The sequence below is a fragment of the Periplaneta americana genome, chromosome 5 (assembly GCF_040183065.1).
Source record: "Periplaneta americana isolate PAMFEO1 chromosome 5, P.americana_PAMFEO1_priV1, whole genome shotgun sequence".
Lineage (NCBI taxonomy): Eukaryota > Metazoa > Arthropoda > Insecta > Blattodea > Blattidae > Periplaneta > Periplaneta americana.
In genome coordinates this window covers 18,248,703-18,392,881 of record NC_091121.1, presented here as the reverse complement: position 1 = coordinate 18,392,881, position 144,179 = coordinate 18,248,703, and the positions used below count along the sequence as shown (strand labels likewise).

Here is a 144,179-nt window from a genome sequence, read left to right as displayed (position 1 = left end):
CCATCAGGCCTTCTCTTCCACACCACCAGAAATACAAATACAATAATAAAAATAAAATGAAAAATCACACTATAAACAAAGTAAACCCACAAAAAAGTATATACAGCTTGAAGTCACGCAAACTTTATATGACTATCACCAAAATAGGAAATTTTAGGCACTATAGAACATCCATATCTTAATCCTAAGGCTCTATAATGGATTTTTAATTAAACAGTTTTTAAGTTTGAGTAAAGGAACAAAATAAGCAAAGAATTCTAGTCTTCTTACTTCATAAATTGTTTTATAAACCAGAAGGAATTACAGAAATGTAAGTTTTTTTTTTTAAATAGAATGAGTTGTAATGGAAAAGGTTATAACATAAGTTTGAAGTAGAAAAGAAGCAAAGGAGAAACTGAAAGATGTAATTAATCAGCGTAAGAATAGCGCTTCCCTGTATCTCAGAGTGTATTAGGTAAAGCACACAAACATTATCATCCAGAATTGCGCGTGGATAAAGTAATGTATAATTACGCAGGCTACACGAAAGTAGGTGAGCACTCCAGATGCTGTGAGGGCAAGTTAGTGCATTCCCTTGTACAATGCTAGCACCCCAGTGAACGCTCAGCGTGTTAATTTGGGCAGCGACTCCAGAAATACTCTCGTAAGACACTACCGCAACACAACAGGGTGCGAGGGAGTTGAGTGCATACACATAAACATAATAACATACTGCATATTAGCACAAAGCTACTGAAACTTCATCACTTTCTTCACTTTCGTTGTTTTTAATAGCCGTTATAGCTACTGCGTGTTCAGTTCAAAGTGTGTCACGTCCCGCCGTATGCCGTCATGTGGCTAGCCGATGAGCCTAGAGAATTCAATCTTCCTACACTTCCGCAGAGACGTATTACCTATGTGCCAGAGACGTTGCCTGGCAAGTACGGCGTTCATTCTGAAGAGTACGTACCGATACATACGGTAACGCCGGTAGTGGCAGGAATGTGAACTGTTTGGAAACACGTACTGAGATGAGCTTTTTTCTTACTGTCGGGATATGGCGAGAGGGTTAAGATGATTACTTACGTATTTGTTGACATTAACTTGGACGGTCAACATGGACACGAAGCATTTGATTTGTGTTGTGGAATGTTGCCGTACGCAACCGATGATGACAAATACCCTGCGTACGACTTTCCCGCGCAAAACACAGTTCGAAAGAGATTATGGTAGCACACAGACTTTACAGACCGCCATCTGTTGCTACGACGTTCAAGTTATACCATACACGTTCTCAAGTTCAGATTGAAGAACGCCTTAAATAAAAGGCAACTTCTCTGACATGAAAGCTGAAACTCGCTTCAAATCGCTGACTCACAACATAACGTCATGACATACTTTGAAATGAACACCCGGTATGGTCTGCAACATTTTTGCCAACTTCTCCGGAAAAGTAGTTCTAAATATTTTCCTTCTTTCACGACTATCACGAGTCAATTCCAGTATGAAATATGATTTTTATGTGAAAAGTTGCCAAAAAATGGCCGACGTGTGACCGGTAATATGTTTCCTAACTTCTCTGGAAACTATTTCAAAATTTGCATCTATAGTATAAGAGTGATACTTATTTCAATATATTAAAATTTAAGACATCTGAGACATTGTTTCTAAATGCCGTAATGTGGCGTGAAGCGTTTTCCTATTTTCTATATAGCTTATGCCTTTCGTCAGGAGAAATTAAGAGTATTTCTAAAGCACAAATTATAATTTAATAATTTATAAAATCTTATATTTCTCCGTTTACTCACATATTGACGGCCAACTTTTCTTAGTTTGTCCGATGAAAGAGTAATGGAACGGAGAAAAATTCTCTCCGGCGCCGGGATTTGAACCGGGTTTTCAGCTCTACGTGCTGACGCTTTATCCATTAAGCCACATCGGATTCCACCCCGGCGTCGAAAGAATCGTCTCAGTTTCAAGTTCCAACTCTTGGGTTCCCTCTAGTGGCCCCCCTCGGCACTACGTCATAGACAACTATGAACCTAGGACCGAAGTCCACACATGTGCTGAGGTGCACTCGTAATGAGTGACTAGTTGGCCGGGATCCGACGGAATAAGCGCCGTCTTAAATCACGAAAGGATTTACGCATATCATATATATTATTATAATGTACCGAAGTACATATGATATTTCATGCAGATATTCTGCGTGATCATACGATGAAAGAGTAATGAACGGAGAAAAATTCTCTCCGGCGCCGGGATTTGAACCCGGGTTTTCAGCTCTACGTGCTGACGCTTTATCCACTAAGCCACACCGGATTCCACCCCGGCGTCGGAAGAATCGTCTCAGTTTTAAGTTCCAACTATTGGGTTCCCTCTAGTGGCCGCCCTCTGCACTAAGTCATAGATAACTATGAACCTAGGACCGAAGTCCACACATGTGCTGAGGTGCACTCGTAATGATCACGCAGAATATCTGCATGAAATAGCATATGTACTTCGGTACATTATAATAATATATTTTTTATTTTGTTGAGGAAATACATCGAAGCTCATCTCTTCCTGCAAGTTATAGATTATAATGTTTGTCAAAATGATTTATAAAGTGTATATTTAATATAAATGTTGTTATATTAACCGCTAAATCTTTCCTCATTTCCTGAGGAAGTGCATTAATGTCCGCTCTTCCTACAACGGTACCACTGTAGCCTAATTTTGCAGTGACGAAATAACGCTTTTGCAAATTTTAGAAAGGAATTGTAAAATGTCATGTTCATCCAATATTGCTATATTAACTGCTGTTTTTTTCCAATGTCCTGAGGAAATACGTCACTATCCTATATTCCTACAATATTATCATAGTTTTTTTGTAATGCATAAATTTTACCTTTACAAACTTTTGCCAAAAGATTTGTAAAATGTTACGTTTATTCAATAATTATTGTGATATTGACTGCTAAATTTTTCCTAATTTCCTGAGTGTCTTTATCTTCCTGCAAGATTGCCATGATGCTTTGCAGTGCAGAAATGTTACTTCTACAACCTCAAAGAATTTGTAAAATGTCATGTTTCTCCAATTGTTATTATACTTAACTTACTTAAATACAGCATGTTTTACTATTAGATCTATGCAAAAGATAGTAAATATCAATACCTTAAAAACAATATACTTTGCATACTTCCACTCGGTAATGAGTTTTGGAATAATATTCTGGGGAAATTCCACAGATAGTAACAATATATTTCTATTACAAAAAAGAGTAATTAGAATAATGATAGGTGCCAAATCGAGGGAATCGTGTAGGACTATTTTCAAAAAACTACAAATAATGGCTTGTCAGTATATCTTTTCATTAATAATCTTCCTCGTATGTAATCGGGAAAACTTTGTAACTACTTCAACAGTTCATAGCATAAATACACGTCAAAAATGACTTTCATACTCCGTCGGAAAGTCTATCGTGCTATCAAAAAGGAGATATATGGCAGTAAAAATGTTTAATAGCCTCCTTATCGATATAAAAAATGAAATTCAAAACATAAAATTATTTAGGGCAAAATTAAAGTATCTAATTTCTCACGCCTTCTATTCTGTATGTGAATTCATGACATTCAATAACACTTCATGAAATTGATACTAAAACTATGTGTTGTACTAGTAGACTATATTGTAAATCTCATCTGCATATATTTCATCTAGACTGTGACTATAAATTAAGACTTTATAATAGTATTAAGTTTTTTGACTTGTTCCATATTCTAGCTGTAAGCATGTATGAATACCATGGAATGTTAATAAATACAATACAATACAATACTTACTTACTTACTTTACTTACGACTTTTAAGGAACCCGGAGGTTTATTGCCGCCCTCACATAAGCCCGCCATTGGTCCCTATCCTGAGCAAGGTTAATCCAGTCTCTACAATCATATTCCACCTCCCTCAAATCCATTTTAATATTATCCTCCCATCTACGTCTCGGCTTTCCCAAAGGTCTTTTTCCCTCCGGCCTCCCACTAACACACTATATGCATTTCTGGATTCGCCCATACGTGCTACATGCCCTGCCCATCTCAAACGTCTGGATTAATATTCCTAATTATGTCAGGTGAAGAATAAAATGCATGCAGTTCTGTGTTGTGTAACTTTCTCCAATCTCCTGTAACTTCATCCCTCTTAGCCCCAAATATTTTCCTAAACACCTTGTTCTCAAACACACTTATTATGAAAATCAAGCTTTCAGGTATAACTGTAAATCAACTTTACACGGAGTTATACCTGAAAACTTGATTTGCATAATACACGTCACTGTTCGTTAACAGAAAACCACAATTTAAGTCACACAGAGTTTGTATGCACTCAACGTTGGTTGCTTGACGGTTGTCAGCCCACTTTGAGGTCTGTGGATATAGAGGGAAAAATTGGATCGGTGTCTGGTAGAGTTCCCGGGTAGCTCAGTCGGTTGAGCGTTGGTACGTTAAACCAAAGGTCCCGGGTTTGATACCTGGCCCCGGAACAATTTTTCCCTCGAAATTACTCACACTTATTCTGACTTCAAATTTTTTCCTAATTGTCCTAAAGAAACACGTCAATGCTCATCTTCCTGTAAGGCTATCATGATAATTTGCAGTGCATAAATTGTATTTTACAACTTTTTACCAAATTAATTCTAAAATTTCATGTTTATTCATTCATATCTCTGATTATATCCTCCTTACAAATAAAACAGTACCAGCTTAAATAAATGAAATCAATTAATTAATAGTTAGATAAATAATTAAGTAAATAAATAAACACAAAAAATTAACGCAAAGAATTCAATTAATCATGTGGTCCTAATAAGGTCATCGCTTGGCAATAAAGGGCTATATACGTTTTGTTTTATTTTGTTACGTAAAATATTCTAATTTAAATTATGTTATGAAATTATTTTGAGATCTTGGTGTCATATCCTTAGATTAACGCTTGTTTTTGTGTATGGAGTGTGTGATTGTATATGTGCGTATGTGTTTTTGTGTGTGTGTGAAAGAGAGACAGAGGGTGAAGTATAAAGTGCCACACAATGCCGACACAACTGTTGTTTACAACGTTACAAATTTCGAGATGTGCTTTTTGAGAATGCGAGGTGAGTAAGAATGAACCAACACCTGTCTCATCTGCACCCCCACCCGCTCCGTATGTAATATGCAGCTCATCTGTAATTCCTCCATTGTTTTCTTTCTGTACAGTAGTGAGAAAAGCCTAGATAAACTACTCCTCAACACCCGCATCTCCGAGACTCTTCTCACATAAATTTATTTGTCACAGTGGCTCCTTTTAGCCGTAATTCTAGCAACAACCCCAACCCTCGTCACCCCACATTATCCTACCTCTCTTCTCACCCTATGTATCAAATAGGTTCCCGCTACTATACTATATATAGAACCAACTATAGGCCTGCTTTCGTGTAATGTTCACAAATTAACTACACAGGGGATTTGCTGTTAATGCCGTGCTCTCCGGTCTCTGTGTTTTCTAGGCTACATCTTACACGAAATAAATTCCTCCTGTTATCATCGGCGAAGTACACATTTGAGTTTAAACTGTTTGTTGCTATAAACAAACGCGGGTGTAGACGGGAATTATTCATGACAGTTGCCATGTGTATTTAGCGCTGTTAGCAAAACAATAACTCTGAGGTAGGGAAGCTGGAGAGAGAAAGGAAAGGGCTGTGTCTACAGCGTCGCCGAAATTTGTCTTTGTTTTCTTCATTTCTTTTAAACCAAGTCCCATATTGTTCCAGATTCTTTCACATAAAATGCAAGTTCATGATCCTTCTCAAGTTTAATAATAGGGATATCTTATGCGAAGTTTTACCGTTAGATGGCAGGAGTGTTCCATCCGGCACAACATGTTGTAGGGCTATATTATATCATATGCTATAGTTGATTACGTTCTCCCGCTTGTTGGTCTTCTGTGTGTGTCAAATTATATTTATAACTAGCCGTACCCGTGCTCTCCGCTGCACCCGTTAGAAATAAATATAAAGTAATTACATAATTAAAATAGGACATTTGATCCAGGGAACATTCGTGTTTGATAGAAGGATAAATCGTTTAATATGTTACCTAATTTAAATTGTATTTAAAATATTAAAATGCGATCATTTTGATCCAGAGACCACTCATTTGGTGCAATGACAATTCCTTTAACACGTTTCTTAATTGTCATTACCAATTATTTTTGGAAAAGCGAAAATTAACAGAAAAATTTTGGCTACAGATTTATTATTATGTTTATATTATATTATATTATATATTTTTTTAATTGGGTTATTTTACGACGCTGTATCAACATCTAAGTTATTTAGCGTCTGAATGAAATGAAGGTGATAATGCCGGTGAAATGAGTCCGGGATCCAGCACCGAAAGTTACCCAGCATTTGCTCGTATTGGGTTGAGGGAAAACCCCGGAAAAGCCTCAACCAGGTAACTTGCTCCGACCGGGATTCGAACCCGGGCCACCTGGTTTCGCGGCCAAACGCGCTGACCGTTACTCCACAGGTGTTGACATATTATATTATATTATATTATATTATATTATATTATATTATATTATATTATATTATATTATATTATATTATATTATATTATATTATGTAAAAAGTGTGTTGATAACGGATGTACTCGAATTAGAAAGCTTTTAATTTATTGTGGGAGCTCTTGAATCTCAGGAGGAACAGCTTTTACAACAGCGCAACATAATCTGCTTGGATCATTACCCAATTTTTTTACATTGCATTTATTGCATATATATTTTATGTATTTTAACACGATTCAATTGAGCATAGTTAAAATTTGAATTACACAATAATGGATTGCTAAGCTAACGTACTATTACTGCATACGAAATCAATACACTCTCGTTGTTCGTTAATTCTCTGAGATAGAAATGAATATGTTCATAAACATTATTTTAAGAAATACAGGAAATGAATATACAGAATAACCTATCAAGTTTTCCATGCATAAGAAGCTATTTTAATCTTACCTGTCCTCAATTCACTCACAAGTTACTGTAATAACATTATATCATTATGTCCATCCAGAGAAACTACACTTTCCAATGATGAAATAATAATTAATTATACAAATCAGTTAATTTAGCTTCCGATATTACCATACAAATACAGAACATTGTCTGTAGGCTATGTTTCATAGCTTTCGATTGTTGTGTCCAAGGCCCCTTATAGACGAAATCATTTGTGTTTTTATTTCAATACACCGCCTTAGATGGCAGCTATTTTAATTTTAAAACTCATTTATCTCATTAAATATCAGTCCTATCAAAATTTTTCAAAGAATAAAACTTATCCGAAATCATTTGTAAAGAAACGTTTGTTATGTAACATTTTTCATAAAAATCAATAATAAGCGAGATATTTCGATTTATTTAATTCAGGCCCCCTTATAACCCCCCTTTTAAATAACGTAATTTGAATGCCATATAGCCTGAAATATAAGTTACAACGAACTTAATTTATATTCCAATTTTCATCGAAATCCGTTCAGCCATTATCGCGTGAAAAGGTAACAAACAGACAGACAGACATACAAACAAAAATTTCAAAAAAGCGATTTTCGGTTTCAGGGTGGCTAATTATACATGTTAACACCAATTATTTTTGGAAAATCGAAAATTACCAGAAAAATTTCGGCTACAGATTTATTATTAGTATTGATTATTTTGTATAATCTAGTATATTTTAATATAGTTCAGTATTTTCTTACATCATAATCAGGGAACGGATTTATATGGACTAAAAATATATGAAATATGTAAATATATATGTAGTTATTTTTACCAAAATATGGAATTAAATATGGATTTTTACCAAAATATGGAATTAAATATGGACTTAAAATTATAAAAAAATGACTATGTACGTTAAATATTGGTACATTTTAATCAAACTAAACAAAAAATATAATGGACGTACCTTATCTTCCAATGTAGTTTCAACAAAACACAATTTTTATTGTCTGTTACCATAACAATAGGTTACAAACATTTCTTTCAAGTGCTGAAAAGTGAATCTTCTTCTATTGTCTCTGAGGATAGATTTATACTGACTAAAAGAGCGTTCGACGTCACAAGAAGTAACTGGTACATAATTCAATTTCACAATGTCTGCTGGGGATAAGTCCAAGTTAATCTTCACTGTTGATTCACCACTCATCACAGCAACAACCTTTTGTAGTTCTTCATATCCAGGGTTTTTTGAAAGTACAGTGTCCACCTTAGCTCTTACTGCATCTGCAACTTTACCTCTACCACGATTCAGTTGTTCCACAGTACTATTTATAATTTCAAAACTTTCAGATAGTGAAAGGTGCCTATTTTGGAGACTTTTGAGCGTTTTTATGATGCATGAAAATGTATGCTGAATGTGAGCTAAGTCATTCTTCACACTTATGTCACAGGTAACTGTTTTCGCAGTATCAATTGAGACTGCATCTTCAGAGTCCAATGCAAGGAGAACATTGTTAATAGAGTCTATATGTTCGGCATAATATTCAACTGCTTCTAGCCATGTACCCCATCTAGTTAAAATTGGCTTTGGTGGCAATGGAATTTCAGGGTACATTTCTTTCAACACGTTAACTCTACTGGGAGCTTTGAGAAATACTTTTTTCACTGATGAAATCAACAAATCTACTTTAGGGAAATTGTCTCTGACCACTTCTGCCACACGATGAAATGCATGCGCCACACAAGTAAAATGAGTCAATTTAGGATATACAACAGATAATGCTTGTCCAGCTTTGACCATATAAGGGGCAGCATCGCTAATAAAGAATAACACATTATCGTACATAATACCCTTTGGCCACAGGATACCCATAGCTTCGTTGAACAGTTTAACTATAGTTTTGTTATTGCACTTTTCTAGAACATCACAATGTAAAAGAATTCGTTCAGAATATTGTTCACTTAACAAACCGATAACTACATTACCAACAAGTCTACCTTCTTTGTCGGGAGTCTCATCAATGGAAACCCAAATTGAACTATCTTTAATTTCATCTCTTATCTTCTGTATTGTCTCATCGTAGATGGATGGAGCATACGTCTTCCTAAGTGTTGACTCATCCGGGATTGTATGTTGAGTATATTTTTCAAGGAATTCCCTGAAGACCTTATTCTTTAGTTTGTAGAGAGGAATATCAGCAGAGATGAGAGAACGGCACAGGTCGATGTTAAACTCAGATCTTACATTCGATGTTGTTGGTTGTGTTAAAAACAATTGTCTCTGCTTGGAATTTAGTTGTTTGTTGGCCTGATGTTTACTAGTTGTAATGTGTTGTTGCACCAGGAACTTTTGTGTAGATGATACTGCACACTGACACAAATTACAAAATAATATTTTATTGTCAGTTGATAAACCATCTTCTTTAAATTCTGAAATGTAACTTGTTAGTTTTGATTTTAAATTGACTGAATGACGTACTTTTGGCATATTTACCGTCTTTATAGTATGATTTACAAAACTGAACCTATGTGTACTCTGACTGGCATTTAACTGTTGAGCTGCACAACTGAAGTCTGTTAAAAATTTTAAATTAAATTAATACAGTTTTGTAACTTACTTTCCCATTGTTGATAGGACTGCTAATTTTCAAATAACTCTGATGTTAAAGGGATTACTGAACATGTGTTTAAATCTCTATTGTTGAAATGTATTTTTAAAAGTTAATGGAATTTTGTTTTGTTTTATTGTTAAACCTAATATAATATGGACTGTTTTATATGAAATATGGAAAATATATGGAAATTAACGAAAATATGTACTAAACTCTAAAATATGGAAAAATATGGAAAATAAAAGTAGGATTTTTCAACCCTACACATTGTGAAACATAAAGATAATGCAAAATATAAATTATATTAGCTTTATAAGTAAATATGTATTTACATATAAATCCTTTCCCTGATCATAATTTAATTTAATTTGCAATAAATAATAGCGTAAACTTGTATAATACAGAGCGATTCCCCTTAAGAGATGGGTGGGGAAATCTGCTGTATGCAGAATATAGATACGAGTAAATTCAATATTCTTTACCCTAAACGAGAACTTGAGAAAGAGGTCCAGGAATGAAAAAATAAGAACTTTGTCGAAGATGAATATTACCTCGTTAATCATTAGTATTGTAAAAACAGGATATGCAGCCACCACCAGTATGTTGCTTTTTTATAGCGAAGGCACTATCGAGATTTAATTCCTCGTATTTTTTTCTCTAATTGCAGAAAGATCAAATGCAATGTTTGATAAGATATAATATGATCGCAGTAGTATCACGATTATTCCTGTGTTTTGTAGGTTAAGAACATGCAGTTTTCAATACCATGTACGATGATTTTGAAAATTTGAAGTAAAAACATGGTTTTAATTAGTCTACAGCATATTAAAAATATTATTCACGAAATGGATTTCACTATGGATCGTTCTGGATAATGAACATTCCAGCTAATCGAGAGTTTACTGCAGGCGTAAAATGCTGGCGTAAACTTCGGAGACTTCTAGAAGTACTGAATATAGTCTAAGCTAACATAGTTTGCTGTCGAGGTTGCATATACTTTTATTAATTTTTCTTTCCCTTCCCCCAAAATGAAACTGTAGCCAGCAATTCCTTACTTTAAGTAGATATTTTTGTTTCGAGGCGCAATTTATTTGATTAAATTTTTTAAGGTATAAAGCATATATTCAGAATATTTCGGGACCTGAATGAAGATAAAAGGCTTTCTCTGGTTTTTAAATTTAGGAACACAACAGAAATTTGGCATTTTAAATTGTTTTTAAGAGAATTTAATGTACTGATGCACTACGTAAATCCTCAATATTTGTATACCGGAAAACAAATGCATACGCAAAGCGCATCCCTCAAAGTACACGCGCGCTATCTGTTGGTGCTAGTTCAGGATATCCCTATTGAAGATTAATATTAAAAACTTTAAACATTCGTTTATTAATTCATAAATTTTTTACTGAAAAGGCAGTAAGACAAGGACTCCAAACTTCAAAAAAGTAATATTGGTGACGGAAAAGAAATATGCAAACATAGTTGTGTTAGTAGGACTGTAGAGATTTTAGAACTGAAGTTTATCGTAAAAAAATGCCGGTCGGAAATTTGATAAAATGTTAGGACTGTTACTACATTCCCTCTTTTATTTTTAACTACCACCACCAACACCATAACCATCACCACCATCATCATCGTCTCGAAAACTCATGTGGGACTTCGTCTTCTTCAGAAGCGCTCGTCAGGCATCTTTATTCTCAGCTCATTTCTTCCAATTTGTAATTTCCAACGTCCTAATGTCCTGAATAACACTATCTTCCAATCATCATTTAGGCCTCCCAATTTTTCTGTTTGTGTATTATGTTATAAATTTCTTGCTGATTATACGTAGGGGAGAGTCGGGTAGTATCGGACATCGGGTAATATCGGACAGTGAGTTTCTTTCATCTACCACACGATGATAGTGCCTGATTGACATGGTTACGTTTCTGTGATGTCGCATAGAGAAACGTAACCATGTCATTCAGGTACTGCCGTATGGTGGTAGATGAAAGAAACGCACTGTCCGATGCTACCCGATGTCCGATACTACCCGACTCTCCCCTAATGTTAGAGGTTTGAGTGCTCAAATTTTAACAGGAAATTCTTTGTATGAAATAGAGCCAATACTTCAAATGAAATATTTTTCTACAACGCATAGTTTAACCGATAAAAAATAAAATATGTGGAAAGTTGCGTTCCCGATGTCTTCATATCTCTTTAAAATTTTAAGGTTTACTATGAATGTTGCGATAGATATTAATTCATTGATTTAGTGTTCTGCCCAAGGGCAGACCAGCTTTCTCCAATCTTTCCTATTTTCTGCCTTTCTCTTCGTTTCCTCATATGATCCATATATCTCAATGTCGTCTATCATCTGATTTCTTCTTCTACCCCGAACTCTTCTCCCGCTCACCATTCCTTCCAGTGCATCCTTCAGTAGACAGTTTTTTCTCAACCAGTCACCCAACCAATTCCTTTTCCTCTTTCTGATCACTTTCAGCATCATTCTTTCTTCACCTACTCTTTCCAACACAGCTTCATTTCTTATTCTGTCAGTCTTCTCCATATCCACATTTCAAATTCTTCTTTTCGCTTCTCTTCACTTCGTCGTAATGTCCATGTTTCTGCCCCGCGCAGTGCCATACTCCGTCCAAAGCACTTCACTAGTCTCTTCCTTAGTTCTTTTTCCAGAGGTTTGCAGAAGATGCTCTTTTTTCTGTTAAAAGTTTCCTTGGCCATTACTATCCTCCTTTTGACTTTCTGGCAGCAGCTCATGTTACTACTTATACTACACTCCAAGTATTTGAAGCTGTCCACTTGCTCTACTGCCTCATTTAGAATTCGAAAGTTTATCTTCTGTATTTTTCTTCCTATGATCATGGTCTTCGTCTTATTTGCATTTATCTTTATCCCATACTGCACACAGTTGTCATTTAACTCCAATAGCATATCCTTTAGCATAATTTCCTCTTCTGCTAACAACGCCATATCAGCAAAGTTCACACCTGTGGAGTAACGGTTAGCGCGTCTGGGTTCGATTCCCGGTCTGGACAAGTTACCTGGTTGAGGTTTTTTCCGGGGTTTTCCCTCAACCCAATATGAGCAAATGCTGGGTAACTTTCGGTGCTGGACCCCGGACTCATTTCACCGGCATTATCACCTTCGTCACATTCAGACGCTAAATATCCTTAGATGTTGATAAAGCGTCGTAAAATAACCTACTAAAATAAATCATCAGCAAATCTTTTGCAATTTATTCTTCTTTCTCCAACTATCACTCCTCCCATGTTCTGAAAACAATTCTGCACCAAATCCTCCAAGTAGATGTTGAACAGGGTAGGTGATAAAGGACACCCTTGACGTACTCCTTTCCCAATTTCACTTCCTTCTGACATTTCTTCTTTTATCCTGAGTTTGAAAGATGAAAAAAATTGTCTTTGTCTTTTTTGCATGAAGTGAACCGTGTATTCACGAATTAATGCCATGTAGAATACTAGGGTGCTATGCATAGACATTTCGCCATCCCGCGCTACGAGCGTGCTAAACTAGCCCCGGCTACCGACTGATACTTCTACAGAATTCATATAATATATCGCTGACACTGGTTTATGAATACGAAAAACGTTAGTTCGCTGATTATCCACAGGAAGCCCGCGCTAAGAATGTCTATGAATACGGTCCTTAGTGGTTTAGTTACACAGAACATACTTACTTACTTACTTTAAGGAACCCGAAGGTTCATTGCCGCCCTCACATAAGCCCGCCATCGGTCCCTATCCTGTGCAAGATTAATCCAGTCTCTATCATCATACCCCACCTCCCTCAAATCCATTTTAATATTATCCTCCCATCTACGTCTCGGCCTCCCTAAAGGTCTTTTTCCCTCTGGCCTCCCAACTAACACTCCATATGCATTTCTGGATTCGCCCATACGTGCTACATGCCCTGCCCATCTCAAACGTCTGGATTTTAAGTTCCTAATTATGTTAGGTGAAGAATACAATGCGTGCAGTTCTGTGTTGTGTAACTTTGTCCATTCTCCTGTAACTTCATCCCGCTTAGCCCCAAATATTTTCCTAAGCACCTTATTCTCAAACACCCTTAACCTATGTTCCTCTCTCAGAGTGAGAGTCGAAGTTTCACAACCATACAGAACAACCGGTAATATAACTGTTTTATAAATTCTAACTTTCAGATTTTTGGACAGCAGACTGGATGATAAGAGCTTCTCAACCGAATAATAAAAGGCATTTCCCATATTTATTCTGCGTTTAATTTCCTCCCGAGTGCCATTTATATTTGTTACTGTTGCTCCAAGATATTTGAATTTTTCCACCTCTTCGAATTTTTATATTTCCATTTCGTACAATATTCTGGTCACGAGACATAATCAAATACTTTGTCTTTTCGGGATTTACTTCCAAACCGATCGCTTTACTTGCTTCAAGTAAAATTTCCATCACCGTAAAAAAAACAGCTTGTTACGAATCCCTACACAGAACATACATATAATGAAATATGAGCATTGATTATGTTGATGCAGTATCATTAAAGAATCGATAAATAAATTTAAAATCTAGCAAAGAATACGATGATTTCAGAACAAAATGAAGATTAGACAATGTGAGAAGTCACAAAAGTTTGTCGACATGAGAGATAAAAGCAACAAGCGCCGTGGATGTGAAGACAAGCTACCATCTCGTTGTTAACTTCCCACAGTAATTATCCACATTAGTTTTCCGCAGCAGTGGCGCGCGAACAGGGGGATGTAGCAGACTGAAATATCGCACGCCGGCACCAAGACGACAGCGGAGTAATGTTGCGGTCGCACACCAAATCTTGTCCAGCCTTCGATTCTGTTTATTTGTGCATTCTTCCATCTAAACCGACGTTGCTTCATTACTTATTTTCCAAAACAACGTAAAGAGTTCAAATTAACCATAATTTAGTCAGATCTGGATACCTATAAGTCGCGACGCTGCTATTCCCGGCGTGACTCCTCCTCTTTGCTTACGTCTTAGGTAGTGAAGGCTCTTTAAAGTCTAGGTAGATAGTATCGTTCGCCATTTTTGTTCTTTCGTTGCCGAGCTACCAGACGAGGGATCTATTTGCCACACCGTTAAACATTATCATGTCATAGCTCCTATGATAATAAATCAAACGCACTGTAATTCAGCAAATAATTGAGCGGCGAATAACGTCTTCGTGTACTTTCTGCGAACGCCAACGAAAGAGCGAAAATGGCGGGCGATTATATTAAGTATTTATCGAGCCTTAAGAAATGAATAACGTCTTCATCAGCGAATCACAAGACGCACACGTTTAAATGTAGCCGACCTGCAACGTGATTGGCTGCCGGAAATTAGAGCGATGGGACTATAAATAGTAGATATAGCCCATGATTTAGTTCTGAGAAGGACTTAACTTACCATTGTATAGGTATTGTAGATGGAGAGAATTAATAATAGTAATAATAATAATATGATTATTATTATTATTATTATTATTATTATTATTATTATTATTATTATTATTATTATTATTATTATCATCATCATCATCATCATCATATTTTCGGGAAGTATAAAGGTTATTATAAATTAAAGGGACAAAAAATGTAAAAAAAAGTGGAACCTTGTTCTCGACGAGTATAACGTAAACACATAATTTAATAAAATTACTTTTTTTCAGGCATAGTTACACTTCCATAAACTTGTATTTAGACCTACGTCAAAAAATCCAAAATATGTTTTTCGTTGTTTATGAAAATTTTAGTCGTAATAGACCAACTACCACAAAACTTAGGAACATAACATCCAGATGTTTGAGATGGGCAGGGTATGTAGCACGTATGGTTGAAACCAGAAATGTATACAGAGTGTTAGTTCAAAGACCTGAAGAAAAGGATCTTTGGGGAGACCGAGATGTAGATGGGAAGATAAAATTAAAATGGATTTGAGGGAGTCGGGTTAAGATAATAGGGACTGGATTGATCTTGCTCAGGATATGGGCGATGACAGGTTTTTGTGAGGGTGGAAATGAACTTCTGGGTTCCTTAAAAGCCTTTTGTAAATAATAGACCAACTACAAGCTATATAATTACTGTAGATAGAGAATGGTGCCCTACGGACTGCGTATAAGGAATAAATGAAAGGAGAAGTAGGAGGAGAAATTTGGATGTGCGCTCCAAGCCAGTTGGCTACTTCTCCAACTCTCAGCTCAACATGGAATTAATTTAAGTGTGGCCTTTTTTACGTGATTATTTTTACCTGATTATTTTAACTAATTATATTGTATGATTTTGTGAACTTAGCCACACTTATGCTCTTTTAAAATGAGCATGCGTGTTTTTGTAAGGCATGTGTTCACTCATTGTATAGCCTTCACCTGAGTTCAATTTTGTTTGCTTTTATTATGTCACCTGAAGATGACTTTTGTATAAGTCGAAAATATTCGTGAAATATAATATAATGTGATATGTGAAATATATAATTTTATCTGATGTAACAGAATTCATTCTGTTCCTACACTTCGATAAGTTGCTGACCGAAATCATAACCCTTTTTATGCTCGACCATGCGGAAATGTAGTAATTATACACCTGGTAGTAGCCCTTTAATGCACCTCATTAAAGTACACCTCTTCATTAAAGTTCAGGTGTTCAGCCAATGACAAATCACCTTTGTACCATTATAAAACCGCAAGTATCGATTATTCTCGGATATGCAATCGAAACACAATTAGCGAAAAGTAACGGAGGCTGGAAATCCAATACTGTCGCAGAAGGTTATGTTCTGTTACTATAATAATTAGCGTTAATTGTAAATAATATTCAAATAAATTCAATTTGTCATCTCGTTTTCAATTCTAAATCAATTTATAGGTTATATCAAGATTACTGTTCATCTTATTCTCTACGTTATATCAAGGTCAATGACATTCGGCCTCGGAAAAAATCAATACTTTCGCGTCTGCGCACATCTCACAATTCAGGTCAGTTCGCTACTCACTTACATAACCATAACATGACCTACTTTTTGAATAATTTCAATTTAGAAATATGGTCGAGTATAAAAAGTTGTATGAAACTAGCCTATAATGGTAATTAAGACGCTAGTATGAAAATTATGAAACTCGCTTGCGTTCGTTTCATAAACAAACATACTTGCATCTTAATTACTACCATTATAGGCTTGTTGCATAATGTACTATTAAGCTTATATTATATACTAGCCATACCCGTGCGCTCCTCTGCACCCGTTAGAAACAAATATAAAGTAATTACATACTTAAAATAGGACATTTGATCCAGGGAACATTCGTGTTTGATAGAAGGATAAATCGTTTAATATGTTACTTAATTTAAATTGCATCCAAATAATTTAAATGCGATCATTTTGGTCCAGAGACACTCATTTGGTGCAATGACAATTCCTTTAACATGTTTTTTTAATTTTTATTACATGCAACCATAGATTAATGAAGATTGATATCATTTAGATTTAATGTGTATATTTTATTTTACTTGTTATAGGTTTCCATTGAATTATGATAATAACTTAATTTTAACCCTAGTTTTCTACGTATTCAGTAAATGGCGCTTGGCCCACTATGGTTCTGAACCCTTAAAATAACTTAAATTATATTATATTATATTATATTATATTATATTATATTATATTATATTATATTATATTATATTATATTATACTATACTATACTATACTATATTATACTATATCATACTATATTATATTATATTATATTATATTATATTATATTATATTATATTATATTATATTATATTATATCAGAAGTTACTGTAATAGCAGTATAGCATTATGTCCATCTAGAGAAACTACACTTTCCAATGGTGAAATAATAATTAATTATACAAATCGGTTAATTTAGCTTCCGATATTACTTCATACAAACACAGAAACATTCTCTGTAGGCTATCTTTCATAGCTTTCGATTGTTGCTGTCCAAGGCCCCTTATAGACGAAGTCATTTGTTTTTTAATTCATTACACGGCCTTAGATGGCAGTTATTTTAATTTTAAAACTCATTTATCTCATTAAATATCAGTCCTATCAAAATGTTTCGAGGAATAAAACTTATCGCAAATAATTTTTAAAGATACTTTTGTTATGTAACATTTTTCACAAAAATCAATAATAAGCGAGATATTTCGATTTATTTAATTCAGGCCCCCTTATAACCCCCCTTTCAAATAATGTATTTTGAATGCCATATAGCCTAAAATCTAAGTTACAACGAACTTAATTTATATTCCAATTTTCATCGAAATCCGTTCAGCCATTATCGCGTGAAAAGGTAACAAGCATACATACATACAGACAGACAGACAGACAGACAGACAGACATACAAACAAAAATTTCAAAAAAGCTATTTTAGGTTTCAGGGTGGTTAATTATATATGTTAGGACCAATTATTTTTGGAAAATCGAAAATTACCAGAAAAATTTCGCTTACAGATTTATTATTAGTATAGATAATAATTATATTGTTTGTATAGGTCTACATCTCAAGTCTGATTATTAGTGTAATATGTTACTAGTCAGCGATGTATTCAATGAAGGGCCAAAAGAACTGGCCACCCTAATCCATTGCCTCCTGGTTTAGTTGTCTCGTGAGTGCCATTGGTGTCACTTATGACTTATGAGGTTCCAATTTGTCTTCGGACAGTTCACACAATCACGTTGAAAAAGGAAAACAGGTTTTCGTTTGTGAGATATTTTATGCGATTTGCTAACTCGGGGAATTCTCTCTGCAAGTAATATAATATATTGTACTGTATTATTTTTAACCTGATACTTGCCCTCACCTCGACTCGCCTCATGAATAGTCGTATACTAAATTCTTATTATTATTTTTCTTGTTCTTCTTCTTCTGGTTATTCTTAGTCGTCGGTATGATACTAAGGGCACGGGTAGAATTCAACAGTGAGAGAAACAATATTAACTAAATTCTGTACGCATGATGCACGTGACCTTAATTGTGAAACATTAAGGTTAACTGAGCCGCGGCCACCACAATGCAAGCGAAAACAGTAACTTGCTGGGAGACGCCTGCCCCAGAAACTGTTTACGAAGATACTGGATGTTGCCAACTCTACAACTACTCTCTCCTTGGAGACCACAACTTCGTGTGGGTGATGTCAAACACAATTTCGTACACTTGAAGAGCTACACAGTTAGAGGGTGAAATTTTACAACTCTCTCTACCCCTCGCTACTCTCCCACCAGCATATACACAATCTGTTATGCACTTTGTACACTTTCCAGAACAAAGTTACTCCAGCTCTGCAGGGAACATCTTCAGGAACACTTTTAAGTTCCAAACTATATTGTGAGATAAGGCATATTACGTATGCCTTGTTATTTTCGTTTTCTGGGCTTAGTTTTCTCTTTTTTTTCGTTTATTGTAATAATAAGATATACGCACAAGAAACTGGTTACCGGAATTGGAAAATTATAGGAGTTCCCAGAAAAATGTTTAGAAATGAAAGCCTATACCGGTATGCGTTGTTACAGAAATGTGATACTTATTTGCAGTTTTAATATTTCAAGATTTTCGTCAATAGAAAGTCTCTCTAATTACCGATTCAAATACTGGATTATTGTTGCATTATTTCCTTCCACAAATCAGCAACTACCGGTATCCCATAATTACACTAATGAATTACAACTTACCATTAGAAAGGAGCTGGATTATTTCGTGATTGCACTTTGCCTGCCTTGCTACATAGATTTGATCCCATCATGCGTTGAGATAGATTCTCATTGCGTCATAAAGAATAAGGAGAGAAAGGTAGAAGAACACAGCCAATATTTGTCTCTAAAATTAATATTATAGTTGCGAAGCTGTTATTCCCGGCGTGACTCCTCCTTACGTCTTAGGAAGTGAAGGCTCTATAAAGTCTAGGTAGGTAGTATCGTTCGCCATTTTTGTTCTTTCGTTGCCGAGCTACCATACGAGGAATCTATTTGCCACACCGTTAAACATGATCATGTCGTAGCTCCTATGATAATAAATCAAACGCACTGTAATTCAGCAAATATTTGAGCGGCAAATAACGTCTTCGTGTGCTTTCTGCGAAGGTCATATTAAGGTTCATATAAGTTGGAATTATAATATAAAAAGGATTATATGATTTCAGTCGGCAACTTATCGAAGTGTAGGCACAGAATGAATTCTGTTATATCACACAAAATTATATAGCCTATTTCACACATCACATTATATTATATTTCACGAATATTTTCGACTTACACAAAAGTCATCTTCAGGTGACATAATAAAAGCAAATAAAATTGAACACATGGGATGGCTATACAATGATTGGGCATATATATATATATATATATATATATATATATATATATATATATATATATATATATATATATATATATATGCATTACAAAAAAATGCATGCTCATTTTAAAAGAGCATAAGTGTGGTGCTAAGTTACAACACCATACAATAAAATTAGTTAAAATAATCAGGTAACAATAATGATGTAAAAACGGTCACACTTAAATTAATTCCATGTTGCGTGACTAATACATATTTTTAAACTTAATTTTAAATATTGGTACACAGTTTGTTATTAGTCACACAACATGGAATTAATTTAAGTGCGGTCTTTTTTTACATGATTGCCTGATTATTTTAACTAATTATATTGTATGATCTTGTGACTTAGAACCGCACTTATGCTCTTTTAAAATGAGCATGCATGTTTTGTAATGCATATATGGGTTCACTCATTGTATAGCCATCACCTGAGTTCAATTTTGTTTGCTTTTATTATGCTGCCTGAAGATGACTTTTGTATAAGTCGAAAATATTCGTGAAATATAATATAATGTGATATGTGAAATACATAATTTTATCTGATGTAACAGAATTCATTCTGTTCCTACACTTCTATAAGTTGCTGACCGAAATCATATAACCCTTTTTACATTATATATAATTATATTGTTTGTATAGGTCTGCATCTCAAGTCTGATTATTAGTATAATATGTTACTAGTCTGCGATGTATTCAATGAAGGGGAAAAAGAACTAGCCACCCTAATCCATTACCTCCTGGTTTAGTTGTCTCGTGAGTGCCATTGGTGTCACTTATGACCAGGCTTCGAGACTTCGGACCCAATAGAGCAGTCCAGTGGGAAATCCGCATAACGGCGTACTGAGTATAGTGGCAAAGCGTACAGTAGGTGGGGGTACTTAGAATAAATGCCAACAAATATGCAAAGGAAAACGCTCTGGATTTGAAGGTTCTGACGAATAATTTGATTTTCATACAAACTGTGTCTGAAACTATTACACGGTTAGAGAAGTCAGAGCAAGAGATGCCGGAAGCCCTCTTTCTCTTCCTTTCTCTCCCCCATCTCTCTTTTCTCTCTCTTTGTCTCCTCTCTCCCCCTCTCTTCCCCTTCCTCTCTATCTCTCTCCCCCTTCCTCCTTCCCTCCTCTTTTTCTCTCTCTCACAAACACACAAAGCATACATTTCTACTTGTACAAAAACTATTCTTTCAATGCATAAAAGACATTGCTCTGTATGTTATGTCAGTAAAATTGTAATCTCAACAATAATGATAGAGTAGAGCGTCTCGTTTAGGCACAGCGAAAACGTAAACAAATTGCAGGTAACGTGTGAGGGTAGGGCGAGCAGTACGATATACACGAGGGATGCACAAGGTTTTAGTTACAACATTTATGGCGGAGCATTAATTGAAATTATATTTTCCAAAAACACACAAATTGCATAACGCTATCATATAGCCTACACATTTTAACAAACAAGCCATTGTCACGTTGAAATAATTCAATATAACAAATCAAATTTTGCTACTTATATGATGTTGCTTTCAAGCAGCATTTTTTAAGGTCATGAATTTCATTTTCTGTATGACTAACATAATATCATCGTCTTCTGTGGCCGAATTAACAAAAGTACAGTATATTGGTTTGAACTGTATCAGAATATTTATTGGTCACTTTAACCACAACTTGGTGACAAAGTGAACTTTTTACTAATAAAAATCGCTTAAAAATTTTCAGTACATCAAAGAATTCGGAGTTTTTCCAATTTAAGTACACTTTTGAAGCTTACACCTTAAATTGGATGTATTTGATTATTCCAGTAACTTTCAAACAAGATAGAATTAATTGTTCGTCTTTCCTAAACAATTAGATTTTTTGTATAAATTGCAGTTTGATTCTAATCAACTAATACGACTTATGTGTTCATTAATTTTCTCCATTGGTATTTCCATGGAATTTGGTTTTAAACCACAACGTACACAAGCCTGGCTTTATGGTAGTGGCTAGAAACATTTTTACTTTATAATTTTAATTTGTACTCGCTAGTTAGCTAGTTAAATTAAATTAAATTAAATTAAAATTTCAAATTACTCTCCTGAAAATCTGCTGAAGTGGACATAGCACATTCGTTTCCTGTGCTCTTTTTCATGTTATTCTAAAACTAAAATTTAAAATGCCGTAAGTAAATATTCTGCACTTATTTACACTCTATGTGGTAACATACATTATGAGTATAAATATATTAATTTTAAATAACAGATATTTATTGAAGACTAACTGTAATATACGAACAGTAACGGCATGGAAACTTATGTAAAATTAAATGGTTAGGTTTAAAAAATATAGAATTTAAAATTGGACTAGGATAATTTTCTCTTTGCGGCTACAAAAATCATCTTTCATCTTCTTCTGTGTGTAATAAAATATTTATTGCAGGATGTGTTACAAATGACCTGTAAGCGAGTGATGTAGTTCAAAGTTCGGCTACGTGCAATACTGCGAAGTCTATTGAGCAGCACAAATCAGTCCACATGCGCTTTCCATCTTGCCAATTAGTTCCTTGCGCTGACGGTAGATAGCAGCAGGTACCAGGATGGAAGAACTGCTTAGAATTCCCCAGTTTGTTCGTACTCAGTGTCGCCAATTTAACAAAAATATCGCCAGATGTGAGTAGTTTTTCTATCTCGTAGCGACAAAAATTTGGTTTACTTACTGGGGAGTATATCTGTCTCTTACAGGCAAATTATAACACCGATTATGAGCTAGACTAAGCATAAACCTACAGTTTATATTCACTTACCGTAACTATGATAATTAACAGATGTTTTCATCTTATTTTGCAACCAACACAATTTTTTATACAACTTCTATATCTAATACGATGCTAGTGTCCACAGAAATAGCAATTAGGGCCCAACAAAGAAAAAAAAATCACGTTTCTACCTACGTACACCACATTCTCTACCTAATTAATTCTGAATTTCATAGAAGCAACTCTCAAGCATTTTTCTTTCAATTCTGTCACTATATTAGGAGTTTCATTTACGTGTTTCTGATACGTACTATCATTTGTGATGGGAAAACACTTAGAATGCACTACATTTAAAATCAATTACCCATGAACTCTGTACCAATCTTCTGAGTACTTCAAGAGTGTGGCCGTATTTTTCTTCTGAAGCGCAAAAACTACACATTTTGTATATCAGTATCAGAAAATATTGCTACTATTTGTACACTGGAGTTCAAAGATATCTGCGTTTAATTTCCTCCCGAGTGTCATTTATATTTGTTACTGTTGCTCCAAGATATTTGAAATTTTCCACCTCTTCAAAGGATAAGTTTCCAGTTTTTATATTTCCATTTCGTACAATATTCTGGTCAGAGACATAATCATATACTTTGTCTTTACGGGATTTACTTCCAAACCTATCTCTTTACTTGCTTCAAGTAAAATTCCGTTGTTTTCCTTAATAGTTTGTGGATTTTCTCCTAACATATTTACGTCATCCGCATAGACAAGCAGCTGATGTAACCCGTTCAATTAAAATCCCTCTCTGTTATCCTGGACTTTCCTAATGACATACTCTAGAGCAAAGTTAAAAAGTAAAGGTGATAGTGCATCTCCTTGCTTTAGCCCACAGTGAATTGGAAAAGCATCCGACAGAAACTGACCTATACGAACTCTGCTGTACGTTTCACTGAGACACATTTTAATTAATCGAACTAGTTTCTTGGGAATACCAAATTCAATAACAATGTTTTATAAAGCTTTCTATTAACCGAGTCATATGCCTTTTTGAAATCTATGAATAACTGATGTACTGTACCCTTATACTTCCATTTCTTCTCCAATATCTGCAGAGCATTTGGAGTTCTACCAACAGTGTAGATGCTGAAAGATTTTCAGTAAATAGCATACAATTCAATTCTAAATCATAGGAGAAAATGGGTGACGGAACAATAGGGACAGATGTGTTCTCTGGTGTCACTGATTCATGAACATGAGTAACAAAGTAATGAACAGCTACTAGCATCTCCATGTGAATATGATTTTAATTCCACACTGTTATTTTCAAAAGACATGGCCTATCTTGAAGAATCCATGTTTTCCTATAAAAATGTTACAAATCGCTAATTGAGAATGTATACATACTGCAAAATGCTACATATTAAAATTAAAATGCTAAATTTCTAATTTAAAATTGACATATATCACCACCTCTAGACATCATAAAGGCTAAAATATGTATCTAACGATTTCAAATAAAATCAGTTAAAATATATTTGTGATCATTATTCTTACAAATTAATAATTGCGACTACTTGCTAATATGAAGATTTTCTTATTTTAATACAGGAACACAAAAACAAAAATTGTTAATAAACGATAATTCTGAACCTTTAACAACTCCCATACATATGACGGTAGTTTGGAATATGCAGTAGATGACGAATTATGCGTTGACACATAAATGAATTAATATTCTTAATGATGTTCCTACTATACCTGATCAGGCACCAAAAATAAAATATAAAGTTCCAATATCCTTATGATTTGTTGAGAATATTCATCGTTGTGTTAGAAATATATCTTTATGCTCGACCATGCCGAAATGTAGTAATTATACACCTGGTAGCAGTCCTTTAATGCATGTCATTAAAGTACACCTATTCATTACAGTTCAGGTTTTCGATTATTCTCGGATATGCAATCGAAAGACAACTAGCAAAACGTCACGCAGGCTGGAAATCCAATACTGTCGCAGAAAGTTATGTTCTGTTACTATAATAATTAGCGTTAATTGTAAATAATATTCAAATAAATTCAATTTGTCGTCTCGTTTTTCAATGTCGAATTCAATTTCAAGGTTATATAAAGTTTAACATTTATCTTACTGTATTATATCAAGGTCGTCGACAGTCGTTGCCCGGAAAAAAAATCAATACTTTCGCGTCTGCGCACATCTCACAATTTACGAGATTGCACAAGGTCAGTTCGCTCCCCAGTCAGATAAGAATAACATGAATACTTGTGAATAATTTCAAATTAGAAATATGGTCGAGCATAAAAAGTCGTATGAAACTTGCCTATAATGGAAATTAAGACGCTCGTATGAAAATTATAAAACTCGCTTGCGCTCGTTTCATAAACAAACATACTCGCGTCTTAATTACTATCATTATAGGCTCGTTGCATAATGTACTATTTGACTTAATCATGTTTCTGACTGGACCACAAATGCTGGGGTCTCCGTATATCCAACGCTGTGAACCCCGCAATATTCGCTGATGAGTACCAAGCCTAGCTGATACGACTCTCCTGGCTCAAGACTCGGGTCTCGTATCTCACTCCATTTCCCGGCGGTCACTGGACTCCCGGAGCCCAGCACGAAATCGTCCTTTTCTTCCAGGTCAACCTGAGGGATGTGATATCTTTATCAGATCATAATTGTTTTAGAAGATACAAAAAGTGGCATGTGGCATTTTTTTTCCATTTTCACTTAAGTTCTACAGAGAATTTTGTGCAAAACGGTGACATGTAGTGGCACAGCATGTGAACGAAACAACAGTCAGGAATTCTTGGAAAGTTGCAAAAATGGATCAAGTGCAACATATAATATCATCTTTAGGCAAAGTATAAATAGTGTTGGAATCCTGTGATCAGCTGGTGTTGGCTATCTAGTTTTTATGTTATTTTATTTTATTTATTTAAATCCACCACCAACAGCAGCAGGCTTCCAATTACAGGTGGCTTACGTACACAAAATACATAGCCTAATAAGAAAAAAAATAACAAAACAAACAACACAAACGAAAGAAAGAAAATACATAATGGTAATAGATGCTAGAATATAATATTACAGTTATACAGGGACATCATTTTATTTTTACTTGCATTTTTATTGTACCTGCATTTCTGAATGTACTTCACTCCCAACCCTTCACTAATGTCCTTGCTCCCGTCAGACACACAAACTTACGGCCGCTGTTGCATTCAAAGTCTTCAAGCAGTGAAGTAAACATTGCAGTGTATAGTGTGTTTCAGAAATATGGTTGCGTTTTTTATAGAAGAAAGAACCTATATTAATAATATCGTACTAAAAAACTATATTCAAGAAACGATAAATTCAATAATTTCAGAGAATATGCTTCAAAATGTTGTTAATAATATGTGTAAAGAATTGAAGCCTGCATTGTAATGAACGGCAACTATTTTCAGCAACTTGTTTAAAAATTCAGATTAGCTTTTTTTGAATTGAGGTGGCTAGAAGCAAAGGAATGCTAGTGACATTTGTAATAACATGAGTTAAGTGCATCCAGTGTAAGCTGAAGTATCTAAAATTTTAGTGGCAAAGGGATATTTGAATCTCATCACACATTAAAATTTAAATAAAAATTTCACCGATCTTACGAAAGCTTAAATTATTTAAACCCCATTTTCTCAAAAGTAACTTAAGTGCACTTACAGCCCTTTACTTATGACCCCCTCAATTTAAATGCACTCTCTATATTGTATGTTAACATCAATAATTAATATGCTAAATAAAGTAGACATTAAATAATGAACATAGCCGCCTGAAAAGTTGAGTTTTTGAAAAAAAAAATGTTACTACTCTACTGTATTTTGATAAATTCCATAAAAGTAATGATCAAACTGAAAATCGTAATATCGTATTTCCCTACAACATAAATGGATACACTACTTTTCTCTCCTCCTATACCTAGTAAAATGATTTGTTTACATATTGCACTAGTAACATGAAACTCCTGTAATGGAAGGGGGCAACAGTGTTTCCGAGTATAGCCAGGTTAATGTTAAAAATGTTGGTAAAAATAAAGTGATGTCCCTGTATATAGTGCCAAATGTCAATATAATGATACAATATTATTTAAAAACTAGAATAAAAACATAATACACTTCTTCATAATTTAAATATCTAAGGAAATACAATTCTTTTTAATATTGTATGAAATTTTCAATTGTTAAACGGAAATCCAATTGAGAACCACAGTTTAAAGACAGAGAGTTGTAAGTATTACAAATAACAAACAATGGAGAGTTCTTGAAGAAAACAGTTCTAGGAATGGGAATAATAAAAGGTTGCCTATGACGTAATTCTGTTCTTTTTACATTGAACTGAAGGAATTTAAGAAAATCACAGTTATTCAATATACCGTTAACAGTCTTATAGAGTAAAATTTGGCTATTTATTAACCTTCGAGATTTTAAAGTTTTATAATTAAATTCAAAAAGAAACTGATTATATGAAATTTGCTTGTCATAAGACGACAGGTGATGTTTTTTTTTTAAAAATAACGTACAAATCTTTTCTGTATCCTTTCTATTTGGATCTGATGGGACTGGAACTGAGGTGACCATATTACAGACGCATTACTTCTAACTAGAGTTTTATATAGGGTATCTATAGTATTTATATTTTCTAATTCTTTTGTATTTCTAATTATAAATCCTAATTTTCTATATCCATCAATTACCACGTGATTTGAGTGCATTTTAAAACGTAAGTTGTGTGTAAAATAAATACCCAAATCCTTAAATGATTCTACTCTAGGTAACTTCACACCATTAATTTCATACGAATTTTGAGCAACTGTCTTATTTTTAGAATATGTCATAAAGCAACATTTATTAAGATTTAACAGAAGAAAATTATCGATACTCCATCTATATAGTCTGTCCAAATCATGCTGTAGGTCATGATGTATAATATTCAAAATCATCATACAGTATATCCCCGTTCGCGAGCATTCGTTTTTGCCTTGGAATAGGGATGTCTGGAAAATAAAAGTACGTACTTCCTTGGCGAGCTGACCATAAATAACGGTCGAATCGTATGGAGAACGGAAGATAAAATCATCAACTTTTGACAGATTTGCTGTAACATACTTGAAGTCTGAAATAACTCGTAACTTTTAGTCTTAGTGGGAAATATACTGCAAAGGAACTGTATTTCAAACAAGTCCTTGGAAGACATGTTCTAAAAAGTGAAAAAGTATCTCTTCAGATTAATGAATTTAAACGTCTCATTTGGCAAGAATATGAAGGAAGAGGTGAAAGGAATGCCTTTCATTGATGGACTCGAAAAGTTTACATTCACGCTTCTTAAGTCCAATGCTCAAATCATCAGTCTTCCAACATGCATATAATTAATAGTACATTATGCAACGAGCCTATAATGAAGGTAATTAAGAAGTGAGTATGGATATTTATGAAACGAGCGCAAGCGAGTTTCATAATTTTCATACGAGCTTCTTAATTACCATTATAGGCGAGTTTCATACGACTTTTTATGCTCGACCATATTTCTAACTTGATATTATTAATTTTTTAGCAATGTCCCGTATGTTGTGAGATGTGCGCAGACGCGAAAGTATTGATTTTTTCCGAGAAACAGATGTCCACATTGATCTTGCTAGGCCATAAGAACCTACAGAGATAACATTCAAATTAAATTAGACATTGAAAAACGAGATGACAAATTGAATTTATTTGAATATTATTTACAATTAACGCTAATTATTATAGTAACAGAACATAACCTTCTGCGACAGTATTGGATTCCAGCCTCGTGACTTTTCGCTAATTCTCTTTCGATTGCATATCCGAGAAAAATCGATACTTGCGGTTTTAAACGGTAGAAAGCTGACCTGTCATTGGCTGAACAGTTGTAACCTGAGTCGTCATTGGCTGAAAGACCTGACCTTTAATGACATGCATTAAAGTTCTGCTACCAGGTGTATAATTACTACATTTCGGCATGATCGAGAATAAAATATTTTAATTTATGAGAAAAAGTGTGTGATATAAAGAAGGTATTAAAATGTGATCCTGATGGATATCAACTTTATAGTGAGCTTTCACAATGGTCTCGAACATCAGAAGTAAGAGAATAACATTCTGACATAAGCGACAGTGAACGAAGGAGCACACTAAAATAGTACATTATGCAACGAGCCTATAATGATAGTAATTAAGACGCAAGTATATTTGTTTATGAAACGAGCGCAAGCGAGTTTCATAATTTTCATACGAGCGTCTTAATTACCATTATAGGCAAGTTTCATACGACTTTTTATGCTCGACCATATTTCTAACTAGAAATTATTCACAAGTATTCATTTAGTTTTATCTGACAGAAGATCGGAAGTGACCTTGTTCATAGCTCTTAAATTGTGAGATGTGCGCAGACGCGAAAGTATTGATTTGATTTCTGAGACGGAACTGTCGAAACCCGCTGTGGTACTATAGGCTTTTCGCTGTAAGAAAAATCCTAATGTAAACAATAGCACGTGACTGAAGTGAGGCTTCATTGGCCGCTGTTTGGCGCCATAGATTCTCAGTACATGTTCCCGCCTACTGTTGTACATTCTGTTTCATGTTAAACATTTCCCGTTACTCGTCAAGTAGGCCTAACCTCACTACTATGCATTCGTTTGCTTAGGAAACATTTACTTTATAATTACTGTAATTTAAAACTCACATAACATATTACATACATTTAAGACTATTTATTTTTCTCCGCTTTTGAGAGGGTTTCCATCTTATAGCCACACACACCCAGGATGCAGAAGCCATACTTCAGTACCACGTGCTTACGTGAACAACTACGGGCTCAAGTGGCGCCAGCTTGTTACAAGAACAGACTACTTCGGTATTACTGTTTGTATTCATCCGCGTTCATAGTACATAACAAAATATAAAAGTAGCTTTTCTTTTACATATCGTTTTACATATGAGTGAAGTTATATGTTTCATTGTATTTAACAACTAGAGTTCAATTTTTTATTTTCAAATAATACAAGATGATAGTGGGCGGCCGGGTAGCTCAGTTGGTAGAGCAGCTGGCTACGGACTGGAAGGTCCGGGGTTCGATCCCAGGTGGTCACAGGATTTTTTCTCGTTGCCAAACTTTCAGAACGGCCCCGAGGTTCACTCAGCCTCCTATAAAATTGAGTACCGGGTCTTTCCCGGGGGTAAAAGGCGGTCAGAGCGTGGTGCCGACCACACCACCTCATTCTAGTGCCGAGGTCATGGAAAGCATGGGGCTCTACCTCCATGCCCCCCAAGTGCCTTCATGGCATGTTACGGGGATACCTTTATCTTTTTTTTTTTACCTTTTTACAAGATGATAGTTTCCAAATACGAACTATATTTTCCTGCGTCGTGTGAGTGTTTCGACTGTGAGCCAATCACCGGTATGACAGCCACGTGCTTGTGTTTACTTTAGGATTTCTCTTACAGCGAAAACAGTATAGAAGCGCTTACACAAGTCTCGGGGCGGGCAGGAAATGCAAGTACAGTACTGTATTCGTTGGTGGATAACCAATAAGAATTTGTATTCATTTCACCTGCCACACCCACTACCTTATTGGTCAGAACTTTCAATTCTGTTCTGTCGAACTTAGGAAAAGTTAAGTTAAATGTTAGGTGAAATTTAAAAAGAAACACTAGTTGAAAAAAATGAATAAATGCGTATACGAAAAAAAACTAAATAATGGGTAGTTTCAGTTTAAGGAAATGTAATATACTGAATAATACACTGAGTGGTTCAAGAGACACTGAAGACGACGACAAATAGCGTCGAAACGGGCCGTCGGTCGAAGGTAAATACCTTTTTAAAAATTTTAACACTTTTAACGTGTGACAGAGTAAATTTTATGTTTTTAACAAAGTGTTAACGAGAACTTTAATCAATGAATAATTCCCTTATTGTAAATATTATTACTTAATCCTGGATAGCGAATATGAATAATAATTATTAGAAGTCTCACCTGATTGAAATCTGCCGCTATGTAGAAGCTTCCATTCACAAGACGTTTCAGTTCATCAGACAACCAATCCTTCCAAATTACCGTGTCGAAAGATTTCGCTCCAGATGATAGCGGTAGAACCAATACTAAATACCCACTGCAACAAGTGTAAAGAGACAAGACAAAATAATATACCATTGTTACCTTCTGTTAATTTGAGATTATTATACAGAGTCATTTGATGTACAGAATACATGTAGCCTATTCATCTCAGGAAATTTAAATTGAATGATTTATAAAAATATAACTTGTATTTGGTTTTAATATATTACAGGTGAGTAAAGGTATGGAACACTACTTATGGCTTTCCCATTTTTCATTTTATGAAGAAACTCTAGGCATATTCGTATATCGATCGTCCAGTTCAAAAATGCGACAACTCAAAAACTGCCATTTTTTAGTTATTTATATACTGAAAGCCCCTTTCGGAGCTCTTTCCGATTCAGTATTGAGGTAAGTCATATTTACAACCAAAAAAGAAAAAAACGAAATAAACTGCTTTAGAAATAATTATAACTATGGACTTTACTAATTCATTATTAGTACATTTCGAAATGTATTAATAACTAGCCGTACCCGTGCGCTCCGCTGCACCCGTTAGAAATAAATATAAAGTAATTACGTAATTAAAATAGGACATTTGATCCAGGGAACATTCGTGTTTGATAGAAGAATAAGTCTTTTAATATATTACTTAATTTAAATTGTATTTAAAAATTAAAATGCGATCATTTTGATCCTGAGAGCACTCATTTGGTGGAATGACAATTCCTTTAACATGTTTCTTAATTGTTATTACATGCAACCATAGTTCAGTGAAGATTAACATATCTTGTAGTTTTAATGTGTAAACTTTATATTACTTGCTATATGTTTCCATTGAATTATGGTAATAACTTAATTTTAACCCTTGTTTTCTACGTCTTCACTAAATGGCTCCAAATGAGTGGTCATTTTCTGTACAGAAAACATATAGGCCTATTCATCTCAAGAAATTTAAATTGAATGATTTATGAAAATATAACTTCTATTTTGTTTTAATATATTACAGGTAAGTAAAGTTATGTAACACTACTTGTGGCTTTCCCATTTTTCATTTTATGAAGAAACTCTAGGTAAGGTGGGTGCTCCTGTTATGACCATGTTCTTGATATGGCCACCCCCCCCCCTATTGTGAGTTAGTTAACAAAAAAAATCCGCTAAATTGCAGCAGCATCCAGTGAAAGGGCATCCTGGTATGTCACTTGATCGTTTTCCATCCAGTCAGGTTGAGCAACATGGCGTCAGTTGCCTGTTTTGCGGTTTTCATGTGAACTCTTCTTATTTTACTCTGGTAAGTCTCCTTTGATTTATGCATGTTTTTCAAAGACTTGTTTCATGAAAACTATCGTACTCCATTCCGTTTTTAATGTTCTGTTGATTGGTGTTGTAGTTGATGGCGTATCTTTTACGAGTTGTTCATAATCAAACGATTTTCGTGAAAGCTTACCTGCTCCTAATATGGCCATATCAAATGCACCATGGCCATATCAAGTTCATTTCACTTTTATTTTTTCACCTGACAAATTTACATGCCTTATAGCTGGGATTACGCAAAAATTTTGTATTTTAAGAAAAACAACTTAATTTTTATGGAAAAACCTGTTTTGACTACACTTTTGAATTATAAAGAAGATTATTAAGTGTCATTTTTATTCATTTTACACCAAAATTATTTAATTTTAACACAACTGCGCTATCAAACTGAAAACAATCACGATTTGTAGAACATGGAACAAGGGTGGCCATATCATGTGCACATGTTCCTGATATGGCCACTAGGTAGACTTTTGGAATTTGGGCCTTTTTGGACAATTAAAGCTATTTTTATGGGGAAAGGAAATTGTTTTAAGAAAGTCCATTAGACTGAGAACGAGTAAGAAAAAGTGGTTTACATTTTTTCAAAATGGCGGCTAGAAAAATTCTCAAACCTTAGCATGGCCATATCAGGGACACCTACCTTATATTCGTATATCGATCGTCCAGTTCAAAAGTGCGACAACTAAAAAATTGCCATTTTTTTTTAGTTATTTATACTACTGAAAGCCCCTTTCGGAGCTCTTTCCGATTCAATATTGAGATAAGTCATATTTACAAGCAAAAAAAGAAAAAAAAACTAAATAAACTACTTTAGAAATAATTATAACTATGGACTTTACTAATTCATTATTAGTACATTTCGAAATGTATTAATAATGAACTGGAAGATTGTGATATGCTCGTCCTGAATACTGACTCATTTCTAATTGTCGTGGTTATGAACCAGAACGCTGCTTCTTTCTAAGTGATTTATTTGAAACTTTCAACTGAAGGTATCTCAAAACTTGTTTTTTTGAGTTGTCGCACTTTTGAACTAGACGATCGATATATGTAGCTATTATGTGGTGGCATATGGTCAGAATAAGGAATTTTACTAGGTCTGATGAAGGAAGACTGCGTACATTTGAGAGAAGAATTCTTAGATGCATTTTTGGGACTGTGGAAGCAGGAGGTCAATGGAGGAGGAGATACAATTTTGAATTATATCAGTTAAACAAGGGGACAGATATATTTAAGTTCATTAAACTTAATAGACTCAAATGGGCAGGGTACATAATACGAATAAATAATGACAGAATTACAAAAAGAATTTTTAAAATAAAACCAGAGGGCAAGAGAGGAGTTATAAGGCCTAAATTGAGATGGGAGGACGTATCTGCCAACACGTTAAACTGATTTAGATAAAGGAACTGGGAGGGCAAGGCTCTTAATGGGAAGTAATGGAAGAAGCTTCTGGGTAAGGTGTGGGTCCACACTGGGCTGTTGAGTCGATGATGATGATGATGATGATGATGATGATGATGATGATGATTATGATTGTTTAGTTTTTGCTTTACTTTTAGTTTCTATTTTATTTTATTTCTACAGTATATTCCTCTTATATTAAAAATATATAGGCCTATGTATTTATTCCCACTGCAAATGAGTATAGTATACTCGGTGGCAATGATAACTAATTACACTCAATAATGACATCAATAGTAAACACAATTAATAAAAAATACAATTGATAATAAATTAATAGTAATACTAATCTAATACTAATCTAACTGAACATCCCTTACTGGACGAATACCAATCCGGGTTCAGAAATGGACATAGTACGACTACAGCACTACTAAAAGTGAATGAGGATATACGTGTAGTCACGGATGAACGAAAATTAACATTACTGACATTACTTGACTTCAGTAAGGCATTTGATACAGTTTACACGGACCTTCTATTATGTAAATAAAGACGTCTGAATCTTTCTGAAAGTTCTGTTACTTGGTTTGAATCTTACCTTCGTGAACGTCAACAATGTGTCATTGCATGCGATTATTCTTCAAAATGATGTGTCGTGAAATCTGGAATTCAACAAGGATCAGTTCTCGGACCTTTACTCTTCATGATCTATATTAATGACGTGACTAATATGATAAAACACTGCAGATACCAAATGTATGCTGACGACTTGCAAATTTATTTGCATTTTCATCCTGACGAGACTAGTGACGCAGTAAACAAAATGAACGAAGACTTAAATTCGATTTCACTGTGAGCACACAAATTTGGATTAAGTTTAAACCCAGAGAAATCGCAAGCAATCGTAATGGGACATAATCGTCTACAAAGCACTCTTGACAGTAGTACTATACCACATATAATATTGAATGGGATTATTGTTAAATACAGTGAAACAGTTAAAGATCTTGGCATTTTTACGGATAACGATCTAAATTGGAACACTCAAGTAACACACATTTGCAAAAAAATATTTTCTCACCTTCACTCCTTGTTCCATATGAAAGAATTTCTACCACTTAGTCTAAAAAAAAGAATCTCATTCAGACGCTTGTAATGCCCCATTTTGATTATTGCGATTCCTTCCTAACTAATGTAAGTTCACTCTTAGCTGAGACGCTACAACGTGTTCATAATGTGTGCATACGATTCATCTGCAATACTAGTAAATTTGACCATATAACACCTTCCCTCCAGTTACTTTCATCGGTGCGTATGAAGGAACGAAGAACAATACATCCACTGTCTCTTCTGTTTAGAATCATGCATACTTCTACTCCGAATTTTCTGTTATCGCGCTTTCAATTTCTTACAACTCTTCGAAACCGACATCAAGCACTTCTTTCTATCCCTCATCATAGAACGTCTTTATACTCATCTTCCTATACCGTAGAAATACCCCGCCTCTGGAATTCGTTACCTAATGACGTCAGGGACTGCCGGACTTTATCATAATTCAAAATTAAATTGGAAAATTTTGTCTCAGTTAATATTTTTAGGTATTGTTAGAAGTATTGATTTGTGTTTTTTTTTTCTTTTTCTTTTTTAATCTAGATTATAATTGCAAGTTTCTTGTTTATGTTAGTTAATTAGTTAGGATACAATTAATTATGATACTTAATCACTCATTTAAAGTTTGTGTGACTGCAAACTGTGTATATTTTTGTGTGGCTTTACTTTGTTTATAGTGTTTTTTTTCTCTCTCTCTCTCTCTCTTTATTTTTTGTGTAACTTTATTTTGTATATAGTGTTTTTTCTCTGTTTTTCTATATTATTGTATTTGTATTCCTGGTGTTGTGGAAGAGAAGGCCTGATGGCCTTAGCTACACCAGAATAAATAAATAAATAAATAAATAAATAAATAAATAAATAAATAATAATCAATAAAAGTGAAAGTGGAAAGTGGAGAGGAAGATTCTAGACTTCAGTCAGTCTTAAAGACAGAATTGGAAACGAAGAGCTTAGAAAGATGACAGCTAAGAACATTACATGGAGATGGACAGGCCATGTCGTGAGAATGAAATACATTAGATGGGCACACAGAGCAACAGCTAGGAGCACAAGAACTGGCCACAGGAGGACTACAAAGGCAGGCGACTTGAAGGTCCACTTTGGTTGTAACTGGTCATCAAAGACAATGAATCGAGAGAAGCGGAGAAGTCAACTAAAGGAAGCAATAAGAGAAGTATGAGAATTTTTCCGAAGTGGCTACTCGGAATTTTTTGTCCTTAAGGGATCCCATGGACTAATTGTAATTCTAATACTAAAATTCAAGCATAGTATGTCATATTATTTACTAGTAGAACCCACTTTCGATGAAAAATAAAATACATGCATGTCACCCATTCCATGGACGGTTTCCTCTAAATGCGTGAGGCTGCGACGAACCTGATCAAGTCCTTGTTGCTCGTGGCCGGTAGGATCTTCACCGTGGGGCTACTGGTCACTGGACTCGAAATCTCGATCAAGCCGTCCATGGGCGGCACAGGGGGCCGAGTGTGGACTGTTATGCTCACCGCGGGGCCCAAGGACACAGTCTTCGCCGTCACGCTTATCATGTAACTGGAGGCCGGGTGCAGATCGGAAACCTGCAGGAATCGCAGTCATTATTTTGAGATCTACTCTATTTATTTATTTATTTACTTATTTATTTATTTACTTAGTTCCCTATTTAGTTACTTAGTTATCTACTTTATTACTTACTTACCTACTTATTTATTTACTCACCTACCTACCTATTCACTTACTTACCTACTTAGTTTCCTATTTAGTTACGAATTCAGTTACTTAGTTACAGTCAACTCTTAATGTAGTGAACTCGGTTATAGTGAATATTCGGTTATAGTGAACCTAAATCGTTGGTCCCGACCCGCATACATTAAAAAGTACATTAATATTTCCGTTTATAGTGAACCCTCACTTCGGTTACAGTGAACCTAAAACTAGAACTTTCCCAAGAAAATGTAATTTTAAAACTGTCAAAATGGTAATTTAAGAAACCTTTTTTCCTATAAACTTCCAAGATTATATCCAGAACAAAATGTCAAACCTTCTACTCCTTAAGTGCATTGAAAGGATTCATTCAGCTTCCTGGACATTATGAAACATGTTAAAGAAAATAGTGTACGCAGTGAAGGATAAAGGAAGGGTTAGTTCCGATTCCTTTAAAAGAGGTTATTAGAAGAATAGGAAGAGAAAGCGTTTCCTTTTGTAAAAGGGAGTAGAGTGATGACCAAAAGGTAAATACAAGGAGGATTACAATATAATGGTCAATAACCCTTTCTCCTGCATCTTTGTAAAAGTGAACCCGGGGAAATTCCAAGGCCGCGTACACAGTAGCATATCTCTAGTGAGAAGAGGTGCGAAATCGGTCAGATTACTTACATGGTCAGATTAGATTCAAGTTTCAAACTGTGAGCATCAGGATGTCGAAGCGTAAAGTGTTTAAGTTGGAAGATAAAAGAGAGCATTAGTACTGATATTGAACGTGTTCTGTCCCAAACGGACATTAACTGTGTGTATAGCAACGTCAGTAATATAAAAACAGACACTTCGGTTTTAGTGAACCTCGGATATAGTGAACGAAATAAGCTGGTCCGCAGAGGTTCACTATATCCGAAGTTGACTCTACTTACTTTGTTTTCTACTTTCTTACTTAGTTATTTACTTAAAATTATTATTTATTTAACGATTCTCGCAACTGCAGAGGTTATATCAGCGTCGCCGATGTGCCGGAATTTTGTTCCGCAGGAGTTCTTTTACATGCCAGTAAATCTACTGACATGAGCCTTAAATGTCTTCGACCTGGGCCGGGACTGAACCCGCAACCTCGAGCACAGACCGGGATTGAACCCGCAACCTCGAGCACAGAAGGCCAGCGCTATACCGACTACGCTACCGAGGCCGACAAGCAACGTAAGATACACTCATTAGAATCAATAGTTCAGATGTTGCTGAGCTGATTCTAGCAGCCACAAATCGATATACTTTATTGGGTCCTATATCTATGAATCCTTCTTCATGCTTCTGATCATAGCAATGACACTTACATTGAGCGTCAGTTTCCCCAGATATCCTGAAGTTCATGCTCGCATCGTAGTAATATACTTGATCGAACCAATCCACATTTATTAAAATCGTGTTATTAGTCACAAAGTTATGTTATCGGAATGGATTACCCTGCAAACGTTACATCGTCATAACTCCTTTTCCATTCTGTACTCCATATCTCCGGTCAGAATACAAGAATGGAGTAGACTAGTAGGTAGAGCAAGTAAAAATAAAATATTTGTATTGCATGTACCTCATACGAAAAATTGGTCTGGTCAGTTCCCACAAGGACCTCTTGTATTGGGAAGAACTGGCAGCACTCGGAGGAGTTGAGCGAGTCCGTCTCTTGCATGTTAACCACGAAGGACTTGAGTCTGCCGTTCAAGAGGTCAGGTAGCCCCCACTCCACCGCCAGGCTCGTCTGTGTCTGTCTTGCTACACGGATGTATGATGGGGCTTGAGGCGCTGTAACATGTGGCCATAATCATTTGATTCCCTGAGAATAATTTATTTTACAAACTTCCCCTAAAATAGCGGTTGCCCTGAAGGTCAAAGTATATTAAATATACAAGTATTAGTAAATACGTAGAATTTTATGAAAATGTTTTCGTGAGAAATATAATTATTGTGTTATTAATTTACTTTATGTATGTGAGATCCCCATCTCAATTGACGGAACAACGCTACCATATGCAACGGAATACACATACCTAGGCCAACTAATTTCCTTTAAAGAGAAGACTGGAAAAGAAATAAGAAGAAGAATATCCTTAGCTTGGAAATCCTTCTGGTCCCTCCAGTTCATACTTCTGGACAAGTCAATCAGCAGAAGACTCAAATTCGAAGTACTACAAACCTGCGTCTACCCAACACTACTCTATGGATGCCAAACATGGTCGACAACAAACAGACAGATGAATGCGCTAGAAATATGCCAAAGGAAAATGGAACGAAAGATATTGGGAATAACTATGGGAGACAGAATTTCCAATGATTCGCTGTCCCAAATGGCATCAACAACAAACGTCACACAAAGAGCAAACAAATTGAAGTGGAAGTGGGGAGGCCACATCGCGCGGATGAAAGACGAAAGATGGACATACAGAGCCACCATGTGGGACCCGCGCACAGGAGACCGGCACAGAGGCAGACCACGGAAGAGATGGGCAGACTTCTACACAACACAAGCAGGCCAGCAATGGTCCAGAATAGCAAGAAGCAGGGGAACATGGAGAACAATTGGAAGTCGACTACAAACGAAGACAGTGCCAACCACAAACAACATCCCAAGTTGACTCAGTGAAAGTGCATTCAATATAATAAAAGTGTTAGTGAAATCAAATTAATCAAAGTGACAGCGAAATCAACTCCAACCAGACAAAGAAACACTAGACACAACCTAACGCGGAGTAGCTCACCGCGTTAGTGAAACAGAGCTACCCTCTAGCAGGAGGCCTTTGCCCTTCAAGGGACACATTAGGCTATTATTATTATTATTATTATTATTATTATTATTATTATTATTATTATTATTATTATTATTATGTGATTTCTCAGAAGATAGATTGAATATTTTAGAGCTGTCAAAGAAACAGTCTTGGCCAAAGAAGATTCAAGATTGAACTCTTTGCAGAAATCGATAAATATTTTTGTAATCGTGCCTCTAGCACCCACTAATAACATAATGATTTCAATAATTTGTAACTTATACATATGTAAATATTAAGGAACAGTTGGGCCATAAATTTGATTCTTCTCACTGTTGACATCTTCCGGTTGAGTTGTATTCAATTCGAAGCGGATAGTAGGATCTATTATATAGCCTGTTGTGTTGTTAAAGGCTAATATAATATCAACCCGCCGACAGCTTCCTGTTTCCGATAGATTTCTTCATAAGTGGTATATTTCTCTTGTCGCGAAGAGCTTGAGCGATTGCGGACCTGATTTTGTGATGCGTGGCACTGCGTAATGTCTCACCATGCACGCAAGATCCAAGAACGTGGGCGAGGGTTTCTACCTCTTTGAAGCAGTGGTGACAACGGTTACAGTATTTCTAATTTTTCCACTATTACTCCTAATACACACAGATGATGATTCATTACATCTCGTTCATCATAAATTATAAACAATGCCCATTTTTAAGCCAGCAATAGCTTACAGAAAGTCCACGTACCAAGAACGTCCCTTGTTCCGCCCACGAAACGAATGGCACATTCCTTAATCGGGAAATAGGTAAAATTTAATTATGAGAGAGAGTCACTAAGTAAGTTGTAAATTGAAGTAGCAATCTACTTTTTTGAATGAGATGCCTGAAGCTATCACCACTACGGTCTGTCCCAGGTATCTGTGGAGTAACTTAGCGCTTATGGGGGCGGAGGCTATTTATGCCGGAGTGTATTGCGGGTAGTATCAGCTCGAGTCCGCTAAGGGGTAAGATGCTCGTGGTCGAAGGTAGAGTAGAGTTCAGATAGAAGTTATCTCCTCCTGCAAGCGATTGTTCCCTCCGTTCAACCAACACCTTCCCCCAGAGCGGTCACTGATCCTAGCCCTCCCACATACCACTTGCGCAGAGGTCTTGTTTCGTCTTTCTACTCCTCAGATTCCTGAGACAGACAATAGATGGCAGTATTATCGATGTTCGTACAAGCCAACGAGTTAGCTCGTTAGTACAAGCGAAAAAAAAAAAACAGCAATTTATTGCATGATAGCGGCACCTCCTCACGGAAATTCAAGGACAGAATTAGTTAAATTTACGTAAATCTGTGATACAAAATACCCAACTCCATTTCACTTCCGTGGTTTGGGTTAAAACTATAGGGTTTCATTTTAAAATGTTATCGATGATGTTATAATTCGCAAAACAATACTCGCATACTTCCAAGAAAATGTGTTTTTTTTTTTTTTTTTTTTTTTTTCTCCAATACAAAGTTTGACGTGTCTGAACTTTTTACTCCAAATCTCCTAGTTCGATTTTAATAATTGTAACTATGCGTTACTTTCGAAACACATGTGCATATGCATACACACGCAAGCACGCACACACACACGCCCTTATGAAATACAATTCAATTGTATTTTCTACCAATTATAGACGTCCTGTGGCAATTTACTAAGTTAAAATAAATAACAGCTAAATAACAGAACTTAACCATTCTTTTTAAACGTTGTTCCAATTCCTCCCTGATGCACAAAATTATTATCAATAAATAGCAGAAAGCTCAAATATTTAATGCAATATTTTACATAAACATATTTCTTACCTGTTTCCTTGGTAACTGCAGTTACTACAGCGGTTTCCCCGTCTTCTTCTATTTCGTCGTTTCTGGCCTGGACCTAGTTCAATGATAAACATTTTTCAGTATCCTTGAGAATTAGCCTATACATTTTTAAACAATTTATTCAAAATTCTAAATTTATATATTAGCGTTTAAGGCACTAAGTATATGTTTCTGTCTCGTGACCAGAACATAGTACGAAATAGAAATATGAAATTTGGAAATTTATCCTTTGAAGAAGTAGAAAAATTCATATACCTTAGAATAACAGTAAGAAATATAAATGACACTCGAGAGGAAATTAAACTCAGAATAAATATGGAAAATGCCTGCTATTCTTCAGTTGAGAATCTTTTGTCATTCAATCTGCTTTCAAAAAAATTTAAAGTTAGAATTTATAAAAGAGCTTTTATATTACCGGTTGTTCTGTCTGGTTGTGAAACTTGGACTCTCACTTCTAGAGAGGAACAGAGGTTCAGGGTATTCGAAAATGAGGTTCCTGGAAAAATATTTTGGGCTAACAGGGAAGAAGTTACAGAAGAATGGGGAAAGTTACGTAAGGTAGAATTGCACACATTATATTCTTCACCTAACATAATTAGGGACATTAAATCTAGACGTTTGAGATGGGCAGGGCATGTAGCACGTATGGGTGAATGCAGAAATGCATATAGAGTTTTAGTTGGGAGGCAGTAGGGAAAAAGACCTTTGGGAAGGCCGAGACGTAGATGGGAGGATAATATTAAAATGAATTTGAGGGAGATGGGATATGATGGTAAGGACTGGATTAATCTTGTTTAGGTTAAGGACCGATGGTGAGCTTATGTTAGGGCGGCAATGAACCTCTAGGTTCTTTAAAGGCATTTGTAAGTATGTAAGCGTTTAAGACACTTCAGTGGTCATCCCTTCACCATCATTAACATCATCGTAATTATTGTCCTCGTTGTCATTGTCTTCGTCTTTTACTCTCTCATAATCGAAGTATTATGAATTTATGAAATCGAATTAGATATTTGCACGGAAATGTTTTTAGCACTTTTTATACCGGAATAGTGGTTTTCAGCATATTATCCGTCTGTATGCAGTGATTTTTTCTAAATTATTTATTTATTTACCTATTTATCTATTTACCTATTTACCTATTTATTTATTTAATTATTTATTTATTTAACCTGGTAGAGATAAGGCCATCAGGCCTTCTCTCCCCCTATTCAAGGGATTACAACTACAATATTAAGAATACAATTACAATTATAATTACAATTAATATTAAATTTACAAATACAATAAAAATAAAAGTACTAAAAGATTAACTGACTAATAAAAGCTAGACAGTTTATTGCAAAAGTTAAGAAGAGAGAATTTTTTTTTAATTAACTAAGTAAAAATTAAACCTACTCTACGCAGCAAGAAAATGCTTAATAAGTTTGCTTTTGAACGCTACTAAATTCCGACAGTCTCTGATGTCACTGGGTAGGGTATTCCACAAGCGTGAGAGCGAGATTTTGTATGATGATGAATACGATGATGTCTTATGTGTTGGTATGGCTAGTATGCGGCTATTTTGCGTGCGTGTGAAGAGATTATGACATGACAGATAACTGAAACGGGAGGCAAGGTAGGTAGGTGTAGAGGTGTGGAGGACTTGGAAAGGGAGAACAAGAGAATGAAAATTTCTAAGTTCGTTAAGCCGTAGCCAGTTTAGAGTTTGGAAGGATGGGGTAATGTGGTCAGCGCGACGGACATCGCAGACGAAGCGAACACAAGAATTATGAACACGTTGTAATCTTTGCGACTGGTTGACATTGAGGTCAGTCAGTAGAGAATCACAATAATAGATTATTGTTATGACTTCCTTGATATCCATTTTCTATAATTAAATTCAACATGGAACAATGTTCATGAGCTGTGATCATTTTTACTGAAAATGAAATGGATGTTCTTCATTAAAAAAATAACACAAGAAAAAGGATGTATTCGAAAACGGCTATGGACATTTCTTCATATTTCTCTTTTACATAAAATTATACAGTGGTAAGGGTAAAATGATGTAGAAAATACAGAGTTCGGCAGAGGGACGGCGATTATAAGTAGTTGGGTATTCACTCATTGATTTATTTTTAATGACCAGGGAACGGATTTATATGGACTAAAAATATATGAAATATGTAAATATATATGTAGTTATTTTTACCAAAATATGGAATTAAATATGGATTTTTACCAAAATATGGAATTAAATATGGACTTAAAATTATAAAAAAAATGACTATGTACGTTAAATATTGGTACATTTTAATCAAACTAAACAAAAAATATAATGGACGTACCTTATCTTCCAATGTAGTTTCAACAAAACACAATTTTTATTGTCTGTTACCATAACAATAGGTTACAAACATTTCTTTCAAGTGCTGAAAAGTGAATCTTCTTCTATTGTCTCTGAGGATAGATTTATACTGACTAAAAGAGCGTTCGACGTCACAAGAAGTAACTGGTACATAATTCAATTTCACAATGTCTGCTGGGGATAAGTCCAAGTTAATCTTCACTGTTGATTCACCACTCATCACAGCAACAACCTTTTGTAGTTCTTCATATCCAGGGTTTTTTGAAAGTACAGTGTCCACCTTAGCTCTTACTGCATCTGCAACTTTACCTCTACCACGATTCAGTTGTTCCACAGTACTATTTATAATTTCAAAACTTTCAGATAGTGAAAGGTGCCTATTTTGGAGACTTTTGAGCGTTTTTATGATGCATGAAAATGTATGCTGAATGTGAGCTAAGTCATTCTTCACACTTATGTCACAGGTAACTGTTTTCGCAGTATCAATTGAGACTGCATCTTCAGAGTCCAATGCAAGGAGAACATTGTTAATAGAGTCTATATGTTCGGCATAATATTCAACTGCTTCTAGCCATGTACCCCATCTAGTTAAAATTGGCTTTGGTGGCAATGGAATTTCAGGGTACATTTCTTTCAACACGTTAACTCTACTGGGAGCTTTGAGAAATACTTTTTTCACTGATGAAATCAACAAATCTACTTTAGGGAAATTGTCTCTGACCACTTCTGCCACACGATGAAATGCATGCGCCACACAAGTAAAATGAGTCAATTTAGGATATACAACAGATAATGCTTGTCCAGCTTTGACCATATAAGGGGCAGCATCGCTAATAAAGAATAACACATTATCGTACATAATACCCTTTGGCCACAGGATACCCATAGCTTCGTTGAACAGTTTAACTATAGTTTTGTTATTGCACTTTTCTAGAACATCACAATGTAAAAGAATTCGTTCAGAATATTGTTCACTTAACAAACCGATAACTACATTACCAACAAGTCTACCTTCTTTGTCGGGAGTCTCATCAATGGAAACCCAAATTGAACTATCTTTAATTTCATCTCTTATCTTCTGTATTGTCTCATCGTAGATGGATGGAGCATACGTCTTCCTAAGTGTTGACTCATCCGGGATTGTATGTTGAGTATATTTTTCAAGGAATTCCCTGAAGACCTTATTCTTTAGTTTGTAGAGAGGAATATCAGCAGAGATGAGAGAACGGCACAGGTCGATGTTAAACTCAGATCTTACATTCGATGTTGTTGGTTGTGTTAAAAACAATTGTCTCTGCTTGGAATTTAGTTGTTTGTTGGCCTGATGTTTACTAGTTGTAATGTGTTGTTGCACCAGGAACTTTTGTGTAGATGATACTGCACACTGACACAAATTACAAAATAATATTTTATTGTCAGTTGATAAACCATCTTCTTTAAATTCTGAAATGTAACTTGTTAGTTTTGATTTTAAATTGACTGAATGACGTACTTTTGGCATATTTACCGTCTTTATAGTATGATTTACAAAACTGAACCTATGTGTACTCTGACTGGCATTTAACTGTTGAGCTGCACAACTGAAGTCTGTTAAAAATTTTAAATTAAATTAATACAGTTTTGTAACTTACTTTCCCATTGTTGATAGGACTGCTAATTTTCAAATAACTCTGATGTTAAAGGGATTACTGAACATGTGTTTAAATCTCTATTGTTGAAATGTATTTTTAAAAGTTAATGGAATTTTGTTTTGTTTTATTGTTAAACCTAATATAATATGGACTGTTTTATATGAAATATGGAAAATATATGGAAATTAACGAAAATATGTACTAAACTCTAAAATATGGAAAAATATGGAAAATAAAAGTAGGATTTTTCAACCCTACACATTGTGAAACATAAAGATAATGCAAAATATAAATTATATTAGCTTTATAAGTAAATATGTATTTACATATAAATCCTTTCCCTGTTAATGACATATGTGGGATCATAAAGAACGGTATATAGTTCGTTATTTATTTCTTGAAAAAAAAAAAATGTCATTTAAGATACTAACTACCAGTGAGATGGAAATGTGCTTCTTGTTGGATCTTCCAACCCTCTTTCTCCAGTTGGTTTCTACGTAAAAGTGTCTTTGGAAGTCTTTTATTATCTGTTCTGATTATGTGTTATAAAAATTAATATGTTGCTTTCCCTTTCCTTAAGTTATGTTGAAAATATTTGGTGTGTATCCAGTTTCACTGCCTTTAATCTGACAGAATAGTACTTCGCTATTATTAAAAGAAAAGTCATTACTTTGTTCGAAGTAGGCGTATTCTTGATACATATTTTACTTTTCCAACTACTCTTCAAATGCTTCTTAATTATATACACGGACATCATTTTATTTTTACTTCAATTTTTATTGTACCTGAGTTTTTTGAATGTACTTCACTCCCACCCCTTCTACTAATGAAGCTCAACCGTCCTCCACACAGATCCAAGACTGCATATACAGTCATAGTAGCCTTACGGTCATAGTAAACAGTACATTCCAAAAATATGTTCGCGTTTTCCAGTGACGAAAGAGCTTTCAATATTGAATTATTTTCGCACAGGTACTGTCATCCATTTGCCTACGTCGTATCTCGGTTTCCCCTACCAGCCTTTATTCGCCAGCTAGTGGCTGGGCTGTCTTAGCTCTTTTCTGAGAGCATTAATTTTTGTTAGGAATTGGACGTCTACGTAATATTATACAACTGTTTAAAATAATTGGAATAAAAGGGACTCGTTAAGTAATTATGTGTCACGTGATTTTCTCCCTTTCTACGACCCTACGACATAACCACTTGGACGGACAGTAGATAGTATGTGTGAGTAATTTCATCTTTTCGGATCGGGCAGAAGTGAAGATTGAATTTACAGTACGTAAGGTACTCTTTTATAGAGTAGGTACAGAATTATTTCAACATGAGTTACTAGTACGAAGGACGAACCTGGTAATTGGAATTAGATGCAATAGTCTATAGTGTGATAATATGCACATTAGAACTGAAGCCTGTATCGAAATGAACGGCCACCATTAAAAAAAAATGTGTTTAAATATCCATATTATGGTTATTTTTCAATTTAACTTCATTCTCTATATTGTACGCTAATGTGCTGTAGACAGTATAATATACACTGCATAATGAATACGTCCGCATGGAAAGCTCAGTTCGTGAGTAAAAACACTTATTGTTAATACTGTACTGTATTTTGATTAAACAAAAACCTAATGAAAATGATCAAACTCAAAAGCGCAATATTTCTTAGCCTACGTAAATGGATGAACTACTTTTCTTCTCTCCTATACCTAGTAAAGTGATTTGTTTGTATATTACGCCAGTATCATCGAACTCCAGTCGTGGAACGGGGTAGCAAACGGCGTTGATCCAGAGTTATAGGCAAGTTAATATTAAAAATGTTGGTAAAAATAAAATGATGTCCCTGTATTAGTCTATTAGAAATGTAAACTGTGAGATGAGATATTGATTCCTTGAGATTCAAAATAATAATAATAATAATAATAATAATAATAATAATAATAATAATAATAATAATAATAATAATAATAATAGTAATAATAATAGTAATAGTAATAATAATAATAGTAATAGTAATAGTAATAATAATAATAATAATAATAATAAAACCTACCAAAATTGTATATTCTTTATCAGGTTGCAGTCGCGTTATGGTGTGACAGTAAAGTTGAGGCCACAACACACATGGACTGGGATCGATCGTGGAGCTAACAGTTCTGCTGGAGTCTGAACTGTACGACACAGTAAAGGATTTTAAAGCACCGAAGGTATATTTGGGCGCTGACCATCGAACTCCCAATCTCCTACGTGAAGTCTCGTAGACTGTCAGATTTTGCACGGGACCTGGAACTGGAAAGAAATGCCAATTTTTTTAATCTGAACATAGCATTATAACTGATTGAAATATAAGTATAGTTCTAGAAGTTTGTGTAAAATTTGAAAGTGTGATCCCAAAACTCGTTCAGTCCATTTTTATGAAAGAACTGGGCTAGTTTTTTTATCCATCGGTCTACGGACTGAGAGAGTTTTCAAGTGACATGCACAATAACACAAACTTTTAGACAAGGATTGGCGTTGTTTTGGAAGAAAAGAAACTTAAAATATAATGGTAGACGTCAAAAAAAAAAAATCTTACAAATCATATCACCCTTTATCACCTACCCTATTCAACATCTACTTGGAGGATTTAGTGAAGAACTGTTTTCAGAACATGAGAGGGGTGATAGTAGGAGGAAGAAGAATAAAGTGTATAAGATTTGCTGATAATATGACGTTGTTAGCAGAAGAGGAGATGATACTAAGGGATATGCTACTCGAGCTAAATGACAGCTGTGATCAGTATGGAATGAAGATAAATGCAAACAAGACGATCATGGTCATAGGTAGAAAAGTAAAGAACGTAAACTTGCGAATTCTAAATGAGGCAGTGGAACAAGAGTGAACAGCTTCAAATACTTGGGGTGTACTATAAGCAGTAACATGAGCTGCTGCCAGGAAGTCAAAAGGAGAATAGTACTGGTAAAGGAAGCTTTTAATAGAAAAAGGAGCATCTTCTGCGGAACTCTGGAGAAAGAACTAAGGAAGAGACTAGTAAAGTGTTCTGAGTGGATTGTAGGATTGTATGGGGCAGAAGCATAGACATTATAACGAAGTGAAGAGAAGCGACTAGAAGCATTGGAAATTTGGATATAAAGAAAGAAGGAGCGTGTGAAATGTACAGACAGAATAAGAAACGAAGCTGTGTTGGAAAGAGTGAATGATTCTGAAAACGATTAGAAAGAGGAAAAGGAATTGGCTGAGTCACTGGCTGAGAAGAAACTGCCTTCTGAAGGATGCACTGGAAGGAATGGTGAACGGGTGAATAGTTCGGGGCACAAAAGATATCAGACGATAGACGACATTAAGACATATGGATCATATGCGGAGGCAAAGAGGAAGGCAGGAAATAGGAAATATATACTAGGTAATAGTGTGGATATGCTACTAGAGCTAAATGACAGCTGTGAAAAGTATGGAATGAAGATAAATGCCAACAAGACGAAGACTATGGTCATAGGAAGAAAAGTAAAGAAGGTAAACTTGCGAATTCTAATTGAGGCAGTAGTGCAAGTGAACAGCTTCAAACACTTGGGGTGTACTATAAGCAGTAAGATGAGCTGCAGCCAGGAAGTCAAAAGGAGGATAGGAATGACCAAGGAAGCTTTTAATAGAAAAAGGAGAATCTTCTGCGGACCTCTGGAGAAAGAACTAAGGAAGAGACTAGTAAAGTGCTCTGTATGGAGTGTAGGGTTGTATGGGGCAGAAACATAGACATTATGACGAAGTGAAGAGAAGTGACTAGAAGCATTCGAAATGTGGATATGGAGAAGGATGGAGTGTATGAAATGGACAGACAGAATAAGAAACGAAGCTGTGTTAGAAAGAGTGAATGATTCTGAATATGATTAGGAAGAGGAAAAGGAATTGGCTGAGTCACTGGCTGAGAAGAAACTGCCTTCTGAAGGATGCACTGGAAGGAATGGTGAACGGGTGAATAGTTCGGGGCACAAAAGATATCAGACGATAGACGACATTAAGACATATGGATCATATGCGGAGGCAAAGAGGAAGGCAGGAAATAGGAAATATATAATAGGTAATAGCGTGGATATGCTACTAGAGCTAAATGACAGCTGTGAAAAGTATGGAATAAAGATAAATGCCAACAAGACGAAGACTATGGTCATAGGAAGAAAAGTAAAGAAGGTAAACTTGCGAATTCTAATTGAGGCAGTGGAGCAAGTGAACAGCTTCAAACATTTGGGTTGTACTATAAGCAGTAACTTGAGCTGCTGCCAGAAGTCAAAAGGAGGATAGGAATGACCAAGGAAGCTTTTAATAGAAAAAGGAGCATCTTCTGCGGACCTCTGGAGAAAGAACTAAGGAAGAGACTAGTAAAGTGCTCTGTATGGACATTATGACGAAGTGAAGAGAAGCGACTGGAAGCAATTGAAATGTGGATGTGGAGAAGGATGGAGCGTGTGAAATGTACAGACAGAATAAGAAACGAAGCTGTATTGGAAAGAGTGAATGATTCTGAAAACGATTAGAAAGAGGAAAAGGAATTGGCTGAGTCACTGGCTGAGAAGAAACTGCCTTCTGAAGGATGCTCTGGAAGGAATGGTGAACGGGAGAATATTTTGAGGAGAAGAAGATATCACACGATAGACGATATTACGATATTACGACATATGGATCTCATCATAACAATTTACTCATTATACCCTACCACAAGACATCTTTATATTCTTCATCCTATACAGTTTCAGTTGCTAGAAATTGGAACTCGCTTCCGAGTGATATAAGGGGTTGTTGGACAATAACTTCATTTAGGTCAAAATTACATAAATTCTTACTTAACAGATTAATTGCTGATTGATTAATATTTGTTACTTATAATGAAACTAACATCTGTCCATTCTTATTATTATTATCATCATTAATTTCTCTAAATAGATTTACAAAACCTCTAATGGCAATTACATTAATATTCTCATTATAGAAATAGAAATATATATATTCTCCCTGTAACATAGTCCTAGTAAGCTTATATAAAATTAATTTTCATCATTTTACTAGCTATCTCAAATATTAAATTAATTATAATTCATTGAATTAAATTAGCTCATAAATTAAGTTACTACTTTACCTTATAGATTTATCTAAATTTAAATAAATATGTAGTGAAGAATATTGCTGGAGAACCTTTTAAGTGTAGTGTAAATATTTGTAATTTAAATTTATGTATTGTATTGATTAAGGCTGGTTGAGTGGAAGAGAAGGCCTTATGCCCTTAACTCTGCCAGCGAAAATAAAACATTATTATTATTATTATTATTATTATTATTATTATTATTATTATTATTATTATTATTATTATTATTATATGCAGACAGAAAGAGTAAGGCAGAAAATAGGAAAGACTGGAGAATGCTGGGTTTGCAGTGAAAAATCTGCCATTGGGCAGAACACTATGAATGAATTTTGGGGTATAAAAACCAACCTGTGGCTCTCGTATCTGCAGAAATAAGCAAATGATAATTTGGACTCCATCCCCCTGACGTCACGACAGACACCCACACGGTGTACTGTGTGTGTGGAGTTAGGTCTGTGAACGTGGCGGATGTAGAGGTGGTCGTGGCCTCCAAGTTGTGTCCCAGAAGCACGTAGCGGTACCCTTGCAGGTACCCGTTGAGGGCGGAGCAGTTGAGAGGCGGTTGCCACTGTATGGTGAAGCTCGTGTTGGTGCGGCGAGCTACTGCCGACGGACTGGGGTCGGGAGACACGGCGGGTGCTGCACAGAAAGTGAAATGGCTTGCGATAAGGACGAATTATACAGGGACATCATTTTATTTTTACTTCAATTTTTATTGTACCTCAGTTTTTTTAATGTACTTCACTCCCACCCCTTCTACTAATGAAGTTCAACCGTCCTCCACACAGATCCAAGACTGCATAGTAGCCTTACGGTCATAGTAAACAGTACGTTCCAAAAATATGTTCGCATTTTCCAGTGACGAAAGAGCTTTCAATATTAAATCATTTTCGCACAGGTACTGTCGTCCATTTGCATACTCGTATCCCGGTTTCCCCCACCAGATTTTATTCGCCAGCTAGTGGTTGGGCTGACTTAGCTCTTTTCTGAGAACATTAATTTTGTTAGGAATTGGACGTCTACGTAATAATATACAACTGTTTAAAATAACTTAAATAGAAGGGCCTCGTTAAGTAATTAACTGTCACGTGATTTCCTCCCTTTCTACGACCCTACGACATAACCACTTGGACGGACAGTAGATAGTATATCTGAGTAATTTTATCTTTAGGGACCGGACAGAAGTGAAGATTGAATTTACAGTACGTAAGGTACTCTTTTATAGAGTAGGTACAGAATTATTTCAACATGAGTTACTAGTACGAAAGACGAAACTGGTAATTGGGATTAGGTACAATAATCTATAGTGCGATAATATGTACATTAGAACTGAAGCCTGTATCGAAATGAACGTCCACCATTTTAAAAAATGTATTTAAATATCCATATTCTGATTATTTTTCAATTTAACTTCATTCTCTATATTTTACGCTAATGTGCTGTAGACAGTATAATATACACTGCATAATGAATGCGTCCACATGGACAGCTCAGTTCGTGAGTAAAAACACTCATTGTCAATACTGTACTGTATTTTGATTAAACAAAAAACTAATGAAAATGATCAAACTCAAAAGCGTGATATTTCCTAGTTTACGTAAATGGATGAACTACTTTTCTTCCATCCTATACCTAGTAAAGTGATTTGTTTATACATTACGGCAGTATCATCGAACTCCAGTCGTGGAAGGGGGTAACAAACGGCGTTGATCCAAAGGTATAGCCAAGTTAATATTAAAATTGTTAGTAAAAATAAAATGATGTCCCTGTATTTTGTGTTGAACTTCCTGACGTGTTTAAAACGGAAAATGGAACAACTTTGCACATCAGTTGAATTGATTATTTTTGAAAGGTCACATGTCCACTTTCGTCAATTTTACAGGAGAAGCAAGAAAATGTTTATTTTGCAAATTGTACTTTGTAGTGTAATCAGATGTTTTTTATTCGACGATAGAGGTTTAAAGTTACATTTACATGTATAAACTAATGATAACGTCATTAAAACTTAATTGTAAAAAAATTATATTTATAATGGATTTGTGCCCTTTTAATAATAAACAGTAAGTAAAGCATAATGAAATAAATTGTTATGTTCTTAAATGTGTCTTAACTATTATTGACTAACACATATTTAAGAATATGACTATTAAGAACATTATTTTGCTGAGGTAAGATCTCTTATTTCTGAAATAAAGCAATTTAAAAACCTAAGAACTTTAAAGTTTCTTCATTAAACAATTCCTCTGTAGTTTTCAGTCATCTTTATTCTTTCTTTTTTCTGTCGACCACTGGAGAATTTTTTCATAAAATTGAAGATATTCAGGAAGTTCTGTACATACTGCATACATCTTCAACTTTCTTCTTATTTATTGGATTACGATACATCGCATTTGTTCTAAGCAGTAACTTGAATGTGTGTGTCATTATTCCAACAATATACGGTCGTATAATTATTGCAACCATATGTACCCGTAATCACTGTGCCCGGGAACTTAGAATCTAAAATCATCATTGAATACTATGAACTCTGAGATATATTTTCCGATCTTTCCCTAATGATTCAACTACTCGCAATTTTTAACTGTTGTAAACAAAGAATAGAATCATGGGGTTTATATTGTACAACATGCAAAGAATGATGGGAGAAGAAGAGAGTTTGTTATTGACAGGTCACATGTTCTGGACACTTCTTTACACTGTAACACTCGCCAGAACAATTTTTCCCTTGAAATTATACAAAATCTGCTTTACAGGGAGCCTTACCTGAAAGACTAGATTTGCATAATATATACGTCACTGTGTACGTTAACAGAAAACCACAATTCCAAGTCACACAGAGATTGTGTGCACTCGATGTGGGTCTCTGGCGTTTCGTCAGCCCACGCGAGTTGTGTGGATATAAAGGGAAAAGTTGAGACGGTGTCGGGTGGAGTTCCCGGGTAGCTCAGTTGGCAGAGCGCTTGTACCTTCAACCAGAGGTCCCGGGATCGGTACCGGGCCCCGGAACAATTTTTCCCTTGAAATTATTCAAATCTGCTTTACAGGGGGCCTTACCTGAAAGACTAGATTTGCATAATATATACGGTACGTCACTGTGTACGTTAACAGAAAACCACAATTCCAAGTCACACAGAGATTGTGTGCACTCGATGTGGGTCTCTGGCGTTTCGTCAGCCCACGCGAGTTGTGTGGATATAAAGGGAAAAGTTGAGACGATGTCGGGTGGAGTTCCCGGGTAGCTCAGTGGTAGAGCGCTGGTACGTTCAACCAGAGGTCCCGGGATCGATACCCGGCCCCGGAACAATTTTTCCCTTGAAATTATTCAAATCTGCTTTACAGGGATCCTTACCTGAAAGACTAGATTTGCATAACACTGGGTATGGTGCACATACTTGTGCCTTTTCTTCACCAAACGGAGAGCTACACTAAGAAAAATATGATGGTGGTCATAACTCAGTGCACAAGTGACTTTTCAGGATTAATCGATTCAATTGCACTCTCACAATAAGTCATTCACGCGTATTTACTATTCGCAGAATGGATGACTTCGGCGTTCATATAAATACAGGGTGTTTCAGAAGGAATACCAAATATTTTAGAGTGTAATAGTATGGACTGTTCTAACTAAAAAAAAAGTTTATATACAAATGGAAGTTAAATCATTGCGCAGATTGAAGGAGGCACTAGAATACATTACAGTAAATAAAAACAAATCTAATATGCATTTTACTGAACATCTGCGTAGCTTGGCAACAGCGGGTTGCGTCACACCTGTGGAATAACGGTTAGCGCGTCTGGCCGCGAAACCAGATGGCCCGTGTTCGAACCCCGGTCGGGGCAAGTTACCTGGTTGAGATTTTCTCCGGGGTTTTCCCTCAATCCAATATGAGCAAATGCTAGATAACTATCGGTCCTGGACCCCGGACTCATTTCACCGGCATTATCACCTTCATTTCATTCAGACGCTAAATAACCTGAGATGTTTATACAGTGTTGTAAAATAACCCACTGAAAAAAAACAGCAAACAACCCGTTGCCGATTCATCTACGAAAACACACAAACAAAAGAAATGATACAAAAATTTTTAATTGCAACATTTTAATTGAGGACACTAATGTTTTAAATTTAAGTGTACATTAAGTGTACATTGTTTCTTTTTTCTTTTTTGGAATGTCTTCGATACTTTTAAATATTTTGAAAAATTCAATGTGATAGAAATGGAGAATATTATTTTTTAAACATTTCTATACCTGCAAATCAAGATTTCAGGTATAACTCCCTGTAAAGTTGATTTGAATAATTTCGAGGGAAAAATTGTTCCGGAGCCGGGTATCGAACCCGGGACCTTTGGTTTAACGTACCAACGCTCTACCACTGAGCTACTCGGGAACTCTAACCGACACCGATCCAATTTTTCCCTCTATATCCACAGACCTCAAAGTGGGCTGACAACCGTCAAGCAACCAACTTCGAGTGCACACTAACTCCGTGTGACTTAAATTGTGGTTTTCTGTTAACGAACAGTGACGTGTATTATGCAAATCAAGATTTCAGGTCCCGGGTTCGATACCCGGCTCCGGAACAATTTTTCCCTCGAAATTATTCAAATCAACTTTACAGGGAGTTATAAAGGTCCCGGGTTCGATACCCGGCTCCGGAACAATTTTTCCCTCGAAATTATTCAAATCAACTTTACAGGGAGTTATACCTGAAATCTTGATTTGCATAATACACGTCACTGTTCGTTAACAGAAAACCACAATTTAAGTCACACGGAGTTAGTGTGCACTCGAAGTTGGTTGCTTGACGGTTGTCAGCCCACTTTGAGGTCTGTGGATATAGAGGGAAAAATTGGATCGGTGTCGGTTAGAGTTCCCGAGTAGCTCAGTGGTAGAGCGTTGGTACGTTAAACCAAAGGTCCCGGGTTCGATACCCGGCTCCGGAACAATTTTTCCCTCGAAATTATTCATTTCTATACCTGAATTAAAAATAAAATTTAAAATTTTGGGGCCCCAGGGGACAAAATTGTCCCTAAATTTTTATTTTCTGTGAAGACTTTATTTGGGAATTTTTGATCCCCAGTCGACCTGGTTGGCGAGTTAGTATAGCGCTGGCGTTCTATGCCCAAGGTTGCGGGTTCGATCCCGGGCCAGGTCGATGGCATTTAAGTGTGCTTAAATACGACAGGCTCATGTCAGTAGATTTACTGGCATGTAAAGGAACTCCTGAGGGACAACATTCCGGCACATCCGGCGACGCTGATATAACCTCTGTAGTTGCGAGCGTCGTTAAATAAAACATAACATTTAACGTTTTGATCCCCAGAATGATTATGTGACCAGTTTTTTTTTTTTTTTTTTTTTTTCAATTTTGTTTAATATAAATTCAGGTCTGAAGAGTGAAGAGGGATAGAATATTTCATGTTTGTATTATATTATTGCAATTAACTATATTCATGCATTAGGGCCTAATAAATTTGTTATACTTTAATTATGTAAATTATGTGATTTATACAAAATGGGACTCTTTTGTCACATCCGGACTTCTAGGAAGTTACAAAGTACCTACAGGTTTTCTAGTGTTAAATTTTCCTTATTTAGCTGGTTAAAATATTTCGAAAACTCAAAAGTCGATTATGAAAATATATTAGTGCTCGCATTTCGGAGCCATTTCACATTTATTTTTATTGTGAAAAATAATCATATTTAAAAATATATATATTTTATCTACTGTGCTTTCAGATGAAAACAGCTTCAATTTGAAACTGCACTGCAACATTAGAATGGTACAGGCACACATTCGGTGAGTTCTTAACAATTTTATGCTTTCTATGCAGAATATACTAAGTATACTATGTATTATTAATCCTCTATTGTTACGGTTTAAACAAACGATTTGGAGTTTCGCGCCGTCTTTTCATGGGGAAATGCAGTGGTCTTTTACCATGAGGGCAGTATTGTATAATAATAATAATAATAATAATAATAATAATAATAATAATAATAATAATAATAATAATAATAATAATAATAGTAATAATAATAGTAATAATAATAATAATAATAATTGTTTTAGGGATCCGTGTATTAATCATTCTCTTTAGGTTATTTTGTCACTGTTTCTGGTAGTTACAGATGTATTCTAGGATTGGCTCAGTTTAAGATTTAAGTATATCTTCATTTTTTTCTTGTTGACGCAGTTCGACTCATGAACCTACCTAGCTTGCTGTTATTGTGTTTCGAAGTTTTGTAAAGACGCATATGTTGTGTGTTTTTGGTCCGAAGATAGTTTCAACACCCGATTTATGTTTTTAAAAATATTTGTTATATTTGGAAATGTTTTCTGAAATATCCAATTCTTCCAGGAATGATCAATTTTAAACAAGGCACTTAAATATTTCCACACTTTCCAAAATTGTATTATCTAAGCAATTTTTATTACTATTGACTCTTTATCACTCTTAGCTTTCCAGATGAAATTTCCATGCAATATCTTTCTGCTATTAGGAGGCGAGGATGGTTTTAATAAGGTGGAAAACCAGTGAACCTAAAAAAAATGCTTTAAAATGCACTTTCACAAGTGAAAAATATGTTACTTAAAATTTAATGTTCATTTAGGCCGTTGTTATGTGCTGCGACGCTATTTAAGTTCTGCTGCACATGGTTTTCAAGGGGAAATGATGGTTAAAATTTTGTAGAACACGAGAAATAAAAATTTTAAATTATCTTTGATTTGCGAAATATACGATATCTCATAAAATTTAATGGGCATTTATGACCTTGGTAGCTGCTGTTACGCCATTTTTAAAGATCTGGTATATTACAGATTGTAATTTGCTGTAAATTTAATTTCTTGCCTTATTCTCATACGAAATATTATAGCCTACAATCGGTACTATTAAAACTACGTGAATGATATTTGGAACACGCATTCTTTTAGCTATTAGAAAACTTTTCTATGGAATATTTATTTTATTTATTTATTTATTTATTTATTTATTTATTTATTTATTTATTTATTTATTTATTTATTTAATACTATACACTTGAGCTACATTAGGCATTGCAGCCCGAAAGAGCAGAAGCTCGTGCACGGGCGCAGTTCAGATCAGTTATACAAAATATATCACATAACTTAATTAAGAGAGTTCATTGAGCACAATAACATTAATAAATGGTAAAATAATACAGCATGTAATAATAGGGTCTATATACAAATAGAAAATACAAAAGTACATATATATTAGAGTATCAATTTTTAACTCAGTTAGGTTAAACAATTAAATAATTAATCTGATTTGTTTCTTAAATCTATGTGTGTTAAGTGTACTTAGCTCAGGGTAAGCTCTAATTATTTCATTATATATTCTGGGGCCAAAATTTCTGCTGTGTCTTAATCCAGCAGTTGTGTGGCATTTGGAAGTATTTAGAAATAAATGTATTATTTTGTTATAGTTGAAAAATATGCCTCCACATTTCTAGAAAAGAACCTCAAAAATTCCCTTTTACAATGTAATAAAATTGTGTGTCTTAAAATTATGAAAGCCAATATCAAAATTTTGTTCTAGACATTTTAAAGCGCGTGCTTTAGGAGTAAAATGTCATAGAAATGTTTAATGTTCCTTTCAAGTTGGCTGAGATACATTCACTTAATAAATCACTGTATTCTCGTAGTATTTCAGAATTGGCTTCATTTTTTAACCATTGTCGAATTTAGATTGTTGCACCAATGATATTTTTATATTGAAAGAATAACAATTTTCAACTAATTAGAAGAAAATTCAAATTATATCATCGTTTCCTCATAATTATAAGTTTATTTCGAACGTTTTGAATCGTCTTCTGATACGGCAAGCAGAAGTAACCCATCAGCAAATAGATTGTTTTTTATTTACCTTCGGCAGTTTTTTGGGCTTTCCTGCTTGGGATTAGAATGCCATCATTGTCATAAGCAAACAGCGGATTTTAGGTCCCAATGCTGAACGTCAGTTCTAGGAAGGTCTTTGAATTCATTGCTACGCTTCCTCTGTACGCCAAGGGACGTGTCGTCTTGTTGTGTACGGACCGAAAATCCGCTGTACGGTCATATGTACGTAAATACTCTTTAGGCACGGCGCACCTGACATGTTGGTGACGGCCAGCAACTGGCTCATCGGGCCCCATGACGCAGCCTTTGCTGCCACGTACAAGACGTATTGGGCGTGGGGCAGGAGGTCGCGAAGCACTGCAGACGTTCCGGACATCTCCACGTAGCCTTTGGAGTGGCTGCAGTCCTCTACCTCACAGGCGAGCAGCTTCCGACACTGAAAAAAAAAATACATGTAACAAGGGGTGGGAAGTTGCGCATAAAACATTACTTTCTACATAAAGCGTAAAATACGAGTAAAAATGCATAATTTATCTCACAAATGTAAAAATTGTAATAAATAGAAAACTTCCTGTAATATGTTAAATAAAGAAAACATTCAGTTGCTAATCGAGTTCCCAGGCTACCAGATCGTATTACTCGCGGTAATTCATTCCAGCTCTTCATATTGTCTTCATTTCTTTTATCATTTGAAACGATAAAGCAACACCACAAAGTGTTTCCGCGCCGGTACAGATATCAAAGTTTACTAGTCATCAAATGCCCTACTTTTTTAGATATAGCTTTCATTTATGGTACACAACACCTTTGGACACAAAGAATTTTCATAGGCCTAATGTTTAAAGTATACTTACTTACGCTTTTAAGGAACCCGGAGGTTCATTGCTGCCCTCACATAAGCCCGCCATCGGTCCCTATCCTGAGCATGATTAATCCAGTCGCAGCCATCATATCCCACATCCCTCAAGTAGGGTAAACATTGGTAATTTCGTGGCAGTGGTTATTTCGTGATACTTATTCTTTCCTCTTTTGTGAACTAACCAATGGTGTTACGAGATTCAAATTTCCGCCAAGGGGTTGCATATGTTGTCCAGTTTCCAGAAACATACAGGTAAGCTTTGTGTGACTATTGTAGTTGCTTCAGTGAGCTTTTATGTTTGGAGAGAGCAAGTTTGCGTCGACTTCTCAGGCATACACATTTTGTGGATGTTTGTAATTACATTACAGGCTTATTACTAAAGGTAAGCATATGATATTTGGTACAAAGATTTATTGCATCTTCATGAAATTTTAGGAAATGTTTTTGGAATTTTAGATACATCTGTAGTCGCCATATAGGCTTAGCTTTACTGATAGAAAACTTAGCTGTTTGAGGCGAAATTTTGTTGAGCATTAAGTGTTGCAATTTTTAAAATAGTATAAAATGTATTACAATAGGAATTTTAGAAATCTGAAGACAAGATGTGATAACCACAGCTCGGAACTTGGGGACTTGTGTCTTTGCACGTGGCTAAGCGACGGACTTCAATGTCAACAAACTCCCGCTTCCAGCACGGAGGTACTGTCAGGTCTGCTATAAAAGTGGTTTTTGGCTGAAGCAACATATTGATAGTATTGTGGTAGGTTGAAACACGTATTTTATAGCATATATATAATAAAAATAAACATCAGCAATATATAAAATTTACTGTTCTGCTCTGTACATTATGTTACAGTGTATGACTACTTACATTCGAAGATTTTCGAACCCATAACTTCTTCGTCAGTGAGTTAAACATGATTTGAAACGAGAAAAACTTATTTCCACGTCACATGAAATGACGGGAGCAAACTTAAAATAAATATTTTAACTGTCACTGTTTTGTTCGATTTTCAGCAGTTGCTAGCTGATCTCGTATCTGAGAAAGATAAGTATATTCTAAATTTTTCTCGAAAATAGTTTTCAATTTGTGTGTCACTACTAGGGCAGATCCCTCTACGACTTGATCCATGGCTATGGACAAATTTTCTACCAATTTAAGGAACTGCAATGTCTTTCAATGAATGCCGTTTCCAGCCTTTAGTTTGTGTGTGGCACAACTTACAAAATATAAACTCTCCATTCGTAGAAAATAATGTATCTCCTCCGAATTTCTCCACGAAATTCTGTACCTAAAATTTAAAAAATGTATTTTCAAACTTCTATAATACCCATTCGAATAACACGTATTTTCTAATTCCTCTAACAGACCGTTTATTTGTAATTCTCTGATTGTCATTGGCTTCAACATGACACAGTTTCCTCTTGCGTAGATGTGACCACTTTCTTAGTACATACGACTGTCCTTGAGAGCTTACAGCGTGAGCTTTGTATACGTTGTACCTGTAACCTTACTCATGCACACGACACACAAGTCCCCAAGTTCCGAGCTTTGGTGATAACAAAAAAGAAAACGGAGACGCAATGGGTTCAGTGTAGCTTCTGTTTGATTTTTTATCATGCTAAGTGTCAATGATAAGTGCTAGATGACTTACTTGCAAGAATTGTGACAGATGATGGAACATGGCTCCACAATTTTGGACCGGAGACAGAGGCAGACAATGGAGTGGCATCATGCAAATTCACCAAAGAAATAGAAATTCAAAAGTACACCTTCGGCAGGAAACGTTATGGCTACTGTGTTTTTCGATTCAGAAGGACTCTTGCTTGTGGACATCATGCCACACGGAACCACCATTAATTCTGACGGGTATATTGCAACTCTCAAGAAACTTCAAGTTCGACTGAGTAGTGTTCGACGACATCGGGAAAAGTAGGATGTTCTGCTATTGCACGACAACACACAGCCATATGTCAGTCACAAGACCACAGACCAGATCAGAAAATTCGGATAGACAACACTGAAACATCCGCCTTACAGTCCTGAACTAGCACCGTGCGATTACCATATCTTTGGTAAACTGAAGGATCCCTTCGCGGAACGAGGTTAGAAGATGACTCCCTTGTGCACGCTCCTAAGAGTGGCTCAGACGTGTTGGTCCAGACTTTTACCGCGCTCGTCTACAGGCCCTCGTTCCTAGGTTACGTAAGGCAGTTGAAAGGGACAGAGATTATGTGGAAAAGTGACATTTTGTTCTTAAGGATGCATCTACATTCTGTGAAAATAGCAAAGCTGTAGGATAAAAATATATTTTTTAAACAAACGTTATGCATTACTTTTGGAGTTACCCTATTAATATAGGCTATAATAAAGTCCGTAATAAAAGTGTTCACTCTTTCAGGGCAAAGAAGATCCCTTTTCAATTTCAATTTTTACTTTGATTTCATTCTTATTATGTGTTGATATGTATTTCTATGTTTTCTTGCTATGAATATTAGACGGAATTACTATGTTTGAAGTCTTGTAACAATAAATGAGAATTTCATTTGACTTTAATGAATTTTTCCACAATATTCTTCTACCTCTCACGAAATTATCAATGCAATATCACGAAATTACCAAGGTTATCACGAAATAACCAACCTTCCAGCTTAAGTTGTAAAAGTGGTTTTTGGCACATATTCAAGAACGTATCCAATCTTTTATGTCTCGAGATTTGTACAGCAAGTTATCGTCTTTTAGATGAAAAAATCGGAATAAGGATATATTTACACATTTGCATTTTAAATTAGTTTTAATGAAATTATGACGAAATTACCAATGTTTACCCTACATTTTAATATTATCCTCCCATCTACTTCTCGGCCTCCCCAAAGGTCTTATTCCCTCCGGCCTCTCAACTAACGCTCTATATGCGTATACTTAAAGTATATGATTAGAAAATAATTTACCACACAAGAATAAATTGTGTTGTGTTAGAGAAAGTAGATTTATCCGGTGATAGTAAGGGAATGTATTCCCGAAACTGTGTGCACGAGGAAGTAATATCTGACAGTCGGAATAAAAGATTGTCTCGTTAAAAGTTGAAGAAAAGTTTAATTGATTTCAATCAATTAAAAAAAAAAAGACCCAAAACTATCTCTTGGAGAATTTCAAATATAAGTCCGGCTGATAAATCGAATTCAGCTCTTCCCTTACCATATAAGAAAGTCTGTATGTTTCTATTTTTCCCGCAGTTTCCAGTGGCGGCGTCCATTCCACTTCCAGTTCGTTAAATCTCGCAGATATCAATCGAAAATCAAACACCTTTTCGGGATCTGTGAATAGTAAACATAAGATTGTTACAAGAAGCAAATAAAATGCTGAATCGTAACATTGTTAGTTAAAAACACAAGGATTAGTCCAAAGATTCTTCATACCGGAGACAGAGGTTCAAGTCTCGGGGAGCCCGAATGGAACTTATGATGAAAAAATTAGGTTTTATTCTAGCAGGACCGGTAGGTGCTTCACTTCTGATTATCTCCTTGACGTGGCAGGTTGTCAAAATGCCGTTTGCTGAGTCAGACCATGATTACAGAAGATATGATGCCACAAAAATGGCATCGAGATTTAATTACAACCTCGTTGTATATAATATAATAAATTTAGCTTCCCTTAAGAAAAGGTTGCCAGATTTGACAAAGCGTATTACATATAATTTGGAAACACACCTAAAAGGTAAAATGATATACATTTGAAACGGTTAGGGAATAGAATATACAAAATGTCAGAAAAATGTACACGTAAGTAGCGTTTGTGCTCATTTACAGTTAAGAAAGGGGGGAAAAATGTCATCAGATAGGTTACTATGATTGGAATGCCATAAACCGCGAGAAAAATAATAGTACGGATTTATTGGCATCGATATCTAAACCAATCAACAGCCATCGGTTAAGATAACTTGAAATTTCCATTATCACTCCCATACAAATGATTTCTCAATATCTGAACCGATTCTTTGAGGGCACTAATGGCTATTTCCTTCACAATGCTGTGTGTTAGCCCCAGGTTTTTACATTTGTTGGCAAAGAAGGAGGGTATGGTACCTCGTGCTCCCACCATCAGACCTATTACATCAATGTGGGACAGGCTATATTTATCTTTATATTACGGGATTGTTTGTTCATAGATCCATTTCTTTTCACTGTCCACCTCATGCGGTTGATCTGCATGTGTCTCAAATCTGATGGTGGGATCGAGAATGTATGCAGAGTTGTTCTTAATGGCAATGATATCAATTCTCCGAACACTTCCTTGTGTGGCTAGTCCCTGCACTTCTTGATGGACTGTAAACCCTACTTCCTTCAGTGCCTCGGCCAGCATAGAAAACAGATAAAACAGCTACTGATATTCCTGGTAGGACCTACATTGCTAATTCTGGTATTAGTAATACTACTACTGGTGGTGGTGATATAGGTAACAGTGATAGTGGTAGTGTTAATATAGCTACTAATTACTATGGTGGTAATGGTAGTAACTCACTGCTGATTATTGTGTTGGTAGCACTGCTGCTAATTGGTAGAGTATAAGCGATATTATAATGACATTAGAGTTAGTCCGGGCCTCGTTACTTTTAAAACCTAATAATTTTCCTCCTCCTTATACATAGCCACTAGTGAATTATAGACTAAAATTTATAGTGATTTTTTAGTTGTCAGGTTGAATTTTCTTTTGTCAACGTTGTTCGGAATTTCAGTACTGAAAAAGACTACAACTGGCAGTTACTTTCTATCTGTGGTGGTGGTGGTGGTGGTGTTGGTGTTGGTGGTGGTGGTGTTGGTGTTGGTGTTGGTGTTGGTGGTGGTGTTGGTGTTGGTGTTGGTGGTTGTGGTGGTGGTGTTGGTGTTGGTGGTGGTGGTGGTGGTGGTGTTGGTGGTGTTGGTGTTGGTGGTGGTGGTGTTGGTGGTGGTGTTGGTGTTGGTGGTGGTGGTGTTGGTGGTGGTGGTGGTGGTGTTGGTGGTGGTGGTGGTGGTGGTGGTGTTGGTGGTGGTGGTGTTGGTGGTGGTGGTGGTGGTGGTGTTGGTGTTGGTGGTGTTGGTGGTGGTGGTGTTGGTGTTGGTGGTGGTGGTGGTGTTGGTGTTGGTGTTGGTGGTGGTGGTGGTGTTGGTGTTGGTGTTGGTGTTGGTGGTGGTGGTGTTGGTGGTGGTGGTGGTGGTGGTGGCGGCGGCGGCGGCGGTGGTGGTGGTGGTGGTGGTGGTGGTGCCATTGGGAAAGTCCAGGATAACAGAGAGGGTTTGGAATTGAACGGGTTACATCAGCTGCTTGTCTATGCGAATGACGTGAATATGTTAGGAGAAAATCCACAAACGATTAGGGAAAACACGGGAATTTTACTGGAAGCAAGTAAAGAGATAGGTTTGGAAGTAAATCCCGAAAAGACAAAGTATATGATTATGTCTCGTGACGGCAATATTGTACGAAATGCAAATATAAAAATTGGAAATTTATCCTTTGTAGAGGTGGAAAAATTCAAATACCTGGGAGCAACAGTAACAAATATAAATGATACTCGGGAGGAAAAAAACACAGAAAAAATATGGGAAATGCCTGTTATTATTCGGTTGAGAAGCTTTTATCATCCAGTCTGCTGTCAAAAAACATGAACGTTAGGATTTATAAAACAGTTATACTACCATTTGTTCTTTATGGTTGTGAAACTTGAACTCTCACTTTGAGAGAGGAACATAGGTTAAGGGTATTTAAGAATAAGCTGCTTAGGAAAATATTTGGGGCTAAGAAGGATAAAGTTACAGGAGAATGGAGAAAGTTACACAACACAGAACTGCACGCATTGTATACTTCACCTGACATAATTAGGAACATTAACTCCAGACGTTTGAGATGGGCAGGGCATGTAGCACGTATGGGCGAATCCAGAAGTGCATATAGAGTGTTAGTTGGGAGACCAGAGGGAAAAAGATCTTTGGGGATGCCGAGACGTAGATGGGAAGATAATATTAAAATGGATTTGAGGGAGGTGGGATATGATGATAGAGATTGGATTAATCTTGCTCAGGATAGGGACCAATGGCGGGCTTATTTGAGGGCGGCAATGAACCTCAGAGTTCCGTAAAAGCCAGTAAGTAAGTAAGTATTGGTAGTAATTGTAGCAATTTTGGTAGAAGCGGTGGTTGTAGTGGGATGCGGATATTTTCTTAAGAATTTGAGCATAGGAAAATGCTTGAGCATTTGAAAACCTATTCTAAAAAAATATAAAAAATGGTAAAATTCGTAACGATTGTAATGGTGAATTGCAATACTACTATAATTTTTAATTGTCTGAAATGCCCGATTTTTTATATCTCAAATATTGTTACCTATCTAGTTGATTGAAAAGAATAATTCATTAAAGACGGTGAAAATAGATTAATATGATAGAGTGATTGAATTTGTGAGGAACAAAGGAAGTGTCCGCAATTAAAAGCTGCCTCCATGGTCTTGTCACTCTTGTCTGAAGTGTGGCTCAATCCTTGAGCGGATTTCCTCGTAACATAAATTGAATAATACTCCTTACCTTTGTCTTTTGTAGAAGCTTTGATAACGTTGGAGAACGGTGCCTCTCCGCCGGACGTGATGACTCTGACACGAAGTTCGTACTGATGACCTGGTAACAGTCCTGTGAATGTTGTGGACGTGGTTGAACCCTCGAACTTCTGCGTCCATCCCCAGTCCTCGTACAGCTCTAGTTCGAAGTTCAGCATCGGGCAGGAAAGCGGGTCCTCATTTGTGTACTATATAACATTGCAGTTTTTGAGTCTTATTACAATTCTGATATGAAATTAAATATGAATTATTTCTTGCTTTTAAGGGAAGACTCCACTGAAAATCATGAAAATTTTTCCAAAATTTTTAGCTATTTCACTTATTCGGAATTTTATTTTCATACCCCAAATGGATTCAGCTCAATTCTGATTACAAATACTCGTATGTTTACACTTTTTAAATTAAGGCTGGAAGGGGGCGTGGAATTTAAAGAGCTGTCAAATTTGTTTTTCATCGAAGAATTCTTTTTTAAAATTTCTGATTACAAATCTAGTAACTTTTTGTTGGCTCCCTGAAGTTACTAGATGAATGTAGCGGAGGAGAATATTAATTTACGTAAATATTCATTTTATTTTCAAATCTATTTTTCTGTGTTCATTTTTGTTGATTCAACACCAACTTTCTTATGCCAAATATTAATAAATCTGGATGAAATTTTTACTGCAAGTATTTATGAGGTATCTGCATGTTTCTATGCATTTATTTTATGAGAAATGCTGCTAGTTTATTTTATTAGTATTTTTCTTAAGAAAAATATTAATAAAATAAACTAGCAGCATTAAGAAAAATATTGATAAAATAAACTAGCAGCATTAAGAAAAATATTAATAAAATAAACTATCAGCATTTCTCACAAAATAAATGCATAGAAACTTGCAGCTACCTCATAAATACTTGCAATAAAAATTTCATCCAGATTGATTAATATTTGGCATGAGAAAGTTGGTGTTGAATCAACAAAAATGAACACAGAAAAATAGATTTGAAAATAAAATGAATATTTATGTAAATTAATATTCTCCTCCGGTACGTTCATCTAGTAACTTCAGGGAGCCAACAAAAAGTTACTAGATTTGTAATCAGAAATTTTAAAAAAGAATTCTTCGATGAAAAACAGTTTTGACAGCTTTTTAAATTCCACGCCCCCTTCCAGCCTCAATTTAAAAAGTGTAAACATACGAGTAATTGTAATCAGAATTAAGCTGAATCCATTTGGGGTATGAAAATATAAATTCTGAATAAGTGAAATAGCTAAAAAATTTGGAAAAATGTTCATGATTTTCAGTGGAGTCTTCCCTTAACACTAGAAACGCCGGAACTTGTTACAGAGTTAGAACCGCCGATACGGTCATTTTGACCGCTTATATTAATATATACATACAATACAGCCCTAAATAACAAAATACTTCATAATACATGTACTTCAGTGTTTCTTTTACTCCCCTGGAAACTTTATATAGCCTATTAATGCTGTTGATCGATCAAAATATTTAATCGATTAACTATTTGAATTTAATCGATTAATCGAGTTTTGATCGAGTTGAAAAAATGTTTTAATATACTGTAATACAGAATTATTGTTAAATTTAACTTGTGTTCGGTGATAAGCATAAGTATTATATGTTGTATGCGTATATCTGTATATATTGTTCGTTATATTAAAAAACAACTATTTTAATTACTTACTAACATATTTATTATGAGGCTTATAATTTATTGTGTCAATTTCTCCGGGAATTTTTGAGACAAACATAAATAAGAAAAAGTATGAAGACTCACCTAGTTAATACTGCTTCATCCATGATTTTAAACGTGTGAGTGCATTCACATGCTCCGAATTAAGTGCCGCTCTAAGTTTAGTAACAATGTTTCCTGCATCACTAAACACGAAAAAACTTTTTTTCTATCAAGCACTTCTCCACGATCATTCAATTTAAATTCAAACGTTTCACCGAGTTTACGTCTCAAATTCTCATATGACATAATGGAGTTTACACTTCTCACAAACCACAGAAAACTGATTTTTTTTTCTTTATCAACCTAAACACACAACCTTCATATACAAACTCAGTACAGAAACTGCAACTGCAAAACTACAGCGGTCGAAACAGAAGACTGGCCTCTATTGTAATCGAAATACCAGATTTTAAAAAGAGAATAAGGTAGTTATGCTCTCACTTGCACACAGTGTAGACATGGCTATTTTGTAAGGGATGAGGGGGACGAATCCCAGAAAAGTATGTATTTCATATGCTAGGAAGATGAGCTGATGACAAGATGGAAGTTTTCTTGGAAAACCATAAAACTTAGTAAGGGTTTCGCATTGTGTTTCAACTTTCAATAGAGTTAGACTAGGTCACTGTCCTCGTATTTCCATCTCTTTCTGAAGTGTTTGTGCAAAGATTTTCCCTACTCTAACTGGTTTACAGTTAGAAAATAACAGTACTATTGTAATATAATTATAATAAATTGGGCTAACCGTCTATGCTTATCTAGTTTGTATTTGGATTAAACATTAACGTTTTCGGCACTTATGTGTCATTTTCAAATGTATTGGAACTTGCCTATTACATGATCAAATAGATACACCTTGTATGTGATGTACGTGGTATGTACCCTTGATGATCTGCCATCGTTTACAACATATATAAAAAGTTATACAAATTAAAATTAAAACAATTATTAAATTTAAAATCTATGCTAATCTGCATCTACAATAAAAGTTCCTTGTTTTATTGTAGATGTAGATTAGCATAGATTTTAAATTCAATAAGTGTTTTTATTTTAATTTGTATAATTTTTATATATGTTGTAAACGATGGCAGATCATCAAGGGTACATACCACGTACATCACACACAAGGTGTATCTATTTGATCATGTAATAGGCAAGTTCCATACATTTGAAAATGGCACATAAGTGCCGAAAACGTTAATGTTTAATCCAAATACAAACTAGATAAGTATAGACGGTTAGCCCAATTTATTATTATTATATTACAACTTGCTTATCGGAGAATTACACAAAATGAAAGTACTATTGTGGTTTTAAGTAAGCAATTCCCGAGAGAGAACTATTGTCGTATTTTTTTGGTATGAGTTTGCATTAACAAAATAATAATTAATATCAACTACAGTCGATTAATTTTAACCGACTCGATTATTCGATTAAATATTTTTGATCGATTAATATTACAACAGAAATTGATCGATTAATCGATTAGACTAATCGATTAAATCCGACAATACTAATTAATAGTATATATATATATATATATATATATATATATATATATATATATATATATATATATATATATATATAGTACAGAGCTAAATAACAAAATAAACAATAGGCCTTCTTCATAACTAGGTCCGTGACATCGGTATATTTGTATTAGTCTGAGGTGAACTTACGACGCCCCGGACAGAATGTAGTCGACGTGTTTCAAGTACAGGCAGCGGAAGCGAATTTGACACACGCCTAAGCAAGCACGTTCCGTGTTTTGTATACGATTATTGCCTATTATAAAATGTTGCGAGTTTTTCTCCTCAAATATTAATTGTCAACATTAAAGAGATTATTCTGTAGGACAAATTAATAAATCCAAAATATTCTCATAGCCAGCAGGGCGTCATAACTGTGGAATCCCGGCCAAATAAGTCACTCAACTGAGTGCACTCCTAGTATAATGGCAGTTGACACTAGACATATACGTCAACATACATGCCTAACTTGGAGTCAGGCCACAAAGGGAAACACTGAAGGAGGAAGGTTCGATCCGGTGCTGTGTATTGAATTCGGCGTAGCTCAGTGGTCAGAGCGCTTGATGCGTAGAACCAAGGACCCGGGTTCGATCCCCGGCGCCGGAGCGAGTTTTTCTCCTCAAATATTAATAAATGCACGGTTAATTAGAAAGTTGTGGTGGAAGTTTCAGTAGTCCAGCAACAGCGCCGCTAACACAGTAATCTTTCTCCTGGTAATAAAGATATAAGAGAGCGACGAACTCAGGTCTGTCTCTGTACGCGAGCCTCCTTTTCTCGTTACGACATTGAAATCTGTTCGCTACGTTCAGTGGCTTGAAATTAGTGATTTTTAAATTAAATTTACACGAAAGCTGTCCATGCTGTTGAAATACACCAGGGAGATAAATGATTCTTTATTAGATTTTCTATCGATATGGAGAATGGTCACGATCCTACTCGCAATAGTTACCGAATAAGAGGGTGTTAAACATTTGAGAAGAAAAAAAATTTTCTTTTTTCTTAGAAAACTATGATCCTTCCATCAATATGGCACTGCATTTTTTCGTTACATACAACATGAGCTATTGACTCTGAAAATCTGCATTGTTATTTCACTTCCACCCTGTAATAATAATAATGATGATAATAATAATAATAATAATAATAATAATAATAATAATAATAATAATGATTTATTTAACCTGGCAGAGTTAAGGCCATACGGCCTTCTCTAACATTCAACCAGGAGTAAAACTGCGTTACAAAAAACATTACTAATTTACAAAGTATACTACAATTTTACAAACAAAAATGAATAAGATAATAATAATGAAATGTAAAAAACAAGTAATTAGAAATCAGACATAATATATAACATACAGGAAGAAAGAAAAAAACATAACAAAATGTGAACAGCAGGTCAAAATAAACAAAATAAGACAATTAATAATAATAATAATAATAATAATAATAATAATAATAATAAATAAGAATAGTAGTAATAATAATGATGATAATAATAATTATTTATTTATTTTATTTATTTATTTATTTATTTGTTTATTCATTTATTTATTTATTTATTTATTTATTTATTTATTTATTTATTTATTTATTTATAATATTAATGTGCAAAACAACAGCACAAGGCCAATTACTGTTTAGCACGATACAAAACAGAACAAAACAACAAATGATGATGAGCATGAATGATAGAAAATGGTAATGAGATGAAAATACAAACAATATAATAGTATATATTAATCATAACAAAGTAAGATAGCACAAATAATTATTAAAATTGGTACAGTGAAATAATTAAAATAATGGCAACTGAATAGAATGAATTACAAATGTATTAATGAAATCATATACATGAAGACTGGAATAATATAAGTAATATTGTAAAGATATACAATTGACAAGAATAGAATACTAATACAAAAAATGCAATAAAATGAACAACTATGGTACACATTACATAATAGAGATAACAACAAAATGAGTATAGATTACAATGATTTGAAAGATAATAATAATAATAATAATAATAATAATAATAATAATAATAATAATAATAATAATAATAATAAAATAGTCCAGTACAAAGCATACAATGAATACAATATTTTTAAGTACACACACAGTAAGGAAAATTATGATTATATATAGCTCAACTTATCACATTATAGATATACCATTATCGGAAAATATGAAAACAAAAATATAAAATAAGTTAAATATCACTAGAATATAAAAAAATATGAATACGTGGAAACATGCAATACAACACTTGTCATAATAGTAAGTTAGTTTGGCAACTCGTCATAAGATAATTTTCTAACTTGGATTTGAAAGATTTCAATGTTCGGCAGACCTTTACTTCAGGCGGCAGAGAGTTCCAGTGACGAGCGGTAGCTATAGGTTGTTTAAATGCATATTTGATTCACTTTATAAAGTTTTATCACAATTCAAAAATAGTTCTCTGAAAATGTTCTAACTTGTATAACTTGTAGGCCTATGTAAAACTTCAAAAGAAATAATATGAAGCAGAAAAATTAAAACTTACATTCCAGGCAACTTGGAATCCATCGTGTGTAGAATTCACTGTGTGCAATTCGTATTGAGACTTGTCAGGAACTGAAAATTGAAAAGATCAAAAGTAACAAATGAAAACGATACCTATGGTAACATGTAAGGTTTTTGTAAATGTAATATGACCTTTTACAAGTTCCTTCTGTTTTACTAAAATGTAGTATATTGATATGTTCTGAATTACAGGGAATGTTGCTTTGAGTGGGTATCCAGTTTTCATGGTTACAGTTAAATTCGAAAGGCACGTTATCTTATCAAAAATTTATTGTACTCTTCGTTCTTTTCTCGTGTTTCTACATTTACAGTTTATTAGAAACAAAAGAACTATAGTCATGTAGGCCTATTATTATTAAACTTAAATTTCTGTGGTGATTGAAATATTGTTGACAAATAGATGTTAAAGAGAATGGAATTACTGCTGCTTTTTATATTTAACGAAAGAAAATTAAAATCATGTCGATCTTTAAATATGTATATCTACGTTAGCATTTTTATAAGCTTCATCCCAAGAATAATCACTAAATACCACTGCCATATCATCTGCATATGCAACCAGTACTGTTTTTCAAATCTACTGTAGATTTAATACATATTTTTGTGAATTAAGTACGCATTTCCTAAAATTCTATAAATTGATGGTCATTTAATTATTGCTTTATGAATGTGAAAGATTGATGTTAACAAAGGATAAACTGTCAAGTTTAGATGTGGAAGAAATTTAGTTCCTGTCTGTAGTAGCAGAATATTGATTATTTGACAAAAAATGAAATGACCAAATGAAAGAGAATTTAACAAAGGAGCAAATACATCATATTATTTATGAATGTAAAATAATAGTACAGTAGGCCTATATTCATTTGGCGTAAATTAAATATACTGTGCAACCGAAAATTACCTAGAATACAGACATTAAGGACAAAGAATACCTGAACGACCCAAGAGGCTTTGCAATAATCAATTCTAACAATGATTTGCATGATCCTTCATCGTGATGATGAACATGACGATTAATATTATTATTATTATTATTATTATTATTATTATTATTATTATTATTATTATCATTATCATTTTCATTTTCATTTCTGTTGTGTCTACCTGTGCACTCAGTTTTATCTGTTACGACAGGAACTTTTTCTCCTTGATAGCTTCCACCATCGACATCCAGCAATACTATCCGCACTTGATATGATGTTGCGTGCTTAAGGTCTGTGATGTTGTCCTCTATGTTTCCGTAAACCATCGGTTTGGGTTCCCGTTTCATCCACACAAATTCTTCTTCAGCCTGAAACACAAAAGAATACAAAGTAATTTTGTGACTTTGTTACAAACATTTAGGGCCGTATTCATAGACATTTTTAGCGCGGGTTTCCGGTGGATGATCAGCGTTTTTCGTATTCATAAACCAGTGTTAGCGATAGGATATGATTTGAATTCTGTAAAAGTAACCAGTGGATAGCCGGGGCTAGCTTAGTACTCTCGTAGCGCGTGCTGCGAAATGTGTATGAATAGCACCCTTAGTGATGATATAGGAGATCTTTACGAACAACTTTCGTATAGAACCCACGTCCGGAAAAGTTGCATTTGATAGTCTCAAGCCTTGATTTATGTAGGCAACGTAATCAGCTAGCATCGAACTCAAGGTATCTTACTGAAGTTTGGTTGCAGACTACCTGTTCCAGCAAACGTTAATGAATTTTCGTAAACATAGCATGGTCAAGTTTGCATAATAAATGCTATTTTGGCTGTGAAAACCTTGCAGCTTTCCTTGTATTTCCATTTACTCTTCCATAAATGATACGCATAACAGCAGTTCTCTGAAATAATTATTGTCTGTGTTGTCTATCTAGAACACCGTTACCCCACATACTCTGTTGTTTGTTCTTGATGTTATATTTGCTGCAATATTTTGTTTTCAGTATTCAGTATTATACTTTAATTCTTACTTATTCACTAATTTTTCATCATTTTCGTACGTGCTGTAAATGCATTTATTTTTTGATGATATTTTATATGATCATGATGAGTATGATGATGATGATTATTATTATTATAACTACTACTACTACTATTACCACTACTACTGCTACCACTACCATTACCACCACTACCACTACCACCACCACCACTACCACTACTACCACTACCACTACTACTACTACTACCACTACCACTACTACCACTACCACTACCACTACTACTACTACTACCACTACTACCACCACTACCACTAGTACTACTACCACCACTACCACTACTACTACTACCACTACTACCACTACTACCACTACCACTACTACAACTACTACCACTACCACTACTACTACCACTACTACTACTACTACCACCACTACCACTACTACTACTACTACCACTACCACTACTACTACTACTACTACTACTACTGCCACTACTACCACTACCACTACTACTACTACCACTACCACTACTACCACTACCACTACTACTACTACTACTACTACTACCACTACTACCACCACTACCACTACTACCGCTACCGCTACCCCTACCACCACCACCACCACTACGACTACTGCCACTACTACTACTACTACCACCACTACCACTACTACTACTACTACCACTACCACTACTACTACTACTACTACTACTACTGCCACTACTACCACTACCACTACTACTACTACCACTACCACTACTACCACTACCACTACTACCACTACCACTACTACTACTACCACTACTACCACTACCACTACTACTACCACTACTACCACCACTACCACTACTACCGCTACCGCTACCCCTACCACCACCACCACCACTACGACTACTGCCACTACTACTACTACTACTACTACTACTACTACCACTACTACTGCTACTGCTACTACTACTACTACTACTACTACTACCACTACTACTACTATACTACTAGTACTGTTCAGATTTATTTCAATAATAATTATTTTATACCCATTTAAGTGGAACTTGGACCTCAGAAAGACAAGAAATTTATTTTGACCTTTAGTCATTTGAATTCTAGATAATGAAGGACATTATAATTTCTACTCGTACTTTTCGAATAATGATTTCCCAATTACTTTCAGCAAACTACAACAAATAAATTTAAAAATTACGAAGCATTACTGAATAATAGACCCTACTACTTTACAGTAGGTACTAAAATTAAAACAAATATCTTTCTGCAGCACTATTTCTAATCACTTTCATAAAACGAAATATTAAAATCTCTGCTCACCCTCAAGATCTAGAGTACAGGATCTTCTGTTTGCTGGATCCTGAAAAGTATTTGTCTCTGCATTGCCAGTGGACAGGCGTACAACAGGGGAACCTTTAGCAACGCCAATCTTTACCCCTTCAAAGTTTACACTTGTGTAAACCCTCCAAAGAAAAAGATGCTTAAAAAACGTGGATGCCAATATACTAACATCGTAACAAAAAAGTTTGGAATATATTTCAAAAAGCTACATTCTAATAGTACTTGAATAACCTTCACATTTTTCGTCAACGAAGACAAGCTAGACGCGTCACAATTGACATTATAAAAGACAAAAAGTAACACATTTACTTCAGTGTCTGCTGTGAACTGTGTATTATAGTATTTACCACTACGGTAAAGAAAGCCGAACGCAGAAGGTCTACAGATCTAACCGATGACAAACGAAAGATTACGGATATCTGGTTTAAGCACGTGTGGTGTAACAGCCTGACAAATGGGTACAGAAATAAAGACTTATTTTTTAAAGGGCTGATTTCTTATCTATCGTAATATTTGTATTGATTGATAGCTATTTATTGTTAGCCTAATTTAAATTCCGATGAATAACTTCTGAAAATAGGGGTTGTAACGATTTTTGACGGTTCCAATTTCATTGCCATGATTTATACAGGGTGCAACAGAAATGTATTTAGAGGATGATTAATTATGTTCTATGGAGATGGGTCGGGAAACGCTATATTTCTTTGTTAGAGCTATTTTTTTAAACTCTGTTAGCATTTTATGATTCTCAAGCTGTTCTGTTTTGGTATGGAATGCCGTTACAACTATCATGCACGTTACACAGCTGAACACAGCTACTGTGAGAAACACAGAAACAGAATGTACGGTACATCCCTCTACCCATCTCATTTATAATGATATTCTACTCAGAGGCAAAGAAGAGCATCTACAACTAATCATACTGTTCTGGTGTGGGAATTTTGTTACATGATATGATATGATATGATATGATATGATATGATATGATATGATATGATATGATATGATATGATATGATATGATATGATGATATGATATGATATGATATATGATATGATATGATATATGATATGATATGATATGATATGATATGATATGATATGATATGATATGATATGATATGATATGATATGATATGATATGATATGATATGATATGATATGATATGATATGATATGATATGATATGATATGATATGATATGATATGATATGATATGATATGATATGATATGATATGATATGATATGATATGATATGATATGATATGATATGATATGATATGATATGATATGATATGATATGATATGATATGATATGATATGATATGATATGATATGATATGATATGATAAATTTGGTCACAGCACTTCTTTACATATAATGGTGTACCTCACATTTCTGTATCCGGTGCCACCATTAACATCTTACAGTAACACATTATCTGCAGTACACGTCTACACAAATACTCCCAATTACACAATGTACCTTTTTTATTACTTGTTCAATCTCCCCTTCAGTATTTCTCCTACATTTCATTTGCTATTCTCTATTCGATCATTAATCCTAATATATCTAAAATTATATAAGCCTTTCAAACCCCCTTTTTCCTCTAACTACTATTCACTAAGATTTCAATTTCACTTATTCTCTACAAATTATCATTTTGAATTATTTGCCCCATTTGTTCTTTGACCTTTTCTCCTATCTTTCTCTTATATTAATTTACTGTTCCAACGTTCAAATGTTACTACTAATTTTATGCTGTCACTTGTTCATTTTTCTTAACCCTTTTCCACTATTTTCACTCATTCCTATTTGCGCTCACTTTCACTTTCTCACTATTCCACTTACACCTAATCCTTTCACACTACTCTCACTTCCTGTAAATACTTATATTTCTCTCTACACATCAGCTTATACACTTTCTCTCTCCCCTATACTTCCCTATCATTTACAATTACAATTACCCTTTACTAGCACTTTTTGATCACATCCCCACATTTTTTAATCATATCTAATACCATTGCTATATCCTCAGCTGTCGCAGGTTTCTGACCTTTCTTTACTGTTCATCTCTGCTTTATTTCTATCTCTGTCTTTCTTTCTATTTCTTTCTTATTCTTCTATTTCTCTTTCATTCCCCCCCCACGCTTTCACTTTCACATCCTAGATTTCCACTTACACTCGCACCCTTAATCTTTTCACTACTTTCTTCCCTATCACTTCCTGACTATTGGTTGTTACATGATAGCTATGATAGCATTCCACTAGCTTGCGCATCATACAATGTAAACAAAGTTGTATAAAAAGAGCTCTAACAAAGAAGCAAAGCGTTTCTAGACCCTTGCTCATATAACAAATTTTCAACCTCTACATATGAGAAATGTTTCTCCAAAGTTTTCACATACGTTTTTGTTACACCCTGTAGCCTATACTAAAACAATAATAAAGCACATTTGTTTAGCTAAACTGGAAAGCAAGGATAAATGTCTCACATTTATGCTTAGATGACACTTACTTGGTACTGAAGTTGATAAAACCGTGGAGTGCCTTTTCCTAATATTGTTTCGGGCCGGAAGTCGGCTCCAACGGTCAGATATTGGAATCCTCTGTGCAGAATTGTTGGTGGTTGTGAAACGTAAGCATAATCTGTAACAGTCGTTATTAAAATTTAAAAAATGTGGTTTCTTGTCATCAACATAATGACAGTGAGACAGCTGTAAGGAGAAACACTTTCCAGGTTCTATTATCATAGGTGAGTGATTATAATTTAATGTTTTAAAGTATTTATTTCATATTTTCACAGCAAAATTAGGCTATATTAACGAGTTTATAAATGTAGTTAACGCTGTTTATAACATGACTGTAGACTTCGGATTTTTAAGCTCGTTTGGCGTAGGCTGAAACATACGTTGTTTAATGCAGCTGGTTTTAGGCAATTTCATCGCTCCAGTGTTTCTCGTGTTGCATACATTTAGAGATTATTAGATAAAATTGTTGCAACCTATCCTATTCGATCCTAAAAATCGGAGGTGCAAACATGAACATGGTCCACGAATTTCAAAAGTCGGTGGCTATGCCCGTGAAGTTATGTCAAAAATAAGGTTTACAGTGAAAACATTCCCAATCTTGTCGTCCTCAAGGATAGAATCAGACAAGCAATTATTGCAAGCGTTACTCCAGACATTCTATTCAAAGTGTGAACTGAAATTGAATATCGTTTGACGTGCATGGTACTGTAAATGGTGCGCATATTTAAACTTACTAATTTTCGGAATCTTTTTGAATTATTCATTTATTTATTTATTATCTATTTATATATTTATTTGTGTATTTATTTGTTTATTTATTTACTTAATAACTTATTTATTATTTATTTGTGTATATATATATATTTCTTTCTTTATTTATTCTTATTCTTCTGCGGACCTCTAGAAAAATAAGTAAGAAAGAGATTAGTGAACTGCTTTGTGTGCTTTGCGAAAACATGTGCAAAACGACGGGGTGAAGAGACGCGACTAAAAGCATTTGAAATGTGTATATAGAGAAGGATGGAGCGCATGAAATGCATAGACAGAATAAGAAACGAAGCTGTTTTGGAAAGAGCAGATGAAGAAAGAATGATCCTTGAACTGATCAGGAAGAGAAAAATGAATTGATTGGGTCACTGGCTGAGAAGAAACTGCCTACTGAAGGATGCACTGGGAGGAATGGTGAACGGAAGAAAAGTTCGAGGTGGAAGAATATATCAGGTAATAATAATAATAATAATAATAATAATAATATTTATTTATAGTCGCAGAGTTAAGGCCATTTGTCCCTCTCTTACACTCTACCAGGTCATAAAGCATACAAGCAGTGAAATGTAACAAAAAGTTAAAGAACAGAATACTAACACATAATAGCATAATAAAATAACACTAAACAATATGAAAATAATGCCATAATAGGAAAAAAGGAAAATACAGATCTAAAGACTGGAGTATAATAAAAGCAACTCAGTTAATGCAAATAGTTAAAAGGGAAAACGTAAGAAGGAATACAAGTGTACTGTAATAAAAGAACAAAAAAATACGAAATTTAAATAAAATCCACAATAAAAAGGCTATGATAATAAATTCATCTGGTGTTCAAGAGTACAAAAAGAAGAAAAGGAAGAAAAATAAATATATTTTTTACAAAACTGTCGCAGAGTTAAGGGCTTATAATTGAAGGGAATCTGAATTGAAAAAGTGATAGACGACATTAAGATAAATGGACCATATGCGGAGATAAAGGGGAAGACAGAAAATAGGAAAGACTGGAGAATGTAAGGTTTACAGTGAAAGACCTTCCGTTTGGCAGAACACTATGTATGTACAGTTATTTTTTATTTATTTATTAATTTATTTACTTATTTGCTTATTTACTTATTTACTCATTTATTTATTTATTTATTTTATTTGTTTTATTTTATTTATTTTATTTCATTTATTCTATTTTATTTGTTTTATTTTATTTATTTTATTTCATTTATTTCATTTAATTTATTTAATTTTATTTATTTTATTTCATTTATTTTAATTATTTCATTTTATTTTATTTACTTCATTTTATTCCATTTATTTTATTTTATTTTATTTTATTTATTTTATTTCATTTATTATATTTCATTCATTTTATTTTATTTATTTTATTTTATTTATTTTATTTCATTTTATTTATTTTATTATGCCATTTTATTTATTTTATTATTTCATTTTATTTATTTTGTTCTTTATTTTATTTTATTTATTTTATTTTATTTATTTATTTTATTTATTTACTTTACTTTTTGTTTTTATTTTTCGTTTATATTTATTTTAATTTATTTAATTAATTTTATTAATTAATTTAATTTAATTAATTTATGTAATTTTTTATTTTATTTTATTTTATTTTATTTTACTTTATTTTATTTTATTTATGCGCAGATAAGGTAATCAAGTCTTCTGATCCACTCAGCGAGAAAGAAACGAAATGTGTAAATTAATTAATAATATAAGTCAGTCTATACGATTTACTGAATGAAATAAAAGCACTTTCAATCCATCACACATAACGCAGACTTCGCAATAAACTTACGGAGATCCATCATTCATTCCACGGAGTCTCTGTTTGTATCACTTTACTGACTTAGACTTTGTACGGCTTACCTCGTGGAGATTGTGAAAAGTCGAGTGAGAAAAAACCGTTTCCCGCGAAAATACTCCCGATGTACCAGTTGTGCCATACTCGCCTCGAAATGATCAAGGTGGAGAAGAAATTGTTGATAGAAATCTCTCAAATAAAGACATGAAAGATGAAAGAAAAATAGAAAATAAAGAGAGGGAGAGTTAGAAAAAGAAAAAGAATTTTCAAACTCTGAGAACAGTTGGATATGAATGCGACTCACTCTGTTTACAGTAAGGCGGGTAGAAGCCGTCCAGACATCCATCCGGACACTGGCCTGTGTATGGATCACAGTGTGAGTGACTGCAACTCCCACACTGCTGCTTACAGTCGACGCCATAAGTACCAATTTCACATTCTGCAAGTGAGATAAAAAAAAAGCTGGTGTTGCCTTATAGAATTTTAATTAGTTACGTGTGCAATGTGATTCATGAGAAGGGATGAAATTTCTGTGAAGTTAACTACGTCGCATGTTATACAAGTCGTGTTGTTTACATCAACTCAGTGTAGTAGACAGGCACTTCTACTCAGCATTGCTTTTCTTGAATCAAAATATTGCACCTCTGTTCTTCTCTCAGCCAGTCAGAATCCCAGTTTCACAACTATGCAGAATAACCGGTAATATAACTGTTTTATAAATTTAAACTTTCAGCTTTTTTGAGAGAAAACTGGATGACAAAAGGTCTTAAAAATATTAAAGAACAGAAACTATTTTCGCATAATTACCTTGTCTTGAAAGGTACACAAATTGTACTGCATTTGTAGCAGATCTTCTGGAAAAGTTATAAAATTGTATTTGTGAAACAAATATATTTTGTTTAAATCGTGTATACAGGATGATTCACGAGGAAAGGTAAAAAATTTAAGGTGTGAATTCTAAAGTAATTCTGAGTCAAAAAGTTCATATGAATATGGGTCCGTTTTCGAACGGTTACGGAGATATGGCTCTTTGATTTCACAAAAACGTTTTTGAGATTCCATTGTACTAACTCGCATTTAGAGACAGATAACGGGCAAATTTAAAGTTTATATATTTACGTATGAATATATACCTAATATTCTAGACATCAGGATCGATGTTTTCGCACATTTTCAAAGGTACCTCCTTCTGCTTCAATGCACTGTTGCGCTCGGGCGTCAATCGCCCTCATCGCTCGGGAGAGTTGAACGTGACTGTCTTTATGCCGCATCCAAAATACGGTCGATTAGCGCCTCTCTCGTTTCCCCCTCCCTTTGCTATACCAAGTCTTTTATCCAACCCCATAGACAGTAAGTACTCTTCGATATGGTAACCATCTGTTCGGAAAGTGTCGTTCATATTCAGCGACGGCACGCAAGGAACTTCCATCGCACAAACCATAAACATACACAATATCGGCGTATTCTGTAGTCGAAAATTTATAAGGCATCTTGAAAAACACAACTTAACACTTCCGATAACTGTACCTGTATAACTACTGTACTATAGGTAGCTGACTGAACTGCTGTGAATTGATAAGCGATAGTGTAGGCTATTTGTGTTACCTACGGGTTCTGTGTCATTACATCAGACAAGGGAAGGTGATTGGACATTTGTAATGCCCCACCACCCGGTTTATTTCTCATATCTACATCGCTCGCAGATTCCAATGTTACGTCATTCATTGCGATTAGTGACCATGTCTCACGTTTTCACGTCAGCAACATATGGTAACGTCTGATTCACATTGGGGCGAGACGTTTTACCAAAAAAATGCATCCAGCTCCGCCATCGTTCGAAAACGGACCTATGTTCATACGAACTTTTTCACTCAAAATGGCCTAAGATATCGTATTCTAAATTGTTTACCTTTCCTCATGAATCACCCTGTATTTTATTCTTAATTTTACTATAGTTTATATAATCTATTAAAAATGATATACAATTCCGATTCTCTGTTTTTTGTTTATAATTTAATTCAATAAATATGTATGGGCTTATTTCACAACATATTAAAGTGAAGAGTGCAAAGATTCATGTACCTGAATCGCAGTATCTTCCCCTCAGTCCAGGTGCACATCTACATGCTCTTTTCGGAGGACACAGCTTCATACCCTTACAGCCTCCTGCAGTTTTCGAACAGCGACCTTCACATTTGGAGCCATATTTATTAACACCACAACCTGCAAATGAAATTCGTGGTCGTTTAAGCTTTATACAGGATGTAATAAATTCAGATTTACACTTATTAATGTTGTATTAGTTTCATATATCTCATTTGAGTTATGTTTTTAGCTGGATACTTAAGACTTCATACAAAGAGGCCGGGATTCGACTGTGTGAGATTTTAGGTGGAAAGAGGTGACTCGATTCTGTGACATCCTTGGTGCAAAAAGTGACTGATGTAGACTTTCTACGTTACTTCTCTCTAATTCATTCTCTCCCTTTATAGATATGTCATACATTTCATTTGAGACTGATTAATAAAATAATTTACCCATATTTTCTATTATTAAGTTAATAAGATTTTTAATAAAGTGAGACGTATTTTTCGTCGCTTAGAGGCTGAAGTTGAACATCTCTTTGGATTTGAAGAACTGATGAAAGAAGTGGACTTTGATGGGAAACTCAATTTTGCAAACTTTGTGGTATATAAACGTCGAACATCTAGCATGAATGTGATTTATTAAACTTTTCAAAGTCTACTATTTTGTCGTCATAAATCGGGGATATAGTACACTACCAAAAGATATTACGATGACCTTATAGACAGAGTTCTGATACAAAAAAGAAACTAAAAACACAGGGTGCAAATAATAAGTGTGCGATGGAAGAAGAGATGGTCTGGAACGTGAACTATGAATGTTCTCAATGAATGTCAAAAGGTATGAGTTGTTCGTTATCGAAGGTTTGCCTTCTTGGAAGTCACGATGCCGACATTTATTTTAATCCCAGCTGCAGTAGTTGAGGAAGTTTATATAACCCAATAACTGCTTTACTCTTTTCCGAAACAGAGGTGAAGCGTTTCAAATAACTCAAGGAGTACATCCCAGTGTTTCTGAGTATCGAACACAGCTCCAAGGAAATAGACAATCTCATTGTTACCATCCTCGGTGTACTCATTACTTCTGTTTATCACTCCATACGTTCATATTCATACTCTCATATTTAAACACCTTCCGTGGAATCTGTGAAGTGACGCTGAAAAACAAGCCTTCTACGCATGTAGCGTCATAGATGACTGGAACAGTGAGTAGTGCTTGGAGAAAGCGAAATTGAAGGGAAGGAGGTAGGCTCCACTCTCTCTCAAGTGACGTCATGTGCGACCTTACTTCACAGATTCCACGGACGGTGTTTACCCGAATTTCTACATGAATTCAAGTGCACACATAAATACACACATATGTACAGGGACATCATTTTATTTTTACTAACATTTTTAATATTAACTTGTCTATACCTCTGGATCAGCGCCGTTTGCTATCCCCTTCCACGACTGGAGTTCGATGATACTGACGTAATATACAAACAAATCACTTCACTAGGTATAGGAGGGAAGAAAAGTAGTTCATCCATTTATGTAAACTAGGAAATATTGCGCTTTTGAGTTTAATCATTTTCATTAGGTTTTTGTTTAATCAAAATACAGTACAGTATTAACAATGAGTGTTTTTACTCACGAACTGAGCTGTCCATGTGGACGTATTCATTATGCAGTGTATATTATAGTGTCTACAACACATTAGCATACAATATAGAGAATGAAGTTAAATTGAAAAATAATCATAATATGGATATTAAACACATTTCGATACAGGCTTCAGTTCTAATGTGCATATTATCGCACTAATTATAACATATTGTACTTAATTCCAATTATCAGTTCCTCGTACTAGTAACTCATGTTAAAATAATTCTGTACCTACTCTATAAAAGAGTACCTTACGTACTGTAAATTCAATCTTCACTTCTGCCCGAAAAGATAAAATTACTCAGACATACTATCTACTGTCCGTCCAAGTGGTTATGTCGTAGGGTCGTAGAAAGGAGGGAGATCAAGTGACAGTTAATTACTTAACGAGGCCCTTTTATTTACGTTCTTTTAAACAGTTGTATAATACTACGTAGACGTCCAATTCCTAACAGAAATTAATGTTCTCAGAAAAGAGCTAAGACAGCCCAGCCACTAGCTGGCGAATAAAAGCTGGTGGGGGAAACCGAGATACGACGTAGGCAAAAGGACGACAGTACCTGTGCGAAAATGATTCAATATTGAAAGCTTTTTCGTCACTGGAAAATACGAACATATTTTTGGAACGTACTGTGGCTACTATGACTGTATATGCGGTCTTGGATCTGTGTGGAAGACGGTTGAAGGGGTGGGAGTGAAGTACATTCAAAAACTCAGGTACAATAAAAATTGAAGTAAAAATAAAATGATGTCCCTGTACATGCATACTGTACATACTATACATACATACATACATACATACATACATACATACATACATACATACATACATACATACATACATACATACATACATACATACATACATACATACATACATACGCCTAGATATATACATACCTTTCTGGCAGTTTGGTCCGATGAATCCCTTCGGGCATAAACATTCATCTTTATTCTCGCTATAAATTCCGTCGTTGAGACAGTTTTCTAGTAATGAAAAGAGCGATAATCATTTTAATAAATGCCAATAGCACTTTTCGATACAAATTGTTCCTGACGACCGTACATTACTAGATACTACACCACTATACTACTGTACTACTGTATTAATATGAGTTATTTTACCTCCATAACCACATTACCGTAACTAGACTACTAAAATCAAGACCCCTACAGCTTCTGTCACATGTAATATAAAGGTTGGTCCACAAGAAGCCGGAAATGGAAACAACGAGAACGGAAATACTGTTAAAATAAATGTATTTAAATGTGAACATTCACAATTTTATTAACTGTCACGTTCCCGTTCCAGGGCACCGGCAAGGTTCTCGTTAAATATGAATGCTCATATTTAAATACATTTATTTTAACAATATTTCCGTTCTCGTTGTCGTTTCCGTTCCCGATTTATTGTGGACCAGCCTTAACTTAACTCAATGTATAACATTTTATAATTTTATTAAATACACCTAGCTGTTTGTTTTTTAAATTGTATTTTATTCTTTGGTAAGTGTCGGTAGCTATATCCTGCATTTTACGTCCTGACTGACTAGCTGATCCACCGAATGACTGATATATTTACTGACTTACTAATGGCTATATTGCCAGCCCTGCACACTGAGTGATCTTGCGGATCCGGGTTTCTGTGAAGCTTAGCCTACTGACTTGTTATCAACTGACTTACATACATTCTTATAATTATATACCTAATAAAAAAAATTCAACTAACTTTGTGACCAAACGACTGACAGTTTCATCGACTAAATATCTGATTATCTGATGTCTAAATAACTGACAATTTGAGAAACCCCTATGTTTTATGTTTAACTAGAAATACTGTTCAAGAGAATTTAAAAAATTCATATCACATATTCACAATTCTCTCTAAATAGCTAGTTTATGTATTTCTGCCATAGTAACAGAAGTTGTAGTTAATTCGATTAGTAAGGGTATATGAATGTGTTAATTTTATATAGATTCAGGTTTTTATCATTGTTAATCTAACATGCTACAGGGCAAAACAGGTTGCAATTAAAGGAGATATTACTACTATTAATAATAATAGTAATAATAATAATAATAATAATAATAATAATAATAGCTATAATATCACTTTTCATATCATATGTATGTTTTTATGTAATATTTCTCTGTGTTTTATGTTTTGTGTGTGTATTTTAAATAATATGTCTATGTTTTATGTGTTGAATATGCATTTGTATGTAATATGTCTATTTCACGTCTTATATATATAATTGTTCACATATATACTGTATATATGTTTTTATATGATATATGTCATAAAAATAATATGGTTATTTCTGTGAAATGCTTACTTTTTTATGTAACAAATCTGTGTGTGTTATGTTCTGGGAAAATATTTTATGTAATATGCAAAGCTCGGAACTTGGGGACTTGTGTGTAGTGTGCATGAGTAAGGTTACAGGTACAACGTACACAAAACTCACCCTGCAAGTGCTCAGGGACAGTCGTGTGTACTAAGAAAGTGGTCACATCGAATGACAGGAAGAGGGACGAGGAAACTGTGTCATGTCGAAGCCAATGACATTCAGATAATTAATTAGAGGTAAACGGTCTGTCTGAAAATAAGAAAATACGTATTATTCGAATGGGTATTGTATACGTTTGAAAATATATTTCTTAAAATTTAGGTACAGAGTTTATATTTCGTAACTTGTGTCAAACACAAACTAGAGATTGGAAACGGGCATTCATTGAAATACATTGCAGTCCTTTAAATCGGTGGAAAATTTGTCCATAGCCATGGATCAAGTCGTAGTGAAACCTTCCCTAGTAGTGACATAGAAATTGAAAACTATTTTCGATACTTATCTTTCTCAGATACGAGATCAGCTAGCAACTACTGAAAATCGAACAGGAAACAGTGACAGTGAAAACATTCAACACTTTATTTCGGCCTTAGACTTTATAATATAATTACAAACCATTTTCCAAATTTGAAATATTTTAAAATTGAAGCTTTTAAAAAATAAATTTGTAAAATTATCCACGATATAATATAATATTAACAAATGTATTTTTTTTTACCTTATATTTCTGTCTACTATATTCTTGTTTTTATTGAATATCACTGGCTTCTGTCGAATTGTCAATTTATATTAAATATGTATTTTTTTCTCTTTTTCTCTTTCTTCTTTATTCTTGCTCTTGTGTTGTATTTATTGGTTTGAATTAAGTTACTTACTGTATTTAGTGAAGTGTCCTTGTAAATTTTATGTTATATTATTGACTAAGACCACACCGTACACGAGCCTGGCTCTTACGGTAGTGGCTAGAAACATTTTTGTTTTATAAATGTAATTTGTATTCAGTAGGTAGCTAGTTAAAATAAATAAAATAAAAAAGTTAATTTTGCTCCCGTCACTTCATGTGACGTGGAAATAAGTTTCTTTCGTTTCAAATCATATTTAACAGACGAAGAAGGTATGGGTTCGAAAAATATTCGAATGTATGTAGTCATACACTGTAATAAAATATACAAAGCAGAACTATAAATTTGATATATTTTGCATGTTTATGTATATATATATGCTATAAAATTACTTGTTTCAACCTACCATAATATTATCATTATGTTGTTCCAGCCAGGAACCACTTTTATAGCAGACCTTACAGTACCTCTGTGCTGGAAGCGGGAGTTTATTGACATTGAATTCCGGTCGCTTAGCCACGTTCAAAGACACAAGTCCCCAAGTTCCGAGCTTTGGTAATATGTCTGTGTTTCATATATTGTGTATCTTTTTTGATGTATTGATTGTTTTATCTTATATCTACAGATTTGTATATAATATAACTATGATTTTTATTATGTCATACACATTTAATATAATTTGTGTTTTATGTCATATGTATATATTTTAGGGGAGAGTCGGGTAGTATCGGACATCGGGTAATACCGGACAGTGAGTTTCTTTCATCTACCACACGATGATAGTACCTGAATGACATGGTTACGTTTCTGTGATGTCGCATAGAGAAACGTAACCATATCAATCAGGTTCTATCATCGTGTGGTAAATGAAAGAAACTCACTGTCCGATATTACCCAATGTCCGATACTACCTGACTCTCCTATATACTGGGTGTTCAATTCAAAATTTGTCATGGCTCGCTGTATGCCGTCATGTGGCTAGCTGATGAGCCTAGAGAATTCAATCTTCCTACACTTCCGCAGAGGTGTATAACCTAAGAGGCAGAGAAGTTGCCTAGCAAGTACGGCGTTCATTCTGAAGAGTACGTACCGATACGTACGGTAATGCCGGTAGTGGCAGGAATGTGAACTGTTTGGAAATACGTACTGTCGGGATATGGGGAGAGGGTTAAGACGATTACTTACGTATTTGTTGACATTAACTTCGACGGTCAACATGGACACGGAGCATTTGATTTGTGTTGTGGAATGTTACCGTACGCAACCGATGATAACAAATACCCTGCGTATGACTTGCTGGCGCAAAACACAGTTCGAAAGAGGTTATGGTAGCACACAGACCGTACAGACCGCCATTTGTTGCTACGACGTTCAAGTTATACCGTACACGTTCTCAAGTTCAGATTGAAGAACGCCTTAAATAATAGGCAACTTCTCTAACATATAAGCTGAAACTCGCTTCAAATCGGTGACCCAACAACAGTGACGTCATGACACACTTTGAAATGAACACCCAGTATATAAGTATTTGTATGTGGCTATATTATTTATGATTTAATTACAGATCTAATATACTTTCGGGTAAAATAGGATCCAATAAATTTGGAAATTCAGTAATAATAATACTTCATACTACAGTTGCGGAGTTATAAAAATTGAGAAAGTACATTATAATAAATTTTACCATCTGTATTCGGCTTCACTGCATAGTAAAACTCCGTGTTGGCCGTTTCTAATGTCCGATCTGAAACATTAACAGTGAATACTGACTCAGAATAAATGTTATATTACGATAGAAGCTTACACTATGTTTCGCAATGTGTGAAATGTGTTTCATTTGGGGATTCAGGAAACAAAATAGTAAGAAATGCATAAAAACCAGCTCCGATACAGCTGCCCCTACGTTTGTCGTTTATGCTTTTTTTTTCAACTTATCAGCGTTCGATAATATCGGCAGTTGAAAATGATAAAGCATTCTACTGATTATATAGCTTATTACTGAAATTTGCGGTATGGAAGTATATTATTTTATGACACTATATCATCTATAATCTCACGAAATATGGTAGTCTAATTCCGAAATTAAGATTTGTACACTTTTATAATTTGTATTGGCAAAGATGTTAAATTCCAGATGAGTAGAAAGTTGGATTAATAACTTCAGTTTTTAAGAATGGGAATAGAACCAGTTACGAAAACTATAGAGGTTAAGACTTGTGGACGTAGAATACAAGATCTTTAGAAAAATAATAAATTAAAACACAAAAATCTCAACAGAACCCCTAATATTAGAAGAATAAAGTAGATTTAAGGGGAGTCTGTGTTTCCATATCTTACAATGTTAAATTCCTCAATTTTGGATACACTTTTCTCAGAAGTTATAAAAGATACAAATGTATAAAAAATACGGCTTATGTAACACACCTTTAATTATACAACCCGTTAAATGAATTTAAAATTCCACTGAGCGGTTGGAAAAAAAAAACGAAAAAAACTTGTATTTTTCATTTAGAGTAAACGTTGGTAATTTCGTGATAATTTTATGAAAATTAATTTAAAATACAAATGTGTAATTATTTTCTTATTCCTATTTTTCCATCTAAGAGACGATAATGTGCTGTACAAATTTGGAGACATAAAAGATTGGATACGTTTTTTAACAATTGCCAAAACCACCTTTATAACTTAAGCTAATTGGTTGGTTATTTCGTGATAACCTTAGTCATTTCGTGATATTACATTGATAATTTCGTGAGAGATAGAAGACTTCTGGAAAAATTCATTAAAGTCAAATGAAATTATCATTTATTATTACAAGACTTCAAACATAGTAATTCCGGCTAATATTCATAGCAAGAAAACATAGAAATACATATCAACATATAATATTAATGAAATCAAAATGAAAATTGAAATTTAAAAGGGATCTTCTTTGCCCTAAAAGGGTGAACATTTTTATTATGTACTTTACTATATGTTACGAGGGTCACTACAAAAGTAATGCACATTTATCCAAAAATTACATTATTATCCTACAGCTTTGCTATTTTCACAGAATGTAGATACATTCTTTAGGAACAAAATGTCACTTTTCCACATAATCCCCTCCCCTTTCAACTGCCTTACGTCACCTAGGAACGAAGGCCTGTAGACCAGCACGGTAAAAGTCTGGATCAACACGTCTGAGACACTCTTTAGTAGCGTGCACGAGGGAGTCATCTTCTAACCTCGTTCCTCGAAGGGATCCTTTAGTTTACCAAAGAAATTGTAATCGCAAGATCGGGAAGATCAGGACTGTAAGGCGGATGTTTCAGTGTTGTCTATCTCAGTTTTCTGATCTGGTCTGTGGTCTTGTGACTGACATGTGACCGTGCGTTGTCGTGCAATAGCAGAACATCCTGCTTTTCCCGATGTGGTCGAACACGACTCATTCGAGCTTGAAATTTCTTGAGAGTTGCCACATACGCGTCAGAATTAATGGTGGTTTCGTGTGGTATGATGTCCACAAGTAAGAATCCTTCTGAATCGAAAAATACAGTGGCCATAACTTTTCCTGCCGAAGGCAAAGTTTTGAATTTCTATTTCTTTGGTGAATTTGCATGATTCCACTCAATTGTCTGCCTCTTTGTCTCCGGTTCAAAATGGTGGAGTCATGTTTCATCTCCTGGCACAATTCTTGGAAGTAAGTCAGCTCCACCATTCGCATACTGGTTCAAAAGTTCACTGGGCACTGTTTCTCGAATTTCTTTGTGGACTTAACTGTAATGCCCAACAAAATTTCGCCTCAAACAGCTAAGATTTCTATCAGTAAAGCTAAGCCTATATGGCGACTACAGGTGTATCTAAAATTCCAAAAATCTTTTCTAAAATTTCACTAACATACAATAAATCCTTGTACTACATATCATATGCTTATGTTCAGTAAAAAACCTGTAATGCAATTATAAACATCCAAAAAATTTGTACGCCTGAAAAATCGACTCTAACTTGCTCTCTCCAAACACAAAAGCTCATTGAAGCAGCTACAATAGTCACACAAAGCGTTGCTGTATGTTATTGGAAACCGGACAACATATGCAATCCCTTGGCGGAAATTTGAATCTCGTAACACCATTGGTTAGCTCACGAAACAGCCAGGAAAAAAATATCACGAAATAACCACTGCCACGAAATTACCAATATTTACCCTATAACATTTTTTGCTTTAAGAATTACTACAAATTATTTTTTACTTTTGTTGAAAATGGAAATAACCTTATTTTTTAACCTACTGTGTAAAATGCCATCACATTGATATCTTATATTAATTTCAACCTTCTGGGTACAATACTTTCAGAGAAAAGTGCACCAATGTCACAAAAATAAGAAAGTGCAGAAAAATGGTGCCAAAGATCTTCCACACATGCAATGTTAAATTCCTTAATTTTGGGAGCACTTTCTCAGAAGTGATAAAAGATACAAATGTGGAAAAAAAAATAGGGCATATGTAACATACTATTATGTATAGAATCGGATAAATAAATTTAAAATTCCACTTAGCGGTTGGCAAAAAATAATTTTCATTGATGACATTTTTTTGCATTAAGAATCACTACAATATTTTTGCTGAAGATAGGGCTAAAAGCTGACAATTAGAAGAAATAAAATCATATCATTTTACATATATTAAACTACCGAAAAACGATAAAAACCAAAATTTCTTTTTTTTTTTTTTTTGTCCAAATTCGGTGTACAGACTTACATTAAGAATAGGAGATCTTGTATTGATAATGTCACATGAATTATATTGATGTTATAAAGGCGTGTGGCAAGGTTTACAGGCTTAAATTTGTTCGGAATATAAAACCAAAGGATGTTATTATAATGAAAAAGAATTTATATAACACCATAGGAATTTATAAAAAATCAGAAAATAATCTAACTAGTGAAATTGAAACTAATGTAAGTCTAAGATAAAGGTGTAGTTCATCACCTATCCTGTTTGATATTATATTGTGACAAAATTCTTCAAAAAGTAAAATTTGAGCAGATTCTGATGTTTTAATTGATAGATAAAATGTGAATATTTTGTTGTTTGCCGATGACATAATTTTAATACACAACACTGAAATAGAACTACAAAACTCAGATTCAAACGTTGCAATTTTCAAAACATCAACTACAAAAACAAAAGTAATTAAATTTTAAGGGAAAAATGTTGTGAAATGTAAGATTTATATAGCGAATAAGATTATAGGACAGGTAACCCTTTTCAAGTAGGAAATCTGGGAAGCGATATGTTATAAATATGATAGCCATTATGTGGTTTGTCATAGATTGGAACCCCATAAGTGACACCAGTAAGGCATTACTCATCCGGCAACTAAGTCAGGAGATAATGGAGTAGGGTGGCCAATTCCTCTCCCGCTCCATTCTACATTTCGCTGACTAGTTATATAGTACACTAATCAGACTTCAGATGTATACAATTATTGTTCTTTCTCTGACATATATAGTTCAAGTGAGATGTAGCCTACTGCCTGATACTAGATGTACAGTCTTGGAAAGAAGTTTTGTTGTAAAGATACTCTATAAGTCCCAGAAAGGAGGCAGTGCGCATGATCAGACATACAACGAAACAAAACTAATTTTATTACCTCAACTAGTCGTCCTCTTATGAACCAGGTCGCTCGTTCTCTGCTTTCTTTCTGGAACTTAGAAAGTATCTGTATGACAAAACTTTTTTCTAAGACTGTACATATCAATCAGAACTCCAATCAGAGATGATAACGATATTAAAGAAAATGTATAGTTATTCGAGGCAAAGCGCGGACAATTATTTAAATTTGTTTGTTTGTTTTTATTTGTTTGTTTATTTGTTTACTTATGCAAGTATTTATTTATTTATTTATTTATTTAATAGAATCATAAAAAATAAATTTATAATGCATACTCCATTTATATTGTTATGAAATTGGGGTTTTTACACAAATAAGATTAGGCTAGTATAAACCCATCTGCTGAGATGAGATTTCTGCGCAGTGTGAAAGGATGCTCAAGAGTTTATAAAATTCGAAATGAAGATATTTGATAAGAACTACGAGTAGAAATATATTCATTCTATAATAAAATAGGAGACCAGAAAAATTATTGGAGACAGCATGTGGACAGAATGGATGACTCTACACTTCACAAAAAGCAATTAAATACCAACCGAAAGGAGGAAGAAGTCAGGTACGACCAATGAAAAGATGGAGAGACGGGCACTGGCCTGTAAAGACGTTAAAGTAAAGACGGTGATTATGATGATAATAGTGATGATATCAACTATTAGGTAACTATTTACTGTCGTGGAATTGGTGATAGTGAGATGGTATTTGGCGAGATGAGGCCAAGGTTTCGCCATGAATTATCCGACATTCACCTTACAGTCGAGGAAATTATCAGCGAAATCTCAACCTCGTAATCATACGAAGCGAGAATTGAACACAGGTCCGAGTAAAGCTCTGAATCAGCAAACGCGCTGCCGCCTGAGCTATGTCGATGGCTTGGAAGCGTACAATGGTAGGCATGCGCAATGCACTTCATGTATGGATGTGCCGACAGCAGCGTAGCGAAAGCAAGATGTCTGTAAGCGCAAAGATTTCCCAAATACCATCTGCTAAATCTCAAGATCACCCTATTATTTATTCGGTAGCAATTGGCAGCATTGAAATACTCCTATAGCGTTTTCAACAGGATTGCGAACGAATTACTGTTATAACTAGACTTCGTTGAATTGCCACATGCAACATGCTATCAGGTTGCCGATGTACGGTAGTATAGAGGAGGCGAGCGACCGCCCGGTCTCGTAGTATAAGCAGTTCATGTTAAGAGTTGTGACCGGTCCAAATATGTAGAGCAGCTACAGCTAATGTTTATCTAAGTAAGCACTTGTTTTTGCATTACTGTGCTTGGAATAGTCAAAGCTTAACATTTGTTCAGCGCAGACAATAATTCAATCAAACATACTACAATGAGAGTGTTGCTGTTCCAAATAATTTCCCCTGGAATACCCTTACCCCCGCAGCCAGTCTTGGCCCGTTGGGGAACGTGGTTGGATGCTGTTAATTATTATGCAGAACATTGAGGCAAAAAATGGACGTAATTTATGCATTGGATAGCACAGACAGCTCCGCTGTTGCAGCTGTAAAATCATTGCCTTCTGAATAGCTATTGGAAGATATTCTGTTCATTGATTCTAATTTTAACATCGTGTCCAAAAGCATCATCCTGTTAGAATCGTCTAAACTACAACTCTCAGAAGCCCCTAATAAAGTGGATAAAGAATCAAAAACAGTTATCCAAAATAACAATTCACTAATTTCAGAAAAAGTGAAATGTAAGTTGAGAAACATTATTGCTAAAAATTCTGCCTATTAACAACTTCGTATTATAAATGATGTACCATCAGTTCACGACAAGACATCTGAAGTTGGTGTACTAAGAAGTAGTGACTTTCCGTTTTTCAATATGTACGTATTACATTGTGTGATGTTGAACGTGCATTTTCTCGAAATAAAAACTGTTTAAGTAACCATCGGAGAAGATTACTTTGCAGTCGCTCAAAATGTACGTAACTCTTCACTGTAATGCACATATTCAAGGATGATGTGAGTTTCTTACATTAAATTTTAAGAGTTAATATATCTCACTATAAAATAATTGTGTATAGATATTTCCTACTTCAATGATCATTCTTTATATTCCTTGAACGCAGGATACAGGTTTTATTGTAACCGCAGCATACTGCCCAGTATTTACTGAGGCATACTCCATCCGTTGCACACCCTCATACAGTCTATACCGCGTGCGCAGTAAACCTTGCGATTCTCGTGGCAATTCCACGAAGTCTACTTATAACTAAAATACGTTTAGCTTATGAGGAGCAGTGGCAGCGTCGGATTTAATTTGGAACCGTCTGATGTACAAAACAACATTTCACGTCACAGAAATGCTGTGAGGATTAAATTTCTACTATTTTCAGTCCTAAATCGATCTCTGTAATGAATCTAACATGTTATTAAGCACTCTTGATACTACGAAATATACCACAACCATCTGTAACGTGAAGACAATGGAACAGTTCTTACCATCAGTAGTCATTTCTTCGGGATATGGCGTTGTTGCCGCATATTCCAAACTGTCATCTGTAACATAAGCATAAAGTTGACTGTAGATCAGAGAATTACGCTACATAGGTGATGTACAAATTGTACATATCTTTTTCTGTTGAACATCATAATTTATTTCTGATACTACTAACACTTACTGTACATTGCGTGCATTATTTTACATCTGAAATAACATATTGCTACCATATTAAAAGGTAATTTCTTCAGAGATATGAATTAGGCCATTATCATCATTACAAATTCAATGCTCAGAGAGCATGTAACAAGGGACGAATAGTACACCTTTAACTTTCATACAAATTTGTTACAAACAGTAATTGTCTACTTTTTATGTAGACCTAATCTTTTAGATGTCTACTTCTGTGTTGTTTTGTATTTTTTTGTATATACTTTATGTATTTTATGATTATGATTCAAACCTGGTTGAGTGGAAGGGAAAGTCATATGGCCTTTACTCTTCCAGGAAAAATACTACAACTACTATTACTCCTAACAGATTATTAAAATTCGTGATTTGAAATTGATTGCATTTCCCTCTAAATATTATTTACAGAGAGTGGAGGTTACTTTTGCAAAATTGATCTTAGATTTCGTCACAAATAAAATTAGTAAGGAGTCAGATTAAGGGAGTGTGACTACCATAATGTAACAATAATAACCTTAACTGTAATCATTGTTCTCATTTAATTTATTGGAGCCGAGGCCGTATGACTACTGACAGAAATCTTTTCGAAAACGTTAGTCGGCATTTGTACTCCAAAAATAGATTCAGCCTTTGTTCCATGTATGTTTAGAAGTTAATTGCATTATACATCTTGATTACACAACTTTTAACACTGTATCACTTCAGAATATGTATGATAAGAACACAAGAAAGTTCTTAATTGTATTATTAAAAATAATAGACCTCATTGATCTTTGAGCACTTTCGGCACACATCACACCAAATTCTTCTTCCTACTTCCTTAGTCGATTACAATTTTTACATGCTTATCACAAATAAAGACCTATTACTCGAATGTGAGCCTAGGATCTGCTATTACTACTTTAAAACGTTAAGAACTTATGGCATGTATTACAGTGTAATGAAACCTCAATACAATCTGCGCACTTCAACGGGAGCGCAGATTAATGACTTCTCAAGATGGGTTAGAAATCATGAATACTTATATCGACTTTTGATGTTGCTAGTGAAGCACGTGGAAGGTATAGGGCTAGAGTGCAGCTTTGCAGCTAGCAGGCAGTATTCATGCTTCCTCACTCCGAGGCAGTTAGTAGGCAGACAGGAATTTGTTGTTCAGTAAGCACGGAAGTGTTTACAATACAATCACAGTCTAGTATATACAGTCACGAAGCTCAATACGTAGTAAATACGCATCCATAGATAGTTGTTAACTACTAGGATCGCTAATATCGCCTCATTACAGACAGTGCAAAATAGTACCGGCACAACCAATTGTTCCTAGCATCCTCACAACTCAAGCTTCGTGACTGTATATACAAGACTGTGATACAATGACAACTGAGCTAAGGATCATGTGATAACGTCGCTCGTCGTTCGCACTTGCCTTGTGGCGTCGGAAACACTAGTGACGAATTCAGTTTCTATTGGCTGATACATGAGAGTAGCTAAAAATATATGTTACGGAGGTATCAGGAGTTGGTTCTTTCCTTAAGATAGCATTAAGTAGGCCTCCTTATCATTCTCTAATTTAGCCTGTTAGTTATGCTTGCTCAGGCGGCGTTTCCTGGAGCAATCACATTTTACATTATACAAATACTTAATAAAAACAAATATTACCGTTCTCTGTCCTTTCTGCTGTATACGATTCAGTAGTGAAAAGTTCCAATGACCGATCTGAAACAAAAACATAAGATTTGTTACTTAAGAGTTGTTTGTTATTATAACGGATGAAATAGGCCTAATAGTATTTTTGTTTGCAAAAGAGATAGAACACCAAACGGTGTACCTACTCTAGAAGCATAATATATCAGTGAATAGTTGTGAATATGTACAGTTTTAGACAAAAAAAAATAACCAGCTGCCATACGCTAAGTCCCCTTCGGAACACTTCGGTTGATTCCGTGAAAGCTTAGGTTTACACTTGAAGGAATTTCTTATGCATGACTCCGCTCTGTTTTTCTTTTCATTTTGTTTGTTTGTTGCTTTTTCTGTATGTTTATAGGTCAAGTGTTATGAATAGTCTGCAACAAAGATATATTCAAGGAATAAATTAGGTGCAAGATAAATAGGCCTATTCTTCACCGGTGACGCTGATATAACCTCTGCAGTTGCGAGCGTCGTTAAATGAACCATAATTAAAAACAGTTAATATTCTTTCTCTAGTCGCTGCCCGAAGTGGGATCGGTCATTCGTATTTTTACTTCTGTAATTTAATGCGTGTAGATATAATCAATATAGCAGCATATCGGTACATGTATTTTGCCACGTAATAGACCCTAATGAATTTCATTATATTTCTTTTTTATGTTATATACAACCACTTTATCTGAATAGTATTAATGTCATTAAGTTAATGTTTTCCATTTATTGTGAACATACATTAACATAAAAACGTCACTTCCTAATCAGAACAAGAATTAGAAAAAAAAATGACAGGTTATGTAAGGAAATCCAACTGTTTGCGTAAAACGTCTATAGGCCTACTCGATTTAAAATAATAATATAGCTACTTTCTCAAACACTGTGGTGTATTTTATTTGATATTCATGTATACGTTATACATAACCAGTAGGCCTATATCCAATATTTCCATGACTATTATGTAGAATGAGGTACAGATACGGAAATAAAATTTGGAGCTCCCTTATTGTTGTTATAAGTTTCACTTACAACACACTGCGCATGTGCAGTAAACAAGAGCCCCTGTATATATGCTACTTGTGGATAGTCATGTGAAGTTACATAAAAGTAGACTCCCATCAAGACTCACTCCAAATTTTAATTCCGTGTCTGTACATTGAATAGAGAATGGGGGAGACGGGTGTAGAAAGCTACGAGACACTAAGTTCATCATACATTTCCATTTCCATGGTACCACGAATGACATCAGAGTAAATTTTTCATGTCAAAAGTTACAATTTTTCTCTCTTGTACGTAGAACCTAGACTTTTACATCAAACGGAATTGTGTTGTCTTTGGGACATTTAGTAGATTCTTTCTCCGGTGCTATCCCAGACTCAGGAAAATTAAACATTGAATAGAGATATCTTGTATCTTCGCTGCGTTTTAAATTTCTGGTACATGTTAATAGGCATATCATGATCATCATCAGCATCATGGATTAAGCCTTATAAGGCTCGTTCCGGTCTCATTTTTTTAACACTGTTGAGCCCATCTTGTTTTCGGTCTACCAACATTTCTTCTACCTATTGGGTTATAGTTCATCATCAGTTTTGGTATGCGGTCTACTTCCATTCTTTGTATATGTTGTTTCCAATCGTTTCTATATTGTTTTATTCTGTCTATTAATTTAAAAATGCTTAGTTCCCTCCTTATATCATCAGTTCTTTTCCTATCCAATAAGGTGTAACCTGCTACAGATCTTAGAAATTTCATCTCTGCTGCTTCTATTCTTCTTTCTTCTTTTTTAGTCAGGATCCAAAATTCAGACCCATAAAGCAACATTGGCACTGCCATTAACTCATAAAATTTAATTTTTGTTTCTTTCCTAGTACTTTTTAGGGATCTATTAATGACAGCGCATACATAGCTGAATTTATTATCTTGTTTTGAATATCTTCATTCTTCATATAAGAAATGTTGCACCCAAGATAATTGAAACAATTTATCTGTTCAATAATTTTTCCTTCCAAGACAATTTTGGCTCTTAATGTATCTGCTCCTCTAAATGCTAAAACTTTTGTTTTATTAATTGAAATGTTTAAGCTAAAACTTTTACTTATATTATTTAATTGGAATAGAGCCCTCTGTGCCCCATTTTCAGAACTGGATATTAAAACTTGGTCGTCCGCAAAAAGCAATGTAGGCATATAATTTTGTTTATTATCATAATCGTGTGACCTTACTTCTTGCCATGGAGAGGAATTTGTCAACAAGCTTGTATTTTGTTTTGTGATTATATTCAGCATTAATATGAATGAGTACTAATAAGCGAAATGAAATATGTCATAAATTTTGTTATTTAAGTTGACTTCCAATACGACTAATTTAGTACTGCAGATCGAAATTATAAATGTCTCTAAGTAATAGAAAATCAAAATCAACGCAGACATTTGGATATAGATGCAAAGCAGAGGACCATACCTAGGAATATTTCCTGCACACCAACGTCAAGTTGATGATAATGCTCAAGCTTTACGAACATACTAGACTGTCATTGGTCGTTAATTCAGGCGGTATCACACGACGGGAACTCTAGCTGAACAGCGTGCAGTCCTTGATGTTTAACAGCTGCTGTACAAGACCACTACTTGGTCAATCAAGCCAGTCGGTGTACTTTTGCTTGAATTTCGCCATCTACACACATACGATATTTCTATTCATGCGCAAACCATTAGCAATCGTCTGCATGAAGCAAATCTATGTTCTCGCCTCCTATTAGGTTCCCAGTAGGCCTATTGAGGAGGGAAAACCGCAATCAAAGATTGTAGTGGGGACAGCAACATTTTCACTGGTCCCAGGAACAATGGTCTGCTATGTTATTTACAGACGAGTCAATATTTGGATTGAGGTCCTATCGAAGACTCGTTACCTACACGGACATGTAGTTACAATACTGCAACCAACAATGCCTTAGGCCTAATTGTAGGGGCGGTTGGTGAAGAGTTCACCTAAATGCATGATAAGAACAACCCGTTCCACATGTCGCGAAGTGTGTTGAGGACTGTCTTAGTACCGAAGGAATTCAAGTGTTGCCTTGGCCAGCACAGTCTCCTGATTTTTAAATCCTATACAGTACGTATAGGATTTGATCCAGAGAAGGGTCCAACTTTATCTCGACGATATCCATAGACATAAGTTGCTGTATGTGTTTGAGAAATTTGCTTTCACATAAGTTGACTCGTTCTCTTCATATACAAGAGACGCAAAGCGGTTACACTCTTAAGAGTGGGATCTACTTTCTGCTTTTTAATTTTTTCTCTGTTATTACACCTATTAAGTCGTTAGTAGCAAGTAGTGTTTGCTCTATTAATATTAGACATTATTTTCAATAATTTTAAAATTATTACAATAATAACACTAATTTGTTTTCCACATTTTAAATTTATTTCTTTAAATAAAAGCCTAAAATTATGTAATTGTGTATTTTACACACGAAATATATCTAAATCCCTTTAAATTATATACATTTTATATATTATTAAATAGCCACGGAGCATTTGGTTATGTATATTAAATATCTCACCTTCAGTGTTTTCAGCAATGGCTAGATCACATCCAACTGAGAGATGATTAACATATCGATAATCTTTTAACACCAGAACGTCTTCATTACCTGCAAGTAAATTGTCAAATTATTATCACCACTCACTGATACTGTACATATCCTCAGTGGCGGCTCGTGAACTTGTGGATTGGGAGAGCTGCAGTAGATTTCGGTGCATACAAATTTCACTTCTTGATACCGTTACTGATAAGTATAGGGCAAAAATAAATGCACTACTTATCGAAAAACCAATACTTCCTGACTTAGTTGGGAGATGTCTGTGGGACCATTTGCTAATCCCTAAGAAAAACTAATACCATCGATTTCAGTCTGAATTTCAGATCGGCAGGCACTCAACTTACAATCTACCAGTTCATTCTGAATTGTCTTACAATAACCTTAAACAGTGGCATGTTCCAAATGATTTTTGAGAGGCTCGTTTAGATTACTCACGGACTGTAGCAACCCACGAAACACATGAGGGTTCTTCGAATCGTTTTTTCATCATGTCCCCTAAGGGGAAATTCATATTGGCCACAAAATTTGATACAATCAATATTTTTTTTTAAATAATTTCACGATTTTTTCTCACTTTTTGATTATGTTTGAGAATGTTTGTTCTGTTCGTTTCACTTAATTGTACAGCAGTGTGAGTTGCGTAACATAACCAATGAAACAACATTTTTCAGGTGAGATTGCGAAGATTCGTGCATTTTGCTTTTTAGGGGCAAATGTCCTAAATTTGTCACACTACTCCTAGTCCATGCAGCATCACCACCGAAGAGGAGGCAAGGAAAACAAAATACAGATTTTTTTGTTCACATCCACTTAACCACAAATGCTTAGCGTAAATTTCATTGTTATACTTCCTTACATATATGCATTATTTCGGCTGGATGAAGCTTAAGTAAGATTTTTTAAGTAACGGACGACACTTTAATTTCACTTCATTACATCAATCTTCTCCGCAAGAGAAAGTTGAGAAAAATAAAATTAATATTCTGTAATTCACACACTCTCATGCTTGCACATTTGCACTGGTTAAGATACGGTACTAAGACGTCACACCAAAGCAACACTCGGATATACTGATTGTCAACAATGTTCCAAAAATGAAAAGAAGTCTCTTTCATATTTTACGTGCTATATCAAAAGGATTCTACTCGTGCAATCATTTTGAGTTAAGGCAAATATTAGGTTCTGCTAAAGACTAGATATATACGTAATAATAAGGTAAAAGAGAATATTAATTTCGTTATATTAACTCTATAAGATTCTACAACAAAAAGTATGTGAAAAGAAAATAAAAATTTTGTCATTAAGTTTCAAGGGAATAGAGAATCCATTTGACAGCATTACAATAGCGGTGTGGGAGGAGAGGAAAGATCTCTTGTGGCCTGGCTCTGCAAGCCACTGCAGCGAGATATGGGTCTTAAACAGCGGCAGTTTCCCTCTGCTTCCCTTCACCTCTCTACCCCCTGACCATGCAAGACACACACTCTATGAGCTGACCACCCTGCAGATCCCAGGACGACTTCGAATGCAGTGTCAATTCCAATACAGTCGACGCGCAAAAAGATTATGCATAAGATAATAGTACATATTCCCGGCCAGATGAAATATAAAGCAATTTACCAATGAAAGCTGTAACAATTCTTCTACAATTAAAATAAATATTATTTTTATTTTCCTGTCAAAGCAGGGAGTGCTGCAGCTCCGCAGCTCTTATGGACGAGCCGCCCCTGCATATCCTGTTGAGAAATCTTTTCCGTAAATTTAACATAAAGAAGGAATGTTGTGTGGCAACGGATATTGCTCCATTCGGTGTACATATACATATGTGGAACAAAAGAAAGGTCGGCATGCGTCAGCTTCAAAACTGTGTAACGTGTTTGTGACTAGTCAAATGAAAACAGAACTACTTTATCCAACAAATAGCCTACATAATATCTTTGAAAATGTTCAAACTTAGCCTTGCTTATACTCGAATTATTGCAAGCAATACAGTCGTGTAACAAGAACTGATATGTTCTCTTATCACTCCTGTTGCAGTCATAATTCTTAATTGGATACTTTACTTGCTTTATCAGCTGCTATGGTCTATTTAGCGTCTGAAAGAGATAAAAGTGATAATTCCAACTAAATGAGTCCGGGGTCCAGCGTCGAAAGTTAATATTTGCTCTTAACTCTTAACGGATTGAGGTAACAACCCAGTAAAAACCTCAACCAGGTAACTTGTCCCAACCAGAATTTTAACCCGGGCCTGCTCCTTTCACGGTCAAACTTGCTAACCGTTACTCCACAGCGGTGGACTACACCCTTCGTCCTCAACTGGTCCGTTATAAATTGCATCCTTTATTGCACTCTAGGAAAAAAAATTGATTGGTATTAAGCCACATAACTGTTCACAAATGCAGATTTAAAGGTAACGTATGTCGATGAATATAGCATTGTAATAAATCGACATAGCCTATGTAAAAACTTAAGTTAAAACCAGGACATGAAATCTGTGACTGACAGTAAAAAATACAAGCCTGCGCAGGTAGATGGCTGGTCCAATGAGAAGTCAACGCGAAAGGAATTGAATGGGAGAGGGCGCAAAATATGACTAGCCCAATGAGTTATCAAAACGTAAAAGGAATTGCATGGGAGAGGGAACACAACACGGCTTGAAGAAAGTAGAAGGAACAAGCGCTGTTAGGCTCCGCCTTCTTAAATGTGACGTTATGCGCGACCATACTTCACAGCAGTGGCGTATACTGGTTAAAGGGTTTGGGCTACCGCTGACCCTATCATTACACAAAATATATCTAACAATTACTTTAATTTTAATTACTATGGTAAAACTGATAATACAAAATTATTACATTATGTTATATTATAAACTTTTTCTTTTGTAATTTCCTTGGGCTACCCCCGGTAGCCCGCAAAATACGCCCCTGCTTCACAGATTCCGTGTACCCAGTTTATTTGATGCTTGAATCTTATAGATCGTGTGTCATTTCTCATTAACAGGAATATTCCGAAAATTTCCTGCTTTGAAGTACACTTATTTCAGAAGTTTTTTCAGGCATAAATTTCATTTATATTGTAGTAACTGGACATCAAATATTCCATATTGTTTAATAAGTACTCGTAATAGTGCAAACTTATGTCTTCCTGGGTTGTAGTGAGTTTATTGGGAATCTCTGTTATTTTATTAAAGAAAATCATAAAAACAATATCCAATGGCGAATACTTGTCTTTTCGTCATTCACTCAAGTGTTCCCCATCTGTAGGGTGTTCGGGTGAGTGTGTGAAAAACTTTGAGGTGTGATTGGTAGTATTAAATGGAACAACTTTTGCTTATAAACCCATATCCGGCGACGCTCCAGTAAGAGCTACATAACGTTGAAAACATGATGGAGCTCCCCCCCCTCACTTCAGTCTTGCCGTGCATAGATATCTGGATCGTCATTCTCGTAGATGAATAGGAAGAAGAGGTCCTGTTCCTTGACCACTTCCGTTCTCCAGACTTCACCCCAATGGATTACTTCCTATAAATGTTTGGTTTGTGAAACCCTTGCAGACACTGCTGAGACGTTGGTAGCAAGAATCGTAGTCGCATGTGATGACATGTATGCAACGAACTGGGTGGGCGCCATGTTGAACACCTCCTTTAAACCACAGGCGATGTACTATACGTAAATTAATTTTGTAAAGATGTAGGCCTACTGACATATAATCATTTGTAATTTGTGTAGTTCATTTGTTATGTGAAAACATGTAGACCTACGCACTTGAGTTGTAAATCAAGGAGAGATGAAAAGAGTTGCCTCAACAAAACAGTAGCCTAGTTATTTTCTCGTTCCATGCATCCCACCCTGGAAACGAGAAAAAAAACTAATTGAATAATAGTCATTAGTGCAACTGTTTCCAAGTTATGTAGCTTGACACTGGATATAGGTTTATAAGTAAAATTTGTTCCATTAGACACCACCTATCACACCTCAAATTTGTCACATACTGACCCTAACACCCTCTATTAGCTGCGAATTAAAAAGCACCACATGATGATCTTGACGATGAATAATAGAGGAATAGTGGAATGCTGGGAAAGGAAACGGGAGTACCTCGCGAAAACCTACCAACAAATATCCTTTTCGTCCACGAATTGGACTTGAACCTGTCGGAAATCGAACCCAGGTTACAAGAATGGAAAGCCAAAGACCTAGTCGTTCTGCTGTGAATAAATAAAGGTTATGAACATTGGTTTATATTATACATACCTCTATAATGTAGTCAACGATTTAATTATTAGTCGCGATAAATCCTTGCTTCTTACGTACATATTTAGCTACAAGAGTACCTTTTCCATTGCATCCTGCTATTCTTTGCACCAAAAGCTCGGAACCATCTGGTGATTGTGCTGTCAACTCGATGATTGTGGTTTCTCCAATTTTCTCTCGGGGTAACTCTGCTTTATAAATTGCAGTCTTCCATCCGTCTAGCTGTTGGGAACAAAAGTTATCACCAGAAATAATTTACTTTAATGTGTTAAAGCAGAAAGAGGACACTTTCAATATCTCTTGTGCCATGATAAGACACACTTCTATTCATTCTTAAGTTGTTTATAATGTATTCCCGCTAAACAGGTTTTAGAAGCTGAAGTTAGTAGGCTACTACAGAAAGAAACGGCGGCTGATTTTGCGATAGGCCTAACTGTCCTAGGCTTATAACAAAAGATTCCGCTGATCTTGAGGTGTGAGGGAAACTCGTATATGGAGGATTTTGTACTTGCATCGCTATTCATGCCTTCCTGTGCCCGAGGTTTGAAGCTGTAGTCGGGTGGTCTAGTGATAGGAAGAGATATTTCTTTTATATTACATACGGTATAGCTTCATCTCAGAGATTTCTCCGTTTCTTAAGGTATTCGAACCCAAGCGCTTGTGAGCGGCGAAGCGTATAATAGGTGTTTTGTTCTCACAGACGTGCGGGCGACAAGTACATTAAGCCTAAGTGTGCGGGCACTCAACCGTCGAAGACGCGCGCAAGGCTGTTGAACTCTAGCGTGGGTTTTCCTTGTCGAGGAACGTGCGCGATGGCTTTTGCTAGCCTAAACAAAGGTAGCGTCTTGAGAGCGCGTCACCACAGCAGGTATTTAAACGTGGGGCGACCCAAGACACGCTCTCATACAATTCCCGGCCATTGAGCCGATCGAAGTAGTAAAGTGGAGACTTCGTGTTTTTGAGTTTGTGACTTACTCGGTAAATAGTAAGGGTGATTTAAACAGGTGTTAGATAAAAGAAAAACGTTGCCGAGATTACAGAGAAGACAACAGCCAGTATTCCGTCGTTCATACTCACGTAGGGACGTGATCACAATAAACTAGATTGGTGGAACTTTACTCCATGGTTTTTTTTCTCATTTTGTTCGTGTGATCGACAAAAATCACATTAAAATCCTTCACCCACAAAACCACAGTGTCTCTGAAAAGAGATCATCTCCACCGTGGGACAGCATCGTGTATTGGCGTCTCAGCTGAGCTAAGCGATCCGGACTCTGTCGGCTACGCGGCAGAGGAAGGAGAGAGCAACCATCGTGATTGGCGCCCACGTGGCCCAACACACACACATTGACCGTCGCAAATGGCGCAACCAACGTGCAGCGCAGATCAACCGTCGCAGGTTACGGGTTCGATCCGGCTCAAGTCGATGGCATTTAAGTGTGCTTAAATTATGGTTGGGGACGGAGCGGTTGGCTTCGGAGCAGGTACTGTTACGTCATTACTCGGTTGATCAGAGTGCAGTACAGAGTACAAATTTATGGGTGCGGATTTAAAATTTGGATAGATTAAGTCGATTTTAGAACTAACTTTGAAAGTGAAACAAAGAGTGTTTTAAAAGCGTTGTAGTAAAGCGCTTTCGCTTTGCCAATTGACGAGAAAAGAAGTGCTTCTCTTCATTGCAAAATGGTTGTTGCAAATTTTATTTGCGTGGTTACAGCTATTTTCGGAGTTATTTTATATAAAAGACCTATTTAATCTTCAGTGTTGTTATATATGAAAGACGAAATAAAATTGATCAAATAATTTGCAGTGGCGACTCGTGATATTTTTTGTATGTAGGATATGAGATTGACGACTGATGATCAAAACAGAAACTAATATTAATAATAATAATAATAATAATAATAATAATAATAATAATAATATATTGTTAATAACAATATTAATAATAACAATAATAATAATAAAGCATGTAAAATCAATACACGTAGGCCTACGTTAGTCTTTGACTCACCATTCTGGACCTGGCAATTCATTAGTACCGTAATGAAGTTCGATTCTCCTCTCCTTTTTAGTTGTGAAGGTGGCTTCTAAGACATTTTACTGCCAGATATTTACCGATGCTCCGTCGTATGTTTGCGCAATTAATTTCTTGTTACAGTTAAATTCTTCTAAATGATCAAATACAACTTCAGATATTCTTTCGGCAGTCCTGTCATCTGAAAGTCCTGTTAATTCTTGTGTTTATTGTAGCTTATTTTATTTATTTTCATGTAATTTTGTTTTTTATTCATTGTGTTTTTTATCTTATATTATATTATTATCTAATTGTTTTAATCTTGAGGTTGTGTTAAGGTCAAAGATAAGTTATCTATGTACCTGTCATTCGAATAAATAAATAAATATTCTATAATTTTAAATTATTTATTATTTCGTTTATTCTATTCTTTTAAAATGACCAATGAACTGCATTTAATGAGGCTATAAGGGTACTTGAAAATTCTTATTGTAGTCTCTGACAGGGTCTCCATCATCCATAAAGAAGGGTCGCAGTATTAGGATACGCGGTCATATCCTCAAACTCGGTTAAACTCAATCTGTACCCTGCCCTCCGCACCCTCCCCTGTCCGTTAACTTCAATTCTAGAAATACCGTTTGCTGTAAGATATTTGGATGGTTCCTCGGAAATTATTTTTCTGGGCTGTGCAGTGCCGACAATTCACGACAGAAAGTGGAAACTTAAAGGAAATGTATACGTCAAGACGCATTGAAAATCAAAATCTGTTATTAAAATGTTTTCTATCCTCAGAGGTACGAAATTAAACTGTAGGATCATCCTCGTATCCTTTATGGAGGAATCGCCACTGATAATTCGTAATATTATAGCTAATAAATTAGCATGTGAGGTAAACGTTAAACGATGCAGCTAAGTAAAAAAAGGAGGTAGAAAGAAACGGGTTCCATGAAGCGCTGCCTAAAGCACAGAATTATTTAATAATAGTAATAATAATAATAATAATAATAATAATAATAATAATAATAATGGGTTTATTTAACCTGGCAGAGTTAAGGCCGTAAGGCCTTCTCTTACACTCAAACAGGATTAAAACTTGCTTACACAGTTGAACATAAAACTGGATCGGAATTAAGTAATTACATACTGATACAATTTAGGTACATAATGAGATCAAAAGAGGTAGTTACATAAAAATTTATCTCATACAATAAAAATAAACATAGTGGAATACATATTAATGTTGTTAGAATCAAATACGAATCACACAAAAACAGAAGCCGATAATTCAATAAAAAAATGTACACAGTAAAAGAAAAATAAACATAGTGGAATACATATTAATGTTGTTAGAATCAAATACGAATCACACAAAAACAGAAGCCGATAATTCAATAAAAAAATGTACACAGTAAAAGAAAAATAAACATAGTGGAATACATATTAATGTTGTTAGAATCAAATACGAATCACACAAAAACAGAAGCCGATAATTCAATAAAAAATGTACACAGTAAAAGAAAAATAAACATAGTGGAATACATATTAATGTTGTTAGAATCAAATACGAATCACACAAAAACAGAAGCCGATAATTCAATAAAAAAATGTACACAGTAAAATAAAAATAAACATAGTGGAATACATATTATTGTTGTTAGAATCAAATACGAATCACACAAAAACAGAAGCCGATAATTCAATAAAAAAATGTACACAGTGAAAGAAAAATAAACATAGTGGAATACATATTAATGTTGTTAGAATCAAATACGAATCACACAAAAACAGAAGCCGATAATTCAATAAAAAAATGTACACAGTAAAAGAAAAATAAACATAGTGGAATACATATTAATGTTGTTAGAATCAAATACGAATCACACAAAAACAGAAGCCGATAGTTCAATAAAAAAATGTACACAGTAAAAGAAAAATAAACATAGTGGAATACATATTAATGTTGTTAGAATCAAATACGAATCACACAAAAACAGAAGCCGATAATTCAATAAAAAAATGTACACAGTAAAGTAAAAATAAACATAGTGGAATACATATTAATGTTGTTAGAATCAAATACGAATCACACAAAAACAAGCCGATAATTCAATAAAAAAATGTACACAGTAAAATAAAAATAAACATAATGGAATACATATTAATATTGTTAGAATCAAATACGAATCACACAAAAACAGAAGGCGATAATTCAATAAAAAAATGTACACAGTAAAATAAAAATAAACATAATGGAATACATATTAATGTTGTTAGAATCAAATACGAATCACACAAAAACAGAAGCCGATAATTCAATAAAAAAATGTACACAGTAAAAGAAAAATAAACATAGTGGAATACATATTAATGTTGTTAGAATCAAATACGAATCACACAAAAACAGAAGCCGATAATTCAATAAAAAAATGTACACAGTAAAAATAAAAATAAACATAGTGGAATACATATTAATGTTGTTAGAATCAAATACAAATCACATAAAAACAGAAGCCGATAAGTCAATAAAAAATGTACACAGTAAAATTAAAAATAAACACATTAGTATACATATTAGTATTAGATTAGAATTAAGTAGGATTTACATAATTAAACCAGAAACCGACAATTGAATAAAATTTACACAAAAAATAGATTAATAATAAAAAAACAACACAGTGGGATACATATTGGGGTTAAGTGATAAATAAACACGATTTAGATAATAAAAATAAGAAACAAAAAAAATAAAAATAAATACAGTGGAACACATTCCATTAAATATTTGCAGCGCGTTAGGTCTGGCAACTCATCATAAGATATTTTTCTAATTTACATTTAAAGGAAATTAAAGTTCGGCAGCCCTTGACTTCAGGCGGCAGAGAATTCCAGTGACGAGAAGTAGCAACAGTGAAAGATGAAGAATAAAGAGATGATGTGTGGAATGGTATTTCTAGCGTGTTATCATGTTGTGACCGAGTATTTAAGTTATGATACAAGAAAGACTGTGGAATCGGACAGATAAGTAGGAGGGAGTAGAGGTGTGCAAAATTCGGTGTAAGGCTACTATTACGGAAAGTAGATAAAATAATCAATAAAACATGGAACCTTGAACTGAAGAACATAATGTTTATTTATTTTATAACATTACTAACCTTCCATACAACCATGTTCCCTTTTGTGAAGAGTAATATTATTTATAAATTAAAGTAATTAGATAACGTGAATCATAGAAATAAACACAAGTAAAATGATGACTAATGAGGTAACAAAAAAATCAAATAAACACAAATATAAAAATATAATGCACTTCCTCTTTTAACATACTTCAATATTAATCGAACACTCTAATATAATAATAATAATAATAATAATAATAATAATAATAATAATAATAATAATAATAATAATAGCTAATTACTTACGGCTTTTAAGGAACCCGGAGATTCATTGCCGCCCAAACATAAACCCGCCATCGGTCCCTATCCCGAGCAAGATTAATCCATATATTACGATGTACCGAAGTACATAGGCCTATGATATTTCAGTGCAGAAATTCTGCGTCATGATTATGTTGATGGAAGCGTGGAACAGAGAAAAATTCTCTCCGGCATCGGGATTTGTTCTTGTTCAGCCCACGTGTTTGCTGCCGCCACCAAAGACACCTCAGGAGTGACATACGCGAGGGGGAAGCCTTGAAGTGATGTTTCACCCATACGCAGTCAATATGACCAAGAGTATGGCAACGGTCCAACAGTCCATTGAAAGCAACGGTTCATCGATGGCTACTCTCACCTAATATTGGTCTAATTCTTCAGGAACAAAAAATGTTTTTACCTAAAACCAGATATTTATCATAACTTTCACGCTTTATTGTTATCGAACAAAATGGTACATTTAGCTTTATCAAGTTTCCGATATGATCGATTCATGTCTATTGATTCTCCTCCGACTGTGTGTTGGTCGATCCTAACTTGCCTCAGTTCCGGAATTTTTGGCGTTTACGTAATAGCAATACTAATTGTCCAAAATATCAGACAGGTTGGACCCGTAAATCCAGGAACGCTGCGTTCTGTGGAAAGCGTTGTCCTGGATCAAATTTCAATTTTCCATCTGTCCGTCGGAATGATGCGTCGGAGTGATGAAAAACCAATGCAGAACCGTGTGTCTACCGAGGCCTTTAAGATCATCTTGTAGGCAGAAATGAATTACTTAAATTGCAGTTCTGGATTCAGTGGGCTTACCATTTCTGTTGTCTGCATTTGAACGAAGTCTTGCTTTATATCTTGCGATGACACTTCTGTTACTGCTAAGATGGTATTATTGCTACCTTTGTAGGTTACAGAAACACAAAGCTTCTCGTGTGTGGGATAAAAGTAGCTGCTCATGAGGGAACCCTTCGTCTCGTTAAGGCTCCACACAGCCGGAGAATCTGCAAAAAAATTATATGTACGTACATAGTAGTAAGGTGCATGTAGAATTACTCACATATTTTCATCTGGAGAGTACTGAATCACCAACCCTTTTGCATTACATACAGTACAGCAAATTCTCAGTTTTTATCAATCGAATTGGGATATGAACTGTGATATATACTTGTGTGTGTGTGTATTTGTGGTTTCCACAATATTCATTTAGGACCTAGTATGTAAACAAAAAGTAAGAGCTAACAAGCAAACGTTCTGTTGGGGGCAGATAAAAAATTTAATTTTTTTTCTTCTACCATGTTAATAAAGTCAAAAGAAGTGCTTATACAAATTTTGGCCACTCGACCGCAATTAAGAGGCAGTCCAGAAAGTGATTTTCCCTGGGGCCGTTTACAGAAAAAACACAATTATATGTAAAGATTTATTGAAACAGATACAGTAATTGTTGCGCTATTTGTCAACATAATCACTGGAATTGAGACATTTGTCATACCATAGGATTAATTTTTGTATCCTTATGACGTAGAAGTCAGCCGCCTGGAATCGAAACCAGTTTCACAGCCGTCTGCACCTCTCTGTCGATCCCATGATACGACAAATGTCTCAATTCCGGTGGGGAATATGTTGAAAAATAGTTCAACAATTACTATGTCTGATGCAATAAATTTTTCCAATTAAATTATGTTTTATATCTGTTAACGGCCCCTGGCGAACTTATTTTTTTACGGCCCTCGTAATTGTGGTCGAGTGGTCAAAACTTGTATAAGCACTTCTTTTGACATTATTAACATGATGGAAGAAAAAAATTTAACTTTTTTATCTGCCCCCCCACCAGAATGTTTGCTTTTAAGTCGATTCCAGCCTAGTTGGTAGGTTACACGCATCTTTCTCCGAATTTATTTGTGATAGAGTGTTTTTATCATAGGCCTACTATATTACTCGAATCCAGTGTTCATTTTACTGTAGGGGAAAGTAGTCTAAATGGTACCGGTGCCGAAATCGTACCACTATTATTATTGAGGAAAGTATTTCATGTAGGAACAATCTATAGAATTTTCTATGAAATACAAATAGAAACTGATACTCGTTTAGTTTTCCGCCTTCACCCAAGACAACAGCTGTAGTAAATCGTGCTTAATAGTAAGTTCTGATTTCTAATATTAGATTGTGTTACTCTTTCGTAAGCTTTTACTGAAACATTGAGTTAGTTTAATGAATGTGTTTTATTACACCTAGTAAGCTTATATTAGATTGTTTGCATTATTTAAACGGTAAAAATAGTCACTGTAACAGCTTTGTTCAGGTTATAATCTGAATAGTTTGCTTGAAGTGCTAGTTTCCTAAATCGTACCTTTGAAATGTTGCTCATATCGTACCAGTACTATTTTGGCAACGTGAACAAATAACGTTAGGTGCATAATATTTTCAAATTCCAGAATAGGTAATGACTAGACTTCGTTGAATTGCCACACGCAGCATGCAATCAGGTTGCCGATGTACTGTAGTATAGAAGAGGTGAGCGACCGCCCGGTCTCGTAGTATAAGCAGTTCATGTTAAGAGTTGTGACTGATCCAAATACATAGAGCAGCTACAGCTAATGTATACCTATGTAAGCACTTGTTTTTGCATTACTGTGGTTGAAACAGTCAAAGCTTAACATTTGTTCAGTGCAGACAAAAATTCAATCAAACATACTACAATGAGAGTGTTGCTGTTCCAAATAATTTCTCCTGGAATACCCTTACCCCCGCAGCCAGTCTTGGCCCGTTGGGGAACGTGGTTGGATGCTCTTAATTATTATGCAGAACATTGAGGCAAAAAATGGACGTAATTGATGCATTGGATAGCGCAGACAGTTCCTCTGTTGCAGCTGTAAAATCATTGCCTTCTGAACAGCTATTGGAAGATATTCTGTTCATTGATTCTAATTTTAAAATCGTGTTCAAAAGCATCATCCTATTAGAATCGTCTAAACTACAACTCTGAGAAGCCCTTAATATAGTGTATAAAGTATCATAAACCGTTATCCAAAATAACAATTAACTAATTTCAGAAAAAGTGAATTGTAAGTTGAGAAACATTATTGCTAAAAATTCTGCCTATTAACAACTTCGTTATTATAAATGATATACTATCAGGTCACGACAAGACGTCTGAAATTAGTGTACTAGATAGTACCTAGTGTCTTTCCGTTCTTCAAATATGCTCCTATTACATAGTGTGATGTTGAACGTACATTTTCCCAGTATAAAAACTGTTTGAGTGACCATCGGAGGAGGTTCACTTTGGCAGTCGCTCAAAATGTACGTAACTCTTCACTGCACATATTCAAGATGATGTGAGTATATTACATTAAATTTTAAGAGTTAATATATCTCACTACAAAATAATTGTGTATTTACATGTTTAGACATTTCCTACTTTAATGATCATTCATTATATTTCTTGAATGCAGGATACTGGTTTTATTGTAACCGTAGTATACTGCTCAGTGTTTACATCAGAGGCATACTCCATGCGTTGCACGTCCCCTTCTCATACAGTCTATACCGCGTGCATAGTAAACCTTACGATTCTCGTGGCAATTCCACGAAGTCTAGTAATGACCAAACGAGAATACGGAAAATCGAAACCAAGTGCTTTACTTAAGGCAGTGAATGAATTTCGATCCGGAGCGGTGGGATTGAATGAATGTTGCCGTAAGTACAAAATTCCAAAATCGATTTTCAAGCGATATTTGATGGGCAAAATGAAGAGAGGTCTGGATCGTCCTGCAAATGGATCCGTCGACGGGAGGAATACAGCTATTAAATGTGACTTAATCTTAAGTGACCCTTCGAGTTTTCGTTTTATTAGATCTTGATAATAGCCTATTTAAGGTTTATATATTACAAAAAATACTTGTATCTTAAAACATCTTTGTTTCTCATTTGTATTAGCAAAATGTCATAGTAAATGACAATAATATAATGAAATAAGTTATTTTTTATGTAGTTCTTATTTTGAAAATTGTGAATTTTACAAATGGGTACGATTTAAGCAACCTCTAGGTACGATTTAAGAAACTAGGCGCACAAATCGTACCACTTGCAGAGTTTTAAATAATGTCTTTTAAAACAATTGATAATTATTTAAAAATTCTGAAAAAAAAATATATTTTGTGTCCCAAGGTCCTATCTCAATGTTTAACAGTATATGCAATTAAAATTCCTTCCCATTTAGAAATAACTAAAGAAAAACTGAAAAGTGGTACGATATAGGCAGTCTTCCCCTATATCTTCATTATAAAATGATTTCTGTATTATTTTGGTTTTGTGTTATTGTTATCGCCACTCAGGAAGAGATTCCATTTGAAAGACTGGAAGAGTAATAGATCCTCCGTATCAGATGAAATATATTTGTTAGAAGTGGTCAGATAGATAGTGGAAGATCTGTCAGTGCTGCCTTGATTTGCAAGATGTATCTTGTGTAGCCTCTATTCCAGCAAAAAAAGCAACTTGTGAATGTTGATTTAGCAAAGCTGATGTGTTATTATCAACAAACAGCCGCAGCCAACTATACCTAGACCCAATTAACAATCTACTAATTATAAACTATAATATTATACCACTCTATCAGATTGAAACCAATGCACAGTGGATTCTGACTTAGCGAGTACTCGCCATTTTGAATAATCAAATTATGCGTTTAAATTCGTGTTTTAAAATTGAAAATTACTCCAATATATTGAAGAAAGAATGCTGTTTCAATTGTTAGCAAAAATTCGTGAGAAAATGCCAGATATGACCAAGAAGAAGGTGCTGTATCCAGGCTGTAGACCGAAACGGCGTTCCAGTTCGTGAATTTCAGGAACTTTTTTCCTTTCCGTCTCGTGAAAAATGGCTATTGACCGTTCCGTACACAGATATATATATATATATATATATATATATATATATATATATATATATATATACATGTATGTTTTCTAATTCAAGTGTTCCTATAATTTCATACCAAGAAACTATGTGCTTATGCGAGTAGATTAGATTTTTTACGATCACACTAACCACTATTTTGTAAACGAAATTAAATTTGATTACCCTGGCTTTATCAATATTAATTGCTAGCTTATTTGAAATTAAATTATCATTATTTAGATTAACAATTAACACTATATTAAAAGTTTTATCAAATGATCATATTGTTTGCAAATAACATGATCTGTAATAAATTATTTATGGTTCTGGACAAATTAGTAATATCAATTACGAACAATAAGGGACCTAAAATTGATCCCTGAGGAACTCCATGTTTAGTATATCTAAAATGTATTGTGATTGTGTATAAATTTCTGAATATTTTGTATATTTATTTCCGCTTTTTTTTGTTCTATTTGATAATTATGTTGTAAACCAAATTAAGTGATACTATAGATCAGTATTTATTTGATAATTATGTTGTAAACCAAATTAAGTAATACTATAGATCAGTATTTATTTGATAATTATGTTGTAAACCAAATTAAGTGATACTATAGATCAGTATTTATTTGATAATTATGTTGTAAACCAAATTAAGTGATACTATAGATCAGTATTACGATCTGCATAGTCAAACGCTTTAACTAAATCACAAAATATTTTTCTTACATATAATTTTGAACTTACAGAAACCAAATTTACCTATCAAATTAAAATATTGCATTTCTGTTGATTTTTTATTTTATAAATCCAAAGTAGCCTACTCTACTGTAAAACTAATACATTGTTGGATTCCAAAAAGTGATACATCGTAACATGTTAAAAAAAAACTTTGGATTTCTTATGTTTTTATAAATATAATCATAGTGAAAATCTAAAATGTATCATCATACAATAATAATTAAAAAAATAACTTTCGGTTTTTTAAGTTACCTCTAAATATATTTGCAATAGAAGTTTAAAATCTGTCATCGTATAGCATTTAGAAATATAATTTAGGATTTATAGAATTTCGATTAAATACAATGGCAATGACTGTCTGATATTTATCATCATAAAGTATTTAGAAGACTTTCTGAACTCCTCAAGTTTGTCCAAATACAAAAAATTACAGTGAAAAATTAAAATTGAATATCATAATTATTAATTAAAGTCATGCATATGACAAACCTCTCGAAGCACCCCATGTCTGTCCTTACCGATTTTGAATTTTCCATCCATTTGCATTGTTCCGAAGCTGATTTCTCTTACATCCAATGGATCATTGTCTGTCCAGTCGAACATCAAGTTGTTATTACAAAATACTTCGATGTGGCCATGAAAAGCTCTTATTTTATAAGTGCGTGGCACCAACAATGAAAAGCATGAGATATCACTCCAAGATGGATAAAACGTATATCGGTAGTGATTTTCAAATTCCTGGAATAAAAATCTTCATTAAAAAAGTAAATGTTCAAAATTATACTTTTCAGACAGTCATTCCTAAAAGTAGACCTTTTAAAAATTGACTTTTACATGGTAGTGCTCAAAAACGTACTTTCAAACTAGTGTGAAAAGAGTTTTTAACACTCACATTCAACTATTTTCGCCGATTGTAATTTGTCTTCCATCAGATGTCACAAGTAGTAATCGAAACCGACAAATAATGCGGTTCAAACAATGGCAGGCCTACTTTTAGAAAAGAGTGTTTTTTTTTAGTTATGAAACGTAAACAAATTAAATAAACGCTTCAGATTTAATTTATTGATATCTGTATGAAACAATTATTAAGAATTAACTGTAATAAAACTATATGATACAACCGTTTTTAAACGAGGGTCCTCTCTACATGCAGCCGAATACTCTACTATTGACATATACAGGGACATCATTTTATTTTTACTTCAGTTTTTATTGTACCTGAGTTTTTGAATGTACTTCACTCCCACCCCCTCTACTGTCATGACAGAATCAAGGCTGCAGAAGTGAACAGCACTGAGTTAGTGAGTATAGTACGTTTCAGAAATATGTTCGCCTTTTTCCAGTGACGAAAGAGCTTTCAATATTGAATCATATTTTCGCACAGGTACTGTCCGTTTGCCTACATCGCATCCCGATTTTCCTCACCTGCTTCTGCACGCCCCTCTGTAAAACCAGGGCTGTCTTAGCTCTTTTCTGAAAACATTAATTTCTGTTAGGAATTGGACGTTTACGTAATATTATACAACTGTTTAAAATAACTTAAATAAAAGGCCCTCGTTAAGTATTTAACTGTCACGTGATTTCCTCCCTTTCTACGATCCTACTTGGACGGACAGTAGATAGCATGCCTGAGTAATTTTATCTGTGCGGGTCTGGCAGAAGTGAAGATTGAATTTACAGTACGTAAAGTACTCTCTTATAGAGTAGGTACAGAATTATTTCAACATGAGTTACTAGTACGAAGGACGAAACTGGCAATTGGAATTAGATGCAATAGTCTATAGTGCGATAATATGCACAAAAGAACTGAAGCCTGTATCGAAATGAACGGCCACCATTTCCAAATATGTGTTTAAATATCCATATTATGATTATATTTCAATTTAACTTCATTCTCTAAATTGTACGCTAATGTGCTGTAGACAGTATAATATACATTGCATAATGAATACGTTCGCATGGCTAACTCAGTTCGTAAGTAAAAACACTTATTGTTAATACAGTACTGCATTTTGATTAAACAAAAACGTAATGAAAATTATCGAACTCAAAATCGCGATATTTCCTAGTTTACGTAAATGGATGAAGTACTTTTCTTCCTTCCTATACCTAGTAAAGTGATTTGTTTGCGCTTAACGCCAGTATCATCGAACTCCAGCCGTGGAAGGGGCTAGCGAACGGTGTTTCCGGTTCTCTAGAGGTATAGCCAGGTTAATATTAAAAATGTTAGTAAAAATAAAATGATGTTCCTATATAATCGCTTTGTTTTATTGTAATAAAGTTTCGCCATGAAAACAAGGTGAAATACAGCAGGCGAGAAATTACCAGAACTGCCGAACGGCTATAAAATAATAGTGTAAAACACAGATATTAAAATTTATTTTACTTTATTTTATTCGTAGGATTGCTTCACTTGACTCCGGCTACGTTACCCTACTCACAAAATGAAATGTCACTTAAAAACTTGCATCGTAAATGATTGTTTTAGTGAGTAGTTATGTAATAAATACCTATCATATGTAATTTTCCGCAGTAGGTATAATTAAATTTAAACTGAATTAAGATTTAATAAGGACGTAGTATGTTTTAATAAAAATAATTTTTCGAACAGGCTACTTGAGAGTTTCAAACAGTCTTGTCTTCATTCACAATGAAAACATGAAATCTACAAATTTCAGTACGCTATCTTAAAACTTCCGACTCGACTGGCTTCAAAATGGACGGTTGGATCCAATATGCATCCCATCTTTGAGCCAGGCTTAAAAGCGATTATGTATGTCTACTAAAATACTGTGTGCTCTCTCGTGTAAGAATTCCTGAAAAATTTCTTCGCGAATGACATACCCAGCCTTGTAGAGAAAGTCTGGACTCCATTAGAAGAATTGTATTTGTAAAATTTAATATAAGACAACTATCTTATGTGGATTTCTACAAGTGTTTACTGGATAACATTTCTTGCTCAAATTGAATCATCAGAGAAGTATCTGACCAAAAATTAGGAATTTACACAACTTATAAACCTATTTTTAATGTCTACAATTAAATAGTTAATTAAATTCATTGCTATTAGGCCTAACAATTTGCTTTCAATTTTGTTGTATATTAACTGTAAGGCTAATAATGTATCTTATTATATAAAAATATATTAAAACAATCATCACGTCACATGTCACGTTATCATGTCCTGTTTTTTCCTTTTGCGAAATCTTTCTTTTTCAGGCAAAATATCTTTCTTCTCATTAATTTGATCTGGTAACCTTAGGTATGCTAGAAATTTCTTGCACAATTAGTTAAAAATGTATATGATCTTTCAAAAATGTGTACTTTCCACAATAATTCTTATAATAAAGCTGAAAAATTTGTCCTTGTTGAAGGATATGTCCGCAGGAGAAAATTCGTACACACTTTATACTTTTCACTACGAAATTATTAAAATATATTGTCTAAGATAGTAATATATTACATATTCATCATAAGCTAGTAATAGTTTTTAAATTTTAAATTTGTCAATATTTTGTACACGCTAAAACTGAAGATTGAAAATGTACATAGAGTACATATTATAGAGAACTCCTCTGTGAATAATATTACAAGTTTTGAGTGTTTCATTATAATATAATTTAGCAATTCCTTAAATTTTACAAAAACATTACACCTTCCCTTTAAACGTGCTGCATATGACAGTTATGCACGGGAGAAAATCGGTAATGAAAAAAAAAAATTAACTTCCCTTTATAAGTTAGTATGACTTGTGCTGACATCATATGACTGAAAGAGAAATTACGAGTTCGTATATTTCGCGGTGGCAATATGTGCATGACATCAGCGGGCCGATATATCGGCCTCTTTACATGAAGATTAAGTATACATTTGTGTTATGGTAATGATAATGACTATAAAAGTATTAGTAATAATTACTGTTGTTGTCTTATTATTATTTTTATTCATACATCTTGATTACACAACTTTTAACACTATATCACTTCGGAATATGTATTATATGTCTTTCTCATGTTAAATTCTACCGTACCTGGCTAACATCCAAAACCTGCATCAACACATAAACGAAATACACCCAAAACTACACTACACATTAGAAATTGAAAACAACAATTCCATAAATTTTTTAGACATCACAATAACAAAAGTCGACAACAGACACACATTCAAAGTATACAGAAAACCCTCAACAACAACAACAACACACACAACCACCCCACACAACACAAACAAGCTGCATTCCGAACAATGGTACACAGACAACTCAACATATCAATGAACCAACAAGATTACAACGAAGAACTAAACACAATCATATACATAGCACAAGAAAACGGAAACAACCCCAACATAATAGACAACATAATACGAAAGACAAAACATAAGAATACAACACAAACACAAGAACACAAAAAAAACATCACACTAACATACGAAAACAAAAACACACACAAGATTGCAACCTCATTCAAGAAATTAAATTACATCATCACTCTACAAAAACATCTCAACACACAAACAACACAAACAAATACAACCACACAGGCGTATACAAGCTCAAATGTAACACCTGCAACAACTTCTACATAGGATAGACAGACAGATCATTTCAAACACGTTACAAAGAACACATCACAGTCATAACAAAATTACAAAACACATCCACATATCCAGAACACGTCACAAATGCTAACCACACCTATAGAGACATCAACACAGACATGGAAATTCTACACATCTAACCAAAAAGCCAGAAACTAAACACACTAGAACAATAAGAAATATACAGACACACAAAACACATCCAAATGAAATTCTCAACACTCAACTCAATTTCAGAACACACACACTCTTTGACTCTACATTACACTACACAAACACACCCCCACAGGACACAAAACAAAAGGCGCCAAAACCAGCAACAACCAGTTCTGAAGAAGGCCCATAAGAGGCCGAAACATGTTAACCAGAGGAAGACATATAATACATATTCCGAAATTATTTTTATTATTAGTATTATTTTTGTGAGATTCAAAGTGTGCATAGTTATAGCACGAATGACCATACAGGATCGTGCGAAGGATCATGTGTAGATATTGTGTTTGTATCCATTATGCATAAATAAATACACTTCATGCATTTTGATTAAATGAAATAATATTTTCAGGGGCGAGCTAAAGTTTTTCTGTATATATTATATTTTATGTTACAATTATTAGGAAAATAAATAAATAAATAAAATAAAGGAAACCTTCTAACATATTGTGTCTTATTGTTCATAGTGAATATAAGTACTGTTTCTTTTCTAAAGATTCAAGTTGTAATAATTCCGTGATAAATAACCATCAGAGTTATGTTCAAATAAATGTTTAGTTTGAAAATGATTCGAAGGCAAATATTTAAGGGGAGACGATATTGAAATCTGATTTCTTTTTTCAAAAATATAAAAGGAAAAAATCCTTTAAATGTTCCCTATCTCTCATTGAGGTCCTGGGTGATATGTACCGATACGTCTATTATCACTTGGCGATGTTTATGTCAGAGGAAGAACAATTGTTTGTACACATTTTAATTTTGATGAGTAAAATATGTTACTATTCAGCAATCTATGCAATGGAGAAGGACACTAACTGGTCACCTTACCTCATTATCTCCTGGCTTAGTTTCCTTATGAGTGATGGCTTGTTGGTATCATGTATGAGCTTCCAATCCGTCTTCTGACATGACTAAACAACAAAATGTTCCCTATGTATGTCTACTTTTTTATCCAATTCATTTTATGCCCCTAAGTGACTCAGAGATGGTATGCGATGTTTTTTTTTTTTTTTAATGGCATGACGCCCACTGGCTTTTTAACGAGAGAAACTTCATTTGCTTGTTTCTGCAAGTAATATTTTCTTATATATTGTTATCTTAAAATCAACATATCCTGGTGAATATTAATGCTAATGCATGAAATTATTTACAAATTTTTTCCATTAGATTCTAGATAAATTCTCTGGTTGAAATCTTATCATCAGGATCTGTTATGAAAATTTAAAAAAATATTAATGGCGAATTAAAAAATTAATAAAACGAATTTTCATATTATTTAAAAGTTAAATGACATTTTTTTCCCGAAATATATAATTTCTTCCTTTCACGTGCTAAAACTAAGTTACCTTGTTGACTAGTTTCAGCCTGTTCTAGGCTATCCACAAAACTGGGTGGTCCTGTTTTCCGAAGTGATATAGTGTTAAAATTTGTGTATTCAAGATGTATAACATATTTTTCTCCAGTGAATTTGCAGAATATTCTTTCATGAACACAATACCGAAAAAATGGTAGGGTAAACATTGGTAATTTCGTGATAATTTCATGAAAACTAATTTAAAGTGAAAATGTGTAAATATATCCTTATTCCGATTTTTCCATCTAAAAGACGATATCTTGCTGTACAAATCTGGAGACATAAAAGATTGGATACGTTCTTGAATATGTTCCAAAAACCACTTTTACAACTTAAGCTGAAAGGTTGGTTATTTCGTGATAACCTTGGTAATTTCGTGATATTGCATTGATAATTTCGTGAGAGGTAGAAGAATTGTGGAAAAATTCATTAAAGTCAAATGAAATTCTCATTTATTGTTACAAGACTTCAAACATAGTAATGTCGTCTAATATTCATAGCAAGAAAACATAGAAATACGTATCAACACATAATAAGAATGAAATCAAAGTAAAAATTGAAATTGAAAAGGGGTCTTCTTTGCCCTGAAAGGGTGAACACTTTTATTACGGACTTTACTATAGCCTATATTACTAGGGTAACTCCAAAAGTAATGCATAACGTTTGTTTAAAAATTATATTTTTATCCTAGAGCTTTGCTATTTTCACAGAATGTAGATGCATCTTTAAGGAACAAAATGTCACTTTTCCACATAATCCCCGTCCCTTTCAACTGCCTTACGTAGCCTAGGAACGAGGGCCTGTAGAACAGCACGGTAAAAGTCTGGACCAACACGTCTGAGCCACTCTTTAGCAGCGTGCACAATGGAGTCATCTTCTAACCTCGTTCCGCGAAAGGATCCTTCAGTTTACCAAAGAGATGGTAATCGCACGGTGCCAGTTCAGGACTGTAAGGCGGATGTTTCAGTGTTGTCTATCCGAATTTTCTGATCTGGTCTGTGGTCTTGTGACTGACATATGGCTGTACGTTTTCGTGCAATAGCAGAACATCCTGCTTCTCCCGATGTCGTCGAACACGACTCAGTCGAACTTGAAGTTTCTTGAGAGTTGCAACATACCCGTCAGAATTAATGGTGGTTCCGTGTGGCATGATGTCCACAAGCGAGAGTTCTTCTGAATCGAAAAACACAGTAGCCACACAGTCCACTATATACAGCCACGAAACTTGAGTTTTGAGGGTGCTAGAAACAATAAACTGTGACGGTTCTATTTTGCATTGCCTGTAATGAGGCGATATTAGCGATCCTAGTGGTCAGCAACTATCTAATGTTTGCATATTTGCTACGTAATTGAGCTTCGCGACTGTATATACTAGACTGTGGTAGCCATAACGTTTCCTGCCGAAGGTGTACTTTTGAATTTCTATTTCTTTGGTGAATTTGCATGACGCCACTCCATTGTCTGTCTCCGGTCCAAAATGGTGGAGCCATGTTCCATCTTCTGTCACAATTCTTGCAAGTAAGTCATCTAGCACTTATCATTGACACTTAGCATGATAACAAATCAAGCAGAAGCTACACTGAACCCATTGCGTCTCCGTTTTCTTTTTTGTTATCACATCTTGTCTTCAAATTTCTAAAATTTCTATTGTAATACAATTGTTAAAATAGTATAAAATGTAACGCTTAATGCTCAACAAAATTTCGCCTCAAACAGCTAAGTTTTCTATCAGTAAAGCTAAGCCTATATGGCGACTACAGATGTACCTAAAATTCCAAAAACATTTCCTAAAATTTCATGAAGATACAATAAATCTTTGTATCAAATATGATATTCTTACCTTTAGTAATAAGCCTGTAATGTAATTACAAACATCCACAAAATTTGTACGCCTGAGAAGTCGACGCAAACTTGCTCTCTCCAAACATAAAAGCTCACTGAAGCAACTACAATAGTCACACAAACCGTAGCTGTATGTTTCTGGAAACTGGACAACATATGCAATCCCTTGGCGGAAATTTGGATCTCGTAACACTATTGGTTAGTTCACAAAAGAGCAAAGAAAAAGTATCACGAAATAACCACTTCCACGAAATTACCAACGTTTACCCTACTAATTTGTTTGATAGAAGTGGAGTTATGTAAGTTTTTTTTTTTATAAAACATTGCGTTTTTTAACAAAGATCCAAATTTTTGTCCCTAATTTTGTTTTATAAAATGTGAAATCAGAATCATAATATTTCAGCGAAGTTCAAAATAGCCCTGCCAACATTTACACTAATATGTCTTAATTTTTAAATTTTATCCTCTCCACATAAGTTTACTATAAGTGCGTAAATTAACATATCTTCGCCTGTAATGTTTCTGTATTGATTTTTAGTACACTGAATCACATAAGATTTTTATTATTATTTCCAAAACTAAATATATGGTAATAACTCACTTACCGTGGAATATACTTGCTGACAATAACGTTGGTGCCCAAATTTGTAAGGAAATACATAAGCATCACCAGCTGATACATCATCTTTACATTTTAAAATAAAGCTGTTCTTGTTATATCCATTTATGTCTATATTATTTCGCAAGTATATGTAATACATTTCTTCTTCATAAAGGTTATCATTTTCTTTTGTTAGGAATATACCTAGAATGCCATTTCCTGATGATGTAGAGAAATGAAATTCAAATTCTCCTTTTAGCTCGAAGAATGGAGTGGTAGATTCGTCAGATTGAAAAATCATGGAATGCTTTCCTGTAAATATAAAGAAAACATTTATGTATAAGTAACATATCACAATGTTTGTAATAACAACATAAGCATTATCGTCATCATCACCAAATTTCAAGAATTGCATTCTTTGGACCACTTCTCACTCACCCTAATGAAAACTAAGTAAAAACATTGAAAAATTAATAACAGCACGGCACATCATTCATACGGTTAGCACGGCGCGAAGACATCGCATCACACAACACGACAAAAGTTGACACAGTTTGAGGAATACACACCTAGACCTGCATAATATGATTAAGAAAGTAACAATGATAATGTCGATGATGTTGGTGGATAGAGAAATATTGCTGAGAATCATGGATTGCTGAGTTGAATGTGAAGATTCTGATAATTTTGTGATAGTGACTTTGATTGTGATTGTAGCAACGATTATGATAATACTGATTGCAGTAATGTTGTCCAAACTTGTGATTATAGGAGTGATTCTAATGATATTGTTTGTGGTAGTAATTGTGATGACAGCAATGATCTTCCTGATGCTGATCGTGGTAATAAATACTCTTCTGGTTGTAAATATAGCAATGATCCCAATGATATTGATTGTGATAATGATGATGACACTTCTGCTTGTGATGATAGATAATTCTGATGATGTTTACACGATAATAATAACTTTTTGTTGTGATGACAGCGATGATTCTGATGATACTGATTGTGGTAATAATGAATTTTCTGGTTGTGAAGATGGCAATGATTCTAATGATTTTGATTGTTATAATAACTTCTGGTTGTGATGATTAGAAATGCTTTTGATTATATTATTGATAATAAATAGTTCTGGTTGTGATGATAGAAATGATTCTGATGATATTGATGGTGATAATAATTACTTCTAGTTGTGATGACAGCAATAATTCTTTAATTCTGATGATACTGATTGTGGTAATAAAGATTTCTCAGTCTAAAAATGTAAATGATTCGGATGATATTCACTGCGATAATTACTTCTGCTGGTGGTTATAGCAATGATTCTGATTTTATTATTGATTGCGCTAATAATTACTTCTGTTTGTGATGATGGCAATGAATCTGAAGATATTATGGTAATAATATCTCTTCTGGATGTGATTATAGCAATTATTCTGATTGTATTATTGATTGCGGTAATAATTACTTCTGTTTGTGGCGATAGCAATGAATTTGATGACCATTTATTATGTTAATAATGAGTCTCTGGATGTGATAACAGCGATTCTGATTATATTATTGATTGCGGTAATAATTACTTCTGTTTGTGATGCTAGAAATGAATTTGATGATATTGATTAAGATAATTATGACTCTTCTGGATGTGATAACAGTGATTCTGATTATACAATTTATTGCGGTAATAATTTTATTACTTCTGTCTGTGGCGATAGCAATGAATCGGATGATACTTATTATGATAATAATGACTTCTGGTTGTGATGATAGCAATGATTCTGTTTATATTATTGACTGCGGTAATAATTACTTCTGTTTGCAATGATAGAAATGAATCAGATGATATTGATTATGGTGATAATGACTTATTGATGTGATGATAATAGTGATTCTGATTGTATTATTGATTGCGGTAACAATTACTTCTGTTTGTGGCAAAAGCAATGAATCTGATGATATTGGTTACGGCAATAATGACTCTTCTGGATGTGATAATAGCAATGATTCTGATGTTATTTATAATGATGTTAACCATGGTTATAATAATGACACTATTGGTGTTGATTATACAGGGACATCATTTTATTTTTACTTGCATTTTTGTTGCACCTGCATTTCTGAATGTACTTCACTTCCACCCCTTCACTAATGTCCTTGCTCCCGTCAGACACACAAACTTACGGCCGCTGTTGCATTCAAAGTCTTCAAGCAGTGAAGTAAACACTGCAGTGTATAGTGTGTTTCAGAAATATGGTTGCGTTTTCTATAGAAGAAAGAACCTATATTAATAATATCGTACTAAAAAATTATATTCAAGAAACGATAAAATCAATTTCAGAGAATATGCTTCAAAATGTTTTTAATAATATGCGTAAAGAATTGAAGCCTGCATTGTAATGAACGGCAACCATTTTCAGCAACTTGTTTAAAAATTCAGATTAGCTTATTTTGAATTGAGGTGGCTAGAAGCAAAGGAATGCTAGTGACATTCGTAATAACATGAGTTAAGTGCATCCAGTGTAAGCTAAAGTATTTAAAATTTTAGTGGCAAAGGGATATTTTAATCTCATCACACATTAAAATTTAAATAAAAAATTTCACCCATTTTATGAAAGCTTAAATATTTAAACCCCATTTTCTCAAAAGTAACTTAAGTGCACTTACAGTCCTTTACTTATGACCCCCTCAATTTAAATGCACTCTCTATATTGTATGTTAACACCAATAATTAATATGCTAAATAAAGTAGACACTACATAACGAACGTAGCCGCCTGAAAAGTTGAGTTTTTGAAAAAAAAAATGTTACTACTCTACTGTATTTTGATAAATTCCGTAAAAGTGATCATCAAACTGAAAATCGTAATATCGTATTTCCCTACAACATAAATGGATACACTACTTTTCTCTCCTCCTATACCTAGTAAAATGATTTGTTTACATATTGCACTAGCAACATCAAACTCCTGTAATGGAAGGGGGCAACAGTGTTCCCGAGTATAGCCAGGTTAATGTTAAAAATGTTGGTAAAAATAAACTGATGTCCCTGTATTAGTAATGCTGATGATGTTAACAGTGATGCATAAATAATAGTGATTAAATTGCTGATGATAATATGACGTTGAAGATAGCGATGTTATTGGTAATGTTGATAACGCATTTACCTGCTGTGATGAGTGGCGTCTTCCCTGTGACAGGTGTAATTGTGAAGTTGGAAGGTTCCCAGCTGCAGTCGGCGGTATGCATATTACAGGGCTGCATGTCGATGCCAACGTTTGCATCTATTGAAGAGAGTAATACATAATTTCACATGTGTACGGGTATTTTTTCATGAGAAGACAAAACTTACAATAATTGAAGACCTCCCCGGAATAAGGACATAACCAATAACTGTAATTCAAATTTTAGTATCATCTCCCCTTAAAAATTTGTCTCAGAGTCATTTTCAAACTAAACGTTTTGGCCTATGGTTATTTATTGTGGAATTATTACAACTTGAATCTTTAGAAAAGAAACAGTACTTATATTCACTATGAACAATTGGACACAATGAATGGAAAATAATTTCAAGGGCAAATTTCATTAGACCTATATTTACCAGAAGATCCATTAGACTCAACAAGGATTCAAGTTTATTCAGTTATTGAACGTAATAATTTATTGTTATAAATAAATGCTTTAAAATTACTTTTTTCCACCTACGTCACATATTTAAAGAATATTGCATCTTTCAATTCACTACACACTTATAGGCTATTGAAAACGCCATAATTGATCATAACTCTTATTCATTAAGCTAGGGATTAATAACCTATAATAATTTTGAAATGAAATCAATTTAATTTACTGATATTCGTATTATAGATTGACAAATCGAATTGAAACCGTGACCGAGTTACTACGTGAGCGCTGGCTGTCTTGGGGAGGAGCAAGTGAGAAAGCAGGGGGGAAGGGAGAGAGCACTATGCACTATGTACTTGCAGGTCCACTCACAGTTTGTCAAACCTGCTAACAAAAGCATTAAAAGGTTGACTAGTTGCCTGCAATCCTAGCATAATGGAACCTTCCTAGCCGACAGTCGAGGCAAAAATGAAGAATCCGTTATTGTGGTAATACTGGAGAGTGGTTCTTCTATTGGTCGCGATGCCCACACACACCCTCTCAGATATTTACGTGGTGATTGGTGACTGAATGACGAGGAGCGAGGGAGAGAGAAGAAAGAAAGAGAGAGATTCCAGAAGTTGGCGTGTTTTACGGGGTTTCACTTGAAGTTGTCGAACTATACTCATTATTATTATTATTATTATTATTATTATTATTATTATTATTATTATTATTATTCAGTATTTTTTTACCCTTTAATTGTTCCTAATATAAACATTTTTCTGTCTGTCTGTCTGTCTTCCTGTCAATATTATTCAGTTCTATTTAAGATTTAGAGCTTCGTAGGTTTCGATCTGCAAAAATAGTAACTTCTTGAACAACCCATAACCAAGGTTGTTATTCTAAAAGATTTGTAATACTCATAACGGATATTATATCACAGGATACGAAATTAAGATTTTTCTTCAGAGAGGACATTAAAATTTTAATTTTTTTATGCTCGACCATGCCGAAATGTAGTAATTATACACCTGGTAGCAGCCCTTTAATGGACCTCATTAAAGTACACCTATTCATTAAAGTTCAGGTGTTCCACCAATCAGAAAATACCGTTGTATATTCCCGACGCTGTTATTTCCTGCGCGACTCCGCCTCTTTGCTTACGTCTTAGAAAGTGAAGGCTCTATAAAGTCTAGGTAGGTAGTATCGTTCGCCATTTTTGTTCTTACGTTGCCGAGCTACCATATGAGGAATCTATTTGCCACACCGTTAAACATTATCATGTCGTAGCTCCTATGGTAATAAATCAAACGCAATGTAATTCAGAAATAATTGAGCGGCAAATAACGTCTTCATATGCTTTCTGCGAACGCCAACGAAAGAGCTAAAGTGGCGGGCGATTATATTAAGTATTTATCGATCCTTAAGAAATGAATCAGCGAATCACAAGACGCACACGTTTAAATGTAGCCGACCTGCAACGCGATTGGCTGCCGGAAATTAGAGCGACGGGACTATAGCAATACGAAAGCGCAAGTATCGATTACTCTCCTATATGCAATCGAAAGACAACTAGCGCGAGATTAGATAATATTAAACTCAGTCGAAAAAAACAACACACAAATTAACATCAATTCACCGTCATCTTCCAGCCTTTCACAAAGCACATTCCCGCAAATTCATTTCACAAATTGCCGGAAAAAATCAATATGGTCGAGCATAAAAAGTCGTATGAAACTTGACTATAATGGTAATTAAGACGCTCGTATGAAAATTATGAAACTCGCTTGCGCTCGTTTCATAAATTTACTCGCGTCTTAATTACTACCATTATAGGCTAGTTGCATAATGTACTATTTTTACATTACAATAGTTGTATTTAAAGACATATTAGATTTACCATGTATCGTTATTGTAGGTGTTACTTTTATTACTTGCATTTTTCCTATTCGTTTAATGATTTGTTTACCTCTTTATTTAAAAGTTTGGCTTTATTAGCGAGATTCTTGAGATTATGGTTTGGTCTGTAGATAAACAATACTGTCAATTGCCGTAGCATAGCAGTGTTGGCTGACTCGAATTATTATTATTATGCTCAGCTTACATTAAAGAAGGAACAAGAATCGTTGTGTAATGCATTACTAACATAAAATACGGAAACTGTAAATTAGGTATGTGAAAGGGATAAATGCTTTCGCTGGCAGAAACAAATTTATATTATTTCAGCAGAGGATACAAAATTCTTCAGGGGGGACGATCCCCGTCATGTCTACCCCCCCCCCCATCAATTCGCACCCTGTTACATCGAAACATTTTGTGTCCTTACTTACCATGAACGGTTCCATCTCGTAGGAGGAAGGGAAGGCCGTAAGCATCGTTCCTTGCATGCACTGTAATTAAATCCGGCGTGAAGTCCGAAGGTGACTCAAATATACGGTTACCTGCTAAAGGAATACAAAAAGTGACACATACGAGTGGTTCATTTTGCACCTCAGTCTAATATTATAGCCGCATCACTCCATTACATATCAAGGTGCAAACACTTGTAGATATAGTAGCGCCCCCAATGTCCAGCAAGCTCAGAATTGTACTGACTGTGCTCGTGACATTGTGGGACAATTTTTAAAAGTAATTATTTCGTCAAGTATTAATTTTAATAATGTCTATCAAGGATGGATGGATTGGATGGATGGATAGATGGATAGATAGACTGAAGAAGAAATTGGTGGGTGAATGGGTGGATGAGTGTATGGATTCAAGAAGGAATTAAAAGAACGAATGGACGAATGTATGGATGGTAGAAGTAACGGATGGATGTATAGATGGAAGAAAGAATTGATGGATTGTGGTGGGTGGATAGAAGGAGGAATGAATGTACGAATTGAAGAAAAATGAGTGGATGGTTGGATTGATCGATGGAAGAAGGAATAGATGGATGGATGTATGGTTGGGTGGATGAAGGAAAAAATGAATGGAAGTACGAATTGGAGAATAGGAATTAGTGATTTGTGGATGGATGGATGGATGGATAGACTGAAAAAGAAATTGATGGGTGAATGGGTGGATGAGTGTATGGATTCAAGAAGGAATTAGAAGAACGAATGGACGAATGTATGGATGGTAGAAGTAACTGATGGATGTATAGATGGAAGAAAGAATTGATGGATTGTGGTGGGTGGATAGAAGGAGGAATGAATGTACGAATTGAAGAAAAATGAGTGGATGGTTGGATTGATCGATGGAAGAAGGAATAGATGGATGGATGTATGGTTGGGTGGATGAAGGAAAAAATGAATGGAAGTACGAATTGGAGAATAGGAATTAGTGATTTGTGGATGGATGGATGGATGGATGGATAGATGGATAGATAGACTGAAGAAGAAATTGGTGGGTGAATGGGTGGATGAGTGTATGGATTCAAGAAGGAATTAGAAGAACGAATGGACGAATGTATGGATGGTAGAAGTAACTGATGGATGTATAGATGGAAGAAAGAATTGATAGATTGTGGTGGGTGGATAGAAGGAGGAATGAATGTACGAACTGAAGAAAAATGAGTGGATGGTTGGATTGATTGATGGAAGAAGGAATAGATGGATGGATGTATGGTTGGGTGGATGAAGGAAGAAATGAATGGAAGTACGAATTGGAGAATAGGAATTAGTGATTTGTGGATGGATGGATGGATGGATGGATGGATGGATGGATGGATGGATGGATGGACTGAAAAAGAAATTGGTGGGTGAATGGGTGGATGAATGTATGGATTCAAGAAGGAATTAGAAGAACGAATGGACGAATGTATGGATGGTAGAAGTAACTGATGGATGTATAGATGGAAGAAAGAATTGATGGATTGTGGTGGGTGGATAGAAGGAGGAATGAATGTACGAATTGAAGAAAAATGAGTGGATGGTTGGATTGATCGATGGAAGAAGGAATAGATGGATGGATGTATGGTTGGGTGGATGAAGGAAAAAATGAATGGAAGTGCGAATTGGAGAACAGGAATTAGTGATTTGTGGATGGATGGATGGATGGATGGATGGATGGATGGATGGACGGATGGGTGGATAGACTGAAGAAGAAATTGGTTGGTGAATGGGTGAATGAGTGTATGGATTCAAGAAGGAATTAGAAGAACAAATGGACGAATGTATGGATGGTAGAAGTAACGGATGGATGTATAGATGGAAGAAAGAATTGATGGATTGTGGTGGGTGGATAGAAGGAGGAATGAATGTACGAATTGAAGAAAAATGAGTGGGTGGTTGGATTTATCGATGGAAGAAGGAATAGATGGATGAATGGATGTATGGTTGGGTGGATGAAGGAAAAAATGAATGGAAGTACGAATTGGAGAATAGGAATTAGTGATTTGTGGATGGATGGATGGATGGATGGATGGATGGACGGATGGGTGGATAGACTGAAGAAGAAATTGGTTGGTGAATGGGTGGATGAGTGTATGGATTCAAGAAGGAATTAGAAGAACAAATGGACGAATGTATGGATGGTAGAAGTAACGGATGGATGTATAGATGGAAGAAAGAATTGATGGATTGTGGTGGGTGGATAGAAGGAGGAATGAATGTGCGAATTGAAGAAAAATGAGTGGATGGTTGGATTGATCGATGGAAGAAGGAATAGATGGATGAATGGATGTATGGTTGGGTGGATGAAGGAAGAAATGAATGTAAGTACGAATTGGAGAATAGGAATTAGTGATTTGTGGATGGATGGATGGATGGATGGACGAATTGGTGGATGGATGGGTGGATGAATGGAAGGTATAGTTGATAGACGGAGGCATTAGTGGATGCATAGATGGAGGAAAAACGTAAATAAAAATGGTGAGATTATTGGGTGGGTGGGCGGATGGATGGATGGATGGGTGGAGAGAAAAATATAAATAGAAAGAAATAGGAAGTTCGAGAATAAACTTATTGTTTTTATATAATATATTACGTAACGACTTCAGCTTATGTTATTAGAGAGTTCTCACATCCTCCTGGTCCGCTGAACTTTTAACGCTATGTTGACGTCATTGATGAAAGAGCCAATCAGAACAATTCACCTCATGTTATTTCAATAACGAAATCCGTTATCTCTAACCGGATAACGTGGACGCGAATGAAGTTTACCATAGGCCTATTCGGCATTAAAACATGGAATTTCGTTTGAGATTTACCACTGTTGTTGATATTCATCTATTTACAACAGCTCAAGATGGATAAACTATTCAGGCCGAAGTACAAGAAGACTCAGGAAAGTATTTTCCGTTGAAATTCCAACAGATAAAATGATTGATTCGTGACTCCTTCCTCAAGCGAAAATGCTCCTTTGTTTAACTCGTAACCACTAGCGACCACTCTTAAAAGTAATTTCTATTCTTTCTCTACATTTCTCTCGCTTTGATCCCCCTCATCTAAAATGAAAAACAAAAAAGTTTGTGCGAGATCTTGCTTATTTGCTTGGTTTCCGCACAAAACCAATCCGCATTTGTGATGCAAGTAACATTAAGGAAGCCGTGAAAAAATCAGCAAGATTCCAGACTCATCATAGACTGGGGAAAAAAAAAGACAGACGTATATCACGGCCTGCTGGAGTATAGTAAACACAGAAAACTTTTTAAAGCAACAATGTTGAAGATAGATATTTTTGTTTTGCAAATTTGTCGTCATTGAACAGAAACCAAGATGGAGATTTCATTGCAACTAATTAGAAATTCCTCTTTCAGGTATGTAATAAACGATCTTCGTACAAAATAATGTACGATACACGAGCGGTATGTTTTCTTTCAATTCTCGGAAATTAAAAAGCTCAACTACGTTTCGCTTTTTCAAATTTTTCCTCGAACATGAAAACTTCAACATATCGCTCTTGTAACGTATATTACTATTACCGCTTGTCAACTTTTGAAGATGTCTATTCTTAACAGATTCCATCGAATTTAGTATAGTTCTTCTTACTTTTCAAAAAAGATTTCATTTCAAACTTTTTCTATGCCTTAATTAGACATTGAGTCATAAATTAAAAAAAATACAGCGCGATTTATTGACTATCATAGGAGCTACTACATGGTAAATATTAAAGGAGCAGAAAATATCGTAGAATGATTCTTCCCGAATTTTTACGAAGTTTAACATACGTCACCAAAGACATCACTACTGATGCCAACATAGCATTAACTGTTTAGTGCAGGCCTGCAGAACTCGCAAGTAGGGGAAATATGACGTCAGCCTCACTCCACTTCTATTGGGAATGATCGACTTCCGCCGCGAGAATGAATGTTGATGCAGCATATCGTAACTAGAACGCCATGACCTCACAGGTATAGTGAGGGTCACATAACAACAGTTCCTAAACATTAAATATTGCCGTCTTGTCAGTGTTGCCAACTGTTACCAGATATCACACGATCCTACATTCTAAATGACTTCATACTTTCCATACTTTATGTTGGAAGGTTATTCTAAATAATTAAATAATTTGTAACATATTTTCGTAGGCAAACTATATGAGAAAGGGATCAACATATCAAGTATTTTGTCTAGCACTACGAAATTCATTGGTTTGACTAAACAATTGACTCACGAGACCTAACCTAAAAATGTATTTTGTTTGACCACATGAAATTATTAGTACTAAGTCCGAAAACTCACCTGACTATAGTCTTGAATTATAACTACAACGCAACATATAAAATAACTATTATGTATTAATATTAATACTGATATTAATTAATTATTAGTATATTCAAATTTCTTTAGCTTCCAGTAACCGGCTCAGAAATCTAGTACAATTTTAATTTCATGGAATTCCAGTACAGACAAATATTATCGATATTTGTCTCAGCTGCCAACATACCAGTTACAAAATCACTACCTTTTGTAGTATTTATCAGTATCGAAATTCGAAACGAAGTTGGCAAAAGAAAACTGAACCTGCAAACTAGAAAATCACCATAATCCACTAGCATACAGAGTAATGGGGGGAAAAATGGTTAGGTTTCACCCTTAGGGTATTAAGTAAGCTGACCCGGACTATAGAAAAGGTGAGTGGGGTAAGAAAGGGGAGGAAAGAAGTCGCTCTGAGGAGCTACAGTTCTGCAGGTCTGGTTTAGTGTACCAGGAAGGTGCGAAAACTCTATACAGTAGAACCCCGATTATCCGACATCCTATGAACCGATTGACGGATTATCCGACTGTTTTTCGCTCACTCTTTCCTCCTCCCTCCTTTTTTTGCTATAGAAACATATGAAGTACTACTGTATGTTATATTAGTACATATTTTTTTTCTAGAGAGTATTATTACAAACCTTTACACTTCCAGTTTGGTGTACTGTTCGAGTTGCCGTACTATACAGCTTCTACATAAAATGTATTTCATGAATGTAAAAGGAAAACTTTTGTAAATAAGTATCGAAAAATGCATATAATTGAGTTATTTGGAGAAAGAGAAACTGTGGCTCATCTCGCATCAGAATATGAGACTGATGGTACAACTGTGCACGATTTAATAACAATTAAGGATAAAGTGTGCAGAGTATGTGAAACTACAACATGAGACCTCTACTATTCCTATCTTTCAGCCTACAGCCATCACAAGGAGTTTCCTTGCCCCTTAAAAACACATCCTTGACAACCGAACTTAATTTAGTGAACTTCTGATCTACTATCTAGAGTGTTAATCACAAGACTACGGAGAAAATTACGAAACTTCAAGAATTATTCAGCTCGTTTACGAAAATATTTCATGGTACGGATTATCCGATTTTTTTCTATTAATCGTTCAGTCCACCCCCTTCATTACCACGGATAATAGAGGTTCTGCTGTATTGTCTACTTATCTTGCTGCAGGGTTTCTATCACAGTCGCTTTAAATATTATTTCGTGCTGAGATCGGTCAGTTCTACAGTATATGAATGATTATTGAAATTTATTTTGTTAGCTTACAAAATATAGCGACATATCAAGAATTCAACTCACTAATAATATCATTTTTAAAAACGTCTGCAGTAATGCTTACTAGATTGTAATTTAAGATGTACACTTCACTTACCAATAAAGATTCCTGGCCCCCTTCTGTCATATCGCAGGATTGTAGTTACATCAAATTCACCTATGAATGGAAATAGGATAGAAAATAATATAAGTTGGTGATTGCGATTATGAAGACTGCGATGATGATGAAAATGATGACAGAAACTTGTTTTATTTCTTGTTTTAATTGATCGATCAGTTCCAAACAGACTGAAGTTTCTTCCTATTTCTCTGGACTTCCCATCAGCCTCGCAAAATCCTATTTAGTTCCACGATTTTAATTATAGAATTTTAAACAAAAAGAAATACTGGTATTGTGAATGTATATTGATGTTATTTTATTGTAAACAATTTGTATTTACGCTTATTATTATCAAGGGATATAAATTAATTATTTTTCTAAGTATCATTTTCTGGTATTAAAGATTGCAAAATTGGAATTTTCTACCTTAATACGTTTCTGAGGGCAACATTATAAGGGAATGAATGTGGTTATTGAGAGTTGGACGAACCACATGGAAATAAACATCGTTCTTATAACTTCTGAATCAATAGTAGTAAACATGTTGTGCAATCTGTTCTGAATTGAAGGGTTAAGGAAAAAACCTAGATAAGTCAATTTTCTTCACAATTGAGAAAAACGAATACTGTAGTTTCAAAATCTTACTTGACAAGTAAATTAACAGTGAAAAAAACCTATGCATTGAATAAATGAAGTTTAAAATATAGTACATAAAATAAAGTCTGATCTGAAGTCCGACATTTCATCAACATCGAAGGAAGAATGATAATTTGAATAACATTTATGTCGCTCAAGAACGATTAAAAATAAAATGAAAACTTGAACAAGGCCCGAACTCACAACCTTCGAATCTTTAAGCGAACACTCTTCCGCTGGACTACGAGACACATATGGAACGATTCCATAGTTCCGAAACTACTACTACAAGCACATGCAACGTGTAACATCGCCGTGACCAGAAGTGGACTTAGAAAATATTCGCTGTTCACGAGTGTGGCCACTTTTTTTTTTCACTGTACAGTCCGCGTCACCGTTTTTGGCATGTGAAATAAGTAATGGGAACGTTAAGTGCTAGTGTCTTACCTTTTCTTTGTTTGATAAATGGTTGGTGTGACGTGTATAGGAAGTGGTACAATTCTCAGATGCAGTAGCAACATGCTCAAAAACTGGGCACTATACTCTAGGACACACGCCAAAAACGCTGGCGCCAACTTTTTTGTGATAGGCCTAAACTGAGAAACTTTGAATAGGAAAATCAGTTTGTAAAATGATACAAAAAGAGAATGGATTTCTTTTTTTTTTTTTACTCTTATCACACCGCCTATATGCCTTTGCTTAAGTAATTTTAGTATTAAATTTAAATTAACATAATAGCGAAAATCGTGTACAGCAAAAAGCTGCGTAATAATAGGTGAAAATATGGAGGAGCAATTTCCTCTTTCAGTACTCCTTGTTATTTTTAGTTGGTTATTTAACGACGTTGTATCAACTATTAGGTCACTCAGCGTCGATGGGATTAGTGATAGTGAGATGGTATTTGGCGAGATGAAGCCGAGGGTTCGCCATAGATTACCTGACATTCGCCTTACGGAAAAAAACTCAACCACGTAATCAGCACAAGCGGCAATCGAACCCGCACCCGACTGCGACTTCATATCAGTAGGCAAGTGCCTCAGTCGACTGAGCTACGCCGTCGGTGGCTTCCTTGTTATTGCTTACCTGCAACCGTCATTTCGTACAAAAGATAACAGTAGAGTAGGAATATCGAACGTCCCATGCTTGATGCGTGTACCTCGGTCCTTACAGCACTTTGTTGTCTCTATGCAAGAAGCCAGAACCGTCTTGACTCTGATGTCGCTGTACCAGATATTGTATTAGCAGCATCAGCTTATTCGTAGCCGTACGTGCTCGTTCAGCAGTCTTCATATCCGGTTGGCTTTCTATTGCGCTGACCTTCAATTTAGTTCTTACAAATTATTTAACTGACGTACGTTTATGCAAATATGATACAGAGTTAGTGAATATCAATATTTAACATTGATAACGAAAATTACGTAGTAGCTCTGAGGAGCATATACAGGGACATCATTTTATTTTTACTAACATTTTTAATATTACCTTTGGCTCAACGCCGTTTGCTAGCCCCTTCCACGACTGGAGTTCGATGATACTGGCGTAATGAACAAAAACAAATCACTTTAGTAGGTATAGGAGGGAAGAAAAGTAGTTCATCCATTTACGTAAACTAGGAAATATCGCGATTTTGAATTTGATAATTTTCATTAGGTTTTTGTTTAATCAAAATACAGTACAGTATTAACAATGAGTGTTTTAATCATGAACTGAGCTGTCCATGTGGACGTATTCATTATGAAGTGTATATCAATATTTAACATTGATAACGAAAATTACGTAGTAGCTCTGAGGAGCATATACAGGGACATCATTTTATTTTTACTAACATTTTTAATATTACCTTTGGCTCAACGCCGTTTGCTAGCCCCTTCCACGACTGGAGTTCGATGATACTGGCGTAATGAACAAAAACAAATCACTTTAGTAGGTATAGGAGGGAAGAAAAGTAGTTCATCCATTTACGTAAACTAGGAAATATAGCGATTTTGAATTTGATAATTTTCATTAGGTTTTTGTTTAATCAAAATACAGTACAGTATTAACAATGAGTGTTTTAATCATGAACTGAGCTGTCCATGTGGACGTATTCATTATGCAGTGTATATCATACTGTCTACTTCATTAAGCTGTCCATGTGGACGTATTCATTATGCAGTGTATATTATACTGTCTACATCATTTAGCGTACAATATACAAAATGAAGTTAAATTGAAAAATAATCATAAAATGGATATTTAAACATATTTTTTAAAACGGTGGCCGTTCATTTCGATACAGGCTTCAGTTCCAATGTGCACATTATCGCACTATAGACTATTGTACCTAATCCCAATTACAAGTTTCGTCATTCGTACTAGTAACTCATGTTGAAATAATTCTGTACCTACTCTATAAAAGAGTACCTTACGCACTGTAAATTCAATCTTCACTTCCGCCCGATCCGAAAAGATAAAATTACTCAGACATGCTATCTACTGTCCGTCCAAGTGGTTATGTCGTAAGGTCGTAGAAAGGGGGGAAATCACGTGACAGTTAATTACTTAACGAGGCCGTTTTATTTAAGTTGTTTTAAACGGTTGTATAATATTACGTGGACGTCCAATTCCTAACAGAAATTAATGTTCTCAGAAAAGAGCTAAGACAGCCCAGCCACTAGCTGGCGAATAAAAGCTGGTGGGGGAAACCGGGATACGACGTAGGCAAATGGACGACAGTACCTGTGCGAAAATGATTCAGTACTGAAAGCTCTTTCGTAAGGCTACTATGACTGTATATGCGGTCTTGGATCTGTGTGGAGGACGGTTGAGCTTCAGTAGTAGAAGGAGTGGGAGTGAAGTACATTCAAAAACTCAGGTACAATAAAAATTGAAGTAAAAATAAAATGATGTCCCTCTATTTTTATTGCGTTAGCTTTGGAAGATAAAAAAACAAAATAAGCATTGTGTCATTCAGTTCATTTATGACTTCAATATTACCGCGATCGGAGATCTTCTAATGGATATATTGCTATGACTTTCTTTGTTTTGATCTTGGCCGATATGTAAAACCTTCTAGATTTCTCCGGCCAGAATTATAGACGGAATGCGGTCATGTGGACAGAGGCGATTCGGACAAGTGGACGATGCTCAATTTAAAATAGTGCATTCATTCATTCATTCATTCATTCATTCATTCATTCATTCATTCATTCATTCATTCATTCATTCATTCATTCCACACCTGTGGAGTAACGGTTAGCGCGTCTGGCCGCGAAACCAGCTGGTCCGGGTTCGATTCCCGGTCGGGACAAGTTACCTGGTTGAGGTTTTTTCCGGGGTTTTCCCTCAACCCAATATGAGCAAATGCGGGGTAACTTTCGGTGCTGGACCCCGGACTCATTTCACCGGCATTATCACGTTCATCTCATATAACCTAAGATGTTGATAAAGCGTCGTAAAATAACCTATAGTGTTTCGCGAAAGCCAGGTCTGTCACTGTAAACCCAGCTTTCTCCAATCTTTCCTATTTTCTGCCTTCTTCTTAGTCTCCGCATGTGATCCACATATCTTAATGTTGTCTATCATCTGATATCTTCTTCTGCTTCGAACTCTTCTCCCGTTCACCATTCCTTCCAGTGCATCCTTCAGTAGGCAGTTTCTTCTCTGTCAATGACCCAGCCAATTCCTTTTTCTCTTCCTGATCGGTTTCAGCATCATTCTTTCTTCACCCACTCTTTCCAACACAGCTTAATTTCTTATTCTTTCTGTCCTTTTCACACGCTCTATTATTCTTCACATCCACATTTCAAATGCTTCTAGTCGCTTCTCTTCACTTTGTCGTAATGTCCATGTTTCTGCCCCATACAATGCCACAGTCCACATAAATCATTTTCTAGTCTCTTGCTTAGTTTTTTCCAGAAGCCCGCCTAAGATGCTCCTTTTTCTATTAAAAGCTTCCTTGGCCATGATATCCTCCTTTTGACTTCCTGGCAGCAGCTCATGTTACTGCTTATAGTACACCCGAAGTATTTGAAGCTGTCCACTTGCTCTACTGCCTCATTTCGAATTCTCAAGTTTAACTTCTTTATTTTTGTTCCTGTGACCATGGTTTTTGTCTTGTTTGTATTTATCTTCATCCTATACTGCTCACAGCTGTCATTTATCTTCAGTAGCATATCTCTTAGTATCATCTCCTCTTCTGCCAACAAAGCTATATCATCAGCAAATCTTATGCACTTTATTCTTCTTCCTCCTACTATTACTCCTCCCATGTTCCGAAAAAAAACAGTTCTTCACTAAATCCTCCAAGTGAATGTTGAACAGGGTAAGTGATAAAAGGCACATTGTACTCCTCTCCCTATTTCACTTCCTTCTGACATTTCTTCTCCTTTCCTGACTTTGGCCCGTCTCATGTAAAGATTACTGAACGGCCTCCTTTCTTTCCTATCTACACTAATTTTCTTTAGGATCCTATCAGTTTATTCCAATACATCCTGTCAAACGCTTTTCCGAGATCCACAAATACTACATACACTTCTTTATTCTTCTCTAGGAATTTTTCGCTGATTGTTCGTAGCAGTCCAATTGCATCTCTCGTACCTTTTCCCTTTCTGAAACCAAACTGCACTTCTTCCATCTTAGAATATAAACTCGATTCAGTATTCTGAGGAGAATCTTCTCCGAGTGTGATATCAGGCTGATAGTCCACAACTCGTTACAAATAAAAATTCAAACACTCCGAAGGAGTCCGTTCCGATAAGTGAGCGGTTCCTTTTATAAGCCAGTGATTGTAACAGGTATAGTAGAGGAGGCAAGACCTGTCCTGTGTCCTTATCGTGTGCCGTGGCTGTATCACCAATAGCTATGAAGGGGAAAGATAGGGTTTAGTCTGAGATGAAATTCGAACTTGGTAGATTCGCATAATATTAAAACCATTAAACAAACTCACTTTCTAATAGCTCATACTTTCCCCTCTCGCACAGCTCACATGCCAGGTCTCGCCTCCTCATCTGTACAACGTTCCTATTGAGCCATGATGTCAGTACTAGCGGACGCACTTTCTGACCAGGATTCGATTCCTGTCGCGGTCGATAACGAAATTTATCATCATACCACGGGACTAGATCTAGGTTTCTCTCTCTTTCTCTTTCTCTCTTCCTCTTTCTCTCTTTCTTTCTCTCTTTCTCTTCCTCTCTTTCTGTCTCTCTCCCTTTCTCTCTTTCTCTTCCTCTCTTTCTCTCTTTCTCTTTCTTTCTCTCTCTTTCTTTCTCTATTTCTCTTTCTCTCCCTCTCCCTTTCTCTCTTTCTCTTCCTCTCCCTTTCTCTCTTTCTCTCTCTCTGCCTTTCTCTCTCTCTTTCTTTCTCTCTCTCTCTTTCTTTCTCTCTCTTTCTTTCTCTCTCTCTTTCTTTCTCTCTTTCTCTTTCTCTCCCTCTCCCTTTCTCTCTTTCTCTCTCTTACTCTTTCTCTCTTCCTCTTTCTTTCTTTCTCTCTTTCTTTCTTTCTCTCTTTCTGTTTCTCTCTTTCTCTCCCTTTCTCTCCTTTTCTCTTTTTCTCTTTCTCTCTTTCTCTTTTTCTCTCTTTCTCTTTCTCTCTTTCTCTTTTTCTCTCTTTCTCTTTCTCTCTTTCTCTTTGTCTCTTTCTCTCTCTTTATCTTTCTCTCGTTCTCTTTCTCTCTTTCTATCTCTCCCCCTTTCTCTCTTTCTCTTTCTCTCTTTCTCTTTCTCTCTCCCTTTCTTTCTCTGTCCCTTTCTCTCTTTCTCTTTTTCTCTTTTCTCTTTCTCTTTCTATCTTTCTTTCTTTCTCTTTCTCTCTTTCTCTCCCTTTCTCTCTTTCTCTTTCTCTTTCTCTCTTTTCTCTTTCTCTCCCTTTCTCTCTTTCTCTTTTCTCTTTCTCTCTTTCTCTTTCTCCCTTTCTCTTTCTTTCTCTTTCTCTTTCTCTCTTTCTCCCTTTCTCTCTTTCTCTTTCTCTCTCTTTCTCTTTCCTTTCTCTCTCTCTCTCATCTTGAGGCGGTCCTGCGCTGTCCCTGCGGTGAGGTGGACTTGCATCGTGCGAACTTCACATACAGAGAGGACTGCATTGTACGATGTCTGATATGACAACTTTATCGAAAGTAGGTCAAGGCTCTGTTGCGGGATGTAGAGCCATGAAAAACAAACTTTACTAATTAATCATTTACAGAATTTCGTTTCATTCTCCTTCGTAATCAGATAGCCTACTGAGTGTGCCTGTATTATGTTAGAAATACAGTGCGTGCTTTAACACTCAGGAAGTATCGATTGCCTTGTAGGAACAGGGAGCGTGTTAAATGGTTAAATCAACTATCAAAAATGATCCCAAACATTGTGCATGAGAAGCAAGTCACATGTAACAATCTCAAACAAACGATGATATTTTTTTTTTCAGAAGTAGCCCATGTCTTCGTTAATAATGAGTAGTGATCGGCACATTATGAGTAATATTTTGCCAGAATATAACATTTATTTTGGTAAAATATGAAAATATGAGACAAATATTCCATTTGTAAAATATCTTTGTTCCTAAAGCATTTGAAGCAGGTTTACTTCATTATCTACGAAATAAGCTTTTACAGATTAATAATTTGGTCTATATTTAGGCTAATATATGTTAACAAATACAGTAGGCCTACAATAAATCTGCATCATTAAACACTTACCTGAGTGTAAGAACTAGATAAATCGATTTTTTTACACTGAAGAAAATACAAAAAAATCTTACACTGGCTCGACTCAACACTGGATACAATACAACACAAAAGTAACTTTCCAAATCTTGCAGTAAAAAATTGCACCTTCCTTCATTTAATATTTTTGTACCATGAAAAAACTCACGAAATTACGAAAAGAGGAGAAATTCAGTAGACATAAACATATATTGACGGTTGAAACTAGAGATGAACAAAACTAACTACCGCTCTCGCTCGCTGTGTTAGTTGTATTTGTCTTTCGAGTCTCGGCTCGTCATTCTCGCTGCGCTTCTAGTCTCGCTCGTCATTCTCGAAATAGCATTTGGTCGGCGTGGAAAGATTTCGTAACTTTGAATAACATGCATCATTGAAATAAATGACATTAGAGATGTTTAATTGATACAAAAACACAAAACAAAACATAGTTATCAAAATTTTCTGGTTCTATTATCATATATCTGTGATGTTTGGGTAAAGGGAGATAATTCATAAAAATGAGTTCGGAGATAAATGAAAATTAAACTTTGAACCATTATTACAAATAATTTTCTACACAAATAAAACACATCAACTGCTAGTATTCTTTGATTTTTGCACACCCACTTGTATAATTTAACTTGTGTGTTCATCTGGGGAACAAAATTCCACCTGGACAAAAAAATGACTTATACCCCTTTACCCGAACACCACAGATATTATCTATGGTTATACGGGGTGGGGCATGGGAACCAAGTGTTTTTGGAATGGCTTGTACTCGGTCGTTATGAAAGGGAGAGACGTGCGGCATGTGACATTCCATTTCGTGGCTCATAGCATTTCACCTGCAGTCGGCATCATGGAGCAGTGGACGCAAGTTTGAGTATGATTATTTTGTTAGGAATGGCGAGTCGATGACCGCGATATCGCGTGAATTTTGCTACAGATTCAATATTAATCGCAATGATTCTGTTCCCTTGCGTGACACAATCTTATGTTGGGTTAAAAATCTTTGAACAAAAGGCGCAATACTGAAGAATAAACCGCCCGGCCCCCAACGCAGAGTGCGTGCTCCAGAAAATTTTGAGTCAGACAAGCGATAATGTGCAGCCCATGTCCTTCCGCTCATAGACATTCAGCTGCACTTGGA

General features: G+C 34.9%; 1 protein-coding gene across 3 annotated transcripts; it reads right to left on the bottom strand.

The window, feature by feature from the left end:
• Window positions 1–23,988: 23,988 nt before the first annotated feature.
• On the bottom strand, window positions 23,989–137,647 carry LOC138699503 (tenascin-R-like). 3 transcript variants are annotated; one of them, XM_069825446.1, is made up of 28 exons: window positions 137,527–137,647; window positions 135,732–135,791; window positions 129,998–130,111; window positions 127,229–127,345; window positions 124,070–124,377; window positions 115,972–116,191; window positions 110,627–110,814; window positions 104,450–104,591; window positions 100,081–100,170; window positions 96,492–96,548; window positions 94,649–94,705; window positions 88,222–88,281; window positions 84,245–84,331; window positions 81,696–81,836; window positions 79,918–80,052; window positions 77,023–77,153; window positions 72,338–72,524; window positions 71,214–71,284; window positions 65,371–65,587; window positions 62,016–62,134; window positions 58,210–58,393; window positions 50,439–50,729; window positions 47,010–47,245; window positions 40,961–41,033; window positions 37,954–38,165; window positions 36,039–36,238; window positions 30,747–30,882; window positions 23,989–25,369 (listed from the first exon to the last, which is right to left on the bottom strand). In XM_069825446.1, the coding sequence occupies exons 4-28, from the start codon at window positions 127,323–127,325 to the stop codon at window positions 25,169–25,171; spliced, it is 3,840 nt and encodes a 1,279-aa protein (XP_069681547.1). In that variant the 5' UTR covers window positions 127,326–127,345; window positions 129,998–130,111; window positions 135,732–135,791; window positions 137,527–137,647; the 3' UTR covers window positions 23,989–25,168. The 3 variants fall into 3 exon arrangements, with proteins under 3 accessions (XP_069681547.1, XP_069681545.1, XP_069681546.1); XM_069825444.1 differs by having other exon boundaries at window positions 137,454–137,611; XM_069825445.1 differs by having other exon boundaries at window positions 129,998–130,108; window positions 137,454–137,611.
• Window positions 137,648–144,179: the final 6,532 nt, after the last annotated feature.

Bases quoted from the DNA above. Each gene is read 5' to 3' on its own strand.
- LOC138699503 (XM_069825444.1), bottom strand. From the start codon at position 137,511: ATGGGACGTTCGATATTCCTACTCTACTGTTATCTTTTGTACGAAATG. The intron at 104,592-110,626 runs GTAAGCCCACTG...TGTTCCCAACAG, and splicing joins AAATGCAGACAACAGAAATG to CTAGACGGATGGAAGACTGC. The intron at 58,394-62,015 runs GTAAGGGAAGAG...TTTTTTTTTCAG, and splicing joins CATACAGACTTTCTTATATG to TGTCGGAAGCTGCTCGCCTG.